Raw genomic sequence first — 143,002 nt, forward strand, 5'->3', positions numbered from 1 at the left:
TTTGTTTGTCCTATGATCTGACCTCTCTCTCTCACTCACACACACACACACACACACACACACACACACACACACACACATTCCCCTTATACTCTATACTATCATTCCCTACTGTCATATATTTGCAGTTCCTACCAGATTTTCCTTGCCTTTGCTCAGGCCATGCCTCTTGATAGGAATATCCTTCAAACATCAGAACAATTTATTTTTCATGATTCTGCTGACATGTAACCTCCAATGAGGCTTAACTTGACGTCAGGATGTTGAATTTGACTGCTGTCTTCTTTGTGTCTGTTCTGTACTTAAATGTACTTCCGTCATAGCCTTCAGTGTATTGTTACCACACAGCAGTCTCTTACATTCATCTCGCTCCACCAGACTACAAATGCCCTAGAACAGAAGCAATGTGGCATTGAGCTTTCAACCTCAAGCACCATGCAGAACACCAGTGACGTACCTGGTCTTCCGTAGATGCTTGCTCACTGAATGGATGGATGGATGAATGGATGAGTAGAGATCCAGAAGTGAGATATTTTCTAATGATCTTTCTTTTTCTCTCCCACGAAATGTCGTACAAAGTTAGGGGCATGCTAAGCTTCCTATATAACTTAACATGGGGAAACCTGACCTCCGAAGGTGGTAAGATCCATCTCCTCTACACCTTTGCCATAATACTCCGTGCTGGGCACTCCAGTTTAATCAGGAGTGTGCTGTTCCAGGGGTCGTTATCATTCAGAGACGTGGCTGTGGGCTTCACCCGTAAGGAGTGGCAGCAGCTGGACCCTACGCAGAGGACCCTGTACCGGGATGTGATGCTGGAGAACTACAGCCACCTGGTCTCCGTGGGTGAGGAAGGCTTCCTGTGTCCCCCCTGCCCGCCGCTTATGTCTGAGCTCCTTTCTTTTCTCTGTTACGTAAGACCCCGTTAAGTACTAAAAATGTTTGGCCTTGGGTTTCAACCATCAGTAAGTCTTGTTCTCATCTCACCTGGATTATTTGTGAATGTTCCTCCCAAGTGAAATAGCTACTCTTTGGCTGAGATGTAGATGTCCATTAGGCAGTCTGAGCCTTCTGCTTCCTTGGATGGCCCAGGTGGCTGAGCAGAAATCTTGTAACTGTTTCTTACGAACAGGGTGTCAAGTCACCAAACCAGCTGTGATCTCCAGGTTGGAGCAGGGGCAAGAACCGTGGATGAAGGAGGAAGAGATCCTCACATGGAGCTTTCCAGGTGAGAGAGAACCAGCCTGGAGGGGGACAATGGACGTGAGATTCCAGGAGGTCACAAAGCAGAACCTCATTATTTTTGTTTCACACATCTGTGTTAAAAGCCTTGGATCTTTGCAAGCAGCTATGGACATCTGACTCAAGACCTTGAAACGCCCAAATGATTCCTGCTACCTGCATACATCACACGTCACTGCGTGATTACTCTCCTTTCCCTGGATTTTAGAGAAAGACATATTCTTTTAAAGTTTATCCATTCATTCTATTCCACTGCCCCCTTCTAAGACCTTGCTTTCTCAGGCTTTCTCTAGAATCTTCAGGCTTACGCTTGTCCCCATGGTTATAAAACAGGCTTTCTCACGCTTTCAGGGGTTCATAGATTTGTCCTATTTTAAAATAACTGTGTTATTTTGTGTCACTCATTTTTATTTTAGTTGTCTTTTCTTTCAATGCCTTAAACAGTTATTTTCTACCTTTTATATGACTTTAAATTCATCTTCTTTCAAGACTATGTAACATGTCCCCATTTTGTCTGATACGTTATAACTGAAGCTTTTCCCCCATCTCAGTGTGATCCCACAGGGAGCCGAGCCTTTGTTTTATTCATCTTTATTTCTGCACGACACACATAGTATATATTGACTAACCCCCTCTACTGTCTAGGACAAGGATCCTTTATCAAGCATTTGTTCAGGGCAGTTGTTATTAATCAGGGGGGTACCCCCGACTCACTGGGGGAGCTTTAAAAATGCCCCCTGGCTGTGTCCCAACCCAGAAAATCCTGCTGGGGAAGATCACTAGGCATTGATTTTGTCTCTTAGGAATTCAGCAGTAGGGCTCAGGGAACATAAGTATTTCTAAACACAGGAATTTTCATGGTTCCACTGGGTATTAGTGCCCAAGGTGAAATAGCGGGGTATTTGTGGTTTAAAATGTAAGTAAAGGAAAAGCAAATAAATATCTAAGCATAGGCTGAAGAATTCGACAGTTAAGATTCTCCAAGTAGATTCCACAGTGCTGTGGAAACCAGCTTGCCCAAGGAATGTCAGTATGGGTTTAGTGGAGGGGCTGATCTGCAGGCATATGGGAAGGGGACACGTAGGGTTGGGTTGTCGGCCAGATTTGGTTTTAAGGGAACCAAATGAAGAAAACGGTCATCTGAGCAATCAGAACACAACAGGGAATCTTCCCAGGGCAAGGACGGCTTGCATTCGGTTCTACGGTTCTTGTGTCGATGTACTGGACATCGTAAAGACCACGTAGATCCATGTGAGAATAAATCGCTGCAGAATGAACCTCTGACTCTAGGAGAATTCCTGTAACAGTTAAAGAACTTGATGCTTTGAGAAAATTAATTTGATATACAGAATGGAGGGCAAGTTAAGGTGGGAAGGGCACAGGAAGTGCAGGTGAGAGAAAAGCCTATTTGCAACCTAGGAATAAAGTGAGGGGAACTCACACTTCATTCAGCCCAAGTCCTTTGCTCCTATTTCCTAAACACCCTTCTCCCTAGAGTCCCCTGAAAACTCTGGTCTGTCTTTAGTCTTCGTTCATAATTCCTAAATACCCTTATCTCCTGATGTGGCCTCCTTATTAGGTCTTCCCCTTACCTAGGGATGCTAGAGCTAGTACCGGCCTGTGATGGCCAATGGTGGCAGAATCCTCTGGCTCTGCATTCTGTGATGTCATCCTCAAATTGGTCACATTGGGGAATGCTTTCACCATGCAGATTGGTAATCGACACAGATCGGGTTTTGTTTTTCTCTTGGTGACCTGGTTCATCAGCACATCAATGCCTTGAGTCCACTATCCTCTAGTTTTTCTCTTGCGTGTGTTTTCACCTTCTTCCCAATTTAATGTGCGGACTTGATAATAGCAGAGCTTACATATATTTACCGTCAGGGTTTTATCTGTTATCAGTTCTCTCTCTTTTTTTTCTTTTCAGAAGCCAAGGGAGTAGGAAGTGTTTGTAGTAGGATTAGGATTATGATTATTTAATCTGGGCAATCAGGTTTGAAACCACGAAGTTAATCCTCCTTCCAAACATTTCTGAAATAGTTTAGTTCTGTGACGTGCTCCTGGAAAGATAACACGTTTGTGTCCTTATTTATTTTTTTCCCCTAGAAGTTTTGCAAGTTGATACCCAAGTAGAGAGACAACGGGAACACCAAAACAAACTTTTGAAGCAAGTTGCACTCCTAGACAAGAAAAAATTGACCACAGAAGGGCACAACGCATGTAACACAGTCGAAAAAAACACCTGTCAGAACACAAACGTCGTTTCTTCAGGACAACAGGTGCCTAAGTGCGAGTCGTGTGGAGCAGCCTTGCCGGGTAACGCAGGCGTTACTCCTAACGCGTACCTTGCAAGAAGGAGATTTGAATATGATGCACAGGGGAACTTATTTCTCTATTCTAAGCTGGAAACTCCACGTTCTGGGGCACACCCACGTGAATGTAACCAATGTAGAAATGCTTTAAGCCATGACCAAGCCCTTAATGCTGATCAGAGAACCGACAGTAACGAGAAACCCCACAAATGTACCAAATGTGGGAAAGGCTTCTCCCATAAATCAGAAATCATCACCCATCAGAGAGTCCACAGGGATGAGAAGTCCTCTGGATGCAATGACCAGGGGGATGGCCTGAGGGAGGAGAAGGTTTGCCTCAGCAAAAAACGTCCGGGAAACCACACAGACGAGAAACCCGGCGGAAACGGCAAATGCGGTAAAAAGCTCTCCCCAGAAACAAGCCTCTCCATACCCGAGGCCATTCTGGCTGGAGAGAAGCCTTATAAGTGTTCAGACTGTGAGAAAATCTTCTCCCACAAGTCACGTCTTATCGAACACCACAGATCCCACACGGGAGAGAAACCCTATGGCTGCGAAGAATGTGGGAAATCTTTCTCCCGGAAGTCATGCCTCATTATCCACTACAGAATCCACACAGGAGAGAAGCCCTATGGCTGCAGCCAGTGTGGGAAAGCCTTCTTCCAGAAGTCACACCTCATCCTTCACCAGAGGACTCACACTGGAGAGAAACCCTACGAGTGCAGCGAATGCGGGAAGGCTTTCTCCCAAAACTCCTGCCTCATCATACACAAGAGAACCCATATAGGCAAGAAGCCCTATGAATGCTCTGACTGTGGGAAAACGTTCTCCCAGAAGGCGAACCTCATCAGACACCACAGAATTCACACCAGGGAGGAACTGTACGGATAAAGTGAGAGAGAAGTTTTCATCAGGAATTCCCAACACATCTAGGAATGAAAACCCTGTGGATTTTGTGAACATGGAAAATCCTTCAGCAAGAAGTCCAATGCCACTGTGGGCAGACCTTCCTACCTACTTGGAGAACTAGGAAATGCTTATTCTCTTAAAACTAAGGATAGAAGGGTAATGATGCTCTAGAGGGATCTATTTTTATAGGATAAACTTAAACTTAACTATGAAGTGTATCTGTGTCTACATTAACTGTGGCTATTGAGCTCTAAGTGAATAATTTAAACCATTAATATAACAGATTGAATAAGCTGCAGAACAATCCCAGGGGTGTGTGGGGACTATGTTCCTGGAAATGCTACATAAACAGAATTTTATTTTACTTATTTTTGAACTGCATTTGTAGTTGAACATAATTGTGAACTTGTAGACACAGATACCATAATATGTAGGATGACATCTATCAAGAGTTTCCACGCTGAATGACACCCTTTTGTCTTTAATATACGTTATAACTGGGATTTACTATTCAACCGGAAGTCCATACACCGTACCACATACCATTTGGTTTTTTGTTTGCTGGCAAGTATTACAGAGCCCCCCTGGATCTGGAAACCAGCAATTTCATGACATCCCCTGATCTCTCTCCATCAACTAGTTTATAAGTCATGTTAAATGAGTAAGGTTGGGACTCCCTTTTCTGGCAGTATAGTGGACCACCTAAAGTGAAAAATGTTCCACTGTAAACCACTTGAAATTATGGACAATAACAGGTAACATTCTTTTAAATGCATAATTCAGCTTGCAAGAAAATCAGTGAGGTTTCCAGGTGCCAGTTCCAGAGGGAACTGAAAACTGTGTGAGTTGATGCTGTAAGCTGCCCTGTAGGTTTGTTTACCCAGAAGCTTGGGTGTTAAAAGCTATAGGCAGAAGGCTTGGCACTGAAATACCTCATAAATTGAGAAATTTCAAAAGCCTGTACATATAGGGAAAGGATGGACCAGAGAAAAACCTGCTCATTTGCTCAGGAAGCTTGCCTGTCTTTCCCTGGACTCTGGTAGGGAAAGAATTTACCCTGATGATTCACAAGCTGTGACCTGCACCTCTTACGAGTTAGAATTGTGAATTTGCCCTACTCACGCCCCAGTTGAAAAACTGAACAATTAACGTAGAAATTTGTCCTGGTCTTTGAAGCAACTTTACAGAAGCAAACACAAACTATTCTTGGAGAAAGACACCCTCAACCTGTGTTTCCCAGGTTTCTGACATACAAACCCAAGATGAGGTCATAATCCAGAATAATAAAATGTGAAGAAAGTCAACAGACATTTTAACAGAATGAAAACCTCAAGTCTTTTAAGGTGATAGAAAAATCTGAAATTCTATAAAAACGACTGTCTTGAAAAATGATAAAAAACAAAAAATCAAAACTGCATGAAAGCAAAGACACAAAGAAAGATAACTGGCTTATTTGGAAAAAGAACCACATAGGGTGTCTAGAAATGAAAAATATAGTCACTGAAATTTAAAACTCAACGTTAAAATATTCTACATGTCAAACAGATTATACTCAGCTGAAGAAAATGGGAACAGGAAGGCAGAGCCATAAGCCAATTCACAGAATTCAGTATATAGAGAGGTGGAAAATGTGAAAGAATGGGGGAAGAGACATACAAATGAGAAGAGCAGGCACTTCCCTGGCGTCCAGTGGTTAAGACTCCAAGCTTCCACTGCAGGGGGCACGGGTTCGATCCCTGGTCAGGGAACTAAGGTCCTGCACGCTGCAAAGCACGGCCAAAAATACTAAAAAAAAAACAAAAAGAGAGAGAAGAGCAAACAGGAGCTCCTTAAAGACAAAATGAAAAAAACGGAAGAAAAGTAAATATTCAAAGATGTATTGGCTCAGATTTAACAAAAGATGTGCATTAACATGCATATGTGTGTGGAATACATATGTATATATATATATATATGCATATATAGACATGCAATATATGCCTAGCTGAATAACTAAAAATAAGTTCACATCTAGATGTACTCGATGTATATCCGTCCAGAGTTTAGCTAAGCTGCTCTCTAGTATTGCTGCCTCATCACCCATCGTGTTTGGTCAGATGGCTGCAGGGACCTTAAGCTGACACAAGCCCCTTGTGCAAGGACATGCCCTATAGCAGCCGCTCGGCCACAAGCAGATGTAAGTCCCTGGAGTGACTGCCCCGCAGCCCTTGTGATCAATAGTGGCTCACCTGCCTCCCAGTGCCTGTAAGCTTTACGCACCCTTTAGCCAGGACCCCCGTGAGCTTACCAAAACCCTGCTCTTTGGGTTTGGATTGCCCAATCTGGTCCTAACCTAGAAACCCCAGAGCACTCCCCCGTGGACCCTAATACAGGGATGTGTGCCAAGTCCAGTCCCTGTCTGCACTCCGCCTTGACCCCCCCCCCCGGGGCCCCTCCCGGTGTGCTGTGTGCTTGGTCCAGGCCCTGTGAGTAATAAACTTGCCGATTTCGATTTCTCCGTGGTCTGTTGCTGAACCCGCTCATCGTCCTACACCCTGTGCTCCACTTAAGTGTTAATTTCACGAAGTCTTCACAGTTGGGAACAGGATGGTAGAGTCTTGCAATCAGCTGGTGGAGAAATGCCTTTGTCTGGCAAACGGGCTGTGGCTGTGTCTCCCACAGGTTGCTGCCCCGCGGAGGGTGAACTCCCCCAGTGGGTGTTAGACTTTGGGTGTACTTCCCCACTCTAGGCACAGACCCAGCTGCTGACTGTTAGGAGACTTGGCCCCGGTTTCCAAAAGGTCCTGTCGGGGCAGGTGAGGGCTGAGATGCACCCTGCCATGAGCACTCGGCCACCACCGACTCACCAAAGCACTGGTTCTAGGCTCCGAGGTCCCAGCTCCGGTGATCCTGCTGCCTCTGCGCTGGTGGGGGTGAGCCCGATCCTAGTGAGGGAAGCAGCTGTCTATGAGTCCGGCTGCCCGGGATTCCACTGCAGACCTTTATGGTAACATCCCCAAGGCCAAGTCAGTTGTCCGCGTGGCGGGTAATAGAGAATTAGAAGCTGAAACTTGAAACCGTATGGCATCTTCGAAAGTTGCTGAGTGAGTGAATCTTGAAAGTTCTTATCACAAGAAAATAAAATGTGGCAATTACATGAAGTGATGTTCACTACAGTCACCACGGTGATCATTTCGCAATGTACACAAGTCGCGAATCATTGTGTTGTACTACCTGAAACCAATAGGATGTTATGTGTCAATTATCTCTCAATACATAAATAAACTGAAACTTGAAACTTGCTGCGTCTCAGGACTCAAAATATTTTGAAAGACTTTGTACAGCAGGAGGGAGAGAAAAGGGTCCAGTCAGCCTTTGAAAGTATCTCAACCTGGCCCGGAGCTGCTACTTCCCACCACAGAATTCGGCCGAAGACCCAAAATGCCACGCCGTGCAGGATCCTAGTTCCCCGACCAGGGATCAAACCCGTGCCCCCTGCAGTGGAAGCGTGGAGTCCTAACCACTGCCAGGGAATTCCCTGCATAACCTTTTAAAGGAACCTGGGGATGGAGGGCCACCATCAGCAGACGCAGGCTGGGCCTCTACCCTGACGTACCTCAACGCCAAAGCAGGTGCAGCCACCTGTGCTCAGCAACCTGACAGCTCCCACCAAGGCTCCCCACCAGGCGGTCAAATGCAAAGGTTTCTTTGGTTGTGGTCATCACTCTCAATCATGTACAGTACGGATAACGGGACTGCTGGTGGCCCTCAGGCCTCACCTGGTCTTGGGAGATGCGCTGAAACAAATCAACCACAGCTACCAGGCCTGTTAGACTGCCAGCCCTAAGTGTCTCTTGAGTGAGGACTTCCTCATAGCCGTAGGATTTGGGAAGGAATTGACGGGGGGCTTCCTGTGTGCCTCAGGGTCCCGAGCACTGGCCTCAGGGAGAAGCAGAAGGTAAGAACTAAGACGGCACGGACAGATGGACAGAGACCCCCTTTCATGAGATTGTTTTTTGTCTCCTCCTCCTTTTTTAAATTGAAGTATAGTTGGTTTACAATGTTGTGTTAGCTTCAGGTGGACAGCAAAGTGATTCAGTTATACTTATGAATCTATCCTTTTTCAGATTCTTTTCCCTTATAGGTTATTATAAAATATTGAGTATAGGGACTTCCCTGGTGGTGCAGTGGTTAACAGTCCGCCTGTCAATGCAGGGGACACGGGTTCAAGCCCTGGACAGGGAAGATCCCACGTGCCGCGGAGCAACTAAGCCCGCATACCTAGAGAAAGCCCGTGCGCAGCAACGAAGACCCAACGCAGCCAAAAATAAATTTTAAAAAAATTGAGAATAGTTCCTTGTGCTATACGGTAGGTCCTTGTTCGTTGCCTATTTTATATATAGTAGTGTGTATCTGTTAATCCCAAACTCCTGATTTATCCCTCCCTCACTTTCCCCATTGGTAAGCCTAAGTTTGTTTTCTATAATCTAGAGATTATCATACTAAGTGAAGTAAGCCAGACAGAGAAAGACAAATACCATATGATATCGCTTATATGTGGAATCTAAAAAAATAATGCAAATGAACTTATCTGCAAAACAGAAACAGACTCACGAGATTTCTGAGGCAGCTGCTAGTCATTCTGGTGTCCCACGTTGCCTGCACAGATCAGTCCTCCCCAGCCTTCGAATCAGTTTTCATAGACGTGCGGTTTCTCCAGCCAGGAGGTTAGGTAGGCGGTATTTACCGGCACTGATCCTGGCTCTAAGGCTTTCCTGACCGACCCTTCAGGAGGCATTTTTAGGAAAAGTTCCCCCTCACGGAATCTGGGACCCTGGCCTTGGGGGTACAAGCAGAGCTATCAAGTTTTCCGAATGCAGTTTATTATGTCAAGACACAAACGCGTTGCTTCTAAGCCTCCCTGCATTGGAAAGTGGGGTCCAAGCTGTCCAGCTGGGGTTTTCACAGCCAGCTCTGATGCTCTAAGACCCCAGAGAGGAGTCAGTCTTAGAGATTCTTGTCCTTGGCAGGACTCGAGAGCCGTGTCCCCTCCATACAGCCAGTGTGTGAGACCCCAAAAGAACTCAGAGCTTGTCTATGGCTTATTCCTCCAACAAACATTTATTAAGAACTGCCAGGGTCATGGATCTTAAAATGTAAGAACAGGATCTGCAATCTGGCTTTATGGGGCTCACAGCCTAATTGTGAGTGGGGAAGTGGGGGAGTGGGCAGGTGATTGGGAAGTGAAGCAGATGCTGAAATTACATTTTAGAGTGACAACTGTTGTAACTGAGAGGAGGAAGGAAAGGGTGGCGTTTTAGTCCGTTCGGGCGACTACAACAGAATACCATAGAGCTGGAGGCTTATAAACAACAGAAATGTATCTCTCACAGTTCTGGAGGCTGGAAGTCCAAGATCAAGATGCCGGCAGCTTCAGTGTGGTGACAACTTTCTTCCGGGCTCGTAGACAGCTGCTTTCTTGTTGGGTCCTCACAGGGCAGAAGGGGTGAGGGAGCTCTTCCAGGCCTCTTTCATAAGGGCACTAATTCCATTCAGGAGGGCTCCACCTTCATGACCTAATCACTTCTAGAGACCCCACCCCCTAATAACAAACTAATAATGGTGATTAGATTTCAACATGTGAATTTGGGTGGAGACACCTTCAGTCTACAACAGGTACAGTATCTGGACTGATCACTGAATAATACAAGGGATTTTCATAAGTGGAAACAGAGTGTACCAGGGGCAAAAAGCAGCATGAGTGAAGGCATGATGATTTGAAGGCTTGTCTTTGTGAATAGCTTGAACCAGCCACAGTTCATTTCATGTACAACAAACTACATGGATCTTAAGGATGCATCTCTGTGAAGTTCTGCACAAACACCCACATAACCACCACCCAAGTCAAGATACAGAACGTTTCCAGTACCCAGGCAACCTCCCTGTGCCCTCTGCCAATTCAAACCCTTCCCCCAGTTAACTACTATGATGACATCAACCGCCACAGATGAGTTTGTCATTGGCCTTTATTTCAATGGAAGCATCCAGAAGTGTCCTTTGTGTCCTGCTTCTTACACTCAGTATTACATCTGGGTGGTCCTTATTTTTTTGCCAGTAGCCGTAGTTCATTCTTTTTCGTTGCTGTGTAGTATTCCGTTGCATGCATATGCCACAAGCTGTTTGTATCTATTCTATGTTCATGAATGTTTGGATAATTTCCAGTTTTTGTCTATTATAAACAGTGCTGCCATAGACTCCTTACTCCTCTTCAAAAGATTCTGTGTGGCTACGATTCAGAGCAGTGGTTCTCAACCAGGGGTGATCCTGTCCCCAGGGGATGTCTGGCAATGTCTGGTGACATTTTTGGTCATCACAACTTGGATGGGGGAGTGGTGTGTGCTACTGGCATCTCCTGGGTGGAGACAAGGGGTGCAGATAAGCGCCCCACAACGCACAGGGACAATCCCCCCGCCACCAGAGAGAACTCTCCAGCTCAAAATGTCAATAGAGGAACTTCCTTGTGGTCCAGTGGTTAAGACTTCACCTTCCAGTGCAGGGGGTGTGGGTTCGATCCCTGGTCGGGGATCTAAGATCCCACATAGCTCACGGCCAAAAAAACCAAAAACATAAAACAGAAGCAATGCTGTAACAAACTCAATACAGACTTTAAAAACGGTCCACATCAAAAAAAAAAAAAAAAAGTCACTAGATGCAGCAGCAGCAGGCTGGAGTCTGATTTTGGAGTCCTTGTCTGCTACACCTAGGTTGTATCCAGTAGGCTTCGGGGAGTCACAGATGGTTCTGGAATGTGAGGTTTCCATCCGGGGGTGGTGGAGAGATTTCAGAACAGACGCCACCTGGCATCCAGCATTTGGTGACATCAGCCCGGTGGATGGCGCCTGGTGTCCTGGGGCCGACCACCCGCTGCAGTGCCCCCTGCATGTCCTGGTTCCGCAGCATGTAGATGGCCGGGTAGAGTGGGGAAGTGAGGTTGATGTAGATGAATGAGGCCAGCCTGTCCTCCTCCAGGGAGTGGCTGCTCGGTGGCCTGGCGTACACGGCCGTGGCGCAGCCGTCGTGGAGCATGGCCAGGCCACCGTGAGATGGGACGCCACCGTGTTGAAGGCCTTGCGGCGGCCCGCAGCCCCAGCAACGCCCCAGGATGACCAGCACCGTCCTGGCGTAGGAGAAAGGATCAGGGCCAGAGGCAGCACCGCCAGCAGCACGCAGGCCACCAGCAGGACGTGCTCCTGCAGGTCCCGGTTCCCGCAGGCCAACACCAACACGGCTGGGAGGTCACGGAAGACGTGGTTGACTAAGCCCCCACGGCGGAAGGGCAGTTGGAAGATGGCCGTGGTGAGGCCCAAGGCCAGGAGAGAGCCCCCAATGCAGCAGGCGGCGAGAAGGCACCAGCAGAGCCCCGCAGTTGTGAGCTGAGGGCGGCAGACAGCCGGGTAGTGGCCCAGCAGCAGGCAGCCGGAGCCACAAAGAGGCCCATCTGGGCGGCCCCCAGGCGGCAGGAGGCCGGCCAGCACGCGCGGAGTCAGCACTGGCGCGTAGGCCGCCTCCTCGGCAGACAGGTCCCCCAGGAAGAAGTACGTGGTGGGTGCAGGGCGGCGTCCACCACGGCCAGCCCCTGGATCAGCAGGCTTCCTGCCAGCGTGGCAAACAGAGGGGCAGGTGGAGGGCAAAGGGCAGCACCCGGGGCCCCAGGGGCTGCCCGGAGAAACCCAGGATTACAAACTCCTGTGGGGCGGTCCAGTTTGACGTGGGCCAGTGGCTCGTATCGGGGCCTGGGGGAGGATGGACGCACAGCCTGGAGAGGAGCGTCAGGGCCTCTGCCTCTCCTTGGCCCGGAGCCCTGCGCCCAGCCTTCCCTGGCCCACCCGTAGCTTCCCCTCCCGCCACCCTTCCCAGGGCTTCAGCGCTTTCTCCCCAGTCCAGTATTTTCTACTCCTCATCTCCTGCAGCCCAACATCTTTCAGGGAACTGAGATGTTCGGAGCCACTGTCCACTCTCCCTTCCAGCCTCCTGTGCCCCGTGCATCCCAGGGACCCAGGTGTCTCCGTCACGCCTGTCCACCGCCCTGAAGTTCTGGCCAGCCTTCACACCGGCCGCACCAAGGAGCCCGGCCTCCCGGGTTCCAGCCTATAGTGATGACAACGGTGGGGCGGGGGGCTGAACTCCGGAAGAGGGCTGAAGGGGTCCCCATTTCTGCCGGCCAACCCAGAATAGCATTAGCATCTCTGGCTCACAGAGGCCCCGCCTCCTTCCCCTGCACTTGGCACCCCTCGGGGAGATCACAGCTCCCAGCTCTTTGCAGATAGACTCGTGTGCTCCTCTCTTACCTACCCCGGCCTTTGCTTCCTGTCGTATTTACTTGCCATTTCTTCCTCTTGGCTGGATTCAGGACAAACCCACGGTACTCCGGGGCCTGTGCCTCTTGGGCTCAGTTACAGGGAAAAAAAATGACCAGGGAAGATGGCCCACCCCCTCCACGTTATGACGAGCAGCCACCTTCCTGAATGATAGCACCCTCTTCCGTGACTTATGCCCTACATCTCTCTCACGACCCACTCCCTTCTCTTAGCTGCATTTCCGCCAACACTTCCAATCCAACCAGTCTTGAACTAAATCCGTTCTTTCCACCCCAACCTTCCCCTCCTTCTGAGGGAGGAGCTTGCCTAGTGCCAAAATTGGAAACCAGGAAGGCCTGGCAGGTGAGTTCCCTCTCCTGCTCCTTCAAGTACAACAGGGCACCACGTCCTGCTGGGCACACCTACAGCCTCCAGAGGCTCGTTTCTCCCACGACTCCTGCCTTCTCTTTCCTGAATGAGCACAGCGGATCCTACCCGGCCTCCTGCTCCCAGCTGCTTCCGTCCAAACACTTTTTCATACCACCAACGGGAACAGCCCTTCCAAAGGATGGATACCAATTCATTGCTTAACTCTCCCTTCCTTACCTTCAGGCTTAAGTCCAAAGTCGTCAGCACAGCACGACGCCCAGCTTCACATCCTGCTGGTCCGATCCCCAGGAGTCCCAGGCGTTATCTACCTAAAAAAATGGGAAATTCTGTTCTTCCTCCAAGGCGGAACTTACAAGCCACCCACATCCCGGGGAAAGACTCCTGTCCCCCAGGCAGGCTTCGTGTCATCCTCTCATTCCATGGTTATTACGGCAACACCACTAACTTCAGCCTCCTGGAACCAAAGATTTGAGTTGCGCTTGTCGTTCGCAGAATGACTGTAAGTGAAGGAGTTACTCAATCCTCATTTCTCCCACATATATGCCTCCTCTCAGTGTCCCTATTACGTCCCTAACCTGGGTTTCTGGCCCTGGAACCTCAGAGGCCCGGCCCCTTCACAACAGCCAACTGCCCCAACTTCTGTGGGCTCCTTTCCTAAGATGCTCCTGGCCATTTAAACTCCACATTGCCGTCAGTCTCAGATGGGGTACACGCAGTCAACCATCCTCAGGGTCAATGTCCCCCCAAAAAACACCCTACTGGAATCACGTTCATCTCGCCATCCAGCCATCAAAGGTCAACTGTCCTGCCATCCCCTTAATTCACTCAACAAGAGACACATTCTTCTCTCTCTCTGTACACTCTGATCCTTAAAATGTCACTCCTTCGAAAGCTAATGCAAGCTGACCTTTCCTAAGGAGCCCTATCCGGCTGGGGCCAATCACCGTTTCAAGGCACTTACACGCGTAACAACAGAGCGGACATCCGTCGACACACGTCAAACTGCCGGATCAGGCCGATGCTGATGCGGACATTCCAGCATCCCTCGACCGTCCCTTCATAGTTAACCGATGGTTCCTCTCCTCCTGCGCTGAGGTCATCTCATAGAATACGCACCAACAGCCGCTGCGCCGTGAACCACGAAACCCTTGACCATCCCCTAGCCGGTCACGAGGCACCCCTGCCTGTTTCCTTAGCTGTAACGTAAGAGAGTTGGGCCAGGTGACCTTGAAAGTTTCTTCCAGTTCTGACGTTTTGTGATTCTATCAAAAGCTATGCTTGTGCTTATGCTTTTACTCCCAAGCTAAGCCATTCCAAAGGATATTCTGATGTTTTAGGAGTCCATAAGGAAGCTGCAAGGGGTCAGTTTAATTTACAATCAGTAAAGGAAACAGATGGCGATTTACGGATCCTAGAAGGGCCTCAGGCCAGCGCACATCAGCACAGCCCTTTCTAGCTACACCCGTGGGTTTGTGCGTCTATTTTCACACGCGCGCACAGTGCATTTTTGGATGAGTGCTGCCTCATCATTCAATTTTGGGGGGCAGTGCTCAGATACAGGGACGTTGGGGGGCTGGGTAAGGAGGTTTGGTTTCTGGTCCTGTCTGTGATCCTGCCCGAGTCACCTCTTTTCTCTGTGGCTCCCAAGAGCACCCCAAGATACAACGGTCTAGTTCCTCCGTCCTCTTGCAGCCAGGCTGGCTCAGGGGCACACACCTGGCTTCTCGTCTCAGCTCTTTCACTGGCCAGCGGAGAGAGCTCGGAGAGAGTTTTTAACCTTTGAGAGCATCGGCAGCCTCCCCGACCCCAGAGGATGGTTTTAATGATGGAGAGAAATAATGTGGGGCAGGTGTCTGGCCCAGCACCCCCTGCTATAGGAGGTGTTACTGAATGAAAAAATACCAAAATATCAAGACATGCTTAGTCCTTTCGCTTGTTTCCTGCTGCCTGTGTATTTGGTACCTTCTGCCCTGGATGGACAGTCACCTGGAGAGATCGAGTAAGCAGTGGAGCGAGGAGAGGCCATGTGTGGACCAGCGCAGCGGCACTTGCCACAGGTCAGCAGCACCTCTCCCGTCTGCTCTGATTCCAAGACCCAGAACGCCGGCAAGCTGGCGCCTGTGCCTCTCTTCCCCAGCCCCTCGCCCCGGCTCTCCCACCACCGGCTCCTGGAAAGTGGTCCAGAGACGCTGCCTCTGCCTCTCGCTCTTCACCGGCACTGCCCCACAGGCCTCCACACCATTCCCTCTACGCACCGATGGGAGCCAAGGAACCGCATCGAAACCAACACTGCGGGGCCGCTATCACTGCTATCTGTCAAGTCCTCACGAGTGGCAGGCATGTCCCCAGTCCTCTGCCTGCACAGTGTTATTTAATCTTTGAGATCCCACTATGGAGTTGTATGCGTCATCATCACGGTTCATTTACAGGTGAGGAAGCCAAGACTTGGAGAGACTGACCCGCGGAAGGCGTCACCCAGCATCCCCCTGAATCAGGGTTTGTCCCCAGATCTGGCTGGTTCCGAAGTCTGTGCTCTTAAGTGAGGGAGCCTGCTCTTCTCTGGGTCTCTCTCACCTGTCGGTCCCCCCCCCACCCCAAAATGAGGGGAAACAGAAAGGGACTGAAGAGAGAGGAAGCAGCAGACTCAGAGGCAAAGAGGCAGGAACAGAATGAGACACACGACCAGAAACGGAAAGGGCCGCACCTGCTGAGGCGGCAGATGGGTTGGCGGTGAAGACACCTGTTGCTCGGCAGCGTCCCCAGCCCAGGTGGTTCACCAGGCTCTGGGCTGACGGAGAGACAGAAAGAGAGAGAGGGAAAGATGGAGAGAGTCAGAGATAGACACAGACACACACACAGAGAGAAACAGAGAGAAACAGAGGGAGGGACGGAGAGAGACAGAGACAAAGAGAGACAGAGAATCTCCTACGTCCCCCGAACCTTCTGGACCTCAGACTCCCTCCTCCCAGGTTTCCTCTCTACTGCAAACGTGGATTTGAGTTGGTGAATTCTAGCACGAGCTCTGCACTCAGCCCCAGCTACCCACACCCACAAGGCGCCATCTTCTATGGCGTCCCAGGAGAAAGGAGACCAGAATGTGGAGATTCATTTAGAGGAGACATCCAGACCCCCAATTCCAGCTGAATTCAATCCTTAGCTCCTTGGTTGGCTGGGTGCATTTACCCACCCTCTGATCCTGGAGGGAACAGAGTCTTAGCAATGACTCCTGAGAAGGGAGAGATCCAGTCTGGGTGGAGGAGAAGGTGCCTTGAATTCTGGTTGGAAGAAGTGCAAGTTCCAACCATCACAACATGGACCCAGCTTACCCTCTGGCCTCACCCTCACCTTACTGGCAAGTCGCAGAGCAACCTGCATGTGCCCCGGTCACTCCTTTCTCCCTGACCTCACGCATCCTTCTCCACGTCAGAATGTCCTTTCCCCACCTGGAAGTCTACTAATTCTTCAAGGCAGAGATCAAACACCAGCTTCTCTGTGAATAAAAATAATAAAGTAGCAGTGTAGACCGTAGAAGCGTAGTCTGTGGAAGCCCACGGACTCCACCACCTCATTCCCCCTCTTCTCCCATCACCTTCCAGCTTCTGTTCCCAGGGACTCTCAGTAAGAAAAGGGTCACTTAATAGGTTTCCGAGGGCCCACTTAAGGGTCAGGCGGGATCCAAGGCCCCACGGCCTCATTAGTAATCTTCTCCCCACACTGTGGTACCTAAGGAACTTGATGGTTTCAGAAGGCTGGGGGCTAGAGGGGAACTTGGGACCCTGAACTGGGATATCCTGGGAGATTCTGAAACTTCTGGGCAACAGGGATAGGAAGCCACTGCTCTCAGGTGATAAGGAGACAGTCTGCAGCAAGAGCTGGGGGTAAACTTCAACCTGGGGGAATGAACAGCACAATGCAGGTTGGGAGACAGCTCCCTGGAGAGAAGAGAGGAAAGTTCCTGCTCTCTCCACGTTTCCCCAAAGTTTGAGCCAAGGGGTGGCCAGGAGACTGAAGATCTCAGCAAGGACTGACCGGTGTAGTTGGTGGGGGTAAACATCCTCATCCTCACATCACCATCACCACCATCATCATCACATATTCAGCATCAAAAGTGCTGGACAGGGCTTCCCTGGTGGCACAGTGGTTGAGAGTCCGCCTACCGATGCAGGGGACACGGGTTCGTGCCCTGGTCCGGGAAGATCCCACATGCCGTGGAGCGGCTGGGCCCGTGAGCCACGGCCGCTGAGCCTGCGCGTCCGGAGGCTGTGCTCCGCAACGGGAGAGGCCACAACAGTGAAAGGCCCGCGTACTGCAAAAAAATAATAAAAAAATAATGGTAGAGTTGAGTGAATTTTTACAAAGTGATCAAATAGAACATTACCAGAATTCCAAGAACCCTCCTCATTCCCCTTTCTACCACTGCCCTCCCTCTTCCCTAAAGGAAAACAGTATTCTGTTTTTTAGCACGTTATATTAGTTTTGCTTGTCTTTGAACTCTAAAGTACATATTCTTTTGTGTCTGACATCAAAGAAAAACTTAAAGACAAACAGTTAACTATCTGCACGCTGTTTACTTGTGTACGACGGAGACCAAAACCATGGGTTGACTTCTAAGTAACTAACAAAAACCTACCAAAATTTTAATAAAAGAGAGAGAACGGGGAATTCCCTAGTGGTCCAGTGGTTAGGACTCTGAGCTTCCACCACTGGGGGTCTGGGTTTGATCCTTGGTCAGGAAACTAAGATCCTGCAAGCCAGATGGCATGGCCTGAAAAAAAAAGAGAGAGAGAAAGGAAATAATAAATGCTACAGACAGTCTTGGAACGGTGATTCTTGTTTGCACTTTTGTTTTTCAGGTACACTGATTAGCTGTAAATTAGCGAGGAAGTCAGAACAATCTGTCTTTAGATGGATTGATGAGTGGTATCAGAGAAAACAATTTCAGTGGTTTGTAGGTTCACCAGAAAACTTGAGAGTTTAGCTGTGGAGAATAAGGACAAGCTATCTTTCTGTAACACCTTACCTGCAATAAAAAATTACCCGGTATGCAAAGAAGCAGGAAAATATGATCCATAATGAGGTGAAAAATCAATCAGAACCAATCCAGAAACAACACAGATGATAGATTTAGTAGACAAGGACATTACAACAGTTATTGTAACTGTATTCCATATGTTCATGAAGCTAGAGGAAAGATAGGACATGTTTAGGAGGAACATGGCATATATAAAAAAAGATGAAAAATGAAACTTGTATAGGAGAAAACAACCATGTCCTAGTAACAAATACACTGGATGGGATTAACAGTAGATTAAACAATGCAGAAGAGACTCGTGAACTTGAAGATATTGCCATAGAAACTATCCAAAATGAAAAGAAAAAGAAAAGAATTAAATAAATTTTGAAATGTAATAAAAATTAAATCCACAGATCCAAGAAGCTCAACAAACCCCAAGCACAAGAAATATGAAGAAAACAATGAAACAGCTTTAAATCAGTGACAAAAAGAAAATATAAAAATATCTAAATAAAATGATACACAGAGTAATAAATACAGGAGTGACAGCCAACTTCTTGTCATAAACAATGCAAGGCTGAAGACAGTGGAGCAACATCTTTAAAGCACACACCCAAAAATCTGTACCCAGTGAAAATACCTTGCAAAAAAGATGACAAATTTTAAAAAATTTATGGATGTAAAAAAGCTGAAAGAATTCATTACCTGCAGTAAATCTTCTAAGATGTGTTGCAATTGATGTTGGCAAAAATATTTGTAGAGCAGAAAAAGGCTTAGCCTGACAAATGTACAAAGCTTGTGAAAATATAAGTCAAACCCGTAGCCAATAAATACTCAACAGTGAAAAGCTGAAAGCCTTCCCACTAAATTCTGGAACAATACAAGGATATCCTCTCTTACCACTTCTATTCAACATTGTATTGGAAGTCTTAGCCACAACAATCAGAAAAGAAAAAGAAATAAAAGGTATCCGAGCTCGAAGGGAAGAGGTAAAATTGCCATTTTATGAAGATGACATGATACTCTATATAGAAAACCCTAAAGACTCCACACAAAAACTATTAGAACCAATAAATGAATTCACAAGGTAGCAGGATACAAGATTATTACACAGAAATCTGTTGCATTTCTTGATACTAACAATGAGATCTCAGAAAGAGAAAGTAAAAAACAATCCCATTTAAAATTGCATCAAAGAACACCTAGGAATAAATCTGACCAAGGAGGTAAAAGATTTATATGCTGAGAACTATAAAAAAATAATAAAGGAAATTAAAGATGATTCAAACAAATGGAAAGATATCTCTTGGATTGAAAGAATTAATATTAATTAATTCTTGTTAAATGGCCATACTACTGAAAGCAATCTACAGATTTAATGCAATCGCTATCAAAATGCCCATTACATTTTTCACAGAACTAGAACAAATATTCCTAAAATTTATATGGAACCACAAAAGACTCAGAATTTCCAAAGCAACCTTGAGGAAAAAGAACAAAGCTGGAGGCATAACCCTCCCAGACTTCAGACAGTACTACAAGACTACAGTAATGAAAACAGCATGGTATTGACATAAAACAGACATATAGATCAATGGAACAGACTAGAGAGCCCAGAAATGAACCCACACATCTATGGTCAATTAATCTTCAACAAAAGAGGCAAGAATATACAATAGAGGAAAGACACTCTCCTCAGCAAGTGGTATTGGGAAAGCTGGACAGCCTCACGTAAATCAATGAAGTCGGAATACTCCCTCACACCATATACAAAAATAAACTCAAAATGGTTTAAAGACCTAAAAATAAGACATGACACGATAAAACTTCTAGAGGAGAACATAGGCAAAACAGTCTCTGACATAAATTGTAGCAAGTCTCCCAAGACAAAAGAAATAAAAACAAAAATCAACAAATGGGACACAATCAAACTTAAAAGCTTTTGCACAGTAAAGGACATCATAAACAAAATGAAAAGACAACCCATGGACTGGGAGAAAATATCTACAAAAGATACAACCATCAAGAAGTTACTTTCCGGGCTTCCCTGGTGGTGCAGTGGTTGAGAGTCCACCTGCCGATGCAGGGGACACGGGTTCGTGCCCCGGTCTGGGAAGATCCCACATGCGTCGGAGCGGCTACGCCCGTGAGCCATGGCCGCTGAGCCTGCACGTCTGGAGCCTGTGCTCCGCAACGGGAAAGGCCACAACGGTGAGAGGCCCGCGTACCAGAAAAAAAAAAAAAGTTACTTTCCAAAATATACTGACAGCTCATACAACTCGATATCAAAAACAAGCAAACAAATAATCCAATTAAAGTCTACGGTTATTAATTGCATTATTTATCAGCAGGTACTTTTTGAAAAATATTTCAACCTATCATATGTTATAAAACAGTAGTGTCAACTGTGAACTTCATTGGCTCTTCTGAACTTCATGTTCTTTGAAAATATTCTAACCTGCAGTTGCTCCTTGCTATTCATAGAGGCTAATTCTTCAATCATTTCAAACGTGGCACTGACTTTTCAAACAAATCAATAACTGAGCAATATTAGCAACAACTGTCACTCATCAAAAGACAAGGAAAATCACTCAAAATCACTTGTTTTAAAATTGACTATTGATGTTGCTATCAATGTCCTCAATTTTTCAAAGACCAAAAAAACGAAAAGTTTTAGAACGTGTTTGTTTTCTCTGTACATATTTTTTCAGCTGCCTCTGTTAGGATTTAATTCACTCACCATTAGTAAGTGGTTTTCCTTGCTTGGAGAAGGAAGCCACTCAGAAACTTAGTTTAGCTGCAGCCTCATTTTCACTTTTTATTTTTGTGAAGAAATTCTGGTGCTAAGTTATTCTCTTTAAAATTTTCTAATTTTTCTTACTTATGCTTCCTGTGAATTGGGAACACTGCAATGAGTGTTTAGTCCAGTAATGTCGATGATATTGTATTTAGCACAGCCATGGTGTCATTACATAATAAACACAATACTTTGACACCTAAATCAATAACAAAATAATCTTTGCTCCACTAAGTCTTAAAAGTATTTAAAATACACTTTTCTTGTTTTACAGACTGGATCTATATCACAGGAGCCACTGGGATATAGTAAGCATGACCACATCCCCGGAGCCACCAGCGGTATAGGAAACAGGACTAGGTCCCTGGAGCCGCTTGGGAAATAGGAAACACGACTATATCCTGAGCTGTTTTTTTAAAAAATGTTGCAGTACAGTGATACATATGGCACTCAAAATGCTATTGAGTTATACAGATGTTTTTTGACGGGGTTACTCCTGATAAACCCATCCTAAATTGAAATTATTGCAAGTCGAAAATGTGTTTAATACACCCAACCTACTGAACATCATAGCTTAGTCTAGCCTACCTTAAACGGGCTCAGAACACTTACATTAGCCTACAGTTGGGCAAAATCATCTAACACAAAGCCTCTTTTATAATAAAGTGCTGAATATCTCATGTAATTGATTGAATACTATTCTGAAAGTGAAAAACAGAAGGGTTGTATGTGTCCAGAATGGTTGTAAGTGTATACTGGTTGCTTACCATCATGACTGCAATTGTGTGGCTGACCGGAGCTGTGGCTCGCCACCACTGCCCAGTCTCATGCTACATGTTGCTACCCTGGGAAAAGATCAAAATTCAAAATTCTGCTGAACGTGTATTGATTTCACACCATCGTAAAATCAGAAAATTGTAAGTCAAACCATAGTACATCAGGGACCATTTGTAACTTACAAATAACATCTTAATTTAGGGACTTCCCTGGTGGTGCAGCAGTTAAGAATCTGCCTGCCAACGCAGGGGACACAGGTTTGATCCCTAGTCCGAGAAGATCCCACATGCCACGGAGCAACTAAGCCCGTGCACCACAACTACTGAGCCTGCGCTCTAGAGCCCGCGAGCCACAACTACTGAGCCCGAGTGCCACAACTATTGAAGCCTGTGCACCTAGAGCCTGCACTCCGCAACAAAGAGAAGCCACCACAGTGAGAAGCCTGAGCACCACAACAAAGAGTAGTCCCCGCTCGCTCCAACTAGAGAAAGGCCGTGCACAACAAGAGACCCAACACTGCCAAAAATAAATAATTTTTTAAAAAAATCTTAATTTAAAACAGTCTAGCTTGAATTACTACCAACCTAATTCGACAGTACACAAAAACACTCCTACAATACACCTGCCCCTCCTTTGTGCTATTTTTGTCATACAAATTACATCTTATGAGCCCATCAACACAGGTTTTGTAATTTCCTTATTTGAACATATTTTTAATGGCTTATTTAAACTCTTTGTCTAGAAAATCCAACATCTGGGCTTTCTTGGGACCAGTTTCCATGAACTGCTTTTTTATTTTCTGTGTATGAGCCACACTTTTCTGTTTCTTTGCATGTCTCCCCCCCGCTCTTTTTTCATAAAACTGAACGTTTTAAATAATATACACCTCTAGTAATCAGATTCCCTTTTCCCTCCTCAGTTTGTTTTTGTCCTTTGTTGTTGTGCTGTTTGTTATTTGCTGATTTTCTTTGACTAATTCTATAAAATCTGTATTCCCATTTTCTTTAAGAAAACCAAAAAACAGAAAACTCCAAACTGTTGGGCTACCCTGGTGGTGCAGTGGTTGAGAGTCCATCTGCCGATGCAGGGGACACGGGTTCGTGCCCTGGTCCAGGAAGCTCCCACATGCCGTGGAGCGGCTGGGCCCGTGAGCCACGGCCGCTGAGCCTGCGCGTCCAGAGCCTGTGCTCCGCAACAGGAGAGGCCACAACGGTGAGAGGCCCGCGTACCGCCAAAAAAAAAAAAAAAGACTCCAAACTGTTGTGCCACATGGCATGTAGGATCTTAGTTCCCTGACCAGGGATTGAACCCACACCCCCTGCCTTGGAAGCTCAGAGTTCTAACCACTGGACTGCCCGGGAAGTCTCTAAAGTCTGTATTCTTTTTGTGTGAAGTCTCTGCTCAGTTATTTTAGCTTTCAGTTAATGATGGGACAGAGGTTTCCTTACATGCCTTAAACCAATAAGTCTCCCAGGCTTTACCAAGGGGCCCCTGTGTGTTAGGACCACTTCAGTGCCCCAGCAGTCCACAGCTCTGCCTTAGCCGGCACTCCCTATTTGCTGAGCAGCTCAAGGCCGGCCAGATGTGAGCGATTAAAGCTGTCTAGGGATTTTCCTGGGCATATGCACAGTCCTATGCATGGGCATGATCTTCTAGATCCCTGGGAAAATACATCAGATCCTTTCAAAGCCCCACACAGGCTTCTCATTCCTGAAATTTTCCTTGTAAGTTTTGTGGCCAGCCTCTTGTTTACCCTAACTGATATCACCTCAGATAGCTATAATGTTAATCAATGGCCACTGATTGTTTTTGACAAATGCCCAGGGGATAGACCTTTACTCTCAGAGTGAGCTCTTAATCAGGGCAAATAAAGACAATTCCTGTGAATGGAGCTTTCTAGGGCTTCGCCATACAGGTCAAATACTGACAATGTTCTAGGGATGAGGCTTTTCGGGAGCTTCAAACCCATTTGGTTCCCTCCGGTGGCAACCAGGCTGCTGGTTTTCACAGCTACTGTGTTTCTGTGGCCATCAGTTTTCAAGGCCGCCACGAAGCTGGGGAGAGGGGGATGGAAATAGTGCAAGTTAAAGTGCCCCAAAGTTCACTGTTCTCAAAGATATTCAGCCATTTTCTTGAAAAAAAAAACCTCCAAATTGTTGCAAGCCTTTGGCTAAATTCCAAAGTTCTGGAAGACTATTGATAGATTTTGACAATTTTTGCCAGTGTTTCTGTTGCTTTTATAAAAGATTTTCAGAGGTCCTTATTTTTCCATTCTGTAAGTGCTCATTCCCTCAAATTCACCCTTGATTCAATAAGTCAAAAAAATTAAAATATTTTGCTTTTGCAAAAATGTTGGCAAAAATTTTTTTAAGTTTCTAAATCTGGAGTGGGCCAGTGGGGTTTCTCACACACAGCTGGTGGGGCTGTAACTTTCTGGAATGAAACGTGGTACTTGTCCCTACAAACTGGCCTCTCAAATTTCACATTTGCCTGGTGGAGCCCTTTCGGTCAGAGACTTCATTAGATTAGAGAGGGAGCACAGTCCTCCCAGCCCGGAGGACAGAGCAAGGGCTTTTGCCAAATGGGTCAAGGTGGAGAGATGCTGGGAAAATGCAACTCCACACTTGGCCGCCAGAGGGTGGGGCTCTGCGCTATTCGTGGGGTGGGGCGTGGCAGATTGGAGGCACCTCCTCCAGGGGTCCTCAGGAAGCCCCCAAGGAAGGCTCTGGAAATTTATTAATAGGGTTCATTACTCAACGTCCCCCGCTCCCCCAAACCAGAGACACATCGTGCCCTGTATGCCCACAAGAGCCAAATCACAAAACACCTTTGGCCAGTAGTTTGGCCCCGTGATCAGAAGATGCCAAATCATCTATGATAACATCTATAAAAGTTGGTTAGCACACCCCTTCTTCACATGCCCAGGCTCCACGCTCCTATCAAACATAGCAGCCCGGGACTTCCCTGGTGCCGCAGGGGTTAAGAATCTGCCTGCCAATGCAGGGGGCACGGGTTCGAGCCCTGGTCCGGGAAGATCCCACATGCGGCGGAGCAACTAAGCCCGCGCGCCACAACTACTGAGCCTGCGCTCTAGAGCCCGTGAGCCACAACTACTGTAGCCCGTGCGCCTAGAGCCCGTGCTCCGCAACAAGAGAAGCCACCGCAACGAGAGGCCCGTGCACTGCAATGAAGAGTAGCCCCCACTCAACACAACTAGAGAAAGCCTGCGTGCAGCAACGAAGACCCAACACAGCCATAAATAAATAAATAATTAAAAAAAAAAAAACTTTATGAAACAAACATAGCAGCCCAAGGGAATGGGGAGCCCCCTCTGTGGGAGGTGCTACTCCTGTTCCTATTTTTCAGATGGGAAAATGGAGACCCCGCATTTGAGAAGGGAGCAGTCACATCTCAGCAGAGACTATGTTGGGGGAGGACGCGAGCCAGGTGTCTGTGCCTGCACTGTCCTCCATTTCACACCCATCCTCCAACACCGGACCTTACCCTGCTTCTCCAGAGTCAGGGCTGGATGGGGTGAGCCTGCTTTACTCCCGAACTGTGAATGTTCTCCAGCTGGAGGGGCCTCCTTGGGCTCCCAATTCTCCCCCACGCTTCCCAGAGGGCCACCGCCACTATCCTGAGCTCCAAGCCCAGTCCATCCTTTCCAGGGGCTCTAGAATTCTCTCCAGGGCAGACTGACCTGGGGGTGACACAGGGGTCTCCTGGACACAGGTCCTGAGTCTGGAACTCTCACCTCCATCTCCGTCTGTCTTAGGGCTGGTCCATGGCATCAGTGAGAAGAGGGTCCACTCCTTTTGAAACTGAGGGCAGTCATCAGATCCATTAAGCTATAACTTGCTTAATAAATAATGAACTGTACTGACGTCAGCATCAAGCTTGCTTTAACTGTTGCTACAAAAAAACTTGCATGTCCTCCAAGTGGCCTAAACAATAAGATGTTTGCCCAAGTTGTTTCTCAGGCACTTGAAGTCGGCAGTGTCTAGCTCGAGCTTGAGCCGTTTAAGACTGGTTGAGACTACTGACCCCCCCCCCACGTGGGCATGCGCGAGCAGCTGATGTGTGGCCTCCTGACGTCAGAGGGTGGAGAACTCCACCCTCAGAACGTGCTGGAGCCGCCCTTCTCTTTCCATGAAGAAGCCTGTAGCTTAGCTTAACCTGCGCAGAATTACAGTTACCTCACAGTTTTCTTATCTCCAATCACCTTTCCCCAGGTGACTCCCCACGTGGCACCTTTATTCCCTAAATATCCTGAGCCCCTCCCCTTCAGGGAGGCGGGTTGAGATTTGTTCTCCTGTTCTCACCTGGTGGCCTCCTGAATAAACAAACGTTTTCTTTGCTGTGCACCTCACTCCTCACTGTTTGACTTGCTGTGCGTTGGGTAAAGAAAACACTCTCCCCAAGACCCTTAACTCAGCTCCTGCTTTCCCCAGACTCAAGGGAGCTAGGCTGGGACCCTCTGCTGCAGGGCTGGCACCTGGACAAAGGGTCTCCTCAAGCAACAGAATACAAAGAAACTAAAAGGGTCTAAAAATAACTGCAGGCATGCGCAGATGGGGCAAATTAGGAACAATGAGATACAAAAAGGCCACAAACCAACTGCCACTTCTGAGGTGCCTGGAGCAAAAGTGGGGCATGTTCCCTGCACCACCAAGGGGGTGGGCAGCCCACCTCAGCCGCCGCCTCCCCGGCAGACCCACCGATCCTCCCCCACCCTCGTCCCATTTCAGGAGCCCGCCCACCCTCCTTGGAGAGCACGTGAGGGCACCGGTTACTTGTTTTCACTCCCTCGTGCTGCAGCGCGAATCCCAAGAAAGATTTGCCGGAATTCCTCTTCCGGCCTCTTAAAAATTTCTGTTGATTAAAGGGTCCAAGGACCCGGGTCGGCATCACAAGTGTCACCAACAAAAGCCCATTAACAATTCCTGGGAAATGAAAATAGAATCTGGGTAATAAAATAAAGGTTTTTTTTTCCCTCTCTGTGCTTAGTCTAGTTTCACTTGCTCACAGGGTGCCGCGGGCAGAGGCCTGGCACCTGGCACTTCAGACCAGAGTTCCCAGTGTAAAAGAGTGCAATCTGGAGCCGTGAGCAGCACAGCTGCGACCCCCCCTCCCCGCATCCCGCCACTGCAAGAATCCTACAAAGCAGCCCCTACCCTGGCCTTTCGGCTTCTGGGCGAGGGCAGGTACCCTAGACCCCGAGCTCACACCTCTCCATTCTTTGATCAAAGAATAAAGCTTTTCTGTGCTTCTGAACGGAACTTTAGTCTCCTTTTCTTGGCTCCATAGGACACCGGGCAGAAGGACTCTCGTTGGGGACCAACTCGGGTGGGTGAGTAAAACCAGGGATCCCGGGGGCAGGTCCTGAGGAGGAAGAACCCTTGTGGGTGGCCCTCGTGTGGCTTCAAGGGGCCCTGCCCCTCCCCCCAGAATTTGCAGGCACAGGCCAGGCTCTACACGGGAGGGCGAGGTCGTCGTGCGAATGAACTGGCTGCCCCACCCACGGCTCCTGCCACGCAGACCGCGCCTGCTGGTCCCAGCATCCCCCGAGCCGCCACCTTCCATCCATACCTGCCCCCGGGGCTCAGCCCGAGGGAACCTGAGCTCAGAACCCCTGGTCGAGACCCAAGCGCTCAGAGCCGGGCATCCAGACCTCAACCCCTCAAACCTTTCTGAGGAAGACGAACCCAGGCCCCGGGCAGCGGCAGCCCAGAGGCCCCAACACCAGGGGGCCCACAGCCCAGCACTCACAGCCTGGGACGAGGAGGAGGAGGAGACCAGAATGGGGAGCCCGGCGAAAACCTCTGCTCCCCAGCCTGGGTAGCCCTGGGGACAAAGGTCAGCCTCCGGAACCCAGAGGCCATCCTTCAAACCACATCAAACGTCCCTGGTCTTCAGCCGGTCCCTCCCTTATCACCTCCCTGAGACCCTTGCTCCCTTCACAGCAGTAATTGTTTTCCATCAAAGTGTTGTCTGTCTCCTCATTAGCCTGGTAGCCCACAGGGCGCTCACGACTGGGGGTGTCCCCAGGTCCCCATACACAGCGGCCCCCGCGGGGGCGCAACAGTTCCGGGAGGAAAGAACGCGAGTTGGCGGTGCAGTTCCGAGCGCTGCCGCCAGAGGGAAGGGCTGCCCGCACGTTCCCCAGGGACGCGGCGCTCCCACTGCAGCCGGCTTCCCCGCGTGGGCCGGTTTGTCCACGGAGAATCCTGCGCTCTCCTGCCGGGCGCGACGCGCGAGGGTGCTCTCCGCTCAGGAGCCGAGCCGTGGAAGGGGGCGGTCGTGGTCTCACTGTTGGGCGTGCGGCTTTCCCGTGAAGGCCCTGTCTTCACTCGAGTCCTTCACCTGTGCCACCACCTCCAAGCGCAGAGCCCCTTTCTCTTCCATCTCAGGCTGGGGCGAGTGTCCGGGCAGGGTTTGAGGGGGTCCTGACGTCTCACTGCTCTCCACTCACTTTATCCAGCCCTCCTGTTATCAGCCTCACTCCTCATCCCCCCCCCACTAGGTCCCTGGGTCCCCCAACCCCTGAGCCCTCTCCTCTGCTGCAGGAACTTGCGCTCCCGTCCTGTTCGCTCGGCTCAGGCAACGCCCATCAGCACATCCTTGCTCTTCTAACATGGTGTGGACCCCTCTCTTCTGCTTTCACCTCTCTCCCCACCCCCCCGACCCCGCCCCCGGCCGAAGGGAGAGGCACGTGGGATCCTTGTTCCCCAACCAGGGACCAAACCTGCGCCCCCTGCAGTGGAAGCATGGAGTCAACCACTGGACCACCAGAGAAGTTTCTGCTTTCAACTCTTTTTATGTTCCCTTTATCCTTGGGGTTTAAGCCTTTTTAAAAAATAATAAATTCCGTGTTGCAGGTTTTCAGGCCGAGTGGAGATACGCCTGTCCCAGGCTGGTTGGTAGGTCTGGGGGAAGGTTAGATGCTGCATCCTGCAGATTCTGCGTGCAAATGATTGTAGTTTGGGCACCATTCTCTGGAGGTGGTGGGATGAAGTAAAAAGAGCAAAGATAGCCAAGCTGACACATACACTTACTTACGCAGGAAATGAATAGAACTACAGATTTGGGGGCTTCTGAAAGGGCAGTTCACACTGCTCTCCTCCCATCCGAAGTTTGTAATTCACTGAGAGACACACACAGGAGTCAGACACACAGACGTGAAAATATCAGCCTTATTAAGAATAACTCTGAATTGGAGGAATGATCTAGATCAGGGGCCATGTGGGTTGCCCAATACTTTGCACCTGCCAGCCACAGGTGAACTGGAAAGCCACAGGTGTCTTCTGTGAAGGAAAGAAGGACCCTAAGGACAGGTTGCCCCGGAGAGACCGGTTGGGGTCTGCTCAGCGTACTCAGCGCCTCCTCCAAACTCACAGATACTGTGAGTCCAGGTGAGCAGGGGGCGAAGGGGGTGGAGAGACCTTCTGTACTTCCTCAGAGGCGTGAAAATCCCTTTCTGGAAACACGAGGAGAGACAAATGTTGCCAATAGCATAAGATTTTTCCAGATCCCAATTTATATCCCAGCGGTGAAACCCATTTTCGGAAATAAAACAATAGAACAGGGGCTTCCCTGGTGGCGCAGTGGTTGAGAGTCCGCCTGCCGATGCAGGGGACATGGGTTCTTGCCCCGGTCCAGGAAGATCCTACATGCCGCGGAGCAGCTGGGCCCGTGAGCCATGGCCGCTGAGCCTGCGCATCCGGAGCCTGTGCTCCGCAACGGGAGAGGCCACAACAGTGAGAGGCCCGCGTACTGCAAAAAAAAAAAAAAACAACCCCAAAACAATAGAACACTTGGCATGTCCTCTTCAGATAACTGGGCATCATGCATCCCAAATATGGTGAATGGAAATTATGGATAGCATATAGTACCACCTTAGTGAAAAAAGGCGTAGATAGCCGAAGCCACAACTACACTGAAGAGCTGCAGGCCACTGACCTGAAAGTCATTGATTGTGTGCAACAGTGAGCTCAGGGGGAAGAGGGAGTTGTCTTTTCTGAGAAGCAGAAGGTACACATCACAGTGGTATCTTTAGATCAGCCAGAGTAGGATTATTTACACTGTGAAAATTGGCAAACACTACCAGTCGGGGTTCCGTTCACTCAGACAGCCAGTTGTTGACACTCAACATCACACCACTGCCTCGCTGCCCCTCAGCTTTACCAGCCTCGGGTACCACCTCCACCCACAGAAAGCAGTTTCCCCACTCCTGACCAAACCCCAAACCTGCTTCCCCTTACTCTTTTTTTTTTAAAAAATTAATTAATTAACTTTTGGCTGCGTTGGGTCTTCGTTGCTGCGTGCAGGCTGTCTCCAGTTGCGGCGAGCAGGGGCTACTCTTCGTTGCAGTGCATGGGCTTCTCATTGCGGTGGCTTCTCTTGTTGCGGAGCACGGGCTCTAGGCGCGCGGGCTTCAGTAGTTGTGGCACGCGGGCTCAGTAGTTATGGCACACAGGCTCAGTAGTTGTGGTGCACAGGCTTAGTTGCTCCGCGGCATGTGGGATCTTCCCGGACCAGGGCTCGAACCCGTGTCCTCTGCATTGGCAGGCGGATTCTTAACCACTGTGCCACCAGGGAAATCCCTCCCCTTCCTCGAGAGCGCGCACACATGCACGCACGCACACACACACACACACACACACACACACACCAAGCAGGTTCTAGAACTCATCATCCAGGAAGAAGGGATTGCAAATCAGTCATCCATCAGCAGTCGACAGTAGTACCTGCTTCTCCCTCTGGAGGGACACCCGTGGCCTGGCCTCTGTGGGGAGTGGCTTGTGGATTCCTTCCCCGCAGGCTCCACGCTGGATGAGGTCCTCAGGGCTGGTGCCTCCAACCACAAATGAAGCTTTTGAGGTGCACTTGTCAGCAAATCTGAGTCTTGCAGCAGATTAAAGCCAGACTAGAAGAAAATATCTGTCGTGGATCTGCCTCTTCCTTACCCGTGCAAAATTAATATTTCATCTGAATCTCGTTTTTCCCTGAATTAAACATGATGCCTAACTGAACTGACTCAGCCCTGAATTCTACACCATGTGACATTCTGCCTTCAGTTGCTGGATCCTACTCTGTTGTATACTCACCAGAACAGCTCTGTGCCCGGCAACCTGGGGCTGAGGTTTTCTATGTGATTAAGCCATCGTTCTCACAATTATCTGCCTTAGACAGTGATTCATTTGGCTAATATCTCGTTTAAGATCTTTTCATCTATGTTCATGAAAGATATTGGACTGAAAATTGTTCCTTTCTCAAAATTTAGTTCTTGGGGTTTGCAACAAGGCTATTCTGGCTTCCAAACACAGGTTTCCTATTCTCTGGAATTTGTATAAAATTGCCATTAATATTTTACTAAAGTGTTCAGAAGGATTTACTAATGAGGTCATCTGAGCCTTTCGATTTCTTGGTGGGAAAATTTTAAAATACAGATGAAATTTGTAAATTTTTACAAATTTAAAACTTTTTTAAACTTACAGTTTCAGTAAGTTGTGTTTTCCAGAAAGCTGTGCATTTTATCAAATGTATTGGCACAGAATTTTCATATCTTCTTCTTGACTCTGGAATGATGTCTCACTTTATTCCTTTCCTGATGGGCTGAGGCGAGGACAGAGGCAGGCGCTGCGGGCAGTGGAGTAGCACAAAGTCCAGGCACAGAGGATGGACCAGCCGCTGGACCCCCTCGTCTGTCCGGAGATTTGGGGCACATGCCCCAAAGATATAAGGGGTCCCAATACCAGGACCTGCGGTTACTGGCTGGGCATTCTGCCGGCAGAAGGAGCTGCCATTTGATTGGATGGTTCTGTCAGCCTGGGGTCCCAGAGACAACCTGAGTCACGCTGTGTTTTGAAGACAGGGGCAGGGCAACCATCACACCTTCTGGAGGCTTCCCTGCACCATTTGGGCCCAATATCTTTGTTAGGCATGCTCACTCCAGGCCCCTGGTGCACCCACACCCCCACCAGCCGCACCCCTACCCTCGTGAGCCAGTTTATAATTACCAGTCACGCCCACCCATCTTGCCTTTTTATGCCAGCCCGGCTGTCTGCACGTCCTCCCTCTCTGGCCTCCAGCTCTGCCCCCTGCCCCTTTTCTTGATGCCCATGCACCCATCCTGCCCCACCACCTGAAGACAGATGTCACGGTGGGCCATCTCCTCTGGCTTGGATGGAGTAGGGACCTCTCCAGACAATGGTTGGGACCCTCAGAGCCGCCGCACAGCTGGACGTGCCTGTGCTGTCCAGACGGCCCCACGGCCTGCGCCCGACGTCGGACCCCAGAACACAGGACAGAGCTGACGAGGAATCTGTCATTTCTTTAACCTCAAAACTTAATCTTAGCAAGTGTCCTCCTTCGTGATGACCCACTGTGCATCAGAATCACGCTGACCCCACGTTGTCAGCTCCATCTCGGGCCCGCAGTCCCCCCGCAACCCCGTCCCTGGCCTGAGCTTTAGCCCACTCACAAGGAATGCACCCCCGCCAGGTAAGCTCCATATTTACCCTTGCCTTCATCTGATATGAAAACTGGAAGAATGCCTTTTGCTGGCACAGATGGTTAATGGTCATGAGATCCCAAGGGGGGAAAAAACCCCATTTCCCGTCAGTGCCACCGTGTATCTCCCTTGGTTGTCAGATTCTCATTTTAGCTTTGGCCCCTGTGAATCCCCCTGTACCCCTTTCAGCAGCACAGAGTTTAGCTGCAAATGCCTCCGGATACTCGTCTGCCTGATCCTGCCTGTAGGTAAGTTACCCACAACGAACTTCATAATTGTACTCTATGGGGTTGCCTGCTTTGTCTTCGGTCTTAAAGTTTCTTCTCAATTTGGGGGATATTATTCAATATCTGTGTCGCCCAACACCCATCTATGTGTGTCATCTTCAATCTTCAGCACTAGGACACTTATAAGGACTCAGCATTTTTAAACAGTCCCATATGATCATCATTTTAGGCGACTTTCAAGGTGAGCCTGGGGCTGCAGCATCAGGGAGCGTGTCCCTCCAGACAGCACCCAGGGGACGCAGCTATGTGACCTCCATTCTCCACAACAAAATGTATTTGAGAATCAAATGTGAGCCACTCTTCTCTGGTAAGCCTCAGGCAACAGAGCCCAGTTCCTGCCTCAGGAAATTCCAAAAGGGATTAGGTAAAAGTAAAGAAGTTGTTTTAGATGGCTACACATTGGAGACTGGCCCGAAAAGGAAACTCCATGGCTGGCTGTAAGAAAGAAACTTATTACTAAATGGAGCTGGGGGTGGGGTCTGGTGAGGGTACACGTCTGTCCCCTGCCCACCCCCAGCCCCTGCTCCTGAGCCTGGGAAGGGACAAGAAGTGGGTCTTGGGTGGGTGTTATTTGGGGTTGGGGAGGCTCCAGGTTGCCCCGCCTGTAGCCCGGGATGCTCCTCACAGAGCCACAGGCCTGCCTCCCAGGCTCCGGGTCTGCACTGCTGTGGCAGCCACCTCATACCGCGGGAGGACAGCGGAAGTGAGTGATGTGCCTTGCAGCTGCCCACAGCGCTGTTTCCTCCAGCTTGGGTACCTGGGGAAGAACAAGTTGGCTCCAGGTGTTGCTGGAAGGGTGCGCCCTGGTCCTCTGTGCTGTGCAGTTCCTGGAGAGGCACTGAGCCCCAGGGCAGGTCCCCCCAGGGCTTGGAGCAGGTGGTGTGTGGGTCTCGGATGCCCCTCCAGACCTGTCCCCATATCCCCTCGACCCCCTCCCCCTCCATCTTCTGACCCACAGGGCTGAACCAGTCCACCCCAACCCAATCCTGTCCCGTTCTTATCTGTCCCTGCCCCTCTGTCCCATCTCTTTCTGTCCCATTATCTCCTTATTCCTGACCCTCGTCTGTTCTGCTGTATCTCCCTGTCTCTGTCCCTCGGGCCCCCTCCCTATATCTCTGTCTCTCCCTTCCTGGTGTCCCTCTGGCTTCCTCTCTTGCTGTGTGCCTCTGCCCCTCTTCTCCGTCCTCCTCTCCCCAGCCCCCAACAAGAGGCTGCTTCAACCTTGCTGGAGGCTCTGCAGGCTGTCCTGGGCTTTGGCGTCTGGGATGGGAGCGGCAGTGGCGGTGGGGACAGGGGCGCCCGGGAGCAGCAGCAGCGGGCACCACGTGGCCAGGCAGGCAGGGCAGCTGGGAGGGTGCGAGCTGTGGGTGGTCAGGGGCCCCGCCCTTTGTCCCCTCCAGCCCCACCCTCGCCCCTGTACTCCCCTCTCTATCCCCTCCCCCTTCCACGTGCCCGGTGCCTCACACACAGGTCTGTCACTTTTCACCTGCCCGCAGGCCTGCCCACAGGCCTGCCGTGTCTTCCGGTCACTGGCCTCTGGCCCCCCAAGGACTCTTAGATCCAAACAGTTCTCGCCTGAGGAGTGGCAGCTGCACCTTTTTGAGCCCAAGCCAAGCTCCACTGCTGACCGCACCCCTGGCCCGAGCCACGTCCTGTCCACTGTTACGCCCACCCCACCACTCTACAAAGGCCCTGCCCCCCAGGACAAAGCCACGCCCTATCACAGCAGGCCACGCACCTAAACCAGAGCCACGCCTCTATTTGTTGAGCAGTCCTGCCCCAGAATGGAGCCCCCAACGCCCTTGTGTTTGGAGTTTTGGGGTTCTCCAGTGTTAGGATCCCAGAGCCCTGCGCAGCTCTCTCCTGTTCACACTGCCCTGACTTCTAGCTCCTCAGCCTTCCTGAATTCTCAACTCGGGGAGGCCACCCAGCTCTGCTTCGGGTTCTCTTCCCTGCACTGTGGCCTCGGGGCCACTTTGTTTCTCTTCTCTCAGGGATCACTGTCCTGCCTGATGTCCAGTGTCAGAAAGCCATGGTTTCATCTATTTTGTCCAATTTTTCAGTTATGGAGCCAGGAGAGTAAATCTGTTTCCTGTTCCTCCATCATGGCTAAACATGGAAGACGAGGCATCTGCTTGTTATCTTTAGGGTGACTGCCTCTTTAGAGAAGCCTTCAAAAATTTATCTTTGATATTCTTAAATTTCACTTTAATGACATGGATATCTCAGTATCTCTCCTGTTTGGAGCTCCAACTGTTCTTTTAATTTGACATCATATTGGGTTTTTCACTTATATAAAATGGTCACTCCCCTCCCTCCATGTAGCTCCTCCCCTTCATTTGTGGGTGTCTTGCTGAAATCTCTACTTCTCACCTTTTCACATCACATTTTCTTTACTCTCTCTAAAGCCTTCTGCAAAAGCTCTTTGCTACACAGTGTCTCCCACTCATTAACCACGGGCTCATCTAATATATTGAATTTTTATTGTTGATACTAAGTATTTCCCTTCTTTTGAACTGTTTACCTCCACATCGCTTTACAAGTACACTTTTTTCTTTGAGGGTATTTATTTAGCACAGGTGGTTCTGTTTGTCTTTCTTCTGTGGCTGAAGTCCTCAGGGTTTTTTTTTTTTTTGCCAGAACTCACTTTCTCCTGGGAGTTCCTGCACTTTTGACTGGAGGATAGGCCAGTCCTAGTCCCGCTTCTCAGTGTGAGTTTATGGAGGACACAGCTGCCTCAGCAGGAACACAGCCAAGCAGGGATGGACCACCTGAGCCTGTCAACCCCTCCCCGACATCGTTGCTACAAAAGGACTCCGCTTCTTTAAAATCATCACTAAAATATCAAACTTCTTCTGACACAGGTCTCAACACCCTATATTTGTTTCATCTACTCCCCCCACAGGATTGGGGGTTCAGGGCTGGCTTTCCCCTCCCACTGATCAATCAGTCAGGCAGATTCCCCTGGGCTAACGTGTGGAGAGAACATTTGTGAAGGTGCGCTCGGCAGATGCCATGCTATTTGCACCAGTTTCTTCACTGTCCCGACTCCACATCTTCCTCCACTGAGCACAGCCGTCCCTTCTTCCCTCGGAGGATTCCTGACACTGTTTCCACTCCATACCCTTTGCTCACAAGTCTGCATTCAATGGCAGTTCACCAATCCGGCAGGAACTACAAGGGGGTTGATTTCTTTAATGTGAAAGAATATTTATTTTTTTTGTTATAATTACCACTGTGGCGACTGGGGAGGGTTACTTTTTTCTTTGTGGCCTTCATATAACTTAATTGGGGGAACACTGTGACGCTGTCATTGCCACGTTTCCCCTCTTTACAGGGATTAGGTGGGGGACTTCCCTGGTGGCGCAGTGGTTGAGAATCCACCTGCCAACGCAGGAGACACAGACTCGAGCCCTGGTCAGGGAAGACCCCACATGCCGCGGAGTAACTAAGCCCGTACGCCACAACTATTGAGTCTGCGCTCTAGAGCCCACAAGCCCCAACTACTGAGCCCACGTGCCACAACTACTGAAGCCCGTGCGCCTAGAGCCTGTGCTCCGCAACAAGAGAAGCCACAGCAATGAGAAGCCTGTGCACCGCAACGAAGAGTAGCCCCCGCTCGCTGCAACTAGAGAAAGCCTGCACGCAGCAACGAAGACCCAACACAGCCAAAAATAAAAATAAATGAAGTTTAAAATATATAGTAAAAAAACAACTAAGTACATAGTCCACACCATCAAATGTCATAATTCCTCACTGTTGTGCCATAAACCCAGCCAGCACCCCCCATTCCCCGTGCTGAGTGCTCTTACATTTTATACTGCAAGGTCTTAACTATATCCTTCACTCACTAACATTTGTGCTGTTAACTGCCTATTTTAAATTTGCTGAAAGGATAACTTGAAAACTTAAAAAATTTTTTTATCAAATCCAACTCACCGTTATGCTTAACCTCAAAGAAAGCTCACCTCTGTGACAGTGTGATGGCTATAAGATGCATCCCAAATTCAGGAATGTAAAAAAACAATTCGCCTGAGAAAATATGAAAGGTTTACACACATCAGTTCTTTATTGAAGAGGCAGTCCAGACCTATTTATATGTGCCAGATGCGTTTATATATGCAGAACGGTAGGATGACAACGTATGTAATGGCCCTGTCACCTTTTCAAATATTTACTGAAAATATACTTTATACTAAGCTTTACGGTCAGTGTAGGAAATCTTAGTAGTTGCCATTAAAACTAAGAGTATTTCCTGCACAAAAATTATGCAAAAGCTACCAGTTAATTCCTGTTACGCAGCATACTCATATACGTCTAGAAAAATATGGCAAGAGTGCTAGCGACAAAAATGGTAGACACTTGTGATTGTTAACAACATTTTATGTAAGTGTAATATACATGCAGAAAAACACACAAAGCTTGAGTGCACAGAACACTCAGATATTCAGCACCTAGATTTAGAAACCAATTATTACCAGCACCAGATGAATGCTCCTTGTCAGCCCTGGCCAAGGCTAACCACTATCCTGATTTCTAACTGCATAGCCAAGTTTTACCTGTTCTTATACTTCACCTGTTTGCTTTTGTGTCTAGATTCCTTCATTTAACATTCTTTGTGAAATTGAGCTGCTGTTGCCTGTGCTTACCACCCATTCATTCTCCTTGCCTTAGTGTGTTCTGTGGCGGAAACACACCACTGACGTTCAAAGTTCTACTGCATAGGTGCCTTCAGAGTTGTTTTTGAAGTTTTAGGTCATGAAAATTCTAGGACATGTCCCTTGGTGGACATATACATGCACAGTGGACACATTCATGCATGTCTGCTAGGTTTGGGTTTGTTAAAAGGGTACAAACACAGGTTTGCTCTAAGTGCCAGCTTTCCAAAATGGTTCTATCAATGGGCAATACCACCAGGAGTGTAAGCAAGTTCCTGTTACATTCTTGCCAAATCTTGCTTTTTCATGCTTTTCATTTTAACCATTTCAGAGGGTGGCAGTAGTGCCACACAGGGTTTTAAATCCACCTTTTCCAAGATTATTAATAAAATTAACATACCTTTTCATATGTTTACTGGCCATGTGGATAGCCTCTTTTATGAAGTGGACGTCCAAGTCTTTTGCCCATTTTTTTTTCCTTGTAGATTTGTAGGTGTTTTTATTGTAGATCAGGGGTCAGCAACTATGGCCTGCTGGCCAAATCCTGTCCTCCACCAGTATCTGTGAATAAAGTCTTATTGGGACATAGCCACGTTCATTCGTTTGTGTCTTATTTATGGCTTTCACACTACGACAGCAAAGTTGAGTAGTCGTGAGTGAAACTGTGTAGCCCACAAAGCCATATATATATTTTATTTATTTATTTATTTACTTATTTATTTTTGGTGGTACGTGGGCCTCTCACTGTTGTGGCCTCTCCCATTGCGGACCACAGGCTCCGGATGCGCAGGCTCAGCGGCCATGGCTCACGGGCCCAGCCGCTCTGCGGCATGTGGGATCTTCCCGGACCGGGGCATGAACCCGTGTCCCCTGCATCGGCAGGCGGACTCTCAACAACTGCACCACCAGGGAAGCCCAAAGCCCCAAATATTAATACTATCTGGCCCCTCACCAAAAACGTTTACCAAGCCCTCTTCTACACTCGATTCTGCTGCCATGTATTTGAGTTGCAAATATCTTCTCCCCTCTGTGGTCTGCCTGTTCACTTTCTCAATGGTGGCTTTCTGAGAAAGAGAAGTTTTTTAATGTAATATAATATACTCAAATTAACAAGTTTTATTTTCTGATTAACTGCTTTTTGGGTCTTAAGAAAACTACTTGCTGTAAGGTTATAGTCTTCTTATAGCTTTATTATTTTACATTTCATACTTAAAACTGCACTCCACCTCAATTGATTTTTCTTTTTTCTATTAAATTATGAAATTTAAATGATGACAGAGCATTTAGTGGAAAGAACATCCTTTCCCACATTACGATGCATTATTACCTTCACCAAAAGTCAGGTGACTGAATTACGTTTGGGTGTTTCTGGAATCTTTATTCTGTTCCACTGGTCAATTTGTTTATCTTTGTGCCATTACCACACTATCATAATTCCTATGGCTTTGTAACAGTTCTTGATATCTGGCACTATAAGTTCTCTAGTTCTGTCTATTCTAGAAGATAGCTTTGACTATTATTGGTCTTTTGAATTTTCACATGAATCTGAGAATTTTCACTTATAAAAACTTGCTAGGATTTTGATTAAGATTGCATTGAATATATGAATTAATTTGGGGAAAACTGACATCTTTTTAAGATTGTCTTGCAATCCATGAACAGGATATATCCCTCTGTTTTGTAATTTTTTTTCCCCCTGGATACAATTCTTGAAAATACAGTGTTAGGTAATTTCCCCCCCAGGCACTTAAGGATTTCTGATATCACTCTAAGTGACATTGTTTTAAAACTTTTCATTTTCTGTTCGTTGCTGGTATATTAAAAACCAATTTTTGCATAATGACCTTGTATGTGGGGATTCTGCTCAATTTACTCAATTCTAATTATCTGAATATTCCCTAGAATTTCTTATGTATAAAAGCATGTCATCTGCAAATAAAAGTTTTACTTCTTCTAATCCTTAAGCCTTTTCATTCTTTTGCTTCCCTTACTTTCCTGGCTAGGTCCTTCTACACAATACTGAATAAAATTAGTCATAGCAGATAACCTTGTCTCTTTTTTTGATCTTGGAAGAAAACTTTCAATATTTCACCATTTGATATGCTGTTTGTTGTAGTATAAGATACTCTTTAGCCAATAAAGGAAGTTCCTTTCTATCCATAGTTTGCTAAGAACACAAATGGATGTTGATTTCACCACGTTTCCTGCATACTAGACTACTTTTCTTCAATGTGATTGGGGTTTTTTTATTATTAAAATACCCTCACATTCCTGGAGTAAGATCCATTTGATCACTGTTTTACCTTTTTTCCAGAAATAGTCTGTTTTGCTAACCGAGGATTTGGTCATGTGACCACTATAAACGAGTTACTGGTGATCATAATGAAATTAGCATGACTGGTTTAGTTCACTCAGGATTTACCCTCCGTGTCTTGTGAATAGTAGATACCTAAACTCTTCCAGCAAGTAAAGAGAGGGAGGACACTGAGGTTAATCAACAAAAAATGTCTGCTAGAAGCTTGCATTCATTTGTTCCAAAATACTGGGACTAAGAGACAATGCACAAAATAATGACACCGTATTCATATCAACTAAAAGCACAGGTAAAATTTCTGAATTACGAAATAGTGGCATACTGCACACTCAAACCTATGGGTTAAAAAACAAGAGTGGTAGGAGAGCTGGGCCTATGTTATAGAGCATGAGCAGTGCAGCCATCCTTCACTGAACAGACTAGATTCCAAATCATCTATGCATAGTTTATGAAAATAGTATTTTTAAGTCTTTTTTGCTCAAATGCAGTTGGAAACTTTACAAAAGTCACTGGTTCCTCTCTTGATGAAGCACTCATTAAAAACCATTTGTAAATGCCTCTAAAGAACAGAAAACTACATATTTAACTATTCTATACCTATCAAACACCTCACCAACAATATGTCCTACATTAGTACATTTTGCCATCTTAATACTCAAATAAGAATACTGCCTTTTCACAAATTATTCAAATCCCAACTTGCAGAGTTGCATAGAATTAATCACATTTTGGAAACGTGATAGAAACCGCCATACACATATTTAATGCTACGATCCTCATAATCAACTCCAGAAGATTTTAAAACTTCATTTTCTGCAATGAAGGTTTATTCAGAGCTGATAGCTTCTGATATCATTCCTTAAAACATCTGATTTTATATCAGAAATATGGCTTTTAGTATAACAATTTCTATGACAATGTATTTTCCACATTCATCACTTTGACAGGTTTCGCCTTGGTATGATTCCCTGATATGTGAATACAATTGGAATCCAAAATAAATATTAAATATTTATAGAGTTTCACTCTTGTATAAACTGTCTAGTGTCCAATGAGTTGTAGGGTCTTGCTGAAGGCTTTGCTTCTTGTTGCAGTTTTAGGGATTCTTCTCTATGAAAATTCATATTAGAATAAATCTAACATCTAAATGCTTTTCCTCATTCAGAAACATGAACTCTCAGACAGTGATATCTGACTCCCAACTGACTTCCCATACTCATTATGTGCAGAGGGTTTTCTAAAATGAGATCTGACTTCAGAGGAGCATTCCCATGTCAAGTACGTTCATATTCCCTCTCCTGTGAATTCTCTGATGGCTATTGAAGGCTGACCTGTGGTGGAACTTTTTCCCACATTCATTACATTCATAGGGCTTCTCTCCTGAATGAGTTCTATAATGCACAGTGAGGTATGACTTCTGAGAAAAGACTTTCCCACATTCGTTACATTCATAGGGCTTCTCTCCTGAATGGCTTCTATAATGTACGGTGAGGTTTGACATCCGAGAGAAAACTTTCCCGCACTTACTACATTCATAGGGCTTCTCTCCTGAATGAATTCTATGATGTATAGTGAGGTAAGACTTCTGAGAGAAGAACTTCCCACATTCATAACACTCGTAGGGTTTCTCTCCTGTGTGGACTCTTTGATGTCTAAAGAGGGATGAGTTATGGGAGAAGGTTTTCCCACATTCGTTACATCCGTAGGGCTTCTCTTCTGAATGACTTCTATAATGTATAGTATAGTATGACAGCTCAGAGAACAATTTCCCGCATATGTTACATTCATAGGACTTTTCCCCTTTGGGAAGTGACTGGTGCCCATCGAAGGCTGAATTTTCAAGTAAGGTTTTCCCACATTCACTACATTCATAGGGCTTCTCTCCTAAGTGAGTTGTGTGATGGTTGGTGAGATATGAGAACTTTCCACACTCACTACATTCGTGGGGTTTCTCATCTGTGTGTACTTTCCGATGTCTAATGAAGGCTGAGTTTAGATTGAAGGTTTTGCCACATTCATTGCATTCATAGGGCTTCTCTTCTAAATGACTTCTGTAATGGATAGTGAGGTATGACACCCGAGAAAAGAATTTCCCACATTCACTACACTGATAGGGTTTCTCTCCTGTGTGTGTTCTCTGATGTGTAATAAGGGTGGATTTTCGGTAATAGGATTTCCCACATTCATTACACTTATAAAGTTTCTCTCCCGTGTGCGTTCTCTGATGGTCACTGAGGGCTGACTTGCGGGAGAAGGATTTGCCACATTCATTACATGGATACGGTCTCTCTCCTGAATGGTTTCTCTGGTGTAAGGTGAGATGTGTCTTTTGGCAGAAGGTTTTCCCACATTCATTACATTCATAGGGTTTCTCCCCTGAGTGAGTCCTCAGGTGTTGAGTGAGGTGTAACTTCTGACAGAAGGTTTTTCCACACTCATTGCATTTATAGGGCTTCTCCTCTAAGTGTGATCTCCGATGTACGGTGAGGGTTCCTTTTTGGCTGAAGGATTTCCCACATACGTTACATTCGTAAGGTTTCTCTCCTGTGTGAGCCCTCTGGTGTATAATGAATTTTGACTTTTTACAGAAGGATTTCCCACACTCACTGCATTCAAAGGGCTTCAATTCCATCTGTGATCTCTGGTATACATTAAAACTTGACATCTGGATGAAGTCTGATCCAGAATCATTCCAATCATAGGGCTTCTCCCCCATATAAGCTCTCTTATGAGTAATGAAAACAGCTTCATTGTCTAAGGCTTCTGTGCATTCATTATATTCAAAGGGTTTCTCCAAAATACTAATTTTCTGAATACTTTCTTCATTTTGAGAAAAGGCTTCCCCATTTTGATGAAATTCATAGAGTTTCTCTCCATGAAATGTTTTCCCACATTCACTACACTCATCAGGTTTCTCTCTTGCATAGCTTCCATCACTAATAATTAATTCTGAAGTAGATCCCAAAGTCTTTCCACATGAGACACAATTACGAGACATTAGGTTTGAAGGAACAAGGCTTATTTCCATGTTATAAGTTTTGTCAAATGCAACCTCTCTCTCCTCAGTCAGGGTTCTGCTGTTGATAGAAACAGCTTGCCTTGAACATTCGTCTTTATTTTCTTGGGCTCTCTCCATCAGGTCATCAACTTTCCAGACTTCTTCTAAAAAGGAATAAAATTAAACAAACCTTGTGAATCTGAACATACCAGTTATAGAATGGAAGCAGTACTCAAGGGCCTGCTGTGGGCCTGACTCTGGCTTTAGGGTCAATCTCCACAAATAAAATTATCAGTATATAATCCTCTTTCCTCCTTGATTTGTCATATAAGACAAACAGACAGACATGGGGGGTGAGGGAGGGATGGGGAAGGGATGAGAGCAAGATAGGACTCAGCAGTAGAAGAAAGAGTAAATTCCCACTGAACACAAGTACCTTTGTTACTTTACAAATATGTTCAAAACTTTGGTAGGAAACGTGAAATAAACCCAAGAAATGATGAGCAGAGGACAAAGTCACTGAAGGGGTCCCAGATCGAGGCTGAAATGGGAGGACTGAGAGCAAGTGGGATTCGTGGGAAAGCAAGAACAATTACTGGATGTATAATCCTAGGAAATATTCAAGTATGGATTATGTTTGGGAGAAACAGATCACAATGTATATTAAACTATATAATATCACTTCATACCAAGATTAGCATGGTAACATGCTCACTAACCTAGACCCTTCCAAAATCTTTGCCTTTCTCTTCTGCACATAAATCCAAATAAACATTCTAAATGCTCTAATTTCCTCATGCTTAGAGACAGTCCCACAACCAGGGCTCCAACTCCCTTGCCCTGACTTACACTGACCTATAAGGAGAGACCCAGGCACATAAATGTCTGAAAGAAACCTAAGTAGACCAATCTCTCCAGTAAGATCAGCTCTCTGGAGAGTCCTGTGGTCTCCTTTAACACTAAGTGACTTGTCTACAACACAGTGCACAGTGGCTACAAGCACTGGGAGCCCACCTCCAATGCGTCATAGGCTGGGGGACCTGGGCAAGTTACTTAACTGTGATGCAGTTTTGCTCACCTGAAATGTGGACAAGAGCTCCTAACACATAGGGCTGGGTAAAGACTATTGATACATTAGTTAGCACATGTTAATGCTTAGAACAGTGACACAAAACAAATGCTCAGTAAGTTTTTCCGTGAATTTTCTTTCAATCTGCTGACTTAAATTTACCAAAACCAGTCATGTTCCTGACATAATACTATAGCTTAAGTCTGAATACAAACAAGAGTTCCCATACTCTCAGGTTTCATTTGGTGTAAAATCTTCAATATCAGATTTCTAAAGTAGCCCCTACAATATTAACTTTTATTTCCATGTACTTTACATGTTTTTGGATCTTCTGAACTATGTTTAGTTGCTCTCATCCACATTCAACACGACACTAACAGTTCTGGGCTCAGAAATCTACAACATCCCTGTGCCCAAATACCAGCAGGAAAAAAAAAAGTTATCCTTTACCAGTAAAATTTTCATTACCTAGATTCACAATATATATTCAAACTAGCATTGCACTCATCTTCCAAAAACACCTTCTGCTCCAGGAAGCCTGGGCACTGCCCTGCTCACGCCCAACCACAAGTCTGCACATGCTCTTGTTCACTCAACCTGACTTCCAGCCTGGTATGTACTCAAAACCTAGCTATGTTTCAGGAGAAGCCTTCAAATATTTATAAAGTCTCTTTCCAACTTTTTGAAGCTCTCCTTCCCTTAAATTTTAAAATAGCCTTAACACAAAGTTATATATCATGTATTTGATTATGAACATTCCATTTGAAAGCTAATTTTAAACTAGTTCATGCAGCTGTGCTCTCCTTTCCTAACTCAAACCTCTGCTTGTCAAAAGTAGTGACCACACTTGCTATTTTTTTTAATCTGTCCAATAGAAATTAAAGTAGTAGTTTCTAATCTGAATCAAATGGGGTGCTTTCAGGTTAGACTCTAACCCCCAGCTGTTTTTTCAGAATCCACAGTTCAGAATAAATTCTCTCTCAAAAGAAGCTCCTCAGTGAGCGAATGAAAAATCTACTGAGTATCTTCTACATGTTACACAGAAAAGCAGAGTACTAAGACCCTTCCTTTTTGTAGGGTTATAATTCAGGTCGAGAAAGGAGCTTAAGCGACAAACACTTGCCATTACACATCAGAGTGCACAATCCTGTGCTAACAACCACTACGTGGAGGGGCCGTGAAGAGAAGGGAAAGACTGGATGAAGAGCGAGAAATGAGGGAAACTTCAAGCAGGAGCTGAACTTTCAAGGTCAAATTTAAAGGATAAAGTTCTACAGATTCTGTTGGACAACAATGTGAATACAGTTAACACCAGTGAACTGTTCACTTAAAAATGGTTAAAATGGTAGATTTTATGGATTTTTTTTTTTTTTCCAAACTACAACTAAGGAAGGAAAAAAGGGAGAACAGAGGGAAAGAAGATGTATCATCTGGGAGAGCAGAGGGACAACTAAGCAGGGACAACTCTGCTTAGTTTAAATGGAAGACATTTAGATATCTAGACTAAATGGCATTTGACAAGAGTTGGGGGAAACAGGACATTCATTTTGATACGTAACACTGCACCACACTGTGGGGGATTGAGGAGAACTTAAATTCTACTTAAGAAGAAACAGAATAGTTATAGGCTTATCTTCTGAGCCTAGTGATAAGATCAACTGTATGTTTCAAATGAACAGATTTTGCAATTTCCAAATAGGATTCACTGTAATCCAGGTACGTATAAAAAAATACTGTTTACACCAATGTCAAAAGAAACTGAGAATATGCAGAAAAATTTTAAGGCATTTCACAAAAGACAAAAAACAGGAACAAGGCAGAAAAGACAAGTACAACGTAATAAATTAAGGGACTTGGGGAAGATGCACAGAATTTGTGGTTTGGAAAGGTCAGTTTATCATCAGATGTGCTAAGGAAGAAGGAAGTGGACGATCCTTCCTGTGCTATTGTTCTGTCAGGTAAGAGTTAAAGAGGCTACATACAGGTTACAGATGTTGGGTATCAATTTGGATGAGCAACATAAATAAAAAAGTCTTCAAAGTTGAGGCTAGATGAACGCTTTTATGGGATACAAAGAAGACTAAAGAAGTGGAAGACAGGTCCTAGGGGCTCCTGAGGAGGCCAGAGAAGAATGGGAATTCACTGATGAAATAAACTGTTCCTGAACATCTGCTGCCGACACAGGGATGGGCACACAGACGGGACAGGAAGGAGCACTTGGGAAAGAGGATGGCCCAACTCGTGCTGTGTCACTGAGGATGGGCTTCAGGGACAGTGACCAGTGCACCCACGGCGAGGAGGGGCCGACCCACAAGCGTAGGGAGGGGACCACGCTGGGTGTCTGAGGGCCTAGAGGGGGGCGTGAAACTGGGGTGGAACACAAGCCGGAGGCGTTTCACAGCAAGGAAGGAAAGAAAATGGAAGATAAAAAGAATGACCAGGAAAGTCTCCAGTTAACTTTTCTGTCAGACTTTTAAGTGCCTGAAAACAAAGGAATTCTGTGATAATAGGGAGGTTAGTCACGGACAGTATGAGAGGAAGAGGGAGTGAATGCACCCTCAGTCCTAGGAGACACAGAAATCCTGTAAAATGTAAGGCCGGTGCAAAATCAAAAAGGAAGCGTGCACATACATGCTGGAGGGCAAGTGCTATTGGTGCCAGGAGGTGAGATTTAGGGCATCTGTGGTCACTCCAGAGGACTGGAGTGACCATTTACAAATTCACACTCCACCACCTCACCTGGGTGAAACTGCCGTGGGAACTCGCCATCTGCTACCCAAGGCTCCTCTCCCTGCTCCAACTTGAGGATCACGTTCGGTTTGGTGCTGTCGTACCCTGTGGATGAGAAAGAGCCAACTTGGACCTGCTGCTTGGCTCTGGGTCTCCGAGTAGAAGGTGCTGCCTCAGAGGCCACAAAATAAAGCGTCTATTTTGCACCTAATCAAAATCAGAACCTTTTGATCGATAAGCAAATAAACAAATACTTTATCTGGTGCCCAGAAAAAATTAAACAGCCTCATCACTGATTTCTTCGAAGTCAAGCATAAAATCCTTAAACTGGAAGCCCCCACAGAGAAGCAACTCAGAAAGCAGGCTCTCCTCACCCACAGAGACCAGATGGCTGTAGTTCTCCAGCATCACGTCCCTGTAGGTTGTCTTCTCATCAGGGTCCAGCTGCTGCCACTCCTCCTGAGTGAAGTCCACGGCCACGTCCGTGAATGACACTGGCCCCTGCAATGGCACCGTGACGGGAACTGGGTGACGTGAAGAAGACTTATGGGGACAAGAGCTCACCCAGCTCACTGGGAAAGTCAACTGCGGACCCTGAAAACCTCATTGTTGTTACAGATCGTGGGAGGAAAACAAGCCATATTAGAAACACACTGCCTTTGGGTTCCTTAATGTGTCAAACAAACGAACCAGCCAAAAAACCTCTCAAACCAAAAAAAAAAACAGCTCCAATTTTGCAACTGAAGTATCTGAGTTCTGGGGACATAAGTTAATGAACCACCACTCCGGCTCTCACTCAAAGAGCTTACAGCCCGGCGAGGAGACACTGGCTAAGTGAACACGGACATTTCTCTCCTTGTTGCTCTCTTCAGCAGCCTCTGCTGGCTGGGCCCCCTCCCCCTCCCTTCTCATGCTGGCGTGGCCCAGGACTCGGGCCATTCCGGTTCAACTCTTTCATCCCCTGGCCCCTCCATTCTTACAGCCAGCTACCCGAAGCCATCTGCTTGGCTAAGTTTTCTAGTACTTCCTTCAAGCGGTATCTCAAACATCTTATTGTGGCAGCAATGAAAATCTGTTGCTTGAAAGACTGCCCGAGGTATTATCAGAGTGACACATACAAGGTGGAGCATGGTCTAACACGAGAGAAGTAAACTATTTTAATTTTATGTTGGCAGACTAGGCTCCGCAGGCTCAGCTGGGTGTTCTGCAGGATTCAGGGGAAAGAAGAGGACGCAGTGTAAAAAGTACCCATGGCAAAACCTGCAGCAGCGCCAATATTTAAGAGGTTGGCACAGGGCAGAGACCAAGAAGGCACTTTCTCGAGGGCAGCTTTTGGACAGGAAGAGTTGCCTCTAATTCAAGAGAGTAAACGAACATATGCAAGTATTGGGTTGGCCAAAATGTTCGTTCAGGAAACCCAAACAAACATTTTGGCCAACCCAATACTTTCCTGCCTCAAAAACAAGACAAAAAGCCAAATTCAAAGAAATATAAAAGTAGTGTTCTCATAAAAGCACTGGAACACAGAAGTTACCAACAGCAGGAATGTTTTTGAGGAAATTCTTGATTTATCAATAGAGCAGATGAGAAACCAGGACCACGGAACACACTCACATAGGGGCAGAGGCGGGACTGCAGCAAAAGTGACAGCAGGCTCGCCACCAGAGCCCTGGAAAATCTCCAGGCCCATCAAGAGGGCCTAGGGTTCCTGCAGCAGTAGAGTGACTGGTTGACAGAGGAATGACTCACACAATCAACCAAGCAGCTTGAGAGGCTTCCTGTTCTCACTGCACAGAGCAGCCAGATCCACTCAGACTGTGTCAACAGCCCCTGGCCGTGGGCTCGGGGGCCAGAGATGGAGCCGGGACCCCTGCAATGAGGGTGATCACACATTCACTGTCCAAACGGAAAACTGCTGTCTGGGACAAAGGATAAACCTGACAGGACACCAGGAAAGGAGGTGCAACCCAAGACTATGTCAGGCACGTCTGGACAAAAAGCCAACTGTTTCCATGTTGGACATGGACGTTTCTCCTAAAGCAACTCTTAGAAGACTACTCTCACCATAAAGCACCTGAGCAACTTAACCTTGTCTGCCGACTTGCCACCAGTTCAAAATGCAGTGGTGCCCACAGGTTCTGTGCATCAGAAGACACAGTTGACAAGGAACAAGGGAGATCACGGAATGGGAGAAAATATTCGCAAATCACGTATCTGCTAATCACGTATCGGTATCTAGAATATATATAAGGAAACCATAAACAAGATGAAAAGACAACCCTCAGAATGGGAGAAAATATTTGCAAATGAAGCAGCTGACAAGGGATTAAAAGCAGCTCATGCAGCTCAATATCAAAAAAACAAACAACCCAATCAAAAAATGGGTGAAAGAACACATGAAAACATGCTCAACATCACTAGTTACTAGAGAAATGCAAGTCAAAACTACAATGAGGTATCACCTCACACCGGTCAGGGTGACCATCATCAAAAAATCTACAAACAGTAAATGCTGGAGAGCTTCCCTGGTGGCGCAGTGGTTAAGAATCTGACTGTCAATGTAGGGGACACGGGTTCGAGCCCTGGTCCGGGAAGATCCCACATGCTGCAGAGCAACTAAGCCCGTGCGCCACAACTACTGAGCCTGCGCTCTAGAGCTCACAAGCCACAACTACAGAATCCCGTGCACCTAGAGCCCGTGCTCCCCAAGAGAAGCTACCGCAACCAAGAATAGCCCCCATTCACTGCAACTATAGAAAGCCTGCGCACAGCAATGAAGACCCAATGCAGCCAAAAATAAATAAAATAAATTAAAAAAAAACAAAAAACAATAAATGCTGGAGAGGATGTGGAGAAAAAAGGAACCCTCTTACACTGTTGGTGGGAATGTAAACTGATACAGCCACTACGGAGAACAGTATGGAGGTTCCTTAAAAACTAAAAATAGAACTACCATCTGACCCAGCAATCCCACTCCTGGGCATATACCTGGAGAAAACCATAATTCAAAAAGATACATGCACCCCAGTGTTCATTGCAGCACTATTTACAACAGCCAGAACATGGAAGTAACCTAAATGTCCATCAACAGAGGAATGGATAAAGAAGATGTGGTACATATATACAATGGAATATTACTCAGCCATAAAAAGGAACAAAATTGTGCCATTTGCAGAGACGTGGATGGACCTAGAGACTGCCAGAGTGAAGTCAGAAAGAGAAAACTATCATATGATATCACTTATATGTGGAATCTAGAAAAATGATACAGATGAACTTATTTGCAAAGCAAAAATAGAGACACAGATGTAAAGAATGTATGGATACCAAGGGGGTAGGGGGCGACAGGATGAATTGGGAGGTTAGGATTGACATATATACACTACTATGTATAAAATATATAACTAATGAGAACCTACTGTATATCACAGGGAACTCTACTCAATGCTCTGTGGAAGGAAATCCAAAAAACAGGGGATATATGTATAGCTGATTCACTTTGCTGTACAGCAGAAATTAACACAACACTGTAAATTTATACTCCAATAAAAATTAAAAAAATATTTAGAATATACAGAGAACTCCTAAAACTCAAAACAACAGTTTTAAAACAGATTAAGTGAAATAAATAAAATAAAATTTTGAAAATAGGCAAAGCACCTGAATAGACATTTCTCCAAATAAGTTTTACAAATGACCAATAAGCATATGAAAAAGATGTTGAACATCACTAATAATTAGGGAAATGAAAATCAAAACTATGAGCTACCACCTCATACCCATTAGGATCGCTACTATAAAAAAACCGAGAAAATTACAAGTGTTGGAGAAACTGGAACCCTTGTGCACTGTTAGTGAAAATGTAAAATGGTGCAGCTGCTGTGGAAAACAGCATGGTGGTTCTTCAAAAAATGAAAAACAGAATTGACATATGATCCAGCAATTCCACTTCTGGGTCTATACCCCCCAAGAATGAAAGCAAAGACTTAAAGAGGTACCTGTACACCTAGGTTCACAGGAGCATTATTCACAACAGCTAAAATGTGGGAATAACCCAAGTGTCCATCGATGGACAAATGGTTAACAAAATGTAATATACATATACAGTGGAGTATGATTCAGCCTTAAAAAGGCAGGAAATTCTGACATCTGCTACCACATGAATGAATTTTAAGGACATTAAGCGGAGTGAAATGAGCTTAATGGAAGGACAAATACTGTAGGATTCCGCTTAGATGAGGTATTTAGTCAAAATACTAGAGACAGAGTAAAATGGTGGTTGCCATGGGCTGCGGAGGGAGAAATGGGAAGTTACTGTTTACTGGGGGCAGAGTGTCAGTTCTGGAAGATGAGAAACACTCTCGAGGTGGATAGTGGTGATGACTGCACATTATGAATGGCCTTAATACCACTCTACTGTACACTTAAAAATGGTTAGGATGGGTGGGAGGGAGACGCAAGAGGGAGGAGATATGGGGATATATGTATCCGTATAGCTGATTCATTTTGTTATAAAGCAGAAACTAACACACCCTTGTAAAGCAATTATACTCCAATAAAGATGTTAAGAAAAAAAGGTTAGGATACTAAATTTATGTTATGTGTATTTTACCACAATAAAAAAAAGTGGAAGGAAAAAAAATGCAGTGATGCCTCTCTAATTACACACCCCTACCCACTCCCTTACAGAGCTTCTGCAGCCATCCCCTCCACAAAAGAAAGATGAATGAAATGGGATCATGGGTTGAGTGTGTTCACATTAGTTATTAGTAATTCTCTCAAAAAGTGAAATTAAGAATCATCAGCTAATTGAGAAAACAACATAAATAAAGGATAAGCATCAGGATGAACAACTCGACAATGACTGAACCAAATTCACAAAGGAAACAACTTGCATTTGTGTCTACTGATTTATATTTTTTAATAAATTAAGCAGGATATTACTTCCAGAAAATGAGAACATTCTGCTAAGAAAAAGCCACTGGGGAATACTTAGAAATTAAAGACTGGATTGTTAAATTTTTAAGAAATCCTCAAGTAAGAAGCTTGAATAATAAATGGGACATAGAATAGATAACTTAGGAAATCTCTCTGAAAACAAGAAATTGAAATGATGAAATTTTGAGATATTGAAGCCAGATCCAACTTCAACATTTTCAGAAAGAGATTATAGATGATGAACAAGAAATCATCAAAGGCAGAATGGAAAAGGATTCCTGAGGTGAAGATCATAAAAATAAACAAACAAAACAAAACAAAACCTCATCAAAAGGGGCCATATAATCTGCAAAGAAAAATACTGGGGAAACAGATCAAGAAATTTCCTGATAAAACATCCAAAATTTAAAAATTAGAGGGAACTCCCTGGTGGTCCAATGGTTGGGACTTGGCGCTTTTGCTACAGGGGTCTGGGTTCAATCCCTGGTTGGGGAGCTGGTATCTCGCAAGCTGCACAGCCAAAAAAAAGAAAAAGAAAAGGGGGGGGAATCCTAAAAAGTTACAGAGTGAGTGAAAAAAATACACTAGTTACCGTGGAAACTCACATTCTAATTCTCAACCAAGAGAAAACAATGGAGAACGCCCACAACTTTTAAGGAAAAAGGATTTTGAACCTAGAACTGTACACCAAGCCAAACTATCATTTAAGTCTAAAGACACTATAAAGGTATTTTAAGAAAAGCAAGACAATTTTTGTTGAAGAAAACAGTTTCCTTAAAACAGTCAGTGACAAACTCCTCTGAAACCCGAGAGCTCCAACAAAGACGAACATGGGGATGTAGGAACCTCACTGAATGACCAGCAAAATGGGTTCTCAGTTGTCGGAAGGAGCACTTGTTGGGACTGTAAACATTTAACTTGTATTTTGGAAGGGAAGTGCTCAGTAAACATGTTCTATTATCCTACTGTTTATACAGGGATTTCACCCACTGGTACAGCCACATCTGTGCAGGTCTCACAGCTGAGATTCCCCAAGAGAGCCTAAGATTATCCCAAGGTAAGCCAAATGAGCTTTAAAGTATAATAACCTTCTGGGTTAAGGCAGTCCAGAAGGCAAGAAGTGGCAGGGGTTAGAAGACTGACCAATCAAGCAAATAAATTAAATTACGTATCAATATTGCTTCTATCGACACAAGTATCCAAAATGAAATATTAGCGAACAAAATCCAATACCACATTGAAAAGAAAATACGTAATTACCTAAACAGGACTTACTCCAAGCATACAGACTGGCTTAATATTTGGAAATCCATTAATACAATATGCCATTATAATATAGCTAAGAAGAAAAATCTTACATTTCCGAAGATGCTGAAAAGAACTCTGACAATATTCAAACGCATACCTAATTAAAAATTTAAAAAAACCCTCAAGATAATAGGAATTGATGGATACTTCACCAACATGAATATACCTATGTATACACATATTCATACCCTAATGTGCACAGTACGTGTGATACATATACACGCGGGTATATACATACACACACTTTGTTGAGTCCAGACACAAACACATATCTATGCTTCAGTCCTCTTAGTTCTAAAGTCAGGACTTACTTAATGGGTAAACAATAGACACATTCTCACAAAGATTAGAAACAAGGCAAAATGCTCATTATCTCCAATCAGAGAAAACAATTAAAGGCCTAATAAGCAATAAGAAAAAGTGAAACTATTTCTATTCACGGATGATATACTATACCTAGAAAACTCAGAGAATCAACAATGGAACCAAATCAGTAAAAAGAATGCTGTTAGGTCACAATATATAGTTAACACACATAAAGACAACAGCCCTCATTATGTAAAAAAGAGTAAAAAGATGTAATTCAAGTGTACACACAGTTTACAATAGCAATAGAAAAAAACTCTTAATAAGAAATAAACAAAATCTATACTAGAAAATTTTTAAAACACTCCTGAAAGACAGAGAAGTAGACCTGAACAAATGGAATGATTCTCCTTGTTCTTGAACAGACTGTGAAGCACAATAAAAGGAGGCATGCCCTCACCAAGATGTATCAAAATCAAATGACTAAAAACTAGTGATAAAAAATAAAGAAATAAAGACACAGAGGAACAAAGATGAGGATGACATCAGATTTCTCTTGGAATCAATGTAAGCAAGAAGCCAGTGGAGGAACACATTTAAAGTACTGGAGGATAAAAAAAAAACAGCAATAATCTCTTTAAAAGTGAAGGCAAAATAAAGATATTTTCAGACATACAAGAGCCATAAGAATTCATTATCAACTAGAAGAAATGTTAAAGAAAGTCCTTCAGGCAGAAGGAAAATGACAGCAGATAAAAATGTGGATCTACACAACAGAATGAAGCACCAGAAATGGTAACTATGTATTTTCTCTCATTATTTAAATCTCTTTAAAAGATTAATTAAAAATGACAATGTATCAGGAAATCCCTGGTGGTCCAGTGGTTAGAACTCAGAACTTTAACTGCAGGGGCCCATGTTCAATCCCTGGTCGGGGAACTGAGATCCCACTAGTCACTCGGTTTGATAAAAAAACAAACAAACAACAACAAAAAACCCAATGTATTGTGGGACTGGTATTACCTGTAAAAATAAAATGCAACAACAGTATAAAGACCAAGATGGGAAAAATGGAACTGTAGCTAAGTGATCAGGCATATTACTTGAAGATAAACTATAATAATTAAAGCTACATACTATAAACACTAAAGCACACACTAAAATAACAAGTGTTATGGCTAATAACCCAACAAAGGATATAAAATGGAATCACAAAAAATAGTCAATCAAACAGAAGGAAGACAAAGAAGATGGGACAAATAGAAAATAAAGACAACAGACTATAACCTAACTGGTTGTATCAATATTCACTTTACAAGTAAATAATCTAAACACCCCAATTAATAGACAGAAATTATCAAATTGGATAAAAAAAAGAAGACCTAACTATATGCTGTCTACAGCACTGTACTTCACATATAAAGATGCAAATAGGTTAAAAGTAACAGGACAGAATAAGACATAGCACACCAACACTACTCAAAAGAAAGCTGGAATGGCTTTATAAGTATCAGAGATTCCATTTCACAGCACAGACCATTACCAGGATAAAGGAGGCCAATTCACAACAACAAAGTGGTTAATTAATCAAGAGGACCTAATAATCTTAAATGGTTAGGTATCTTCTCACAAAATTCATGAAGCAAAAACTGACAGAATTGCAAGGAGAAACAGACAAAACATAATCGCAGGAGATTTCAATTCCCCCTCTCTCACGACTCATGGGACAAGTCGGCAGAAGGTTAGCAAGGATATGGTGTACCTGCCAAACATTCCCAACTTGATGTTACTGACATTTAGAGAACACTCCACCCACGGAGAGCAGAACAGGCACCCTTCTCAAGTGCACGTGGAGCTTCTCCGAGAGAGACCTATTCTGGGTCATAAATCTTAAAAGAGTCATTATTTATGTAGTGTTCCTGCCGAAAAATCACCATCTAAATCTATGAAAAAACATCGGGGAAACATAAATTCAAAGAATTCTACAAAATAATTGGCCTGTATTCTTCAATTACTATAATGGCATTGAGAAACTATTCCGTATTAAACAGACTTAAAAAGCATGAAAACTAAGTGCAATTCATAATTCCGGACTGCGTCCTCCATCAAAAATTAAAAATTGCTATAAAGGAAATTACTGGGAAAACTGACAAAACTGGAAGTTGGATGACTGGATGAACTGTAAAGTATTATATCAAGGGGACTTCCCTGGTGGTCCAGTGGTAAAGAATCCACCTTACAATGCAGGGGATGTGGGTTCGATCCCTGGTCAGGGAACTAGGACCCCACATGCAGCAGGGCACCTAAACCCACGCACCACAAGTACTCAGCTCAGGCGCCTCAACTAGAGCCCTCGTGCCGCAAACTGCAGAGCCCACAAGCTCTGGAAAAGGAGCGTTACAGCTAGAGAGCCGACACGCCCTGAAGCCGGTGTGACAAAACTAGAGAAGAGAAAACCCCCATGCCACAACTAGAGAGAAGCCCACGCGCCACAACAAAGAGCTCGCTCACCACAACTAAGACCTGATGCAGCCAAAAATAAGTAATAAATAAATAAATAAAAATAAAGTATTGTATCAGGAACTTGCCTGGTGGTCCAGTGTGTAAGACTCCCAATGCAGGGGGCCTGGGGTCGATCCCTGGTTGGGGAACTAGATCCTGCATGCATGCCGCAACTAAGAAGCCTGCATGCTGCAACTCAGGGTCTGCATGCTGCAACTAAGACATGGCACAGCCAAAATGAATAAATTTTAAAAATTTTTTGAAAAAATAAATAAAGTATTATATCAATGTAAAATTTCCTGAATTCAGTTACCTCTGGCAAGCATACATAAGAAAATATTCTTGATCTTAGGAGATACAACTGAGACATTACAGGGTAAAGGGGCATGACACACTCTCAAACGGTTCAGAAAAAAATATGTTAAAACAATTGCAATGCAGTCAACACAATTCAAGGCTAATCAACTGCAACATATGGGCTCTATTTGTATCCTCATTGAAAAGAAAACTGAAAAACATGTAGAAAATTGTGAAACTTTGAACACTGATATTAAGAAAAAATGGTATTGTGGGTTATCCCCACCCACTTTTTAAAAGACTCATTATTGTTTAAAGATACATACAGAAAAGCAAGTGAATTTTTTCTAAAGAATTTTTAAATGAATATTTATTTTTAATTAATTTTATTTATTTATTTTTGGCTGTGTTGGGTCTTTGTTGCTGCGTACAGGCTTTCTCTAGTTGCGGTGCGTGGGCTTCTCATTGCGGTGGCTTCTCCTGTTGCGGAGCATGGGCTCTAGGCACGCAGGCTTCAGCAGTTGTGGCACAAAGGCTCAGTAGTTGTGGCTCGGGGGCTCTAGAGCGCAGGCTCAGTAGCTGTGGTGCACGGGCTTAGTTGCTCTGCGGCATGTGGAATCTTCCCGGACTAGGGCTCAAACCCATGTCCCCTGCACTGGCAGGCGGATTCTTAACCATTGTGCCACCAGGGAAGTCCCAAATGAATTTTTTTTAAAGTCAAGAAAAGGGAGACTCCATGAGTTTGGCAGTAACAGATGTCAAAGGCAGATGGATGGTCAGGAGAGGTAAGGACCTGAAAATATCCACTGGATTTGACTATAATTAGGTCACTGCTAATCTTTACCAACAGATTCAGGAGAGTGGTAAGGACAAAACCAAGACACCAAGAATTGAAATGGGAATGGGAAGTGAAAACACCCTACTGGAGAATATCTGTCTGTACTGTGTGCTGTACAACCCCCCAAAAACACACTAGGATGAGAAGGCCATTCCATGACTTAGGTTTTAGCCTTGGACTAAATAGTAAAAATGTAAACAGGTCTACTTGGATCACAATATTTTGGAGCCTCGAAAAATCACATGCACCAAGTTCCCGTTGGGCAGCAGGCCCACTGCTAAGATAAACAATAAGTCTAAGTCATATACTGAAATGATTTGATGCCTGTTATTAGGAGAGCTATCCACAATTATTTCAACTTCAACAAACAAATTTTTCCAGGTCTTAGGAAATCTTTGAAACCCACAAGTAACAAAAATGCTTTCTTCTTATAGTCAACACAAATCACACGATGGATGGTATTTCCCTTTTTCTATAACTGTCAAGAACATGAGTCATATTTGCAGCTCAATTCCAGTAGCCTTAAAGCATCATACTACCTATATGTGTGAACCTGACAACAACTAGGTGCCGCCCTGACTCTGTAACAACTGTATTTTATGTGATAATGTCTTTTACCTATTTCTACCTTCACGTTTTAAAATGTGGATCCTTATACACCTCCTAAAATGCATTACAAAACAAAGTGGGGGAATACATACACCGACAGGAAAACTCACCTGGGATTCATTCATTTTCTGCTGCTCTTGGAAAAATCGTAGACTGTAAACGGTGGACCTAGAGGAAGGGAAGCAAGTAACTGAAGTGCTGAGTAACCTGACCTGCCCAGGCAGGAACCTCCTGCATCAGGACCATCAAAGAAAGTCCAATAAAATGACACCCTATGAACATTCAAGAGGCTAAAAGGGTCCTACAAGAGAAACACACACCTGTACCTTTCCAACACCAACACGATCAAGTTACTCTCATTGGTGAATATGAATGACTGTTTCAAAGAGTTAAATTAAAAATGCAAATAAAAAAATTTCCCTGTGACACTACTTAAGTATTTTCTTATTGTCTCTTTAAATTGATTAAAATCAAAGATTCCACAGTAAGGGAGAATGTAAGGTCTCAAAAGTGGGATAAACGTGCTTCAAGGCACTGCACTGTTTGTAAATCATCTGACTCAATTTGGTTACCGCTGCACTTCTGAGTGTTTTATTATGAAACTGACTCTAAGTGGACAGAACACCTGCCCCAGGAGTTTGGAGTCCTGTTAGCGACCCCACATGCACACCCGGTGAGGATCTGGGACAAGTCACCTCCCTTCTCAGGCCCAATCTCTTCCTTCCTCAAGCGAGGCAGCAGAAGAGAAGCCTTGCAGATTCACGCTGCACTAACTACACTGTGCGACTCCACAGGGCACAACCCAGGGGGGCAGCGGACGCTTAGCTTAGACAACCAAGGTGCTGATGGGCCTTGAGAGACACGTGCGAGATGCCGAGACGGCGACAGGAGGACAAGGAGGATCGGGGTTGGACGGAGGGGTGGACGCGCCACGTCCCGGCCGAGCCTGCGGCCCCTGCTCCCCCAGGACACCGGGTGCTCACAAGTCCTAGGGGAGCCCCATCCGGAGCTCCCGGCCCTGCCCTCCAGCCCGGCCCATCCACCTCGGGGAAGCGGTCAAACCCTCCCGGTCGCTCTCCCGCGGGGCCCGGGGCGAGCTACCCCAAGTCCCGCTCTCCAACGGCCGCAGGGTCCACAACCGCCTGCAGGCCCGCAGACGCAACACCTACCCCGTCGGGACTAGCTGACCGGCCCCGGGCTCCCGAGGCTCCGGTCCGGGGGCTGCTCTTCCGGCGCGCTCCTCTCTCGGATACCTCCGCTCCGCCTCCCGAGACCACTGGGCCAGAGGAGCCGGCTCTGGGCCTACGGCACAAGCTCCCTTCAGGCCCACGTCCCTCCCGGGACCTCGCTGTGCCGCGCGCTGCAGACTGCCTGGCACTGCGCCGCCGCCGCCGCCGCCCGGCCGGCCCCTCCGGCCCAGCCCGCGGGCTCCGGAGCTCGCGCTCGGGGGTCCTCGTTCCAGCCTCTGCCCAGCCCACGCGAACCCTCGCCCACACAGCCCGCGCCCTCTGGGTGCCGGCTGGGCCAGACGGCGTCCACCCCTTCAGGCCCCGGAATCCTCGCCCGCCGGAGGCCACAGCTTGGGAACGAAAGCAAGCGGTGACCTGGGCACGGATAGGAAACAAGAGCGGCGCGGCGCAGCGGCGGTGCGCGTGCGCGAACACGCACACAGGATGAGGCGCACTAGCGCAGGAGGACGCCGGAAGTCCGCCTGCCAAGGCCCGCCCCGGAGAGCGAGACAAATACCAGGACTCTATTTCCCAGAAGTCTCCGCGCCGTCAAGTTAGGGAACGTCTTAAATATCTCCATCTCATCTGGCGGTGAAGAGGTGCTGTGGTGAGAAGTTGGGCCGCCTGGACCAGGGACTCAAATTTCCCCTTACTTTAAGGCAACGTCTGTTATGTCACCGCTTCTCGAGGACTCTTACCTGTGTCCTGGTGCGCTAATCTTTTCCTTACCTTGAATGCTTAAGTCTTAGAATAAGTGTCCACAGACAACTGATAAATAAGGGAAAGGAGTTTATCATGTTAGCTTACTATCATAGTGAGCTATTTAATCAAAATATTAGTGAATAGAACTTAGCGTTAACATAATAGAGTATTAGCCTAGGATACCTTCCTCCCCCTCATAGGGAAAAAGAAACATAGGCTTTCCAAACCATTTTTAATTCGTGAAAACTGTAGAAAAAATCATAAAATACAGAATTGAAAGAAGAAAATTACCCATACCTTTACTTCCTGAAGAGGATTATGTGTGTGGGAAAAAAATTGTGTGTTTCAATGGACAACTAAGCATCATTTGGAGGACATCGCTCTGCGTTGACTTCAGCCCTCTCTTTGTCTTCGAGCTGTTTTACACGTCTTCGAAGGTTGTAGGTAACATGAAATTCTGTCCACTTGGTAGGAAGTTCAGTTGACTCGCCAAACCCCTACCCAGGAAGAATCCAATTTTGCCTTCATTTCTTTATTTACATATTCATTTCAGTAGTCCTGATCTGTAATGTGTCTGTTTCTCAGATTCTCTTTTGAACCGGTTATAACAGCTGCAGGTTCCCTCTTGAATGAAATAAAATACTTAGCCTGTGCTCATTTTTATATCTGTATGAGAGTCACGATCTCACCCTTATTTTCTTTTTAAGATTTATTATTTATTTATTTATTTATTTTATTTACCTTTGGCTGCATCAGGTCTTAGTTGCAGCAGGTGGGCTCTTTGTTGTGGAGCTTGGGCTTCTCTCTACTTGTGGTGCGAGGGCTTCTCTCTAGTTGTGGCGGGCAGGTTTTCTCTCTTTAGTTGTGGCACACGGGCTCCAGGGCACGTGAGCTCTGTAGCTTGCGGCACTCGGGCTCTAGTTGAAGTGCGAAAGCTCAGTAGTTGTGGCACGCGGGCTTAGTTACCCTGCGGCACGTGGGATCTTAGTTCCCTGACCAGGGATTGAACCCAGGTCCCCTGCATTGTGAGGGGATTCTTTACCACTGGACCACCAGGGAAGTCCCTATCCTTATGTTTTAACAGTTTGGGGGGTCTTCACAGAGATCCTGGATGGATTCACCTAACAGCACCAGGTAAACTTTGTGTCAAGAGTAGTGCACATCATTCCTCAAGAATTTTAAAGTAAAACTATAAAAAGATCCAGAAATTCCACTTCTGTGTATTTTTTGGAAGAAAAAAACACACTAGTTCAAAAAGATACATGCACCCTTATGTTCATTGAGCATTATTTATAAAAGCCAGTGTATAGAAGCAACCTATGTGTCCATCCATAGATGAATGGATACAGAAGATGCGTTTTATATATATATATATACATATATATATATGCACATACACACCACAATGGACTATTAGCCATGAAAAAAAAAAAAAGAGTGAGGGGCTTCGCTGGGGTTTCACTGGTTAAGAATCCACTTGCCAGTACAGGGGACATGGGTTCAAGCCCTGGTTCAGGAAGATCCCACATGCCACGGAGCAACTAAGCCCGTGTGCCGCAACTATTGACCCTGCACTCTAGAGCCTGTGAGCCACAACTACTGAGCCTGCGTACCACAACTACTGAAGCTCGCTCACCTAGAGCCCATGCTCTGCAACAAGAGAAGCCACCGCAATGAGAAGCCCACTCAGTGTAGTGAAGTGAAGCCCCCGCTCGCCGCACCTAGAGAAAAGGCCACATACAGCAACAAAGACCCAACGCAACCAAAAATAAAATAAATAAATTTTTAAAAATTTAAAAAAATAATGAAATCTTGCCATTTGTGGCAACATGGATGGAGCTAGAGGGTATTATGCTAAGTGCAATAAGTCAGACAGAGAAAGACAAACACCGTATGATCTCATTTGTGTATGGAATCTAAAAAAACAAAGCAAAAGAACTAATGTAACTAAACAGAAACAGACTCATAGATACAGAGAATAAACAGGTGGTTGCCAGAGAGGCGTAGGTGGATGAGTGAAATAGGTGAGGGAGATTAAGAGGAACGGATAAGCAGTTACAAAATAAATGAGTCTTTGGAGTGAAATATACAGCATGGGCAATACGGTCAATAACATTATAACTTTGTACGGTGGATGGTAACTCGACCACAACTAGACTTAATCTTGGTGATCATTTTCTAATGTGTAGAAATATTGAGATTATGCACCTGGAACTAACATAGTGTTGTAGGTCAGTTACACTTGCATGAAAAATTTTTAATTCAAACGAAAAGAATAGTGTGCCTCGTTACCTATAGACGCTTAGTCATACAGCAGTTCTCTAGAACATATTCATCCTGTGTGACTGTAACTTTATACCCATTGAACAACTCCCCATTCTCTCCTCCCCCACCTCTGACGATTTACGTGTGAATCTTTTAGATACGTCACATAAGTGGAAACACACAGCTTTGTCCTTCTGTGACTGACTTATTTCACTTATCGTAATGTCTTCTAGTTATATCCCCGTTGTCACAACTGGTAGGATTTCCTTCTAATAAGTCTGGATAATATCCTACGTATATACCCCATTTTCTTTACCCGTTTCTGTGTTGGTGAAAATTTGCGTTGTTTTCCTGTCTTGGCTCTGGTGGATAATGCTGTAATGAACATACAGGTGCATGTGTGTCTTCTAGATACTGATTTCCTTTTCTTTGACTATACAGGCTATGTTATCATTTATTATATTATATTACATTATATTCTATTATAGTTAATGTGCTTCCCGGATCTTGTGCTTTTCACAAATTGAAGGTTTGCGGCAACTCTTTGTCGAGCAAGTGTGTTGGCACCGTACTTCCAACAGCCGTTGCTCACTTCTTGTCTGTGTGTCCTATGTTAGTAATTCTCACACTATTTCAAACCCTCCATCAGCAAAAAGGTTACTACTCGCCGAAGGCTCAGATGATGGTTAGCATTTTTTAGCAGTAAAGTATTTTTAATTTTTTTTTGTTTCGGCTGTGCTTCACAGCACGTGGGATCTCAGTTCCCCGACCAGGGATCAAACCTGCGCCCCCTGTATTGGAGGGCGGATTCTTGTTATTATTATTATTTCTTTTGTGGCACGCGGGCCGCTCACTGTTGTGGCCTCTCCCGCCGCCGAGCACAGGCTCGGGACGCGCACGCTCGGCGGCCATGGCTCACGGGGCCCAACCGCTCCCCAGCATGTGGGATCCTCCCGGACCGTGGCAGGAACCCGAGTCCCCTGCATCGGCAGGCGGACTCTCAACTATTGTGCCACCAGGAAAGCCCTGGAAGGCTAATACTTAACCACTGGCCCACCAGGGGGGGGTCCCTAAAGTATTTTTTTTTTAACATCTTTATTGGAGTATACTTACTTTACAATGTTGTGTTAGTTTCTGCTGTATAACAAAGTGAATCAGCTATATGTATACATATATCCACATATCCCCTCCATCTTGAGTCTTCCTCCCACCCTCCCTATCCCACCCCTCTAGGTGGACACAAAGCACCGAGCTGATCTCCCTGTGCTATGCGGCTGCTTCCCACTAGCTATCTGTTTTACATTTGGTAGTGTATATATGTCCATGCCACTCTCTCACTTTGTCCCAGCTTACCCTTCCCCGCGCCGCCCCGCCCCCCCGCCCCGTGTCCTCAAGTGCATTCTCTGCGTCTTTATTCCTGTCATGCCACTAGGTTCATCAGAACCACTTTTTTATTTTTTCTTTAGGTACCATAAATGTGTGTTAGCATACGGTATTTGTTTTTCTCTTTCTGAGTTACTTCACTCTGTTTCACAGACTCTAGGTCCATCCACCTCACTACAAATAGTTCAATTTCGTTCTTTTTATGGCTGAGTTATATTCCGTTGTATATATGTGCCACATCTTCTTTATCCATTCATCGGTCAGTGGAAACTTAAGTTGCTTCCTTGTCCTGCCTATTATAAATAGTGCTGTAGTGAATATTGTGGTACGTGTCTCTTTTTGAATTATGGTTTTCTCAGCGTCTATGCCCAGGAGTGGGATTGCTGGATCATATGGTAGTTCTATTTTTAGTTGTTTTTAAAAAATAAATTTATTTATAATTATTTATTTATTATTTTTGGCTGTGGTGAGTCTTCGTTGCTGCAGGCGGGCTTTCTCTAGTTGCAGAGAGCTGGCGCTACTCTGTTGCAGTGCGCGGGTTTCTCATTGCAGTGGCTTCTCTTGTTGCAGAGCGTGGGTTCTAGACATGCGGGCTTCAGTAGTTGTGGCACGTGGGCTCAGTAGTTGTGGTGTACGGGCTCAGTGGTTGTGGCGCATGGGCTTAGTTGCTCCCTGGCGTGTGGGATCTTCCTGGACCAGGCTTGAACCCGTGTCCCCTGCATTAGCAGGCGTATTCTTAACCACTGTGCCACCAGGGAAGGCTTTTTTAGTTTCTTAAGGAACCTCCACACTGTTCTCCATAGAGGCTGTATCAATGTACATTCCCAGCAACAGTGAAAGAGGGTTCCCTTTTCTCCACACCCTCTCCAGCAGTTATTGTTTGTAGATTTTTTGATGGTGGCCATTCTGAGTGGTGTGAGGTGATACCTCATTGTAGTTCTGATTTTCATTTCTCTAATGATTTGTGTCGTTGAGCATCCTTTCATGTGTTTGTTGGCAATCTTATATCTTCTTTGGAGAAATGTCCATTTAGGTCTTGTGTCCATCTTTCGGTTGAGTTGTTTGTTTTTTTGATATTGAGCTGCATGAGCCGCCTGTATATTTTGGAGATTAATCCTTTGTCAGTTGCTTCATTTACAAGTATTTTCTCCCACTCTGAGGGTTGGTTTTTTTTGGTCTTGTTTACGGTTTCCTTTGCTGTGCAAAAGATTTTAAGTTTCATTAGGTCCCATTTGTTTATTTTTGTTTTTATTTCTATTTCTCTAAGAGGTGGGTCAAAAAGGATCTTGCTGTGATTTATGTCATAGAGTGTTCTGCCTATGTTTTCCTCTAAGAGTTTGATAGTGTCTGGCCTTACACTTAGGTCTTTAAACCATTTTGAGTTTATTTTTGTGTTACGGTATTAGGTAGTGTTCTCATTTCATTCTTCTACAGGTAGCTGTCCAGTTTTCCCAGCCCCACTTATTGAAGAGGCTGTCTTTTCTCCATTGTATATTCTTGCCTCCTTTATCAAATATAAGGTGACCATATGTGCGTGGGTTTATCTCTGGGCTTTCTATCTTGTTCTATTGATCTGTATTTCTCTTCCCTAAAGTATATTTCAATAAAGGTATGTACATTGTTTTTTTAGACACAAGGCTATCGCACACTTAACAGACTACAGTATAGTGTAAACATAAGTTTTTCATGCAAGGGTACACCAAAGAATTCATGTGACTCGCTTTATGGCGGTATTCGCTTCATTGCAGTGTTCTGGAACCGAAGCTGCAGTGTCTCTGAGCTGGGCCTGTATACCCAGAAGTGGGATTGCTGGATCATATGGAAATTTTATTTAAAGGATTTTGAGAAAACTCCATACTGTTTTCCACAGTGCCTGCACGATGTTACATTCCTGCCTACAATATGCAAGAGTTACGATTTCTCTACAACCTTGACAACTCTTATCTTTAAAAAAAATTAAAAATGGTGGGCATTCTAACAGATGTGAGGTAATATCTCATTATGATTTTGATCTGCATTTCCCGGATGATTAGTGACGTTGAGCACCTTTTCATGTACCTGGTGCTGTGTTAAGTCTTTCTAACACACACACACACACACACACACACACACACAAAGGGATAGAAGGAATCTTTTGGAAGTGATGAGTATATTACCGTGATGGTGGTGGTGGTATCACAGGTGTGTACATATGTCCTGACTCATCGAGTTATACAAATTAAACACGGGCTGGATTTTGTATATCAATTACACGTAAACAAATCTGTAAAAGCCCAGCAACAAGTGGTGTATTTCATGAGCCGGTGAATCCCAGGTACATGTTGTCTCCTCTCCCAGGGGTGAACCCAAGCTGCCATTGAACTTGGCGCACTTTCTGTTTCTTTAGTTTCGCCTTGTATTACTTTTGTGTTTCTGCATTGTTTTCGGATTACAGCTGAGTGGTTCCCCATTTGGAGCAGCAGGGATTCTGAGTTTGGCTCTGTCGTTTGAAGACTTTTGATGGTCTCTCCAAAGGGATTAAGTTTCTACAGAACTAATCTCAGTTAGGTGAGAGGTAACAGAGGATCTGGTTTGTTAGTCTTTTCTTAGTCTTTTCTGTTTGTCTACTTGGACAAGCTCAAATCAATTGAGAATCTCTTGCCCACTGGGAGGAGAACGGCTCTTTAATATCTAGACTGGTGAGCTTTTATTCCTGACTCATGTCTAAGACTTGAGAACTGAAGGTAAAAGTTCCATTCTCTATATGTCTGTGTGTCTGTAATTCAGAAAGGTCTTTACCGCTGACAGCGTGAGTATGTAATGTTTTCCTACTTCTGGATCTATTAAAGTAGATTGTAGAGTCTCTTAAATTAAAGGGTTTCTGTCCTGATTGGCCTACAAAGATACAAATGGGCTTCTAAAAATTATATATCCCTAAAATTCTCAGAGAGAAAGGAATTAGAACTTGTCACACGTTAAATGTGCTAGTAAAGTATTCTTATAGAAATCAAGTCAGGGAATTCCCTGGCCGCCCAGTGGTAGGACTCGGTGCTTTCACTGCCAGGAACGGGGTTCCGTCCCTGGTCAGGGAACTAAGATCCAGCAAGCCTCTGTGTGCAGGCAAAAAAAAAAAAAAAAAAAAAAAAATCAACTCAGAAATTGAAAGACTTCTCGTTTACATAATTTAGGTAAATCTTTGACAAATGAAACTAGTTTAATATTTTTGGTTTAATAAATATTTACTCCTATCTTAATTATCGGTATTAGGCATACATTTAAAAAAATTCTACTTGGGAGTGTTCTTCCTAAATTTATATAGGTGTGCCCATCATATTAGCTAACATTACTTCTACGTAACATTTAAGGCTATGAAAAATGTATATTTGTGTTTAACTGCATTTAATTAGTATTCCGACAAACTTTCTTTCAGCAGTAACTGTGTTTTGTACTGTGTTAGCTTGTCGATAAATTCTTTAGTTTACGTAAAGCCTTGAACTGATATTAGATTGTGTTACTTACTGGATAATCATTGGATACCGAGGTCATTTCTGAGCAAGACAGAAACCCGAAACATTGATTACTAAGCGTAATCTCCAGTTCTATGCTCTTGCTGCATGTTTTTATTTGTTCCCTAGAGGCTATGTCTGTGGGTGTGTTAATGAATGTGTTTGTCTCTACCCCTTGGAGAAGTCGTGTAAGGGATGTTTGTGGCTATGTAAAGTTGTGCTCTGTGTGTTCATGAGCTCTCCTAGCCTAAAATGCTGATGTGTGATGGGCAGTTGTCTACTATTCACTGCTAGTTTTCTTTGTGAAATGGAAGTAACTTTGGTTCAAAGTTATCATTAGTATAATGTGAATGAGACTTGACCAATAGTAATGTTATCGGCTGGAACAGAACTCAGGTTCAGCTGCTCATCGCTCAGAAGTCAGTGTTCCAGAGACAAGGGTTGGTGGAAGAAGAAAGATGCTTTATTCAGGAAGCTGGCAACCTGGGAAGATGGTGGACTAGTGTCCCCAAAACCATCTCCCAGTTGCCAATTAGAGGGAAAAGGGGTTTATAGGGAAAAGACGGGAAGTCTCTAGGCTGTGCGGGTTAGGGCTACATGCAGAGTAGCACAGTCAGCTCTGACCATGATCTTGAAATTGGTCATGCAGTGTTGTGGTCGGTGTCATGTTGATTGTTTCAGGCACAGTTAATGTTCAACTCCAGTGTTGGTTTGTTCGCATTTCCTTGAGGCCAGTTCCTGGAATTGTGCAAGCCATTGGTTCAGGTCTGCTCAAGATGGAGCAGCTTACGTCATAGCTGCAGTCTGGTGATCATACAGTTAGCTCTCTCCTCTTGTAGTGGTTTTAGTATCTGCAAAACGAGTTAGGAGTGTGTCTCTGACACTGTCACTTATGTCCTTCGGGAGGAACTAAACATCTGTGAGTGTTGTTGTCCTAATGATTAACTGCTTGAACCTGTTCTTTTGTGACTCAGGGGAGGCCTGGGAGACTGCAGCTGTTTTACAAACAAGAGGCAGGGGACATGGAAGGGCCCTGCAGGGTCCTGCTTGGTTCCAGCAGCCGAGAGGTACGACTTTGTATGCAAGATAATGAGATGTAGTTTTGTTTATTAACAGGAACAAAAATAGTTTGGTTGTAAAGTGAAATGACTGATTGTTCCAGAACCAGAAAGAGGATAGTAAAGGACACAACCTCAGTGAATATAGAAAGTTGGAGGAGATGGGTGGAAAGGGAATTTCATTTGTGTGGGCCGAAGGCGGCTCTCTTTTGATGTTTATTCCAGAGGTTTTCAAAAAAGAGCTTCTTGCTCTCTGAGTTTCAAATGTTATATCGATGCAAAGCTGGAGTTTGGTTTTCTCTCTGTAAAATGATAACTGTTTCTAGTGGAGTGTTGGTCTCCTTAATAAGTGGTTGGAAAGCTGTTCTCTAAATCTGCCTAAACAGCAGAGCTTCCGTGTCTCACTGGAAGAGCTTTCTGCCCCTAGTTCTGAATTCATCCGGCCTTATTATGTTTTGAAAATAAATGCACAGGGACTTCCCTGGCGGTGCAGTGGTTAAGAATCCGCCTGCCAGCACAGGGCACACGGGTTCGAGCCCTGTTCCGGGAAGATCCCACATGCTTTTAGAAACTAGAGCACGGAGAGAGTAAGGTCATATGAAATTTGAGATGCTAAATATTGTCATAGTTTAAGCAGTGTGAAGATTGTTGGAAGAAATTATTTGTCATTCATTCAAGCCATAAACATTTGATGAATACTTGCAAAAAATAGAAAATAAAGAAACCTCTAGAGGCCGCGAGCCACAGCTACTGGAACCCACGTGCCTAGAGCCCATGCTCCGCAACAAGAGAAGCCACCGTATTGAGAAGCTGATGTACCGCAAGGAAGAGTCGTGCCCGATCCCGCCAACTAGAGAAAGCCCACGTGCAACAACGAAGACCCAACGCAGACAAAAATAAATAAATAAATTGATACATGTATTTAAAAAAAAATGCACAACAAAATTTCTGCATTTCTGAGAAAGTTAACCTTTTTTGAAACTGTGTTCCTTTTGGTCTGTTTTTTTTTTTTTTTTTTAAGTGTACTGCCAGAAATTCCCTGGCATTTCAGGTGTTAGGACTCTGCGTTTCCACTAAGGCCTGTTTTTGATCCCTGGTCAGAGAACTAAGATCCTGCAAGCTGCGTGTCATGGCCAGAAAAACAGCAAAGACAAAATAATCATACTTTAGCCATTAAACACAGTCAAGGACCTTTAGTTCCTCCTCAAGGGCTATCGGGTAATATTCTGAGCCATGCCCTTCGACCAGCTTGGCAGAGACTGAAACCCCCAGAAGGTGGAAGAAGTTAACTGCATGCTGCCCACAAGCACGTAGACCCCAGACCAGTTGGAACCAGAAGGCTGATGATGTTGGGTCCCCGTGACCTCACCACCAACCAATCAGGAGAATGTGCGTGAGCTGATCACACACCCTGTAACCCTCTCTTCAACATGTAGCCACTTTGTCTTTTCCCTGTATGGTCCTCAAGCAAAACCTCAGGAGGGGACAGTTGGTTCTTCGGGACATGAGTCCACCTTCTCCCCTGGACTGCCGGCTTCCTCAATAAAGCTATCTTTCCATTTACCCAACACTTGTCTCTCAGTATAGGAGTCCTGAATGATGCAAGATGTGCCTCATCTTCTGTAGTTTTCTCTACATGAAAAATAATTCAGGATTCTTTTTCAGAGTTAAGAAATGTGGTTGGATAATCACAACACCATTAAGCGACACCTCGCTGGACAGCAAAGAGGCGAAGCTGACTGGTAATGACCACGCACATCATGACTGTGGGAAGACTTTCATCTTTATTGTATTTTCCAAAAAGCTGCATTGCACGGTGGTCTTTAATGATCTAAAATAACATACAAACACGTTGAGACAAGTTAAAAAATTATGACTGAATTCCCACAATTCAATAATGAGAACTAAAAAAATAAAATTTATGCTTACAAGATTTGGGAGGAAATACCCACCTAGCTATAAGTAGAATGGGAATATTATGTAATATATGAAAGGTATATTATGTAATATATAAAAATAAAAATCCCTCTTGAAAATGTGAATAAAATTGTATATATGTGTAAATATACAACAGCTGTAATACTCATCACAAAAGGTTTGTTGGAACAAAGTGTTTCAAAATGAAGACTATTTCAAAACTATTTAAAATAAATATAAAAATATAAAAATAAAATAATTTTATAGGTGACATTTTCAAAATAAGCCTGTGAAAGTTAAGTCATCAGTCACGACCCTATGGCTCTCATTATATATTTTAAACTTTTTCTATCCTATTCTGAGCCCCTACACTCCATCTTCAAATGCTTCTAGACCGGGGCAATCAAGTGTATAAAAAATGGGACCTCAGGGGTGATTTGAATGAAATGATCTGAAAATTGGGGTGGTGACTTCCAAAAGGATGGAATCTGAGAAAAGCCTGTTTTCTTATTGTCCTGCCACAGACTCCTAGAAGCATGCCCCGCTCCTAGGAGTATGATATGAAAACTCTTCTCAGCTCATTCTAGAAGATGCTGGGTTCTTCGCGATTATCTGCACAAGAGGCTTTCTCCCTTCCTTCCTCACAGCTGCCATCACTGTCTGGAGTACCCTCGTGTTGAACATCCTCATCTCTCCTGGGCTCTGTGATCTGGACGTAAGAGAAAGAGCAAGGATGTCAGATTTCAAAGTGGCAACTGTGCAGATATAAAGGTTTTCCCATGCTTAGTCAACTCTAGCCAGAAGTGAGGCTCCTTTATGATTGCAGTTTTATCTCAAATTCTCCATTCTGAACCCCAGTCCTGAGCCATTCATTGTTTTCAAGTGTGATTCTTGGACTCTGGTGACCCTGACTCCAAAAACTACTGAATACACCTAAGGTCAGGCCCAGCAATCTGCTTCATAGCGAAGACCCCAGGTGATTCTGCTCAGGGAGCTGGCATTTGGAGAATGCAGCTTTAGTCTTAACTCACCTTGGTCCTTTGGCACCACTTCAATTCTGGACTTGGCACCACACTATAGACATCTCTGACAAGTCAACATCGTGGACCAGGAGACCTGATGCCGGATCCCTAACCCTGACGCTAACCCTGCATCCTAATGTCTATTTTATTATTAATTTTTCATTTATTTACTTATTTCCTTTATTTTATTTTTGGCTGCATTGGGTCTTCGTTGCTGCACGTGGGCCTTCTCTAGTTGTGGTGAGCGAGGAGTACTCTCCGTTTCTTCTCATGACGTTGGCTTCTCTTCTTGTGGAGCATGGGTTCTAGGCACACAGGCTGAGTAGTTGTGGCTTGCGGGCTCTAGAATGCAGGCTCAGTAGTTGTGGCTCATGGGCTCTAGAGCTCAGGTGCAGTAGTTGTGGCGCACGGGCTAAGTTTCTCCACGGCATGTGGGGTCTTCCCGGACCAGGTCTCGAACCCGTGTGCCCTGCGTTGGCAGGCGGATTCTTAACCACTCTGCCACCAGGGAAGTCCCTGGATCCTAATGTTTAAATAATACTCAGTCCTAAACTTGGTTAGTGTTACGGGCTGAATGTTTGTGTCCCCCAAAATTCTTATGTTGAAATCTTAAAATCTTAACCACTAAGGTGCTGGTATTAGGAGGTGGGGTGTTTGGGAGGTAGAGCCCTCATGAATGAGATTATTGGCCTTGTAAAAGAGACTGTGGGGTGTTGTTTATGAACCACGCAGTCTGTAGTAGGTAGGGCAGGTCGAATGGACTAAGACAGCTAGTTTGCAAGATTTAAGCCAAATGTTTGCTCAGTCCTCGGCCCACATCTAGAATTCTAATGTGTCAATTGTAATGAGCCATGCTGAAGATGGCATTCCTTAACCTTAGCGCATTGTGGGAAACCCCCTTGACCGTAAACTTGAGGGGGAAAAGGTGAATTGTACAAGAGGAATCATTGGTCCAGAAGTGGTGATTCAGGGGAAATAAAGAGTCACAGGTCATCTGGCCATAAGCAATTTGAAAGTAAATTTGGATGAAAATAAAGACATTTACTTTGTTGTAGGTGAATGCTAGAACCCATATCCCTGAGGGATGTAAGGCCAAAAATGAATGAAAAAGAGAAACTGGAATCACAGTACATGGAAGAAAATCACCATCTCGTCAGAGCTGTTATTTGGACCCAGTTGCTTTGGGTGAAATAACTTCAGTGAGACCCATGCGTCTGGGATAAACTGGTTTCCCCGAGGTCTGGCGCCCACGGGCCCAGCGGTGCTGGTGTCTGTGTGTGGCTGTCAGTCCGTGGCTGGGCGCTGAGTCGGCATGTGGCTGCGTGCCCACCTGGCCCCCTTCACAGCGTGAGAGGTGATGTGGGTCCAGCAGTGGGATTTCTCTGATTTCCTCAGGAGACAACACGTCATTCTGCCCGCACCGTTGCGCACGCACGCAGACCTACCTTTGCGCAGGCCGATGACTTGAGGCCTGCGTGCTCCTGGGGTCCTTGGGGCAAGAGGGTGCGATCTCTTCCCCACACCCAGAGCTCTGGATCAAAAGCCTGGATCTGGAAAGAAAAAAAGCCCCTGGCAATGAGGATGCCGCTGCCTCCCGTTGCCCGGCCTCCGGCTCTTTCTCGTCCATCCCCAAGTCCCAAACCGAGTTCCCCGTGATCCCCCCCTCCTCTCCGGCCCTCGCCCTCCCCCTCCCCGAGACTGCCACAGCCCACCCACCTGCTCGCACTCTTCCTGAGTGACCCTCGTCTTCCAGCCCATGGAACGGATGAACTGGGAACGCAGTTTGTGGAACAAGGGACGCTGGGAGCGGTTCTTCCCATAGAGGAACGAAAAGATGGCTTGTTTGGGGGCCTGGTTGTCCTCTTCCATGTCACTGGCCACATAGCTGGGGAAAGACATCAGGCCGCTGTCATCAGGACAGGAAGGGCCTCCACTTGAGATCAGCTTCCCAGGAAAGAGGCAGGCTGAACATCCTCACACGACCCACCCAGCCCTGCCCAGCGTCACCATCACCGTCACCGAGAGCCGCCCAGTCATCAAGGAGGCACCGCCAGGCAGGACCTTCGGAAGGGTGCCTCTCACACCTTGAGGATGAGGACAAAATCCAAACCCCCTGTTCCCTTCAACTTGTTTTATGTGCACACACCTCTCTCCCTATGTTGTAGGTACATGTACAGTTCCGAAGGGCAGGAGCTGATCTGATCTGTTTCTGCATTCATCCCTCTCCAACCAAATGACACATTTAGGGCTTGGTTCATATTGATGCATGAATGCAACAGCCTTTTGTGAATCTCTGTTCCCATCAGCTCATATTCCCCGGCATGTAGGGTGTACTTTATAAGGTTTCATTAGATGAATGAATGAATGAATGAATGAACCTTTAATCTCATAGCCAAATGCAATACTGATGACCTCGAAGACTCACAGTAACGAACATTTGCAAAATGAAAAGAATTGTGCTGAGTGTTTTGGGAATGCAGTGACATTTTGACAAGACCTGCCTTCCACATTGTGTCCAGTCCAGTGGGACTGGGGAGGGGGAAGGGGGGAGATAAGAAATGACTATAATGCAAAGCATCACGTTATAATACGATTTTAACTCAAGTGCCTCCGGGATGCAGAAGTTAGGGAGATCAGGCATCGTGAAGGTTTTGGTGTTTGAACCCACTTTAAGCATAGGGTCATTTTCTTCAGATAAATGTGTGGGAAAGACACCTGGACAGAAAGCCCAATAGAAACTTGGAGGGCAGGGTATTTGGAAGGAACAGTGGAACACAGGAATAAAGTATCAGGACAGTGTGATGGAGATTGCAGAGAGAGTTGAATTCCAACCCAGAACTCTGGCCTTGATTTGGCACGTCATCAGCCAATGAAATTGTGTGAAGCGGTCAGACCTGTGTTTTGGGAGGATATTCAGGCAGATAGAGCCGACTGGCTTGGGAGACTTGGAAGAAACGTCAGTGGGGAGCATTTTACACCAGATCCGCGCTATGTGATAAGGGCCCGCCGATTGTGGCATTTGTCGTGCGAACGCAGAAACGGAAGATAATCACACTTGGTGCTGATGTGGGAAGACCCGAGACTGGAAAACCAGAACCGGAAACGTCTCAAGTCTGTTTACTCGGGGGCAGGATGGTGTCAGTTCTTTCTTCCTCTCCTCTTAGGAAGGTTTTGTGTTTTGCTTTGTTTCGTTCAGTGTTTTAATTGACATTAGGGTAGTTTGTTTTGACAATGAATGGTATAAAAAACATAACTCTGTTTGAAAAAGAAACCACTGTACCGTAATCCTGTCATTTTCACACCAGAGTAAACAGTACAAAGGGGTTTAAAAAAAATAGATGAAAGGTCAGAACCCCACGTCTCTCTCTCCACCCTCCCAGGGTGTTGAATACTGATGGCGGGGATGGAGCAAGGTACTCACAGAGCTATGAAGAAATGGATTCTCTGGAATTGCCAGGGGAAGAACCCGGCCCGGCTAAAATAAGCTATCACCATCGACAGGAGATACTGATGGAAAGAGGGAAAAAAACGTAGGAGAGAGGTCACCTCCTGGAAGAGGAGAAAGAGTGGGAGGGAGAAGGGAGCAGGGGACGAGGAATGGGTGGTGCCACTTGGAGAGGAGATCCCCCCATGTTGGGTGAGCCTGATTATTTGGGGAAGGGGAGAGGACAGAGGTCAGAGTTTGGAACGCTCCAAGGATGGGAGGCTGTGGGTTTGAGGGTGTGGACTTAGGGCCACTGGCACTGGATTGTATTTGATGAACCGGACCCAAGGCGAGTCCCCAGGAGCTGAGAGGAGAGGGGACTTAGGCAGCAACCACCAAAGGGGCACACCTGGGGCTCAGATCCCAAAGGGGACCTCGAGGCCCCTGGAGGGAAGTGTTGACAAGGCATCAGGTTGGGAGGGGAGTGGAAACGTGGGTATAGAAAGCACCCCGTGCGCCCACCCAGGACAGGCGCTGGAGCTGGAATCCATCTCAGCGGGTGATTTACCTTGTCAGATACTTCCAGCCTTTTGTCCCAGGCAAGGAATTTCTTAACGACGGGATCCTCTGTGAAAAGAGGGCAGATGTTGCCAGTGGGAACAGGGCTGTCATGGGAGCATTGCAGGGCCAAGAGGGAGAACTGCGCTCCCCCCCCCGGGGAAATGCCAAGTTGTGGCCCAGGGTGAAGCTGACGGGAAGAGGGGATTGAAGACCATTCACTGTGGGAGGAAAGGGGGTGACTCCCCTTCTAAAGGGGCCGAGTGAAAGGGAGTGAGGCCCCTTCATCATGCATTCACGTATCAGTGCAGAGGGCATCGAGTTACTCTCAGCCAGTTTCTCAATTGACAGTCTCGTTGGGGCGAAGATGGACTGTCAGCCCCTGCCCCTCCGCCCCGAACCAGTAAGATTCAAAAGGCTAGTAAGAGCTAGAGTCTCAGGGGTACAGTTGAAGCCAAACAAACCTAACCCTGTATCATTTCTAAATCAAACCTCATCCTGCATCATTTACGTGTCCCCTGTATCCTTTATTGAATCATTTACGTGTCCCCTGTATCCTTTATCCGTAGACAGTCCGCCAGGGACGGAGAGCGCACCAACTAGCAGGGAATTGTTTTCCACTGGAAAAGTGTAGTCATGGGAAGATTTGTTTCTTTGTTATTCAAGTATAGGATTGGAGGGTGCTGGGCGAGGGGGCGGGTCCTTACCGAGCATCCTGTTGAAGACCTCGTGGTGCTCAGGCAGCACTGAAGACACCCGCTGTCGCTTCAGCTTCATCTTGAGCCCAATCAGCCACTCCACGACCCAGGTGTCCTGGGCCTCAGCGGCCGGGTCGCCCTCCACTTCCGCTCGGAACGCCACTGACCTCTTCCTCTTCCCGCCGGGGCGCTGAGGCGGGGAGGTGCAACCGGCCCAGGGGGCTGACGAAGGAGAAGAGACTACAGTATGACGCTCTCGTCTTGGGAATTCAGCCACTGGTGACCACCCAACCCCACCCCGACTCTGCCTCCCCCCTGAAGCACCCCCGTGCTTTCCAGTCTCACAAACCGCTGACCTTGCCCCAAGTCATCTTTCCATCTTTCTCTGTCCATATCTACCGATCCCTCCCCTGACTCCTGTTGTCATTTTTCCAGCTTGCTGTCCTCGAAACTCTTTCTCATGGTAGATAATTTCTCCCACCAGGAGAAAAAAAAAAAAAAAGAACGCTCCCCTTGTTTCCTCTCTTCCCTTCTCTCATCCTTGGATCTCGTCTCCTAACCGTCTTTCTTGCTCCCCAGGTGTTCCATGTCCCCAGCTCCTGTGCTCTCCTCCCTCAATCCCTGGCTTTCCGAATGTCTCCTTTCTTTCATAGGCACCTTTTGTGGGGTTCTTTCCCGACCTCTGTACCCATTCCTCCTTACCGGTCAAGCCTCTGAAATTCCTTCTCGTGCCAGCTCCCTCACCTGACGGTCCTGGGATTTCTTCATAGACAGTCACCTCCAGGGGGTACCCTGAGGAGCTGGGCTGGCAGGTCTCGTCCTCAGCCTGGGAACTCGGTGGATGATTGTCCATGATGTCTCCCAAACTCTTCCCTTCCTCGAAGCCTAGACTCTGCTTTGTCCCAACACTTGTTCTGGAGTTGGGCTAAACACGAGTGGTCGTCCCCTCTCCAAGCTGCGGGGAAACTGGCAGTGGAGAGAAGCTCTGGCGAGATGCTATTGTCTACTACTGTTGCCGAGCACCACGGAGTCTGGTCCTTCCAATCAGGAAGGTCGGAAGCCTTTGATGTCATCATCCGTCATTCCAACCTGGCAAGCAGTTTGAAGGAAATCACAAGTAACTGTCAGACCTATGTGTGCATTTGTCCCAGAGATCAGGGGTAAACGGTATCTCCTGCCAGTGACCCAACCTCTGCCCGTCCTCCAAAACCCCCCTCAAGGTGTCCAGACCCCGCTTTACCGCTTCCCAGCAGGTGAGCTGTCCTGTCCTCTCCCTGCTGGACTCTCCTCCTCCCTCCCATTCCTTTTCCACGGGCTGGTGGGAGAGTGGGGAGAGGGACGAGGAGACTTAGGGGAAGCAGCAACTGTTCAGCCTTATAAGAGTGAGATAAGGATGTCAAAAAATATCCCAGGTACATTGACTCACTGGATTAAAAAGTTACGTTAAAACATGGAATTTTGCAAAGCTCTTCTGCTCAGTGTGTACTGGCACTGTGTTCAGAATTCTGTAGTGGAGGAGCACAGGTCCGCTACCCTCAGGCACCTTTGAGTCCAAGAGGCATTTGGAGCAGCTAAAATCATACGGAACTACACGTGCTCACACACCCTTCAACGGGTGTCTACAGACAGACACACAGACACACACAAAGGGCACCTTTGGATTTCACAAAGTCCATGGATTGTCCAAAACCTGCCCCTCGATTCCAATTAAGAAGTTCTCGTCTACTTATCAAAATTTTGAGAATGTAGTATGACTGTTGTCCCAGAGATTTCACTACCTGAATAAAAATGTCACATGTACACAAAGCCTTAATGGGAAAATCTCCAGTTCAAGACAGGTGATTTTTCTGTGAGGGTAGGAAGTACACGGTAGCCGAGATGCAGAGAAGAAAATAGCCAACTCAGGATCAAGCAGTGTCACTGGAAGCTTCTTCTGAACTTCCCAACTCATGCTTCCACTCATCGCCTGGAGGTCTGAGTCTTGCTTTTCCTCCCTCCCTCCCTCCCTCCGCCCTTCTCTCTTTTTTTATTGTGATAAAATTTGCATTACATGAAATTTGCCCATTTTAAGGGTACAGTTGAGTGACATGAAGAATTCACATTGTTGGGTTTCCCTGGTGGCACAGTGGTCAAGAATCCACCTGCCGATGCAGAGGACATGGGTTCGAGCCCTGGTCCGGGAAGATCCCACATGCCGCGGAGCACCTTAGCCCGTGTGCCACCAGTACTGAGCCCGCAAGCCATAACTCCTCAGCCCGCGAGCCACAACTACTGAGCCCGTGCGCCTAGAGCCCATGTTCCGCTGTAGAGAGAAGCCACCGCAATGAGAAGCCCATGCACCGCAGCGAAGAGTAGCCTCCGCTCGCTGCAACTAGAGAAAGCCTGCGCACAGCAAAGAAGACCCAACGCAGCCAAAAATAAGTAAAACAAAAATCTTAAGAACAAAAATAAAGAATTCTCATTGTTGTGCAACAATCCCCACTAGCCGTCTCCAGAATGTTTTCATGCTGTCAAACTGAAACTCTGTCCCCATTGAACACTGACTCCCCATCCCCCCCAACTCCTGACACCCACCCTTCCACTTTCTGTCTCCATGAATTTGAGCCCTCTGGGGATCTCTCCGAAGTGGAATCATGTAACATTTGTCCATTTGTATCTGGCCTATCCACTTAGCATAATGTCTTCAAGTGTCCTCCGTGTGGTAGCCTGTGTCAAAATTTCCTTCCTAGACCCCAAAGCCAGTATGGACAGTACACAGTGAGTGAGAAGGAAATAAAACCCTGGGTCTGAAGAAGTTCAGATGTATGCCAAGTGCAGTGGGAAACCAGTGAATGAGAGGTGTCGTGATCCAGTTGGCACTGAAAGGGAAACAATTGATGTTGGCTGCTGTAGAAATGGATGGGGTGGGGATTCAGCAAGAGTGGAAGTCGGGAGCCCCAGATATGGTTAGGAATTTGGCGTGGTAGTGCAGGAAGACGATGTCTGAGGAGATGGAGTGAAGTCAACAGGTTCCATATATTTGGAGGGGGAATCAGCAGGGCTCATCGGAGGATCAGATTGGGGGCAGGTAGCGGGGCGGTATTTCTGTTTACTCTGTGTGCACGTGTGTGCTGAGACTTACCTGTGTCTACAAAGAAACACTAACCTTTCCTCTTACAAGTGGAATTGTTAAATTTTCACTGCTTATACAAAGAAATGTCAAACAATCATTGAGAAATACATAAATGCTCTTTCTATCAATTAGAAACTTTCCTTCCTGTTTATGGATGAATAATATCTGTTGTATGAATATACACACTACATTTTCTTTATCCATTCATCTGTCAATGAACGCTTGTGTTGTTTCCACATTTTGGCACTGAATCTTGCTTTTGAATTATTGTTTGGACTTTGATGAGAAGTATCTCTGTTGTTCAGGATGTGCCCAGAGTTTTAATTTGTCTTTTGATCACTTACATATTTCTAATTAGCCCAAGCAATGCATACGTAGAGTCAAATCAGTTCATCCAAGGTGCAGGGACTGAGTGTCTCTTTGGTTTGCACTCGTGGACTTCCTGAGATGTGCTAGGTCTCAGAGGCCATGCAAAGAGCGTCTGAGGTCCTCCAGAGCTGCCACAGCCCGGCTTTCCTCAGGGTCCACGCTGCTGGGAAAAGCACTGCTGCCTGAGGACCTGTGTCCCTGTGCTGTAGACGTTCCATCGTTAGGAGGCAAATGAGTTCAGATATGCATTCATCGTGCTTTCAACCATCACCGCTGACTGGGTCCTTGTATAACAGAACAGAAGCTCATTCTCCCTCTTCCCTAACAGGCTTTCAAATCTTAGAAGGTTGGTATTCTGTCCCTGTGAAAATTTCTCTTGTATACTGTGAAATACCCTGATTGCTTTATCTAGTCTTCAGATCTGGATTTGCATAATCCCACCCCACCTCACCTTGTCCAAATGTGCTACAGTCGGGTGGGAACCATCTTAAGATGTGTTGGTATGTTGTCCCAAAACTGCGTAAACAGCCCAGATCGAATCTGATGTTGTAAGTGAGCAGGACCTTGTGGGGCCTTCCTGGGACGGATTCTCTCCATGTCTTCTGCCTGCTTCTTGTCTTTAGAGAATTTTAGCCTCCTAGCCTTCCCTGAGTTCGAAACGGACAATTTAATCAGAGAAGGCAGAGAGTGCAAAAAGAAAGGAAAAGAGTCCAAAACGACGAAATAATACTAGTGTAGCCGTTAAACAAAGCCAAGGACCTTTCCTTCTTCCTCAAGGGCTGTAGATACTGTTCTGAGCCTCATCCTTGGAGCTGTTTTGCAGAGACTGAAGCCCCCATCAGGTGGAAGAAGTTAACTGCATGCTGCCCACAAGCACGTAGACCCCAGACCAGCTGGAACCAGAAGGTTGATGATGTTGACCTCAAATTACCTCACCACCAACCAATCGGAAGAATGTCCACAAGCTGACCACACACCCCTCAACCTCCCCTCCCTCACCCCACTCTTTTGTAATTCACTTTAAACATTTTAAAATTTTATTTGGGGACTCTAGTTGATTTACGATGTTGTGTTAGTTTCCGGTGTACAGCAAAGTGATTCAGTTCTATGTACACAGATATCTTTTCTTTTTCATATTGTTTTCCCATTTAGGTTATTATAAAATTTTGTGGTTTTTTTCGTCGCGCTCTGTGGCTTGCAGGATCTCAGTTCCCTGACCAGGTATTGAACCCAGGCCACGACCGTGAAAGATCAGAATCGTAACCTCTGTGCCAGCAGGGGACTCCCTAGGTTAATAGAGAATATTGAGTAGAGGTCCCTGTGCTATACAGGAGGTCCTCGTAGATTGCCTGTTTTATATATAGTTGTGTGTATACGTTAGTCCCAACCTCCTGATCTATTCCTCTCCCTCCCTTCCCCTTTGGTAACCATAAGTTTGTTTTCTATGTCTGTGAGTCCGTTTCTGTTTTGTAAAGAAGTTCATTGGTATCATTGTTTTATATTCCACATAGAAGTGATATCATATGGTATTTGTCCTTCTCCGTCTGACTTCCTTCCCTTAGTATGATAATCTCTAGGTCCATCCATGTTGCTGCGAATGGCATTATCTCGTTCTTTTTTATGGCTGAGTAGTATTCCATCGCATGTATGTACCACGTCTTCCTTATCCATTCCTCTGACGATGGACGTTTAAGTTGCTCCCATGTCTTGGCTATTGTAAATAGTACTGCTATACATATTGGGGTGCATGTGTCTTCTTGAATTATGGTTTTCTCTGGGCATATGTCCAGGAGTGTGATTGCTGGGTCGTACGGTAGCTCTAGGTTTTAGTGTTTGGAGGAACCTCCACACTGTTCTCCATAGTGGCGGCACCAGTGTACATTCCCACCAACAGCCTCACCCCATCTGTAAACACCTTTCCCTGAAAGCCATTGGGGAGTGGGGGCCTTCTGAGCCCTAGATACCTGGACCCCTTGCTTGTTGCCCTGCCATAAACGCGGCACTTTCCTTCACCGTGACCCGGTGTCAGTAGATTGGCTTTAGTGCGTGCGGGCGAGTGGACCCAAGTTTGGTTCAGTACCAGCGTGTTTGGAGACAAGCAAAACTATCACCTCTCCTCCTCTCTTTTCGTCCTGTGGATGCAGTTTAATATAACAACGGCTGTAGCTCTAGTGCAGAAATATCAGGAGAGTGAAACACAAGTGCTTCGTCAATACAATGCTTTCGGCATGAGAGTCACGTGGAGAAAATATTACAACACAGATGCCTGGACCCGGCCTCACAGATTCTAATTCCACAGCACTGAGCTAGGGCCTAATTTTAACTTTCTCAATTGACATGCTTCTGATTTCGAAATCTCTGGGTGGGATGTGCCACCCAGGCTGGTTGCGGTAGGGGGGCATCAAGGTGTCGTTGAATGAAATAAGGAGGGAGGTGAACCGTGACCTGGATTTCACCCAGGCATCCTCTGGCAGGGCTGTGGCCAGGCCATGGGTCCACAGCTGAGCAGACGTCTGTGTCAGCCTCGAATCCTCCTGCCAACGCGTCCGTGACAACCCCTCCAGCAGCCCGGTGCTGCCGTGTATAAGCAGCCCTGGGATCGGAGTTCAGCCCAGGCACCTACGTGCTGGTGAGGAAACCACCCTCTCCACCGGGAAGCCTGGAGCACATCCTCCCGTACAGCCCTCAGAGGGGACCAGCCCTGCTGACACCTTGATCTCAGACTTCCAACCTGCGTAAACGTCGGACAGTGCATTTGTGTTGCTTAAGCCCGCCAGTTTGTCGTACTTGGTGACGCAGCCCTAGCAAACTGCTACGACCTGTATTTTCAATAAGAAGGAATTCACATGGGACGGTCGCTTTCCTGCTTCCCTGCCTTTATTTTTTTACTTTTATTTTTAAAAAAATATTTATTTCTCTTAGGCTGCGTCGTGTCTTAGTTGCGGCACACGGGCTTAATTGCCCCGTGGCGTGTGGGATCTTAGCTCCTGGACCAGGGTTCCCGGGCTTCGAACCCGCGTGCCCTGCATTAGAAGGCAGATTCGGTAAAACTGGAACACCAGGGAAGTCCCTCTCCTGCCTTCAAATTAAGACGTGTCGATGAACTTCGAAGAAGAACCTGTCCTTTTCTGTTAGATTAGAAACCTGAGTTTTCTTCTTAAACGTTGCGTTTCCCGGTTGTGGTAGATGTGTTAGTGTTGACAAAAATGGCTGAGAGACTTGAAGAGGAAAATGATTTTACAAATCCTGAAGATGGGTGCCAGTTATCGTGATAAAATTGCTATGTTAAGAGACCAAAAATAAACAGGAGAAAACACAGGTAAGTACTTAGGAAATGCAGGATGGGAAAGGCTTCTTCAAGTACAATGTCAAAGCAGATGAAAAGTATGAAGTGAAAGTGACAGATGTGAACACAACATATTTTTTTAAGTGTCTGTATAAGAGAATGTGAGAGTAAAAAGTTAAAAAGATAAAGAACAGGGATTGACAGATACACACTTGTATATGTAAAATAGATAAACAGTGATGACCTAGTGTATAGCTCAGGGAACTATGTTCAATACCTTGTAATAACCCATAATGGAAAAGAGGCTGAAAAAGAATACATATATTCTCACATAAATACATGTAACCGAATCACTTTGCTGTACACCTGAAACATTGCAAACCAAATATACTTCAGTAAAAATAGAGAACTGACAAAATAGGGGAAATATCTGTAGTTTATAATAGAGATGCAGATCCACAAGGAGAAAGCTTTGTACTGTAAGGATCCGTATATATGAGGAGATCCTAAGGAAACCAAAGTAAAAGGTGGCCGTTGTTGCTTCTGGTCAAGGTGAAGTCGCAGGGTCCAGGTTTACTCTCCGAACTTAAAACAGCTTTAAAAAGGGGGAAATGTATGAAATGACGGTTTTTCGCCTTTTGGAGAGAGGGGTGAGTCGTGAGGGACATCAACTCACTGCTGGACATCCTATTCATTGGGATGACTCCGTACTTTTATTCCCTTTTTTAGAGCATTTCCTCAAGACAACTGGTAATAGAAATACTTCCAGAGAGTGTCCAGGGCAGAGTACAGGGCAGGGGGCTGGGGAGCCCAGCATGTCCCTGGGCTGAAGGGATAGAGTGAGGTGTTGAGGTGGGCACAGCAGCTGGGGTTCACAGGCCACCCCAGTGTTCTGCTGAGACCCGGTCGGTGCCCGTGGGCGAGGTGAGAACTGGAGGCCTGGTGGCGGGCTGATGGGCGCACTGCCCACCCACGGTGCTTCCAAGCAAGGTACTCCGTGTTGCTGACGTCTTTACGTGGTGAAAATGGAAAATGCAAGAAATGTGCCCTGGAGGTTTGCCAGGCTCAGGCTCAGAGCAGGCGTGGTCGCTGTCATTCCCACACTGGCAGCATTTCATCGGTGAGAATTCAGGCAGAGGCCACAGTCAACAGCAGCAAGAACCGGAAGAGACCATTCCTGGCTCTAAGCAGCCACTTCCAAGCGCAATTTTGGAGAAGCACGCATTTTGTGCAGGATTAATTTAATGTGGCAGTTCAGCTGGGGAAATCAGGAATGCGTTATGTGCTTATTCATTTGGCCAAATCATCACTTCTTATTTCCGTTTTTAGAGGATTTCCTCAAGACGCTTGTAATATAAATAGTTCCTCTGTCCCTTTCATAAGTATCTAAATCTTTTTAAAAGCTAAATCAGTCTCTTGCCAGCATTACAACCCAGGAATGTCTTTGTTAAGGACCTGAGAGCTATCTTCTTTATCTCTCTGTCACCGGGGGAGTTTAGGCTAGGTGTTAAGCGCTTTGCTCTGAGCTGTAAGTACCTGCTTGTCCTAGAGGTAGGAGCAGTTGTCTTTCTCCTTTGGGTAAAGGGTATTAACTAGCACGGACAGCCACCGAGATTACCAGGTGAATTTAGGATATACTCTGAAAGAAGCTATGCCATTTTTATGGTGTTGTCAAGTCTTTTCACGGGAGACAAGTTCCCGTTTATCTTGAGAACATGTATGCAACAGATTTTATCTGCTGAGGTTTAAAAAAAAAAGTGAGGTTGATTTCATTTGCACAAACATTAGTGCTTCGCCTGTGGTGCACAACACAGTCTGGTTTAATGGTTATTCAACAGTAAAACCGTTTTCTTTACGTCTACATTTGTGGAGAGGATTTTCTCGGTTGGGGGGAGATTTTTTTTTAATTTTGTTTGTTAATTACTTACGTAATTAATTAATAGGACTGCACTGCGCAGCATGCGGGATCTTAGTTCCCCAACCAGGAATCAAACGCGTACCCCCTGCAGTGGAACCTAGGAGTCTGAACCACCATACCGCCAGGGAAGTCCCTGGAGATTTTATTTTTAACTTTTTCCCCTAGCAGCTTTTAAGGAACAGTTGGCCAAGAACACAGTTATATTATTTCACCCCCAAAATAGTGAAAAATCATTACCCTTATGATCCCATTTTTGAAAAATGATATTTTTACCTTACATAAACAGTATCCTCTTTAAGAGGTAAGATCCCTAGTATCTGATTTTCGTACAGTTTTTATCGCGTTGGTTGCGTAAACAGTTACAATTTCTATTTTCTTTTCTTTCCGTGGGTAATATTAGTTTGTATCATGGCTGGACATTTATTGTATCCTAGGATTTGAAGGAAAGTTGTAGCGTTTCAGTTAAGCGAACGTGATACACTCCTTCCCCTCTCCTAGCGGTGGGGGAATCTCAGATGTAACCCGAAATGTCTCAGGGCAGGGAAAGGACCAGGGACCCTGGAGGCCATCACACAGCCCCCGCTTGAGGCCACAGCTTTCCTTGATCCCTAAGAGGAGTGAAGACAAATGGGCAATTGAGTCCCTGGTCCAGACGGCCCACCGTCGCAGCCCAGCAGCTCTTCACGGCCAGATGACACGAAGACATTTAAGTCGCTCACTAAGTGGACGGCGCGGAGACTTCTGGGAAATAGAGTCCTGGTACTTGTCCCGCTCTCCGGTCGGGCTTTGGCAGGCGGACTTCCGGCGTCCTCCTGCGCAGGTGCGCCTCACGGTTTGTGCGTGCTGGCGCAACGCATCGTCGCCGCGCCGCGCTCGCTTCCTGTGTGTGCCCTGGTCTCCGCTGGTCGTGGTTCCCTCGACTTGGCCTCTCGTGGGCGAGCGTTTCGGGGCCTGCGGGGCTGGGCGCCGTCCGACCCGGCCGGCAGCCAGCGCGAGCGGGTTGTTCGGGCGAGGGTTCGCGTAGGCCGGGCGGAGGCTGGAAGTGGGACCCCCGAGCTCGAGCTGCGGAGCCCGCGGCCTGGGCCGGAGTGGCCGAGCGGCCGGCGGCCGACGGCGGTGCAGTGCCCGACCGTCTGCAGCGCGCGGCATAGCGAGTTCCCGGGAGAGACGTGGGCCTGAAGGGAGTTTGTGCCGTAGGCCCAGAGCCGACTCCTCGGTCCCAGTGGCTTCGGGAGGCGCAGCGGAGGAGCAGCCCCCGGACCGGAGCCTCGGGAGCCCGGGGCCGGTCCTCTAGTCTCGACGGGGTAGGTGTTTGCGTGTGCGGGCCTGCAGGCGGTTGTGGACCCTGCGGCCCTTGGAGAGCAGGGCTTCGGGTAGCCCGCCCCTGTCCCCGCGGTAGAGCGACCGGGAGGGTTTGACCGCTTCCCCGAGGTGGATGGACCGGGCTGCAGGGCAGGTCCGGCTGCTCCGGATGGGGCTCCCCTGGGACTTGTGAGCTCCGGGGGTCCTGGGGGAGCAGGGGCGGGACGTGCCGCGTCCGTCCCTCCGTCCAACCGCGATCCTCCTCGTCTTCCTCCTCCTGTCGCCGTCTGGGCATCTCGCACGTGTCTCTCAAAGCGCGTTAGCACATTGGTTGTCTAAGCTAAGCGTCCGCTGCCCCCCTGGGTTGTGCCCTGTGGAATCGCACAGTGTAGTTAGTGCAGGATGAGTCTGCAAGGCTTCTGTCCTGCTGCCTCGGTTGAGGAAGGAAGAGATTGGACCTGAGAAGGGAGATGACTTGTCCTAGATCCTCACCGGGTGTGCACGTGGGGTCGCTAACAGGACTCCAAACTCCTAGGGCAGGTGTTCTGTCCCCTTAAAGTCAGTTTTAATGAAAGAGTTTTTTGAGCGTCGCACTGAAGTTTGTAAAGTTTGTACAAATAATTGAAAGACTGAAACGCACCTGTGTCCCTTTATTCCGGGTATGCTGTGGATTTCCTGATCTAAGTTGTTAACAGACTTAGAAGAGATAAACTATAGCGTTTTTTAATTTCATATTTAATGACGGAGGTTTATTTTAGTAGGACTCAATGTACACTCGCTGCTGAAAAAAAAGTATCCCCTCAGGTACCGCAGCCACGTGGGAGTTACAGACCTGAGGGTGGTTGCTCCCTCCTCATTCTAACAGGCCCTTGTGAAGATGAAATGGCGGGTCTCCCACAGGTGTGTCTTGTGGAGCGCAGGCGGGTGCTTGTGCAACCCCGAGCCGCTTCAGTCGTAGCTTCACTCCTGCGTTTTCCTTCTGCAGGTCCGCCTCCACTGTCACAGTCCTGCACGGTGTTCCAAGAGCAGCGGAAAATGAATCAGCCCCTGGTGAGTTTTGCTGTTTACTTATTTACCTGCTGCTGTTCTTTTGTGATAACACTGTGGGAGGCGAATAGTTCAAAATGTGAAATGGGAAAGTAGGAGTAGGGAAAAGATGTGGTTCGACAAAGCGTAGAGGAGCAGGTCAGTACCACGTGTTTCTGGCAAGTTCTACGTGTAGATCCCACGATCTTCTTAGAGCCCCAGTACAAGCCTCGTGTTCTTGACATTTGTGGCAAAACGCCATCCCTCGCTTGACTTACATTGTCCTGCCGAGGTACTTTTGTTCTCGGGCGTTAAAGGTTTCCTTGAGGATCCCGCTGTAGGCCGCTAGCCTTCCTGAGCGACAGCCCCTAACGTGTTGACTTCGGTGCCTTCCTTGTGCTTCCCGTAAGCCGAGAGCGTGTCTTCCAGGGAGCACTCAGGGCATATAACTTTTCCGTTCAGTAGAACACCGTTGTCACCTAGGTACATTATTTTCAGTGCTCAATCCATGGATGCAATGAGGAGCATCTAGAAGCACAGCCTTGTCACCCTTCCAGTAAATTTCCCTCTTTGTCACTTACAATCTAACAGGGTCGCGTTACACACCATGTAGTGATGTCTGTGGCAAAGATTCCGTGTTTCCCACCTGAATTGTATCGTGAAGCCTTCGGTCTTGGTTCTGCCCCTCCCCGGTACCTGATCCGGTTGAGGTGACCTGGCATCCAGCATACAAACCAGTGGAGATTTGCCAGTCGTCACCTCAGACCACTGTCGCCTTCCCATCTGCAGAGTCTGCTATGTTGGTTCCTGTGACAGATCTCTCCTTGCTCTCTTCCTGACTGATTCTTTCTTCCCCCCTCTTAATGTGTTGTCTTTTCACTCTTGGTTCATGACTCTTCAACCTGTCTGATCTCACCTTGTGGTGCTTTTCACTTCCAGCTCTGTCAGTTCTCCCAGCTGGACCAGATAGATGCCTCTGTGCAGCCACTTGCCAGCATCTCTATGGAGTTTATCCAAAGAGCACCTCAAATTGCTAGATCCAGTAGATCCAAGAATGATTATTTACAGCTCCCCCGCCCCTTGCCTTCTCCTTTTGTCCCTGACGGCTCATCGTTGCATCGTCTAGCCTGTCACCCTACCCAGAAAAACGGGTTCATTCTGAAGTCCTTCTCCATCCTCTGTTACCACGTTGTAGTATTAGGCTTGTTAATGTCGTAGTCTAAATGGTTTTTATTCGTTCCCCTTCGTCCCGTACTTGCTACCATTAAAATAGCTTATCTTTTCATTTCTGTAGTTACGGAAACTTTTTTTCTGTGCTGCTGCCTCTTTCCTCCAGAAGCTCAAGTGTATTGTGCACGCTGAGTGTTTCTCCTAAAATATTAATCACAGCATTTTGTGTGCATATGGGAAGCACTTTACAGGTTCCCTGGGTGACTGGAGAAACGAGGTAGCCGTTCTGTGGAGCCATTAACCATGGAGCCCAGCACTGGGGGGAGGTCGCACCTCGCTGATGATGCGTGTGGATGGATCTGTGGGGTAAAATCCTGATCGGAGACGCTTAGGAGAGAGGAGTGGGAGAACTGGGTTTGTTGTGTTTCTAACTGTTTCAGGACGTTTTGCTGTGACGGGGAAAAGAGAAATTGGACAGTAGCTGGAGTAGGAGCTGAGGTCCGGGGAGGATGTTGTGTTGTGTTGTGTTTTGATGGGAGAAATAAGAGTGGGAATGATCCAGTAGATATGTGTGGGGGAGGGGAGAGCTGCTGCCCGGGGTGCTGGAGTGGGGAGGGGATTGCAGAGCCGGGTTGCAGGTGGGGAAGCCCTCCGATGGCTTCTCTGTTCTCAGGGAAGCAGCTCCTCAGCTGAGGGTGAGGGTGAAGTTGGGGGTTTGAGGAGAGAGCAAGCTCTGGGGCCCAGCTCCATTGTTACCATCAGCACACACAGTTCAGCCAGCTGGGAAGACTGTACTTGCCTTGTCTGCCTGAAAAGCCATCTCCTCTCTTAACTGTGGGAGTAATTAGTGTTTGGGGAGCCTATGTAATTACACGGGTGCCTCTCAGCTCAAAGCGAATTGAGCGCCAGTTCTGGCCACGGACACTTTCTGCTCTGCTGGTGGAAGGGTCCCCAGACGACGTGCCCTGCTTCCCTGGCTCTTGGCTTCGGGGACCCTTCACGCCATCTAGTGTCGTGTCTTTTATCTTAGACATAAACTTCAGATGTCTTCAGGTTCTGCATGGGATCTTAAGCAATTCTCTGCTTCCAGGAGCTTCTGTTCTCCTCGGGAAAGGCACTTCACAGACGTAATTACAGGAGAGGACGGGAATCCTGCCCGTCGATACGTCGGGAACTCCAGAGTGCTGACACAGCAGAGCCTGCTTTTATTTATGTATCTGTGTGCTTTAATTTTGGTTTCTTTACTTATTAATTTAATCATTTTTAGCTGCGCTGGGTGTTACTTTTTGCCTGCTGGCTCTTTCCTCTAGTTGCGGTGAGCGGGGGCTACTCTTCGTGGCGGTGCGCAGGCTTCTCATTGCGGTGGCTTCTCTTATTGCAGACCATGGCTTCTAGGCATGCGGGCTTCAGTAGTTGCGGGGCGTGGGCTCAGTACTTGTAGCGTGCGGGCTGTAGAGCGCAGACTGAGTAGTTGTGGCTCACGGGCTTAGTTGCTCCGCAGCATGTGGGATCTTCCCGGACCAGGGTTCGAACCCGTGTGCCCACCATTGGCAGGCGGATTCTCAACCACTGCGCCACCGGGGAAGCCCGAGAGCCTGGTTATAAATGCATCGTCAGAACACGTGGCTCAGTGACTCGGGGAAGGGTGACGGCCCTCAAGTGACCGGGACTTGGGTAGCTGCAGAGATTGTCGAGGCTCTCCGAGCAGCGTGACGTGGACTGGATGAGGCTCCTGAGGTGCTGGTAAGGAGCTCCTTCCTTAGGACGTGGGCCTCCCGTCAGGAACAGCGGGACGTGGATGCAGGCAGACCCTGAGGTTGACTGAAGAGCCTCCCCTCTGTGCTGGTTTTGGTTTCATCCTGTGGAGAAACTGAAACCTTGTAATCGGGACAGTGAGTCATCTGATCTAAAGATGTCATGTGTAGAGACCGTGGACGGCATGAAACATGGGGTGGGGTGCGGTGGGTCAAGTCAGGGGGACTCTGGGCTCCAGCGCGATGCCCGACAGGAAGGGGCTGGGCCGCGGCGTGTTCCCGCTGGCCCTAGGCCCCGGTAAGCAGTATGGACGTTCCCTTGGGGTTTTTCTGATCGTGAATGAGGTTGAGAGTATTTTCACATGCTTAGAAGCTGTTTCTTCTTTCTAATGGATAGACAGTTTTTAGAGCAGTTTTAGGGTTACAGGAGAATCGAGCAGACAGCAGTTTCCTCTACCCGTCCCTCTGGGTTCCCTCCCTTGATAACATCTCAGGCTTGTGTGGCGCGTCATCTCAGTGATGGATCAGCATCGACACCTGATCTCCCGTGGAGTCTGTAGTTTATATTAAGGCTCACTCTCTGTGTCCTGCTGCTCAGGTTTGGACAAGTGTGATGACCTGCAGCCACCACTGCAGTGCCACCCAGAAGCATTTCACTGCCCGAAACATCCGTGCCGGTCACCTGTTCATGCCCCCCAGTGTCCCCAAGCCCCGGACAGCTGCTGATCTTGTTACTGCCTGTGTATTTTTGCCCTTTCCAGAATGTCACGTAGTTGGAATCCTCCTGTGTATTTTTGCCCTTTCCAGAATGTCACGTAGTTGGAATCCTTCTGTCTGTGGTCTTTTCAGACTGGTGTATTTCTGTTTTTATGTGAAGGGCCTGTTCATGTCCATTGCCCGTCTTCCTACCCCAATACTGTCTTGTTTTGTTCTGTTTTGTTTTCCTTGTCTTACTGGCTTTCAGAGTGGTGTTAAATGTTTCTAAATTTTTCCAGTTGGGGTCATGTTAGTAAACACTGTTTTCCAAGGTTTATTGTCTTTTTCCTGTATTTTCCAGCATTGCTATGTAATTCATTACTTTTTTTTTACTTTGAGAGGTTGAATACTATGCGTTTCAAAAGTTTCTCTAAATCAGCACGTTTGCGTGGGTAAGATTCCTAGTTGAAGAGCACCCTCCTTGGTCGGTACCGAGGTTCAGCTTCTTTGCGGGCGCAGGCGCGTGCGGGGGGAGGAATGCTTCGGTCTCGTGGTTCCCTTTCTGTTGGGTCTCAGTTCCCCTTTCTGGTTCTGGGCAGTGCATCAGCCACTCTCCTGGGACAGGCCAGGCAGGTGGGGTCCTCACTTCCTGGTTCTGGAGTCTGTGTGTGTCTGGGAACACCTTTCTTTTTCCCCGACGAGCGAGAGGACCCTTTTGGTTGTGGAGCGGCGTCCTAGGACTGCGGCCCCTGGGCCCCCGCTGTTGTGTGTCATTTGGGCCCCAGCCATGCATGGGAGATCTCTGACACAGGGACGCAGCTGATAAAGCCCTCTTGGGGTTTTGTCATTTACAGTCCTCTGAGGAATACTCCTTTTCTCTAATGGAATTCCAGTGCTTAAGCTTTCTAGCCACTCATGAAAAGAATCGCAGAAAGGAAAGGAGACCCGTCCTCTCTGCCACCAAGCAGGGGAGTGAGCCGACGCTGTTAACGTAACGCTGAGAAAGTGGCTTGTGGGCAGTGTGTGACCAGTTCTGAGTTGTGTGATTACAAGGCTGTCTGTGGAATCTTACTGTACCAAGTGGTCCTTTAAGACACATACATTGTGGGTTGTTCCCTTGTGTTTTGAAAGTAACCTAAAACCCCTCAATATTTGCAGTTCTTAATTTGTTATCCAGGTTTCCTGACATCCATTTTTTAAGTTTAAAGTGCAATTTTCTCATCTTCCCTTTACATAAAAGTGAACGTGGGCAAGCCACTTAACCCATCAGCAAATAGAAAATCATCTGGAACATTCACATGAATGCTGTTTTCAAGCAGCAACAGTGCATATATTTTTATGCCCGTTACCAGTGAAAACTATAATGTTTTCTTATCGTGCAGTGTTTTTCTCGTCCGGCGAAATTACAAGCACTTAGAAAAGCCCCACAAATCACACATTTAGTGAAATTACAAATGCAGAACCGGAAAGGAGAAGAAGGTGTGCGTGATTCTACTTATGCTTTAAAATTAGAGTAGTTCATGGTCTGATCCCTCAGTCTCTTTCATTTGGTAATAACTTTCAGTGTGTGAACGTGTGGGCCCCCAGTCTTCATCCGGGCAGCCACAGGTGTAACCAGTGACGCCTGAATGGAATATGGGCAGAGCTTCTGGAAGACTTGCTGTCGATTTCTGAGACAGGCTTCTCGAGGCTGAGCCGAGGCAGTTCTGCACAGACGCTCGTCTGCCTTGGGCGGCAACCAGCTCTTCCTCCCGCCCCGCTCACCCCCCCCTGCCCCCCGGTGCCCTGTCAGCAGGTGGGCACCGTCAGCCTTCCCAGGCCAGCAAAGCCTGGGTCCCGGACGTCTCTGCATCTGGAGCTGGGGGTCAGGTGACCTGGCATCTCAGGGGACCTTGGTAACAGGACCCATCCTGCCTCTTCGATTGTTACACATAAAGAACTTTGATTTTCCGTCAATGTCAGTTTGTTGCCATCTTAAATGGCCTCTGAGCTTGGCGTGGTCTTTTCCTTAACCTCCTCCACACCATTCCTTAGTCACCCTGCGGCTCGTGGGATCTTAGCGTCCTGACCAGGGATTGATCCCATGTCCCCTGCATTGTAAGGGGGATTCTTTACCACTGGAGCACCATGGAGGTCCCTACCCTTATGTTTTAGCAGTTTTGGAGGTCTTCACAGACATCCTGGATGGATTCACCTAATAGCAGCAGGTAAACTTTGTGTCAAGAGTAGTGCACCTCATTCCTCAAAAATTTTAAAGGAGAACTATTATAAGATGCAGAAATTCCACTTCTGTGTATTTTTTCGGAAGAAAACAAAAACACTAGTTCAAAAAGACACATGCACTCGTATGTTCATTGAGCATTATTTATGATAGCCAGTGTATAGAAGCAACTTCTGTGTCCATCCATAGATGAATGGATACACATTCTTATATATATGAATGTGTCTCATATATATATATACACACACACACAATGGACTGTTAGCCAGAAGAAAAAAAAACAAAAGAAGAACGAGGGGCTTCCCTGGGGGTGCAGTGGTTAAGAATCCACCTGCCAGTGCAGGGCAAATGGGTTCGAGCCGTGGTCCGGGACGATTGCACATGCCACGGAGGAAGTAAGCCCGTGTGCCACAACTGTTGAGCCGTGCTCTAGAGCCTGCGAGCCACAACTACTGAGCCCGCGTACCACAGCAACTGAAGCCCGCTCACCTAGAGCCCATGCTCTGCAACAAGAGAAGCCCCCGCAATGAGAAGCCCACGCACCGCAAGGAAGAGAAGCCCCCGCTCGCTGCAGCTGGGAAAGATGCCGCCTGCAGCAACAAAGACCCAATGCAGCCAAAAGTAAAATAAATAAATTTTTAAAAATTAAAAAAAAAAGAATGAAATCTTGCCATTTGTGGCAACATGGATGGAGGCAGAGGGTAGTATGCTAAGTGCAATAAGTCAGTGAGGAAGGCAAATACTGTATGATCTCATTTGTATGTGGAATGTAAAAAACAAAATAAATGAACTAACGTCACTAAACAGAAACAGACTCATAGATACAGAGGAGAAACAGGTGGTTGCCAGAAGAGGGTAGGTGGATGAGTGAAATAGGTGAGGGAGATTAAGAGGAACGGATAAGCAGTTACAAAATAAATGAGTCTTTGGAGTGAAATATACAGCATGGGCAATACGGTCAATAACATTATAACTTTGTACGGTGACGGATGGTAACTCGACCACAACTAGACTTAATCTTGGTGATCATTTTCTAATGTATAGAAATATTGAGATTATGCACCTGGAACTAACATAGTGTTGTAGATCAGTTACACTTGAATGAAAATTTTTTAATTCAAACGAAAAGAATAGTGTGCCTCGTTACCTATAGACGCTTAGTCATACAGCAGTTCTCTAGAACATATTCATCCTGTGTGACTGTAACTTTATACCCATTGAACAACTCCCCATTCTCTCCTCCCCCACCCCTGACGATTTATGTGTGACTCTTTTAGATACGTCACATAAGTGGAAACACACAGCTTTGTCCTTCTGTGACTGACTTATTTCACTTATCGTAATGTCTTCTAGTTATATCCCCGTTGTCACAACTGGTAGGATTTCCTTCTAATAAGTCTGGATAATATCCTACGTATATACCCCATTTTCTTTACCCGTTTCTGTGTTGGTGAAAATTTGCGTTGTTTTCCTGTCTTGGCTCTGGTGACTAATGCTGTAATGAACGTAGAGGTGCATGTGTGTCTTCTAGATACTGATTTCCTTTTCTTTGACTATACAGGCTATATTATCATTTATTATATTATATTACATTATCTTCTATTATAGTTAATGTGCTTCCCGGATCTTGTGCTTTTCACAAATTGAAGGTTTGCGGCAACTCTTTCTCGAGCAAGTGTGTTGGCACCGTACTTCCAACAGCAGTTGCTCACTTCTTGTCTGTGTGTCCTATGTTAGTAATTCTCACACTATTTCAAACCCTCCATCAGCAAAAAGGTTACTACTCGCCGAAGGCTCAGATGATGGTTAGCATTTTTTAGCAGTAAAGTATTTTTAATTTTTTTTTTGTTTCGGCTGTGCTTCACAGCACGTGGGATCTCAGTTCCCCGACCAGGGATCAAACCTGCGCCCCCTGTATTGGAGGGCGGATTTTAAACCACTGCACCACTAGGGAAGTCCCTAAAGTATTTTTTTTTTTAACATCTTTATTGGAGTATATTTGCTTTGCAGTGTTGTGTTAGTTTCTGCTGTATAACAAAGTGAATCAGCTGTATGTATACATATATCCCCATATCCCCTCCATCTTGCGTCCCCATCCCACCCTCCGCATCCCACCCCTCTAGGTGGTCACAAAGCACTGAGCTGATCTCCCTGTGCTATGCGGCTGCTTCCCACCAGCTATCTGTTTTACATTTGGTAGTGTATATATATGTCCATGCCACTGTCTCACCTCGTCCCAGCTTACCCTTCCCTCCCGCCCCGTGTCCTCAAGTGCCTTCTCTGCGTCTGCGTCTTTATTCCTGTCCTGCCACTAGGTTCATCAGAACCCCTTTTTTTTTCTTTCGGTTCCATAAATATGTGTTAGCAGACGGTATTTGTTTTTCTCTTTCTGACTGACTTCACTCTGTTTCACAGACTCTAGGTCCATCCACCTCACTACAAATAGTTCGATTTCGTTTCCTTTTATGGCTGAGTCATATTCCATGGTATATATGTGCCACATCTTCTTTATCCATTCATCTGTCAGTGGACACTTAAGTTGCTTCCATGTCCTGGCTATTGTAAATAGTGCTGCAGTGCACATTGTGGTACGTGTCTCTTTTTGAATTATGGTTTTCTCAGCATACGTGCCCAGTAGTGAGATTAGAGGATCATATGTTAGTTCTGTGTGTAGTTGGTGTTTTGTTTTGTATAAATTTACGTGTTTTTATTTATTCATGCTTTTTGGCTGCGTTGGGTCTTCGCTGCTGTGCGTGGGCTTTCTCTAGTTGCAGCGAGCAGGCGCTTCAGTGTGCGGTGCACGGGCTCCTCTTGCGGTGGCTTCTCTAGTTGCGGAGCGCTGGCTCTAGGCGTGCGGGCTTCAGTAGTTGTGGCACGCGGGCTCAGAGGGTGTGGCTCGTGGGTTCTAGAGCGCAGGCTCAGTAGTTGTGGCACACGGGCTTAGTTGCCCTGCGCATGTGGGATGTTCCCGGACCAGGGCTCGAACCCGTGTCCCATGCATTGGGCGGAGGATTCTTAACCACTGCGCCACCAGGGAAGCCCTATTTTTAGTTTTTGAAGGAACCTCCGTACTGTCCTCCGTAGTGGCTGTTTAAATGTACATTCCCAGCAGCGTGCAGGAGGATGGTTCCCTTTTCTCCACACCCCCTCCAGCAGTTATTGTTTGTAGATTTTTTGATGATGGCCATCCTGAGTGGTGTGAGGTGATACCTCACTGTAGTTTGGTTTGCCTTTCTCTAACGATTACTGTCGTTGAGCATCCTTTCGTGTGTTTGTTGGCAATCTTATATCTTCTTTGGAGAAATGTCCATTTAGGTCTTGTCTCCATTTTTGGGTTGTTTGTTTTTTTGATATTGAGCTGCGTGAGCCGCCTGTATATTTTGGAGATTAATCCTTTGTCAGTTGCTTCGTTTACAAATATTTTCTCGCACTCTGAGGGTTGTTTTTTTGTTGTTGTTTATGGTTTCCTGTGGAAAAGCTTTTAAGTTTCATTCGGTCCCATTTGTTTATTTCCATTTTTCTAAGAGGTGGGTCAAAAAGGATCTTGCTGTGGTTTATGTCATAGAGTGTTCTGCCTATGTTTTCCTCTAAGAGTTTGATAGTGTCTGGCCTTACATTTAGGTCTTTAATCTATTTTGAGTTTATTTTTATGTTATGGTGTTAGGTAGTGTTCTCATTTCATTCTTTTTTTTTTTTTTTTTTTTTTTTTGCGTTACGCGGGCCTCTCAATGCCGTGGCCTCTCCCGCCGCGGAGCACAGGCTCCGGACGCGCAGGCCCAGCGGCCATGGCTCACGGGCCCAGCCACTCCGCGGCACGTGGGATCCTCCCGGACCGGGGCACGAACCCGCGTCCCCTGCATTGGCAGGCGGACTCTCAACCACTGCGCCACCAGGGAAGCCCTCATTTCATTCTTTTACAGGTAGCTGTGCAGTTATCCCAGCCCCACTTATGAAGAGGCTGTCTTTTTTCCGTTGTATATTCTTGCCTCCTTCATCGAAGATAAGGTGACCATATGTGCGTGGGTTTATCTCTGGGCTATCTATCCTGTTCCATTGATCTATATTTCTCTTCCCTAAAGTATATTTCAATAAAGGTATGTACATTGTTTTTTTAGACACAAGGCTATCGCACACTTAACAGACTACAGTATAGTGTAAACATAAGTTTTTCATGCAGGGGTACACCAAAGAATTCATGTGACTCGCTTTATGGCGGTATTCGCTTCATTGCTGTGTTCTGGAACCGAAGCTGCAGTGTCTCTGAGCTGGGCCTGTATACCCAGAAGTGGGATTGCTGGATCATATGGAAATTTTATTTAAAGGATTTTGAGAAAACTCCGTACTGTTTTCCACAGTGCCTGCATGATGTTACATTCCTGCCTACAATATGCAAGGGTTACGATTTCTCTACAACCTTGACAGCTCTTATCTTTAAAAAAAAATAGGGCTTCCCTGGTGGCGCAGTGGTTGAGAGTCCGCCTGCCGATGCAGGGGACACGGGTTCGTGCCCCGGTACGGGAAGATCCCACGTGCCGCGGAGTGGCTGGGCCCGTGAGCCATGGCCGCTGAGCCTGCGCGTCCGGAGCCTGTGCTCCGCAACGGGCGAAGCCACAGCGGTGAGAGGCCTGTGTACCGCAAAAAAAAAAAAATAAAATAAAATAAAAAATGGTGGGCATTCTAACAGATGTGAGGTAATATCTCATTATGATTTTGATCTGCATTTCCCGGATGATTAGTGACGTTGAGCACCTTTTCATGTACCTGGTGCTGTGTTAAGTCTTTCTAACACACACACACACACACACACACACACACACACACAAAGGGATAGAAGGAATCTTTTGGAAGTGATGAGTATATTACCGTGATGGTGGTGGTGGTATCACAGGTGTGTACATATGTCCAGACTCATCGAGTTATACGAATTAAACACGGGCTGGGTTTTGTGTATCAATTACACGTAAACAAATCTGTAAAAGCCCAGCAACAAGTGGTGTATTTCATGAGCCAGTGAAGCCTAGGTACATGTTGTCTCCTCTCCCAGGGGTGAACCCAAGCTGCCATTGAACTTGGCGCACTTTCTGTTTCTTTAGTTTCGCCTTGTATTACTTTTGTGTTTCTGCATTGTTTTTGGATTACAGCTGAGTGGTTCCCCATTTGGAAGCAGGGATTCTGAGTTTGGCTCTGTCGTTTGAAGACTTTTGATGGTCTCTCCAAAGGGATTAAGTTTCTACAGAACTAATCTCAGTTAGGTGAGAGGTAACAGAGGATCTGGTTTGTTAGTCTTTTCTTAGTCTTTTCTGTTTGTCTACTTGGACAAGCTCAAATCAATTGAGAATCTCTTACCCAATGGGAGGAGAACGGCTCTTTAATAGCTAAACTGGTGAGTGTTTATTCCTGACCCATGTCTAAGACTTGAGAACTGAAGGTAAAATTCCCATTCTCTGTATGTCTGTGTGTCTGTAATTCAGAAAGGTCTTTACCTCTGACAGTGTGAGTATGTAATGTTTTCCTACTTCTGGATCTATTAAAGTAGATTGTAGAGTCTCTTAAATTAAAGGGTTTCTGTCCTGATTGGCCTACAAAGATACAAATGTGCTTCTAAAAATTATATATCCCTAAAATTCTCAGAGAGAATGGAATTAGAACTTGTCACACGTTAAATGTGCTAGGAAAGTATTCTTATAGAAATCAAGTCAGGGAATTCCCTGGCCGCCCAGTGGTAGGACTCGGTGCTTTCACTGCCAGGAACCGGGTTCTGTCCCTGGTCAGGGAACTAAGATCCAGCAAGCCTCTGTGTGCAGGCAAAAAAAATCAACTCAGAAATTGAAAGACTTCACGTTTACATAATTTAGGTAAATCTTTGACAAATGAAGCTAATATTTAATATTTTTGGTTTAATAAATATTTACTCCTATCTTAATTATCGGTATTAGGCATACATTTAAAAAAATTCTACTTGGGAGTGTTCTTCCTAAATTTATATAGGTGTGCCCATCAAATAAGCTAACATTACTTCTAGTTAACATTTAAGGCTATGAAAAATGTACATTTGTGTTATACCGCATTTAATTAGTATTCCGACAAACTTTCTTTCAGCAGTAACTGTGTTTTGTACTGTGTTAGCTTGTCGATAAATTCTTTAGTTTACGTAAAGCCTTGAACTGATATTAAATTGTGTTACTTACTGGATAATCATTGGATACCGAGGTCATTTCTGAGCAAGACAGAAACCCGAAACATTGATTACTAAGCGTAATCTCCAGTTCTATGCTCTTGCTGCATATTTTTGTTTGTTCCCTAGAGGCTGTGTCTGTGGGTGTGTTAATGAATGTGTTTGTCTCTGCCCCTTGGAGAAGTCGTGTAAGGGATGTTTGTGGCTATGTAAAGTTGTGCTCTGTGTGTTCATGAGCTCTCCTAGCCTAAAATGCTGATGTGTGATGGGCAGTTGTCTACTATTCACTGCTAGTTTTCTTTGTGAAATGGAAGTAACTTTGGTTCAAAGTTATCATTAGTATAATGTGAATGAGACTTGACCAATAGTAATGTTATCGGCTGGAACAGAACTCAGGTTCAGCTGCTCATCGCTCAGAGGTCAGTGTTCCAGAGACAAGGGTTGGTGGAAGAAGAAAGATGCTTTATTCAGGAAGCTGGCAACCTGGGAAGATGGTGGACTAGTGTCCCCAAAACCATCTCCCAGTTGCCAATTAGAGGGAAAAGGGGTTTATAGGGAAAAGACGGGAAGTCTCTGGGCTGTGCGGGTTAGGGCTACATGCAGAGTAGCACAGTCAGCTCTGACCATGATCTTGAAATTGGTCTTACAGTGCTGTGGTCGTTGTCATGTTGATTGTTTCAGGCACAGTTAATGTTCAACTCCAGTGTTGGTTTGTTCGCATTTCCTTGAGGCCAGTTCCTGGAATTGTGCAGGCCATTGGTTCAGGTCTGCTCAAGATGGAGCAGCTTACGTCATAGCTGCAGTCTGGTGATCATACAGTTAGCTCTCTCCTCTTGTAGTGGTTTTAGTATCTGCAAAACGAGTTAGGAGTGTGTCTCTGACACTGTCACTTATGTCCTTCGGGAGGAACTAAACATCTGTGAGTGTTGTTGTCCTAATGATGAACTGCTTGAACCTGTTCTTTTGTGACTCCGGGGAGGCCTGGGAGACTGCAGCTGTTTTACAAACAAGAGGCAGGGGACATGGAAGGGCCCTGCAGGGTCCTGCTTGGTTCCAGCAGCCGAGAGGTACGACTTTGTATGCAAGATAATGAGATGTAGTTTTGTTTATTAACAGGAACAAAAATAGTTTTGTCGTAAAGTGAAATGACTGATTGTTCCAGTACCAGAAAGAGGATAGTAAAGGACACAACCTCAGTGAATATAGAAAGTTGCAGGAGATGGGTGGAAAGGGAATTTCATTTGTGTGGGCCGAAGGCGGCTCTGTTTTGATGTTTATTCCAGAGGTTTTCAAAAAAGAGCTTCTTGCTCTCTGAGTTTCAAATGTTATATCGATGCAAAGCTGGAGTTTGGTTTTCTCTCTGTAAAATGATAACTGTTTCTAGTGGAGTGTTGGTCTCCTTAATAAGTGGTTGGAAAGTCGTTCTCTAAATCTGCCTAAACAGCAGAGCTTCCGTGTCTCACTGGAAGAGCTTTCTGCCCCTAGTTCTGAATTCATCCGGCCTTATTATGTTTTGAAAATAAATGCACAGGGACTTCCCTGGCGGTGCAGTGGTTAAGTATCCGCCTGCCAGCGCAGGGCACACGGGTTCGAGCCCTGTTCCGGGAAGATCCCACATGCTTTTAGAAACTAGAGCACGGAGAGAGTAAGGTCATATGAAATTTGAGATGCTAAATATTGTCATAGTTTAAGCAGTGTGAAGATTGTTGGAAGAAATTATTTGTCATTCATTCAAGCCATAAACATTTGATGAATACTTGCAAAAAATAGAAAATAAAGAAACCTCTAGAGGCCGCGAGCCACAGCTACTGGAACCCACGTGCCTAGAGCCCATGCTCCGCAACAAGAGAAGCCACCGTATTGAGAAGCTGATGTACCGCAAGGAAGAGTCGTGCCCGATCCCGCCAACTAGAGAAAGCCCACGTGCAACAACGAAGACCCAACGCAGACAAAAATAAATAAATAAATTGATACATGTATTTTAAAAAAATGCACAATAAAATTTCTGCATTTCTGAGAAAGTTAACCTTTTTTGAAACTGTGTTCCTTTTGGTCTGTTTTTTTTTTTTTTTTTTTTTAAGTGTACTGACAGAAATTCCCTGGCATTTCAGGTGTTAGGACTCTGCGTTTCCACTAAGGCCTGTTTTTGATCCCTGGTCAGAGAACTAAGATCCTGCAAGCTGCGTGTCATGGCCAGAAAAACAGCAAAGACAAAATAATCATACTTTAGCCATTAAACACAGTCAAGGACCTTTAGTTCCTCCTCAAGGGCTATCGGGTAATATTCTGAGCCATGCCCTTCGACCAGCTTGGCAGAGACTGAAACCCCCAGAAGGTGGAAGAAGTTAACTGCATGCTGCCCACAAGCACGTAGACCCCAGACCAGTTGGAACCAGAAGGCTGATGATGTTGGGTCCCCGTGACCTAACCACCAACCAGTCAGGAGAATGTGCGTGAGCTGATCACGCACCCAGTAATCCTCTCTTCAACATGTAGCCACTTTGTCTTTTCCCTGTATAGTCCTCAAGCAAAACCTCAGGAGGGGACAGTTGGTTCTTCGGGACATGAGTCCACCTTCTCCCCTGGACTGCCGGCTTCCTCAATAAAGCTATCTTTCCCTTTACCCAACACTTGTCTCTCAGTATAGGAGTCCTGAATGATGCAAGATGTGCCTCATCTTCTGTAGTTTTCTCTACATGAAAAATAATTCAGGAATCTTTTTCAGAGTTAAGAAATGTGGTTGGATAATCACAACACCATTAAGCGACACCTCGCTGGACAGCAAAGAGGCGAAGCCGACTGGTAATGACCACGCACATCATGACTGTGGGAAGACTTTCATCTTTATTGTATTTTCCAAAAAGCTGCATTGCACGGTGGTCTTTAATAATCTAAAATAACATACAAACACGTTGAGACAAGTTAAAAAATTATGACTGAATTCCCACAATTCAATAATGAGAACTAATAAAATAAAATTTATGCTTACTAGATTTGGGAGGAAATACCCACCTAGCTATAAGTAGAATGGGAATATTATGTAATCTATAAAAGGTATATTATGTAATAGATAAAAATAAAAATCTCTCTTGAAAATGTGAATAAAATTGTATATATGTGTAAATATACAACAGCTGTAATACTCATCACAAAATGTTTGTTGGAACAAGGTGTTTCAAAATGAAGACTATTTCAAAACTATTTAAAATAAATATAAAAATATAAAAATAAAATAATTTTATAGGTGACATTTTCAAAATAAGCCTGTGAAAGTTAAGTCATCAGTCACGACCCTATGGCTCTCATTATATATTTTAAACTTTTTCTATCCTATTCTGAGCCCCTACACTCCATCTTCAAATGCTTCTAGACCGGGGCAATCAAGTGTATAAAAAATGGGACCTCCAGTGGGACCTCAGGGGAGATTTGAATGAAATGATCTGAAAATTGGGGTGGTGACTTCCAAAAGGATGGAATCTGAGAAAAGCCTGTTTTCTTATTGTCCTGCCACAGACTCCTAGAAGCATGCCCCGCTCCTAGGAGTATGATATGAAAACTCTTCTCAGCTCATTCTAGAAGATGCTGGGTTCTTCGCGATTATTTGCACAAGAGGCTTTCTCCCTTCCTTCCTCACAGCTGCCATCACTGTCTGGAGTGCCCTCGTGTTGAACATCCACATCTCTCCTGGGCTCTGTGATCTGGAAGTAAGAGAAAGAGCAAGGATGTCAGATTTCAAAGTGGCAACTGTGCAGATATAAAGGTTTTCCCATGCTTAGTCAACTCTAGCCAGAAGTGAGGCTCCTTTATGATTGCAGTTTTATCTCAAATTCTCCATTCTGAACCCCAGTCCTGAGCCATTCATTGTTTTCAAGTGTGATTCTTGGACTCTGGTGACCCTGACTCCAAAAACTACTGAATACACCTAAGGTCAGGCCCGGCAGTCTGCTTCATAGCGAAGACCCCAGGTGATTCTGCTCAGGGAGCTGGCATTTGGAGGATGCAGCTTTAGTCTTAACTCACCTTGGTCCTTTGGCACCACTTCAATTCTGGACTTGGCACCACACTATAGACATCTCTGACAAGTCAACATCGTGGACCAGGAGACCTGATGCCGGATCCCTAACCCTGACGCTAACCCTGCATCCTAATGTCTATTTTATTATTAATTTTTCATTTATTTACTTATTTCCTTTATTTTATTTTTGGCTGCATTGGGACTTTGTTGCTGCGCGTGGGCTTTCTCTAGTTGTGGTAAGCGAGGAGTACTCTCCGTTTCTTCTCATGACGTTGGCTTCTCTTCTTGTGGAGCATGGGTTCTAGGCGCACAGGCTGAGTAGTTGTGGCTTGCGGGCTCTAGAATGCAGGCTCAGTAGTTGTGGCTCATGGGCTCTAGAGCTCAGGTGCAGTAGTTGTGGCGCACGGGCTAAGTTTCTCCACGGCATGTGGGGTCTTCCTTGACCAGGTCTGAAACCCGTGTGCCCTTCGTTGGCAGGCGGATTCTTAACCACTCTGCCACCAGGGAAGTCCCTGGATCCTAATGTTTAAATAATACTCAGTCCTAAACTTGGTTAGTGTTACGGGCTGAATGTTTGTGTCCCCCAAAATTCTTATGTTGAAATCTTAAAATCTTAACCACTAAGGTGCTGGTATTAGGAGGTGGGGTGTTTGGGAGGTAGAGCCCTCATGAATGAGATTATTGGCCTTGTAAAAGAGACTGTGGGGTGTTGTTTATGAACCACGCAGTCTGTAGTAGGTAGGGCAGGTCGAATGGACTAAGACAGCTAGTTTGCAAGATTTAAGCCAAATGTTTGCTCAGTCCTCTGCCCACCTCTAGAATTCTAATGTGTCAATTGTAATGAGCCATGCTGAAGATGGCATTCCTTAACCTTCGCTCGTTGTGAGAAACCCCCATGACCGTAAACTTGAGGGGGAAAAGGTGAATTGTACAAGAGGAATCATTGATCCAGAAGTGATGATTCAGGGGAAATAAAGAGTCACAGGTCATCTGGCCATAAGCAATTTGAAAGTAAATTTGGATGAAAATAAAGACATTTACTTTGTTGTAGATGAATGCTAGAACCCATATCCCTGAGGGATGTAAGGCCAAAAATGAATGAAAAAGCGAAACTGTAATGACAGTATACGGAAGAAAATCACCATCTCGTCAGAGCTGTTATTTGGACCCAGTTGCTTTGGGTGAAATGACTTCAGTGACACCCATGCGTCTGGGATAAACTGGTTTCCCCGAGGTCTGGCGCCCACGGGCCCCGCGGTGCTGGTGTCTGTGTGTGGCTGTCAGTCCGTGGCTGGGCGCTGAGTCGGCGTGTGGCTGTGTGCCCGTCTGGCCCCCTTCACAGCGTGAGAGGTGATGTGGGTGCAGCAGTGGGATTCCTCCAATTTCCTCAGTAGACAACACGTCATTCCGCCCACACCTTTGCTGACGCACGCAGACCTACCATTGCGCAGGCCGATGACTTGAGGCCTGCGTGCTCCTGAGACCCCTGGGGCAAGAGGGTGCGATCTCTTCCCCACACCCAGAGCTCTGGATCAAAAGCCTGGATCTGGAAAGAAAAACAGCCCCTGGCAATGAGGATGCCGCTGCCTCCCGTTGCCCGGCCTCCGGCTCTTTCTCGTCCATTCCCAAGTCCCAAACCGAGTTCCCCGTGATCCCCCCCTCCTCTCCGGCCCTCCCCCTCCCCGACACTGCCACAGCCCACCCACCTGCTCGCACTCTTCCCGAGTGACCCTCGTCTTCCAGCCCATGGAACGGATGAACTGGGAACGCAGTTTGTGGAACAAGGGACGCTGGGAGCGGTTCTTCCCATAGAGGAACGAAAAGATGGCTTGTTTGGGGGCCTGGTTGTCCTCTTCCATGTCGCTGGCCACATAGCTGGGGAAAGACATCAGGCCGCTGTCATCAGGACAGGAAGGGCCTCCACTTGAGATCAGCTTCCCAGGAAAGAGGCAGGCTGAACATCCTCACACGACCCACCCAGCCCTGCCCAGCGTCACCGTCACCGTCACCGAGAGCCGCCCAGTCATCAAGGAGGCACTGCCAGGCAGGACCTTCGGAAGGGTGCCTCTCACACCTTGAGGATGAGGACAAAATCCAAACCCCCTGTTCCCTTCAACTTGTTTTATGTGCACACACCTCTCTCCCTATGTTGTAGGTACATGTACAGTTCCGGAGGGCAGGAGCTGATCTGATCTGTTTCTGCATTCATCCCTCTCCAACCAAATGACACATTTAGGGCTTGGTTCATATTGATGCATGAATGCAACAGCCTTTTGTGAATCTCTGTTCCCATCAGCTCATATTCCCCGGCATGTAGGCTGTACTTTATAAGGTTTCATTAGATGAATGAATGAATGAATGAATGAACCTTTAATCTCATAGCCAAATGCAATACTGATGACCTCGAAGACTCACAGTAACGAACATTTGCAAAATGAAAAGAATTGTGCTGAGTGTTTTGGGAATGCAGTGACATTTTGACAAGACCTGCCTTCCACATTGTGTCCAGTCCAGTGGGACTGGGGAGGGGGAAGGGGGGAGATAAGAAATGACTATAATGCAAAGCATCACGTTATAATACGATTTTAACTCAAGTGCCTCCGGGATGCAGAAGTTAGGGAGATCAGGCATCGTGAAGGTTTTGGTGTTTGAACCCACTTTAAGCATAGGGTCATTTTCTTCAGATAAATGTGTGGGAAAGACACCTGGACAGAAAGCCCAATAGAAACTTGGAGGGCAGGGTATTTGGAAGGAACAGTGGAACACAGGAATAAAGTATCAGGACAGTGTGATGGAGATTGCAGAGGGAGTTGAATTCCAACCCAGAACTCTGGCCTTGATTTGGCACGTCATCAGCCAATGAAATTGTGTGAAGCGGTCAGACCTGTGTTTTGGGAGGATATTCAGGCAGATAGAGCCGACTGGCTTGGGAGACTTGGAAGAAACGTCAGTGGGGAGCATTTTACACCAGATCCGCGCTATGTGATAAGGGCCCGCCGATTGTGGCATTTGTCGTGGGAACTCAGAAACGGAAGATAATCACACTTGGTGCTGATGTGGGAAGACCCGAGATTGGAAAACCAGAACCGGAAACGACTCAAGTCTGTTTACTCGGGAGCAGGATGGTGTCAGTTCTTTCTTCCTCTCCTCTTAGGAAGGTTTTGTGTTTTGCTTTGTTTCGTTCAGTGTTTTAATTGACATTAGGGTAGTTTGTTTTGACAGTGAATGGTATAAAAAACATAACTTTGTTTGAAAAAGAAACCACTGTACCGTAATCCTGTCATTTTGATACCAGAGTAAACAGTACAAAGGGGTTTAAAAAAAATAGATGAAAGGTCAGAGCCCCACGTCTCTCTCTCCGCCCTCCCAGGGTGTTGAATACTGATGGCGGGGATGGAGCAAGGTACTCACAGAGCTATGAAGAAATGGATTGTCTGGAATTGCCAGGGGAAGAGCCCGGCCCGGCTAAAATAAGCTATCACCATCGACAGGAGATACTGATGGAAAGAGGGAGAAAAACGTAGGAGAGAGGTCACCTCCTGGAAGAGGAGAAAGAGTGGGAGGGAGAAGGGAGCAGGGGACGAGGAATGGGTGGTGCCACTTGGAGAGGAGACCCCCCATGTTGGGTGAGCCTGATTATTTGGGGAAGGGGAGAGGACAGAAGGTCAGAGTTTGGAACGCTCCAAGGATGGGAGGCTGTAGGTTTGAGGGTGTGGACTTAGGGCCACTGGCACTGGATTTTGTTTGATGAACCAGAGCCAAGGCGAGTCCCCAGGAGCTGAGAGGAGAGGGGACTTAGGCAGCAACCACCAAAGGGTCACACCTGGGGCTCAGATCCCAGAGGGGACCTCGAGGCCGCTGGAGGGAAGTGTTAACAAGGCATCAGGTTGGGTGGGGACTGGAAACGTGGGTGTAGAAAGCACCCCGTGCCCCCACCCAGGACAGGCGCTGGAGCTGGAATCCATCTCAGCGGGTGATTTACCTTGTCAGATACTTCCAGCCTTTTGTCCCAGGCAAGGAATTTCTTAACGACGGGATCCTCTGTGAAAAGAGGGCAGATGTTGCCAGTGGGAACAGGGCTGTCATGGGAGCATTGCAGGGCCAAGAGAGAGAACCGCGCCCCCCCCCCCCCCGGGGAAATGCCAAGTTGTGGCCCAGGGTGAAGGTGATGGGAAGAGGGGATTGAAGACCATTCACTGTGGGAGGAAAGGGGGTGACTCCCCTTCTAAGGGGGCCGAGTGACAGGGAGTGATGCCCCTTCATCGTGCATTCACGTATCAGTGCAGAGGGCATCGAGTTACTCTCAGCCAGTTTCTCAATTGACAGTCTCGTTGGGGCAAAGATGGACTGTCAGCCCCCACCCCTCTGCCCCGCACCAGTAAGATTCAAAAGGCCAGTAAGAGCTAGAGTCTCAGGGGTACAGTTGAAGCCAAACAAACCTAACCCTGTATCATTTCTAAATCTAACCTCATCCTGCATCATTTACGTGTCCCCTATATCCTTTATTGCATCATTTACGTGTCCCCTGTATCCTTTATCCGTAGACAGTCCACCAGGGACGGAGAGCGCACCAACTAGCAGGGAATTGTTTTCCACTGGAAAAGTGTAGTCATGGGAAGATTTGTTTCTTTGTTATTCAAGTATAGGATTGGAGGGTGCTGGGCGAGGGGGCGGGTCCTTACCGAGCATCCTGTTGAAGACCTCGTGGTGCTCAGGCAGCACTGAAGACACCCGCTGTCGCTTCAGCTTCATCTTGAGCCCAATCAGCCACTCCACGACCCAGGTGTCCTGGGCCTCAGCGGCCGGGTCGCCCACCACCTCCGCTCTGAACGCCACTGACCTCTTCCTCTTCCCGCCGGGGCGCTGAGGCGGGGAGGTGCAACCGGCCCAGGGGGCTGACGAAGGAGAAGAGACTACAGTATGACGCTCTCGTCTTGGGAATTCAGCCACTGGTGACCACCCAACCCCACCCCGACTCTGCCTCCCCCCTGAAGCACCCCCGTGCTTTCCAGTCTCACCGCTGACCTTGCCCCAAGTCATCTTTCCATCTTTCTCTGTCCATATCTACCGATCCCTCCCCTGACTCCTGTTGTCATTTTTCCAGCTTGCTGTCCTCGAAACTCTTTCTCATGGTAGATAATTTCTCCCACCAGGAGAAAAAAAAAAAAAAAAGAACCCTCCCCTTGTTTCCTCTCTTCCCTTCTCTCATCCTTGGATCTCGTCTCCTAACCGTCTTTCTTGCTCCCCAGGTGTTCCGTGTCCGCAGCTCCTGTGCTCTCCTCCCTCAATCCCTGGCTTTCCGAATGTCTCCTTTCTTTCATAGGCACCTTTTGTGGGGGCTCTTTCCCGACCTCTGTACCCATTCCTCCTTACCGGTCAAGCCTCTGAAATTCCTTCTCGTGCCAGCTCCCTCACCTGACGGTCCTGGGATTTCTTCATAGACAGTCACCTCCAGGGGGTACCCTGAGGAGCTGGACTGGCAGGTCTCGTCCTCAGCCTGGGAACTCGGTGGACGATTGTCCATGATGTCTCCCAAACTCTTCCCTTCCTCGAAGCCTAGACTCTGCTTTATCCCAACTCTTGTTCTGGACTTGGGCTAAACACGAGTGGTCGTCCCTTCTCCAAGCTGCGGGGCAACTGGCAGTGGAGAGAAGCTCTGGCGAGATGCTATTGTCTACTACTGTTGCCGAGCGCCACGGAGTCTGGTCCTTCCAATCAGGAAGGTCGGAAGCCTCTGATGTCATCATCCGTCATTCCAACCTGGCAAGCAGTTTGAAGGAAATCACAAGTAACTGTCAGACCTATGTGTGCACTTGTCCCAGAGATCAGGGGTAAACGGTATCTCCTGCCAGTGACCCAACCTCTGCCCGTCCTCCAAAACCCCCCTCAAGGTGTCCAGACCCCGCTTTACTGCTTCCCAGCAGGTGAGCTGTCCTGTCCTCTCCGTGCTGGACTCTCCCCCTCCCTCCCATTCCTTTTCCACGGGCTGGTGGGAGAGTGGGGAGAGGGACGAGGAGACTTAGGGGAAGCAGCAACGGTTCAGCCTTCTAAGAGTGAGATAAGGATGTCAAAAAATATCCCGGGTACATTGACTCACTGGATTAAAAAGTTACGTTAAAACATGGAATTTTGCAAAGCTCTTCTGCTCAGTGTGTACTGGCACTGTGTTCAGAATTCTGTAGTGGAGGAGCACACGTCCACTACCCTCAGGCACCTTTGAGTCCAAGAGGCATTTGGAGCAGCTAAAATCATACGGAACTACGCATGCTCACGCACCCTTCAACAGGTGTCTACAGACACACACACACACACACAGACACACACAAAGGGCACCTTTGGATTTCACAAAGTCCATGGATTGTCCAAAGCCTGCCCCTCGATTCCAATTAAGAAGTTCTCGTCTACTTATCAAAATTTTGAGAATGTAGTATGACTGTTGTCCCAGAGATTTCACTACCTGAATAAAAATGTCACATGTACAAAAAGCCTTAATGGGAAAATCTCCAGTTCAAGACAGGTGATTTTTCTATGAGGGTAGGAAGTACACGGTAGCCGAGATGCAGAGAAGAAAATAGCCCACTCAAGATCAAGCAGTGTCACTGGAAGCTTCTTCTGAACTTCCCAACTCATGCTTCCACTCATCGCCTGGAGGTCTGAGTCTTGCATTTCCTCCCTCCCTCCCTCCCTCCGCCCTTCTCTCTTTTTTTATTGTGATAAAATTTGCATTACATGAAATTTGCCCATTTTAAGGGTACAGTTGAGTGACATGAAGAATTCACATTGTTGGGTTTCCCTGGTGGCACAGTGGTCAAGTATCCACCTGCCGATGCAGAGGACACGGGTTCGAGCCCTGGTCCGGGAAGATCCCACATGCCACGGAGCACCTTAGCCCGTGCGCCACCAGTACTGAGCCCGCAAGCCATAACTCCTCAGCCCGCGAGCCACAACTACTGAGCCCGTGCGCCTAGAGCCCGTGTTCCGCTGTAGAGAGAAGCCACCGCAATGAGAAGCCCGTGCACCGCAGCAAATAGTAGCCTCCGCTCGCTGCAACTAGAGAAAGCCTGCGCACAGCAAAGAAGACCCAACGCAGCCAAAAATAAGTAAAACAAAAATCTTAAGAACAAAAATAAAGAATTCTCATTGTTGTGCAACAATCCCCACTAGCCGTCTCCCGAATGTTTTCATGCTGTCAAACTGAAACTCTGTCCCCATTGAACACTGACTCCCCATGCCCCCCCAGCCCCTGACACCCACCCTTCCACTTTCTGTCTCCATGAATTTGACCCCTCTGGGGATCTCTCCGAAGTGGAATCATGTAACATTTGTCCATTTGTATCTGGCCTATCCACTTAGCATAATGTCTTCAAGTGTCCTCCGTGTGGTAGCCTGTGTCAAAATTTCCTTCCTAGACCCCAGAGCCAGTGTGGACAGTACACAGTGAGTGAGAAGGAAATAAAACCCTGGGTCTGAAGAAGTTCAGATGTATGCCAAGTGCAGTGGGAAACCAGTGAATGAGAGGTGTCGTGATCCAGTTGCACTGAAATGGAAACAATTGATGTTGGCTGCTGTAGAAATGGATGGGGTGGGAATTCAGCAAGAGTGGAAGTCGGGAGCCCCAGATATGGTTAGGAATTTGGCGTGGTAGTGCAGGAAGGCGATGTCTGAGGAGATGGAGTGAACTCAACAGGTTCCATATATTTGGAGGGAGAATCAGCAGGGCTCATCGGGGGATCAGATTGGGGGGAGGTAGCGGGGCGGTATTTCTGTTTACTCTGTGTGCACGTGTGTGCTGAGACTTAACTGTGTCTACAAAGAAACACTAACCTATCCTCTTACAAGTGGAATTGTTAAATTTTCACTGCTTATACAAAGAAATGTCAAACAATCATTGAGAAATACATAAATGCTCTTTCTATCAATTAGAAACTTTCCTTCCTGTTTGTGGATGAATAATATCTGTTGTATGAATATACACACTACATTTTCTTTATCCATTCATCTGTCAATGTACGCTTGTGTTGTTTCCACATTTTGGCTCTGAATCTTGCTTTTGAATTATTGTTTGGACTTTGATGAGAAGTATCTCTGTTGTTCAGGATGTGCCCAGAGTTTTAGTTTGTCTTTTGATCACTTACATATTTCTAACTAGCCCAAGCAATGCATACGTAGAGTCAAATCAGTTCATCCAAGGTGCCGGGACTGAGTGTCTCTTTGGTTTGCACTCGTGGACTTTCTGAGATGTTCTAGGTCTCAGAGGCCATGCAAAGAGCATCTGAGGTCCTCCAGAGCTGCCACAGCCCGGCTCTCCTCAGGGTCCACACTGCTGGGAAAAGCACTGCTGCCTGAGGACCTGTGTCCCTCTGCTGTAGACGTTCCATCGTTAGGAGGCAAATGAGTTCAGATATGCATTCATCGTGCGCTTTCAACCATCACCGCTGACTGGGTCCTTGTATAACAGAATAGAAGTTCACTCTCCCTCTTCCTTAACAGGCTTTAAAATCTTAGAAGGTTGGTATTCTGTCCCCGTGAAAATTTCTCTTGTATACTGTGAAATACCCTGATTGCTTTATCTAGTCTTCAGATCTGGATTTGCATAATCCCACCCCACCTCACCTTGTCCAAATGTGGTACAGTCGGGTGGGACCCATCTTAAGATGTGTTGGTATGTTGTCCCAAAACTGCGTAAACAGCCCAGATCGAATCTGATGTTGTAAGTGAGCAGGACCTTGTGGGGCCTTCCTGGGACGGATTCTCCCCATGTCTTCTGCCTGCTTCTTGTCTTTAGAAAATTTTAGCCTCCTAGCCTTCCCTGAGTTTGAAACGGACAGTTTAATCAGAGAAGGCAGAGAGTGCAAAAAGAAAGGAAAAGAGTCCAAAACGACGAAATAATACTAGTGTAGCCGTTAAACAAAGCCAAGGACCTTTCCTTCTTCCTCAAGGGCTGTAGATACTGTTCTGAGCCTCGTCCTTGGAGCTGTTTTGCAGAGACTGAAGCCCCCATCAGGTGGAAGAAGTTAACTGCATGCTGCCCACAAGCACGTAGACCCCAGACCAGCTGGAACCAGAAGGTTGATGATGTTGACCTCAAATTACCTCACCACCAACCAATCGGAAGAATGTCCACAAGCTGACCACACACCCCTCAACCTCCCCTCCCTCACCCCACTCTTCTGTAATTCACTTTAAACATTTTAAAATTTTATTTGGGGACTCTAATTGATTTACGATGTTGTGTTAGTTTCCGGTGTACAGCAAAGTGATTCAGTTCTATGTACACAGATATCTTTTCTTTTTCAGATTGTTTTCCCATTTAGGTTATTATAAAATTTTGTGGTTTTTTTCGTCGCGCTCTGTGGCTTGCAGGATCTCAGTTCCCTGACCAGGTATTGAACCCGGGCCACGACCGTGAAAGATCAGAATCGTAACCTCTGTGCCAGCAGGGGACTCCCTAGGTTAATAGAGAATATTGAGTAGAGGTCCCTGTGCTATACAGGAGGTCCTCGTAGATTGCCTGTTTTATATATAGTTGTGTGTATACGTTAGTCCCAACCTCCTGATCTATTCCTCTCCCCCCCATTTCCCCTTTGGTAACCATAAGTGTGTTTTCTATGTCTGTGAGTCTGTTTCTGTTTTGTAAAGAAGTTCATTGGTATCATTGTTTTAGATTCCACATAGAAGTGATATCATATGGTATTTGTCCTTCTCTGTCTGACTTCCTTCCCTTAGTATGATAATCTCTAGGTCCATCCATGTTGCTGCGAATGGCATTATCTCGTTCTTTTTTTATGGCTGAGTAGTATTCCATCGCATGTATGTACCACGTCTTCCTTATCCATTCCTCTGTCGATGGACGTTTAAGTTGCTCCCATGTCTTGGCTATTGTAAATAGTACTGCTATACATATTGGGGTGCATGTGTCTTCCTGAATTATGGTTTTCTCTGGGCATATGTCCAGGAGTGTGATTGCTGGGTCGTACGGTAGCTCTAGGTTTTAGTGTTAGGAGGAACCTCCACACTGTTCTCCATAGTGGCGGCACCAGTGTACATTCCCACCAACAGCCTCACCCCATCTGTAAACACCTTTCCCTGAAAGCCATTGGGGAGTGGGGGCCTTCTGAGCCCTAGATACCTGGACCCCTTGCTTGTTGCCCTGCCATAAACGCGGCACTTTCCTTCACCGTGACCCGGTGTCAGTAGATTGGCTTTAGTGCGTGCGGGCGAGTGGACCCAAGTTTGGTTCAGTACCAGCGTGTTTGGAGACAAGCAAAACTATCACCTCTCCTCCTCTCTTTTCCTCCTGTGGATGCAGTTTAATATAACAACGGCTGTAGCTCTAGTGCAGAAATATCAGTAGAGTGAAACACAAGTGCTTCGTCAATACAATGCTTTCGGCATGAGAGTCACGTGGAGAAAATATTACAACACAGATGCCTGGACCCGGCCTCACAGATTCTAATTCCACAGCACTGAGCTAGGGCCTAATTTTAAGTTTCTCAATTGACATGCTTCTGATTTGGAAATCTCTGGGTGGGATGTGCCACCCAGGCTGGTTGCGGTAGGGGGGCTTCAAGGTGTCGTTGAGTGAAATAAGGAGGGAGGTGAACCGTGACCTGGATTTCACCCAGGCATCCTCTGGCAGGGCTGTGGCCAGGCCATGGGTCCACAGCTGAGCGGACGTCTGTGTCAGCCTCCAATCCTCCTGCCAACGTGTCCGTGACAACCCCTCCAGCAGCCCGGTGCTGCCGTGGATAAGGAGCCCTGGGATCGGAGTTCAGCCCAGGCACCTACCTGGTACATGCATAGTGCATGTGCTGGTGAGGAAACCGCCCTCTCCACCGGGAAGCCTGGAGCACATCCTCCCGTACAGCCCTCAGAGGGGACCAGCCCTGCTGACACCTTGATCTCAGACTTCCAACCTGCGTAAACGTCGGACAGTGCATTTGTGATGCTTAAGCCCGCCACTTTGTCGTACTTGGTGACGCAGCCCTAGCAAACTGCTACGACCTGTATTTTCAATAAGAAGGAATTCACATGGGACGGTCGCTTTCCTGCTTCCCTGCCTTTATTTTTTTATTTAAAAAAATATTTATTTCTCTTAGGCTGCGTCGTGTCTTAGTTGTGGCACACGGGCTTAATTGCCCCGTGGTGTGTGGGATCTTAGCTCCCGGACCAGGGTTCCCGGGCTTCGAACCCGCGTGCCCTGCATTAGAAGGCAGATTCGGTAAAACTGGAACACCAGGGAAGTCCCTCTCCTGCCTTTAAATTAAGACGTGTCGATGAACTTCGAAGAAGAACCTGTCCTTTTCTGTTAGATTAGAAACCTGAGTTTTCTTCTTAAACGTTGCGTTTCCCGGTTGTGGTAGATGTGTTAGTGTTGACAAAAATGGCTGAGAGACTTGAAGAGGAAAATGATTTTACAAATCCTGAAGATGGGTGCCAGTTATCGTGATAAAATTGCTATGTTAAGAGACCAAAAATAAACAGGAGAAAACACAGGTAAGTACCTAGGAAATGCCGGATGGGAAAGGCTTCTTCAAGTACAGTGTCAAAGCAGATGAAAAGTATGAAGTGAAAGTGACAGATGTGAACACAACATATTTTTTTAAGTGTCTGTATAAGAGAATGTGAGAGTAAAAAGTTAAAAAGATAAAGAACAGGGATTGACAGATACACACTTGTATATGTAAAATAGATAAACAGTGATGACCTAGTGTATAGCACAGGGAACTATGTTCAATACCTTGTAATAACCCATAATGGAAAAGAGGCTGAAAAAGAACACATATATTCTCACATAAATACATGTAACCGAATCACTTTGCTGTACACCTGAAACATTGCAAACCAAATATACTTCAGTAAAAATAGAGAACTGACAAAATAGGGGAAATATCTGTAGTTAATAGAGATGCAGATCCACAAGGAGAAAGCTCTGTACCGTAAGGATCCGTATATATGAGGACATCCTAAGGAAACCAAAGTAAAAGGTGGCCGTTGTTGCTTCTGGTCAAGGTGAAGTCGCAGGGTCCAGGTTTACTCTCCGAACTTAAAACAGCTTTAAAAAGGGGGAAATGTATGAAATGACGGTTTTTCTCCTTTTGGAGAGGGGTGAGTCGTGAGGGACATCAGCTCACTGCTGGACATCCTATTCATTGGGATGACTCCGTACTTTTATTCCCTTTTTTAGAGCATTTCCTCAAGACAACTGGTGATAGAAGTACTTCCAGAGAGTGTCCAGGGCAGAGTACAGGGCAGGGGGCTGGGGAGCCCAGCATGTCCCTGGGCTGAAGGGATAGAGTGAGGTGTTGAGGTGGGCACAGCAGCTGGGGTTCACAGGCCACCCCAGTGTTCTGCTGAGACCCGGTCGGTGCACGTGGGTGATGTGAGAACTGGAGGCCTGGTGGCGGGCTGATGGGCGCACTGCCCACCCACAGTGCTTGCAAGCAAGGTATTCTGTGTAGCTGACGTCTTTACGTGGTGAAAATGGAAAAGGCGAGAAATGCGCCCTGGAGGTTTGCCAGGCTCAGGCTCAGAGCAGGCGTGGTCGCTGTCATTCCCACACTGGCAGCATTTCATCGGTGAGAATTCAGGCAGAGGCCACAGTCAACAGCAGCAAGAACCGGAAGAGACCATTCCTGGCTCTAAGCAGCCACTTCCAAGCGCAATTTTGGAGAAGCACGCATTTTGTGCAGGATTAATTTAATGTGGCAGTTCAGCTGGGGAAATCAGGAATGCGTTATGTGCTTATTCATTTGGCCAAATCATCACTTCTTATTTCCGTTTTTAGAGGATTTCCTCAAGACGCTTGTAATATAAATAGTTCCTCTGTCCCTTTCATAAGTATCTAAATCTTTTTAAAAGCTAAATCAGTCTCTTGCCAGCATTACAACCCAGGAATGTCTTTGTTAAGGACCTGAGAGCTATCTTCTTTATCTCTCTGTCACCGGGGGAGTTTAGGCTAGGTGTTAAGCGCTTTGCTCTGAGCTGTAAGTACCTGCTTGTCCTAGAGGTAGGAGCAGTTGTCTTTCTCCTTTGGGTAAAGGGTATTAACTAGCATGGACAGCCACCGAGATTACCAGGTGAATTTAGGATATACTCTGAAAGAAGGTATGCCATTTTTATGGTGTTGTCAAGTCTTTTCACGGGAGACAAGTTCCCGTTTATCTTGAGAACATGTATGCAACAGATATTATCTGCTGAGCTATAAAAAAAAAAAGTGAGGTTGATTTCATTTGCACAAACATTAATGCTTCGCCTGTGGTGCACAACACAGTCTGGTTTAATGGTTATTCAACAGTAAAACCGTTTTCTTTACGTCTACATTTGTGGAGAGGATTTTCTCGGTTGGGGGGAGATTTTTTTTTTAATTTTGTTTGTTAATTACTTACGTAATTAATTAATGGGACTGCACTGCGCAGCATGCGGGATCTTAGTTCCCCAACCAGGAATCAAACGCGTACCCCCTGCAGTGGAACCTAGGAGTCTGAACCACCATACCGCCAGGGAAGTCCCTGGAGATTTTATTTTTAACTTTTCCCCTAGCAGCTTTTAAGGAACAGTTGGCCAAGAACACAGTTATATTATTTCACCCCCAAAATAGTGAAAAATCATTACCCTTATGATCCCATTTTTGAAAAATGATATTTTTACCTTACATAAACAGTATCCTCTTTAAGAGGTAAGATCCCTAGTATCTGATTTTCGTACAGTTTTTATCGCGTTGGTTGCGTAAACAGTTACAATTTCTATTTTCTTTTCTTTCCGTGGGTAATATTAGTTTGTATCATGGCTGGACATTTATTGTATCCTAGGATTTGAAGGAAAGTTGTAGCGTTTCAGTTAAGCGAACGTGATACACTCCTTCCACTCTCCTAGCGGTGGGGGAATCTCAGATGTAACCCGAAATGTCTCAGGGCAGGGAAAGGACCAGGGACCCTGGAGGCCATCACACAGCCCCCGCTTGAGGCCACAGCTTTCCTTGATCCCTAACAGGAGTGAAGACAAATGGGCAATTGAGTCCCTGGTCCAGACGGCGCACCGTCGCAGCCCAGCAGCTCTTCACGGCCAGATGACACGAAGACATTTAAGTCGCTCACTAAGTGGACGGCGCGGAGACTTCTGGGAAATAGAGTCCTGGTACTTGTCCCGCTCTCCGGTCGGGCTTTGGCAGGCGGACTTCCGGCGTCCTCCTGCGCAGGTGCGCCTCACGGTTTGTGCGTGCTGGCGCAACGCATCGTCGCCGCGCCGCGCTCGCTTCCTGTGTGTGCCCTGGTCTCCGCTGGTCGTGGTTCCCTCGACTTGGCCTCTTGTGGGCGAGCGTTTCGGGGCCTGCGGGGCTGGGCGCCGTCCGGCCCGGCCGGCAGCCAGCGCGAGCGGGTTGTTCGGGCGAGGGTTCGCGTAGGCCGGGCGGAGGCTGGAAGTGGGACCCCCGAGCTCGAGCTGCGGAGCCCGCGGCCTGGGCCGGAGTGGCCGAGCGGCCGGCGGCCGGCGGCCGGCGGCGGTGCAGTGCCCGACCGTCTGCAGCGCGCGGCATAGCGAGTTCCCGGGAGAGACGTGGGCCTGAAGGGAGTTTGTGCCGTAGGCCCAGAGCCGACTCCTCGGTCCCAGTGGCTTCGGGAGGCGCAGCGGAGGAGCAGCCCCCGGACCGGAGCCTCGGGAGCCCGGGGCCGGTCCTCTAGTCTCGACGGGGTAGGTGTTTGCGTGTGCGGGCCTGCAGGCGGTTGTGGACCCTGCGGCCCTTGGAGAGCAGGGCTTCGGGTAGCCCGCCCCTGTCCCCGCGGTAGAGCGACCGGGAGGGTTTGACCGCTTCCCCGAGGTGGATGGACCGGGCTGCAGGGCAGGTCCGGCTGCTCCGGATGGGGCTCCCCTGGGACTTGTGAGCTCCGGGGGTCCTGGGGGAGCAGGGGCGGGACGTGCCGCGTCCATCCCTCCGTCCAACCGCGATCCTCCTCGTCTTCCTCCTCCTGTCGCCGTCTGGGCATCTCGCACGTGTCTCTCAAAGCGCGTTAGCACATTGGTTGTCTAAGCTAAGCGTCCGCTGCCCCCCTGGGTTGTGCCCTGTGGAATCGCACAGTGTAGTTAGTGCAGGATGAGTCTGCAAGGCTTCTGTCCTGCTGCCTCGGTTGAGGAAGGAAGAGATTGGACCTGAGAAGGGAGATGACTTGTCCTAGATCCTCACCGGGTGTGCACGTGGGGTCGCTAACAGGACTCCAAACTCCTAGGGCAGGTGTTCTGTCCCCTTAAAGTCAGTTTTAATGAAAGAGTTTTTTGAGCGTCGCACTGAAGTTTGTAAAGTTTGTACAAATAATTGAAAGACTGAAACGCACCTGTGTCCCTTTATTCCGGGTATGCTGTGGATTTCCTGATCTAAGTTGTTAACAGACTTAGAAGAGATAAACTATAGCGTTTTTTAATTTCATATTTAATGACGGAGGTTTATTTTAGTAGGACTCAATGTACACTCGCTGCTGAAAAAAAAGTATCCCCTCAGGTACCGCAGCCACGTGGGAGTTACAGACCTGAGGGTGGTTGCTCCCTCCTCATTCTAACAGGCCCTTGTGAAGATGAAATGGCGGGTCTCCCACAGGTGTGTCTTGTGGAGTGCGGGGCGGGTGCTCTTGCAACCCCGAGCCGCTTCAGTCGTAGCTTCACTCCTGCGTTTTCCTTCTGCAGGTCCGCCTCCACTGTCACAGTCCTGCACGGTGTTCCAAGAGCAGCGGAAAATGAATCAGCCCCTGGTGAGTTTTGCTGTTTACTTATTTACCTGCTGCTGTTCTTTTGTGATAACACCGTGGGAGGCGAATAGTTCAAAATGTGAAATGGGAAAGTAGGAGTAGGGAAAAGATGTGGTTCGACAAAGCGTAGAGGAGCAGGTCAGTACCAAGTGTTTCTGGCAAGTTCTACATGTAGATCCCACGATCCTCTTAGAGCCCCAGTACAAGCCTCGTGTTCTTGACATTTGTGGCAAAACGCCATCCCTCGCTTGACTTACATTGTCCTGCCGAGGCACTTTTGTTCTCGGGCGTTAAAGGTTTCCTTGAGGGTCCCGCTGTAGGCCGCTAGCCTTCCTGAGCGACAGCCCCTAACGTGTTGACATCGGTGCCTTCCTTGTGCTTCCCGTAAGCCGAGAGCGTGTCTTCCAGGGAGCACTCAGGGCATATAACTTTTCCGTTCAGTAGAACACCGTTGTCACCTAGGTACATTGTTTTCAGTGCTCAATCCAGGGATGCAATGAGGAGCATCTGGAAGCACAGCCTTGTCACCCTTCCAGTAAATTTCCCTCTTTGTCACTTGCAATCTAACAGGGTTGCGTTACACACCATGTAGTGATGTCTGTGGCAAAGATTCCGTGTTTCCCACCTGAATTGTATCGTGCAGCTTGCGGTCTTGGTTCTGCCCCTCCTCGGAACCTGATCCGGTTGAGGTGACCTGGCATCCAGCATACAAACCAGTGGAGATTTGCCAGTCGTCACCTCAGACCACTGTCGCCTTCCCATCTGCAGAGTCTGCCATGTTGGTTCCTGTGACAGATCTCTCCTTGCTCTCTTCCTGACTGATTCTTTCTTCCCCCCTCTTAATGTGTTGTCTTTTCACTCTTGGTTCATGCCTCTTCAACCTGTCTCATCTCACCTTGTGGTGCTTTTCACTTCCAGCTCTGTCAGTTCTCCCAGCTGGCCCAGATAGATGCCTCTGTGCAGCCACTTGCCAGCATCTCTATGGAGTTTATCCAAAGGGCACCTCAAATTGCTAGATCCAGTAGATCCAAGAATGATTATTTACAGCTCCCCCGCCCCTTGCCTTCTCCTTTTGTCCCTGGCGGCTCATCGTTGCATCGTCTAGCCTGTCACCCTACCCAGAAAAATGGGTTCATTCTGAAGTCCTTCTCCATCCTCTGTTACCACGTTGTAGTATTAGGCTTGTTAATGTCGTAGTCTAAATGGTTTTTATTCGTTCCCCTTCGTCCCGTACTTGCTACCATTAAAATAGCTTATCTTTTCATTTCTGTAGTTACGGAAACTTTTTTTCTGTGCTGCTGCCTCTTTCCTCCAGAAGCTCAAGTGTATTGTGCACGCTGAGCATTTCTCCTAAAATATTAATCACAGCATTTTGTCTGCATATGGGAAGCACTTTACAGGTTCCCTGGGTGACTGGAGAAATGAGGTAGCCGTTCTATGGAGCCATTAACCATGGAGCCCAGCACTGGGGGGAGGTCGCACCTCGCTGATGATGCGTGTGGATGGATCTGTGGGGTAAAATCCTGATCGGAGACGCTTAGGAGAGAGGAGTGGGAGAACTGGGTTTGTTGTGTTTCTAACTGTTTCAGGACGTTTTGCTGTGATGGGGAAAAGAGAAATTGGACAGTAGCTGGAGTAGGAGCTGAGGTCCGGTGAGGATGTTGTGTTGTGTTGTGTTGTGTTGTGTTTTGATGGGAGAAATAAGAGTGGGGATGAGCCAGTAGATATGTGTGGGGGAGGGGAGAGCTGCTGCCCGGGGTGCTGGAGTGGGGAGGGGATTGCAGAGCCGGGTTGCAGGTGGGGAAGCCCTCCGATGGCTTCTCTGTTCTCAGGGAAGCAGCTCCTCAGCTGAGGGTGAGGGTGAAGTTGGGGGTTTGAGGAGAGAGCAAGCTCTGGGGCCCAGCTCCATTGTTACCATCAGCACACACAGTTCAGCCAGCTGGGAAGACTGTACTTGCCTTGTCTGCCTGAAAAGCCATCTCCTCTCTTAACTGTGGGAGTAATTAGTGTTTGGGGAGCCTATGTAATTACACGGGTGCCTCTCAGCTCAAAGCGAATTGAGCGCCAGTTCTGGCCACGGACACTTTCTGCTCTGCTGGTGGAAGGGTCCCCAGACGACGTGCCCTGCTTCCCTGGCTCTTGGCTTCGGGGACCCTTCACGCCATCTAGTGTCGTGTCTTTTATCTTAGACATAAACTTCAGATGTCTTCAGGTTCTGCATGGGATCTTAAGCAATTCTCTGCTTCCAGGAGCTTCTGTTCTCCTCGGGAAAGGCACTTCACAGACGTAATTACAGGAGAGGACGGGAATCCTGCCCGTCGATACGTCGGGAACTCCAGAGTGCTGACACAGCAGAGCCTGCTTTTATTTATTTATCTGTGTGCTTTAATTTTGGTTTCTTTACTTATTAATTTAATCATTTTTAGCTGCGCTGGGTGTTACTTTTTGCCTGCTGGCTCTTTCCTCTAGTTGCGGTGAGCGGGGGCTACTCTTCGTGGCGGTGCGCAGGCTTCTCATTGCGGTGGCTTCTCTTATTGCAGACCATGGCTTCTAGGCATGCGGGCTTCAGTAGTTGCGGGGCGTGGGCTCAGTACTTGTAGCGTGCGGGCTGTAGAGCGCAGACTGAGTAGTTGTGGCTCACGGGCTTAGTTGCTCCGCAGCATGTGGGATCTTCCCGGACCAGGGTTCGAACCCGTGTGCCCACCATTGGCAGGCGGATTCTCAACCACTGCGCCACCGGGGAAGCCCGAGAGCCTGGTTATAAATGCATCGTCAGAACACGTGGCTCAGTGACTCGGGGAAGGGTGACGGCCCTCAAGTGACCGGGACTTGGGTAGCTGCAGAGGTTGTCGAGGCTCTCAGAGCAGCGTGAGGTGGACTGGATGAGGCTCCTGAGGTGCTGGTAAGGAGCTCCTTCCTTAGGACGTGGGCCTCCCGTCAGGAACAGCGGGACGTGGATGCAGGCAGACCCTGAGGTTGACTGAAGAGCCTCCCCTCTGTGCTGGTTTTGGTTTCATCCTGTGGAGAAACTGAAACCTTGTAATCGGGACAGTGAGTCATCTGATCTAAAGATGTCATGTGTAGAGACCGTGGACGGCATGAAACATGGGGTGGGGTGCGGTGGGTCAAGTCAGGGGGACTCTGGGCTCCAGCGCGATGCCCGACAGGAAGGGGCTGGGCCGCGGCGTGTTCCCGCTGGCCCTAGGCCCCGGTAAGCAGTATGGACGTTCCCTTGGGGTTTTTCTGAATCGTGAATGAGGTTGAGAGTATTTTCACATGCTTAGAAGCTGTTTCTTCTTTCTAATGGATAGACAGTTTTTAGAGCAGTTTTAGGGTTACAGGAGAATCGAGCAGACAGCAGTTTCCTCTACCCGTCCCTCTGGGTTCCCTCCCTTGATAACATCTCAGGCTTGTGTGGCGCGTCATCTCAGTGATGGATCAGCATCGACACCTGATCTCCCGTGGAGTCTGTAGTTTATATTAAGGCTCACTCTCTGTGTCCTGCTGCTCAGGTTTGGACAAGTGTGATGACCTGCAGCCACCACTGCAGTGCCACCCAGAAGCATTTCACTGCCCGAAACATCCGTGCCGGTCACCTGTTCATGCCCCCCAGTGTCCCCAAGCCCCGGACAGCTGCTGATCTTGTTACTGCCTGTGTATGTTTGCCCTTTCCAGAATGTCACGTAGTTGGAATCCTCCTGTGTATTTTTGCCCTTTCCAGAATGTCACGTAGTTGGAATCCTTCTGTCTGTGGTCTTTTCAGACTGGTGTATTTCTGTTTTTATGTGAAGGGCCTGTTCATGTCCATTGCCGGTCTTCCTATCCCAATACTGTCTTGTTTTGTTTTGTTCTGTTTTGTTTTCCTTGTCTTACTGGCTTTCAGAGTGGTGTTAAATGTTTCTAAATTTTTCCAGTTGGGGTCATGTTAGTAAACACTGTTTTCCAAGGTTTATTGTCTTTTTCCTGTATTTTCCAGCATTGCTATATAATTCATTACTTTTTTTTTACTTTGAGAGGTTGAATACTATGCGTTTCAAAAGTTTCTCTAAATCAGCACGTTTGCGTGGGTAAGATTCCTAGTTGAAGAGCACCCTCCTTGGTCGGTACCGAGGTTCAGCTTCTTTGCGGGCTCAGGCGCGTGCGGGGGTAGGAATGCTTCGGTCTCGTGGTTCCCTTTCTGCTGGGTCTCAGTTCCCCTTTCTGGTTCTGGGCAGTGCATCAGCCACTCTCCTGGGACAGGCCAGGCAGGTGGGGTCCTCACTTCCTGGTTCTGGAGTCTGTGTGTGTCTGGGAACACCTTTCTTTTTCCCCGACGAGCGAGAGGACCCTTTGGTTGTGGAGCAGCGTCCTAGGACTGCGGCCCCTGGGCCCCCGCTGTTGTGTGTCATTTGGGCCCCAGCCATGCATGGGAGATCTCTGACACAGGGACGCTGCTGTTGAATTCCTGTTGGGGTTTTGTCATTTACAGTCCTCTGAGGAATACTCCTTTTCTCTAATGGAATTCCAGTGCTTAAGCTTTCTAGCCACTCATGAAAAGAATCTCAGAAAGGAAAGGAGACCCGTCCTCTCTGCCACCAAGCAGGGGAGTGAGCCGACGCTGTTAACGTAACGCTGAGAAAGTGGCTTGTGGGCAGTGTGTGACCAGTTCTGAGTTGTGTGATTACAAGGCTGTCTGTGGAATCTTACTGTACCAAGTGGTCCTTTAAGACACATACATCGTGGGTTGTTCCCTTGTGTTTTGAAAGTAACCTAAAACCCCTCAATATTTGCAGTTCTTAATTTGTTATCCAGGTTTCCTGACATCCATTTTTTAAGTTTAAAGTGCAATTTTCTCATCTTCCCTTTACATAAAAGTGAACGTGGGCAAGCCACTTAACCCATCAGCAAATAGAAAATCATCTGGAACATTCACATGAATGCTGTTTTCAAGCAGCAACAGTGCATATATTTTTATGCCCGTTACCAGTGAAAACTATAATGTTTTCTTATCGTGCAGTGTTTTTCTCGTCCGGCGAAATTACAAGCACTTAGAAAAGCCCCACAAATCACACATTTAGTGAAATTACAAATGCAGAACCGGAAAGGAGAAGAAGGTGTGCGTGATTCTACTTATGCTTTAAAATTAGAGTAGTTCATGGTCTGATCCCTCAGTCTCTTTCATTTGGTAATAACTTTCAGTGTGTGAACGTGTGGGCCCCCAGTCTTCATCCGGGCAGCCACAGGTGTAACCAGTGACGCCTGAATGGAATATGGGCAGAGCTTCTGGAAGACTTGCTGTCGATTTCTGAGACAGGCTTCTCGAGGCTGAGCCGAGGCAGTTCTGCACAGACGCTCGTCTGCCTTGGGCGGCAACCAGCTCTTCCTCCCGCCCCGCTCACCCCCCCCGCCCCCCGGTGCCCTGTCAGCAGGTGGGCACCGTCAGCCTTCCCAGGCCAGCAAAGCCTGGGTCCCGGACGTCTCTGCATCTGGAGCTGGGGGTCAGGTGACCTGGCATCTCAGGGGACCTTGGTAACAGGACCCATCCTGCCTCTTCGATTGTTACACATAAAGAACTTTGATTTTCCGTCAATGTCAGTTTGTTGCCATCTTAAATGGCCTCTGAGCTTGGCGTGGTCTTTTCCTTAACCTCCTCCACACCATTCCTTAGTCACCCTGCGGCTCGTGGGATCTTAGCGTCCTGACCAGGGATTGATCCCATGTCCCCTGCATTGTAAGGGGGATTCTTTACCACTGGAGCACCATGGAGGTCCCTACCCTTATGTTTTAGCAGTTTTGGAGGTCTTCACAGACATCCTGGATGGATTCACCTAATAGCAGCAGGTAAACTTCGTGTCAAGAGTAGTGCACCTCATTCCTCAAAAATTTTAAAGGAGAACTATTATAAGATGCAGAAATTCCACTTCTGTGTATTTTTTCGGAAGAAAACAAAAACACTAGTTCAAAAAGACACATGCACTCGTATGTTCATTGAGCATTATTTATGATAGCCAGTGTATAGAAGCAACTTCTGTGTCCATCCATAGATGAATGGATACAGAAGATGTGTCTCATATATATATATACACACACACAATGGACTATTAGCCAGAAGAAAAAAAAACAAAAGAAGAACGAGGGGCTTCCCTGGGGGTGCAGTGGTTAAGAATCCACCTGCCAGTGCAGGGCAAATGGGTTCGAGCCGTGGTCCGGGACGATTGCACATGCCACGGAGGAAGTAAGCCCGTGTGCCACAACTGTTGAGCCGTGCTCTAGAGCCTGCGAGCCACAACTACTGAGCCCACGTACCACAGCAACTGAAGCCCACTCACCTAGAGCCCATGCTCTGCAACAAGAGAAGCCCCCGCAATGAGAAGCCCACGCACCGCAAGGAAGAGAAGCCCCCGCTCGCTGCAGCTGGGAAAGATGCCGCCTGCAGCAACAAAGACCCAATGCAGCCAAAAGTAAAATAAATAAATTTTTAAAAATTAAAAAAAAAAGAATGAAATCTTGCCATTTGTGGCAACATGGATGGAGGCAGAGGGTAGTATGCTAAGTGCAATAAGTCAGTGAGGAAGGCAAATACTGTATGATCTCATTTGTATGTGGAATGTAAAAAACAAAATAAATGAACTAACGTCACTAAACAGAAACAGACTCATAGATACAGAGGAGAAACAGGTGGTTGCCAGAAGAGGGTAGGTGGATGAGTGAAATAGGTGAGGGAGATTAAGAGGAACGGATAAGCAGTTACAAAATAAATGAGTCTTTGGAGTGAAATATACAGCATGGGCAATACGGTCAATAACATTATAACTTTGTACGGTGACGGATGGTAACTCGACCACAACTAGACTTAATCTTGGTGATCATTTTCTAATGTGTAGAAATATTGAGATTATGCACCTGGAACTAACATAGTGTTGTAGGTCAGTTACACTTGAATGAAAATTTTTTAATTCAAACGAAAAGAATAGTGTGCCTCGTTACCTATAGGCGCTTAGTCATACAGCAGTTCTCTAGAACATATTCATCCTGTGTGACTGTAACTTTATACCCATTGAACAACTCCCCATTCTCTCCTCCCCCACCCCTGACGATTTATGTGTGACTCTTTTAGATACGTCACATAAGTGGAAACACACAGCTTTGTCCTTCTGTGACTGACTTATTTCACTTATCGTAATGTCTTCTAGTTATATCCCCGTTGTCACAACTGGTAGGATTTCCTTCTAATAAGTCTGGATAATATCCTACGTATATACCCCATTTTCTTTACCCGTTTCTGTGTTGGTGAAAATTTGCGTTGTTTTCCTGTCTTGGCTCTGGTGACTAATGCTGTAATGAACATAGAGGTGCATGTGTGTCTTCTAGATACTGATTTCCTTTTCTTTGACTATACAGGCTATATTATCATTTATTATATTATATTACATTATCTTCTATTATAGTTAATGTGCTTCCCGGATCTTGTGCTTTTCACAAATTGAAGGTTTGCGGCAACTCTTTCTCGAGCAAGTGTGTTGGCACCGTACTTCCAACAGCAGTTGCTCACTTCTTGTCTGTGTGTCCTATGTTAGTAATTCTCACACTATTTCAAACCCTCCATCAGCAAAAAGGTTACTACTCGCCGAAGGCTCAGATGATGGTTAGCATTTTTTAGCAGTAAAGTATTTTTAATTTTTTTTTGTTTCGGCTGTGCTTCACAGCACGTGGGATCTCAGTTCCCCGACCAGGGATCAAACCTGCGCCCCCTGTATTGGAGGGCGGATTCTAAACCACTGCACCACTAGGGAAGTCCCTAAAGTATTTTTTTTTTTAACATCTTTATCGGAGTATATTTGCTTTGCAGTGTTGTGTTAGTTTCTGCTGTATAACAAAGTGAATCAGCTGTATGTATACATATATCCCCATATCCCCTCCATCTTGCGTCCCCATCCCACCCTCCGCATCCCACCCCTCTAGGTGGTCACAAAGCACTGAGCTGATCTCCCTGTGCTATGCGGCTGCTTCCCACCAGCTATCTGTTTTACATTTGGTAGTGTATATATATGTCCATGCCACTGTCTCACCTCGTCCCACCTTACCCTTCCCTCCCGCCCCGTGTCCTCAAGTGCATTCTCTGCGTCTGCGTCTTTATTCCTGTCCTGCCACTAGGTTCATCAGAACCCCTTTTTTTTTTCTTTCGTTTCCATAAATATGTGTTAGCAGACGGTATTTGTTTTTCTCTTTCTGACTGACTTCACTCTGTTTCACAGACTCTAGGTCCATCCACCTCACTACAAATAGTTCGATTTCGTTTCTTTTTATGGCTGAGTCATATTCCATGGTATATATGTGCCACATCTTCTTTATCCATTCATCTGTCAGTGGACACTTAAGTTGCTTCCATGTCCTGGCTATTGTAAATAGTGCTGCAGTGCACATTGTGGTATGTGTCTCTTTTTGAATTATGGTTTTCTCAGCATATGTGCCCAGTAGTGAGATTAGAGGATCATATGTTAGTTCTGTGTGTAGTTGGTGTTTTGTTTTGTATAAATTTACGTATTTTTATTTATTCATGCTGTTTGGCTGCGTTGGGTCTTCGCTGCTGTGCGTGGGCTTTCTCTAGTTGCAGCGAGCAGGCGCTTCAGTGTGCGGTGCACGGGCTCCTCTTGCGGTGGCTTCTCTAGTTGCGGAGCGCTGGCTCTAGGCGTGCGGGCTTCAGTAGTTGTGGCACGCGGCTCAGAGGGTGTGGCTCGCGGGTTCTAGAGCGCAGGCTCAGTAGTTGTGGCACACGGGCTTAGTTGCCCTGCGCATGTGGGATGTTCCCGGACCAGGGCTCGAACCCGTGTCCCATGCATTGGGCGGAGGATTCTTAACCACTGCGCCACCAGGGAAGCCCTATTTTTAGTTTTTGAAGGAACCTCCGTACTGTCCTCCGTAGTGGCTGTTTAAATGTACATTCCCAGCAGCGTGCAGGAGGATGGTTCCCTTTTCTCCACACCCCCTCCAGCAGTTATTGTTTGTAGATTTTTTGATGATGGCCATTCTGAGTGGTGTGAAGTGATACCTCACTGTAGTTTGGTTTGCCTTTCTCTAACGATTACTGTCGTAGCATCCTTTCGTGTGTTTGTTGGCAATCTTATATCTTCTTTGGAGAAATGTCCATTTAGGTCTTATCTCCATTTTTGGGTTGTTTGTTTTTTTGATATTGAGCTGCGTGAGCCGCCTGTATATTTTGGAGATTAATCCTTTGTCAGTTGCTTCGTTTACAAATATTTTCTCGCACTCTGAGGGTTGTTTTTTTGTTGTTGTTTATGGTTTCCTGTGGAAAAGCTTTTAAGTTTCATTCGGTCCCATTTGTTTATTTCCATTTTTCTAAGAGGTGAGTCAAAAAGAATCTTGCTGTGGTTTATGTCATAGAGTGTTCTGCCTATGTTTTCCTCTAAGAGTTTGATAGTGTCTGGCCTTACATTTAGGTCTTTAATCTATTTTGAGTTTATTTTTATGTTATGGTGTTAGGTAGTGTTCTCATTTCATTCTTTTACAGGTAGCTGTGCAGTTATCCCAGCCCCACTTATGAAGAGGCTGTCTTTTTTCCGTTGTATATTCTTGCCTCCTTCATCGAAGATAAGGTGACCATATGTGCGTGGGTTTATCTCTGGGCTATCTATCCTGTTCCATTGATCTATATTTCTCTTCCCTAAAGTATATTTCAATAAAGGTATGTACATTGTTTTTTTAGACACAAGGCTATCGTACACTTAACAGACTACAGTATAGTGTAAACATAAGTTTTTCATGCAGGGGTACACCAAAGAATTCATGTGACTCGCTTTATGGCGGTATTCGCTTCATTGCAGTGTTCTGGAACCGAAGCTGCAGTGTCTCTGAGCTGGGCCTGTATACCCAGAAGTGGGATTGCTGGATCATATGGAAATTTTATTTAAAGGATTTTGAGAAAACTCCATACTGTTTTCCTCAGTGCCTGCACGATGTTACATTCCTGCCTACAATATGCAAGGGTTACGATTTCTCTGCAACCTTGACAACTCTTATCTTTAAAAAAAATAAAAAATGGTGGGCATTCTAACAGATGTGAGGTAATATCTCATTATGATTTTGATCTGCATTTCCCGGATGATTAGTGACGTTGAGCACCTTTTCATGTACCTGGTGCTGTGTTAAGTCTTTCTAACACACACACACACACACACAAAGAGATAGAAGGAATCTTTTGGAAGTGATGAGTATATTACCGTGATGGTGGTGGTGGTATCACAGGTGTGTGCATATGTCCAGACTCATCGAGTTATACGAATTAATCATGGGCTGGATTTTGTGTATCAATTACACGTAAACAAATCTGTAAAAGCCCAGCAACAAGTGGTGTATTTCATGAGCCAGTGAAGCCCAGGTACATCTTTTCTCCTCTCCCAGGGGTGAACCCAAGCTGCCATTGAACTTGGCGCACTTTCTGTTTCTTTAGTTTCGCCTTGTATTACTTTTGTGTTTCTGCATTGTTTTCGGATTACAGCTGAGTGGTTCCCCATTTGGAGCAGCAGGGATTCTGAGTTTGGCTCTGTCGTTTGAAGACTTTTGATGGTCTCTCCAAAGGGATTAAGTTTCTACAGAACTAATCTCAGTTAGGTGAGAGGTAACAGAGGATCTGGTTTGTTAGTCTTTTCTTAGTCTTTTCTGTTTGTCTACTTGGACAAGCTCAAATCAATTGAGAATCTCTTGCCCACTGGGAGGAGAATGGCTCTTTAATATCTAGACTGGTGAGCTTTTATTCCTGACTCATGTTTAAGACTTGAGAACTGAAGGTAAAAGTTCCATTCTCTATATGTCTGTGTGTCTGTAATTCAGAAAGGTCTTTACCTCTGACAGTGTGAGTATGTAATGTTTTCCTACTTCTGGATCTATTAAAGTAGATTGTAGAGTCTCTTAAATTAAAGGGTTTCTGTCCTGATTGGCCTACAAAGATACAAATGTGCTTCTAAAAATTATATATCCCTAAAATTCTCAGAGAGAATGGAATTAGAACTTGTCACACGTTAAATGTGCTAGGAAAGTATTCTTATAGAAATCAAGTCAGGGAATTCCCTGGCCGCCCAGTGGTAGGACTCGGTGCTTTCACTGCCAGGAACCGGGTTCTGTCCCTGGTCAGGGAACTAAGATCCAGCAAGCCTCTGTGTGCAGGCAAAAAAAATCAACTCAGAAATTGAAAGACTTCACGTTTACATAATTTAGGTAAATCTTTGACAAATGAAGCTAATATTTAATATTTTTGGTTTAATAAATATTTACTCCTATCTTAATTATCGGTATTAGGCATACATTTAAAAAAATTCTACTTGGGAGTGTTCTTCCTAAATTTATATAGGTGTGCCCATCAAATAAGCTAACATTACTTCTAGTTAACATTTAAGGCTATGAAAAATGTACATTTGTGTTATACCGCATTTAATTAGTATTCCGACAAACATTCTTTCAGCAGTAACTGTGTTTTGTACTGTGTTAGCTTGTCGATAAATTCTTTAGTTTACGTAAAGCCTTGAACTGATATTAGATTGTGTTACTTACTGGATAATCATTGGATACCGAGGTCATTTCTGAGCAAGACAGAAACCCGAAACATTGATTACTAAGCGTAATCTCCAGTTCTATGCTCTTGCTGCATATTTTTGTTTGTTCCCTAGAGGCTGTGTCTGTGGGTGTGTTAATGAATGTGTTTGTCTCTGCCCCTTGGAGAAGTCGTGTAAGGGATGTTTGTGGCTATGTAAAGTTGTGCTCTGTGTGTTCATGAGCTCTCCTAGCCTAAAATGCTGATGTGTGATGGGCAGTTGTCTACTATTCACTGCTAGTTTTCTTTGTGAAATGGAAGTAACTTTGGTTCAAAGTTATCATTAGTATAATGTGAATGAGACTTGACCAATAGTAATGTTATCGGCTGGAACAGAACTCAGGTTCAGCTGCTCATCGCTCAGAAGTCAGTGTTCCAGAGACAAGGGTTGGTGGAAGAAGAAAGATGCTTTATTCAGGAAGCTGGCAACCTGGGAAGATGGTGGACTAGTGTCCCCAAAACCATCTCCCAGTTGCCAATTAGAGGGAAAAGGGGTTTATAGGGAAAAGACGGGAAGTCTCTGGGCTGTGCGGGTTAGGGCTACATGCAGAGTAGCACAGTCAGCTCTGACCATGATCTTGAAATTGGTCATGCAGTGGTGTGGTCAGTGTCATGTTGATTGTTTCAGGCACAGTTAATGTTCAACTCCAGTGTTGGTTGGTTTGCATTTCCTTGAGGCCAGTTCCTGGAATTGTGCAAGCCATTGGTTCAGGTCTGCTCAAGACGGAGCAGCTTACGTCATAGCTGCAGTCTGGTGATCATACAGTTAGCTCTCTCCTCTTGTAGTGGTTTTAGTATCTGCAAAACGAGTTAGGAGTGTGTCTCTGACACTGTCACTTATGTCCTTCGGGAGGAACTAAACATCTGTGAGTGTTGTTGTCCTAATGATTAACTGCTTGAACCTGTTCTTTTGTGACTCCGGGGAGGCCTGGGAGACTGCAGCTGTTTTACAAACAAGAGGCAGGGGACATGGAAGGGCCCTGCAGGGTCCTGCTTGGTTCCAGCAGCCGAGAGGTACGACTTTGTATGCAAGATAATGAGATGTAGTTTTTTATTAACAGGAACAAAAATAGTTTGTCCTAAAGTGAAATGACTGATTGTTCCAGTACCAGAAAGAGGATAGTAAAGGACACAACCTCAGTGGATATAGAAAGTTGCAGGAGATGGGTGGAAAGGGAATTTCATTGGTGTTGGCCGAAGGCGGCTCAGTTTTGATGTTTATTCCAGAGGTTTTCAAAAAAGAGCTTCTGGTTCTCTGAGTTTCAAATGTTATATCGATGCAAAGCTGGAGTTTGGTTTTCTCTCTGTAAAATGATAACTGTTTCTAGTGGAATGTTGGTCTCTTTAATAAGTGGTTGGAAAGTCGTTCTCTAAATCTGCCTAAACAGCAGAGCTTCCGTGTCTCACTGGAAGAGCTTTCTGCCCCTAGTTCTGAATTCATCCGGCCTTATTATGTTTTGAAACTAAATGCACAGGGACTTCCCTGGCGGTGCAGTGGTTAAGAATCCGCCTGCCAGCACAGGGCACACGGGTTCGAGCCCTGTTCCGGGAAGATCCCACATGCTTTTAGAAACTAGAGCACGGAGAGAGTAAGGTCATATGAAATTTGAGATGCTAAATATTGTCATAGTTTAAGCAGTGTGAAGATTGTTGGAAGAAATTATTTGTCATTCATTCAAGCCATAAACATTTGATGAATACTTGCAAAAAATAGAAAATAAAGAAACCTCTAGAGGCCGCGAGCCACAGCTACTGGAACCCACGTGCCTAGAGCCCATGCTCCGCAACAAGAGACGCCACCGTATTGCGAAGCTGATGTTGCACAAGGAAGAGTCGTCCCCGATCCCGCCAACTAGAGAAAGCGCACGTACAACAACGAAGACCCAGTGCAGACAAAAATAAATTAATAACTTGATACATGTATTTAAAAAAAATGCACAACAAAATTTCTGAGAAAGTTAACCTTTCTTAAAACTGTGTTCCTTTTGGTCTGTTTTTTTTTTTGTTTGTTTTTTAAGTGTAGTGTCAGGAATTCCCTGGCATTTCAGGTGTTAGGACTCTGCGTTTCCACTAAGGCCTGTTTTTGATCCCTGGTCAGAGAACTAAGATCCTGCAAGCTGCGTGTCGTGGCCAGAAAAACAGCAAAGACAAAATAATCATACTTTAGCCGTTAAACAAAGTCAAGGACCTTTAGTTCCTCCTCAAGGGCTATCGGGTAATATTCTGAGCCATGCCCTTCGACCAGCTTGGCAGAGACTGAAACCCCCAGAAGGTGGAAGAAGTTAACTGCATGCTGCCCACAAGCACGTAGACCCCAGACCAGTTGGAACCAGAAGGCTGATGATGTTGGGTCCCCGTGACCTCACCACCAACCAATCAGAAGAATGTGCGTGAGCTGATCACGCACCCTGTAACCCTCTCTTCAACATGTAGCCACTTTGTCTTTTCCCTGTATGGTCCTCAAGCAAAACCTCAGGAGGAGACAGTTGGTTCTTCGGGACATGAGTCCACCTTCTCCCCTGGACTGCCGGCTTCCTCAATAAAGCTATCTTTCCGTTTACCCAAGACTTGTCTCTCAGTATAGGAGTCCTGAATGATGCAAGATGTGCCTCATCTTCTGTAGTTTTCTCTACATGAAAAATAATTCAGGAATCTTTTTCAGAGTTAAGAAATGTGGTTGGATAATCACAACACCATTAAGCGACACCTCGCTGGACAGCAAAGAGGCGAAGCTGACTGGTAATGACCACGCACATCATGACTGTGGGAAGACTTTCATCTTTATTGTATTTTCCCAAAAGCTGCATTGCACGGTGCTCTTCAATAATCTAAAATAACATACAAACACGTTGAGACAAGTTAAAAAATTACGACTGAATTCCCACAATTCAATAATGAGAACTAAAAAAATAAAATTTATGCTTACTAGATTTGGGAGGAAATACCCACCTAGCTATAAGTAGAATGGGAATATTATGTAATATATAAAAGGTATATTATATAATAGATAAAAATAAAAATCTCTCTTGAAAATGTGAATAAAATTGTATATATGTGTAAATATACAACAGCTGTAATACTCATCACAAAAGGTTTGTTGGAACAAGGTGTTTCAAAATGAAGACTATTTCAAAACTATTTAAAATAAATATATAAATATAAAAATACAATAATTTTATAGGTGACATTTTCAAAATAAGCCTGTGAAAGTTAAGTCATCAGTCATGACCCTATGGCTCTCATTATATATTTTAAACTTTTTCTATCCTATTCTGAGCCCCTACACTCCACCTTCAAATGCTTCTAGACTGGGGCAAACAAGTGTATAAAAAATGGGACCTCCAGTGGGACCTCAGGGGAGATTTGAATGAAATGATCTGAAAATTGGGGTGGTAACTTCCAAAAGGATGGAATCTGAGAAAAGCCTGTTTTCTTATTGTCCTGCCACAGACTCCTAGAAGCATGCCCCGCTCCTAGGAGTATGATATGAAAACTCTTCTCAGCTCATTCTAGAAGATGCTGGGTTCTTCGCGATTATCTGCACAAGAGGCTTTCTCCCTTCCTTCCTCACAGCTGTCATCACTGTCTGGAGTGCCCTCGTGTTGAACATCCTCATCTCTCCTGGGCTCTGTGATCTGGAAGTAAGAGAAAGAGCAAGGATGTCAGATTTCAAAGTGGCAACTATGCAGATATAAAGGTTTTCACATGCTTAGTCAACTCTGACCAAATCTGAGACTCCTTTATGATTGCAGTTTTATCTCAAATTCTCCATTCTGAACCCCAGTCCTGAGCCATTCATTGTTTTCAAGTGTGATTCTTGGACTCTGGTGACCCTGACTCCAAAAACTACTGAATACACCTAAGGTCAGGCCCGGCAGTCTGCTTCATAGCGAAGACCCCAGGTGATTCTGCTCAGGGAGCTGGCATTTGGAGGATGCAGCTTTAGTCTTAACTCACCTTGGTCCTTTGGCACCACTTCAATTCTGGACTTGGCACCACACTATAGACATCTCTGACAAGTCAGCATCGTGGACCAGGAGACCTGATGCCGGATCCCTAACCCTGACGCTAACCCTGCATCCTAATGTCTATTTTATTATTAATTTTTCATTTATTTACTTATTTCCTTTATTTTATTTTTGGCTGCATTGGGTCTTCGTTGCTGCACGTGGGCCTTCTCTAGTTGTGGTGAGCGAGGAGTACTCTCCGTTTCTTCTCATGACGTTGGCTTCTCTTGTTGCGGAGCATGGGCTCTAGGCGCACAGGCTGAGTAGCTGTGGCTTGCGGGCTCTAGAATGCAGGCTCAGTAGTTGTGGCTCATGGGCTCTAGAGCTCAAGTGCAGTAGTTGTGGCGCACGGGCTAAGTTTCTCCGCGGCATGTGGGGTCTTCCCGGACCAGGTCTCGAATCCATGTGCCCTGCGTTGGCAGGCGGATTCTTAACCACTCTGCCACCAGGGAAGTCCCTGGATCCTAATTTTTAAATAATACTCAGTCCTAACCTTGGTTAGTGTTACGGGCTGAATGTTTGTGTCCCCCAAAATTGTTATGTTGAAATCTTCAAATCTTAACCGCTAAGGTGCTGGTATTAGGAGGTGGGGTCTTTGGGAGGTTATTAGGTCATGGGGTAGAGCCCTCATGAATGAGATTATTGGCCTTGTAAAAGAAACTGTGGTGTGTTGTTTATGAACCACGCAGTCTGTAGTAGGTAGGGCAGGTCGAATGGACTAAGACAGCTAGTTTGCAAGATTTAAACCAAATGTTTGCTGAGTCCTCTGCCCACCTCTAGAATTCTAATGTGTCAATTGTAATAAGCCATGGTGAAGATGGCATTCCTTAACCTTCACTTGTTGTGGTAAACCCCCTGCACCGTAAACTTGAAGGGGAAAAAGTGAATTGTACAAGAAGAATCATTGGTCCAGAAGTGGTGAGTCAGGGGAAATAAAGAGTCACAGGTCATCTGGCCATAAGCAATTTGAAAGTAAATTTGGATGAAAATAAAGCCAGTCATAATTCATCTTTTCTTATTGAACGTGTGGGCTGTTGTATGTAATATCCTGTTTGTAGACATTTACTTTGGTGTAGGTAAATGCTAGAACCCGTATCCCTGAGGGATGTAAGGCCAAAAATGAATGAAAAAGAGAAACTGGAAACACAGTATATGGAAGAAAATCACCATCTCGTCAAAGCTGTTATTTGGACCCAGTTGCTTTGGGTGAAATGATTTCAGTGAGACTCATGCGTCTGGAACAAAGTGGTTTCCGCGAGGTCTGGCGCCCACGGGCCCCGCGGTGCTGGTGTCTGTGTGTGGCTGTCAGTCCGTGGCTGGGCGCTGAGTCGGCGTGTGGCTGTGTGCCCGTCTGGCCCCCTTCACAGCGTGAGAGGTGATGTGGGTGCAGCAGTGGGATTCCTCCAATTTCCTCAGTAGACAATACGTCATTCCGCCCACACCTTTGCTGACGCACGCAGACCTACCTTAGCGCAGGCCGATGACCTGAGGCCTGCTTGCTCCTGAGGCTCCTGGGGCAAGAGGGTGCGATCTCTTCCCCACACCCAAAGCTCTGGATCAAAAGCCTGGATCTGGAAAGAAAAACAGCCCCTGGCAATGAGGATGCTGCTGCCTCCCGTTGCCCGGCCTCCGGCTCTTTCTCGTCCATTCCCAAGTCCCAAACCGAGTTCCCCGTGATCCCCCCCTCCTCTCCGGCCCTCCCCGTCCCCGAGACTGCCACAGCCCACCCACCTGCTCGCACTCTTCCCGAGTGACCCTCGTCTTCCAGCCCATGGAACGGATGAACTGGGAACGCAGTTTGTGGAACAAGGGACGCTGGGAGCGGTTCTTCCCATAGAGGAACGAAAAGATGGCTTGTTTGGGGGCCTGGTTGTCCTCTTCCATGTCGCTGGCCACATAGCTGGGGAAAGACATCAGGTCGCTGTCATCAGGACAGGAAGGGCCTCCACTTGAGATCAGCTTCCCAGGAAAGAGGCAGGCTGAACATCCTCACACAACCCACCCAGCCCTGCCCAGCGTCACCGTCACCGTCACCGAGAGCCGCCCAGTCATCAAGGAGGCACCGCCAGGCAGGACCTTCAGAAGGGTGCTTCTCACACCTTGAGGATGAGGACAAAATCCAAACCCCCTGTTCCCTTCAACTTGTTTTATGTGCACACACCTCTCTCCCTATGTTGTAGGTACATGTACAGTTCCTGAGGGCAGGAGCTGATCTGATCTGTTTCTGCATTCATCCCTCTCCAACCAAATGACACATTTAGGGCTTGGTTCATATTGATGCATGAATGCAACAGCCTTTTGTGAATCTCTGTTCCCATCAGCTCATATTCCCCGGCATGTAGGCTGTACTTTATAAGGTTTCATTAGATGAATGAATGAATGAATGAATGAACCTTTAATCTCATAGCCAAATGCAATACTGATGACCTCGAAGACTCACAGTAACGAACATTTGCAAAATGAAAAGAATTGTGCTGAGTGTTTTGGGAATGCAGTGACATTTTGACAAGACCTGCCTTCCACATTGTGTCCAGTCCAGTGGGACTGGGGAGGGGGAAGGGGGGAGATAAGAAATGACTATAATGCAAAGCATCACGTTATAATACGATTTTAACTCAAGTGCCTCTGGGATGCAGAAGTTAGGGAGATCAGGCATCGTGAAGGTTTTGGTGTTTGAACCCACTTTAAGCATAGGGTCATTTTCTTCAGATAAATGTGTGGGAAAGACACCTGGACAGAAAGCCCAATAGAAACTTGGAGGGCAGGGTATTTGGAAGGAACAGTGGAACACAGGAATAAAGTATCAGGACAGTGTGATGGAGATTGCAGAGGGAGTTGAATTCCAACCCAGAACTCTGGCCTTGATTTGTCACGTCATTAGCCAATGAAATTGTGTGAAGCGGTCAGACCTGTGTTTTGGGAGGATATTCAGGCAGATAGAGCCGACTGGCTTGGGAGACTTGGAAGAAACGTCAGTGGGGAGCATTTTACACCAGATCCGCGCTATGTGATAAGGGCCCGCCGATTGTGGCATTTGTCGTGGGAACTCAGAAACGGAAGATAATCACACTTGGTGCTGTTGTGGGAAGACCCGAGACTGGAAAATCAGAACCGGAAACGTCTCAAGTCTGTTTACTCGGGGGCAGGATGGTGTCAGTTCTTTCTTCCTCTCCTCTTAGGAAGGTTTTATGTTTTGCTTTGTTTCGTTCAGTGTTTTAATTGACATTAGGGTAGTTTGTTTTGACAATGAATGGTATAAAAAACATAACTTTGTTTGAAAAAGAAACCACTGTACCGTAATCCTGTCATTTTCACACCAGAGTAAACAGTACAAAGGGGTTTAAAAAAATAGATGAAAGGTCAGAGCCCCACGTCTCTCTCTCCGCCCTCCCAGGGTGTTGAATACTGATGGCGGGGATGGAGCAAGGTACTCACAGAGCTATGAAGAAATGGATTCTCTGGAATTGCCAGGGGAAGAGCCGGGCCCGGCTAAAATAAGCTATCACCATTGACAGGAGATTCTGATGGAAAGGGAAAGAAACGTAGGAGAGAGGTCACCTCCTGGAAGAGGAGAAAGAGTGGGAGGGAGAAGGGAGCAGGGGACGAGGAATGGGTGGTGCCACTTGGAGAGGAGACCCCCCATGTTGGGTGAGCCTGATTATTTGGGGAAGGGGAGAGGACAGAAGGTCAGAGTTTGGAACGCTCCAAGGATGGGAGGCTGTAGGTTTGAGGGTGTGGACTTAGGGCCACTGGCACTGGATTTTGTTTGATGAACCAGAGCCAAGGCGAGTCCCCAGGAGCTGAGAGGAGAGGGGACTTAGGCAGCAACCACCAAAGGGTCACACCTGGGGCTCAGATCCCAGAGGGGACCTCGAGGCCGCTGGAGGGAAGTGTTAACAAGGCATCAGGTTGGGTGGGGACTGGAAACGTGGGTGTAGAAAGCACCCCGTGCCCCCACCCAGGACAGGCGCTGGAGCTGGAATCCATCTCAGCGGGTGATTTACCTTGTCAGATACTTCCAGCCTTTTGTCCCAGGCAAGGAATTTCTTAACGACGGGATCCTCTGTGAAAAGAGGGCAGATGTTGCCAGTGGGAACAGGGCTGTCATGGGAGCATTGCAGGGCCAAGAGAGAGAACCGCGCCCCCCCCCCCCCCCCGGGGAAATGCCAAGTTGTGGCCCAGGGTGAAGGTGATGGGAAGAGGGGATTGAAGACCATTCACTGTGGGAGGAAAGGGGGTGACTCCCCTTCTAAGGGGGCCGAGTGACAGGGAGTGATGCCCCTTCATCGTGCATTCACGTATCAGTGCAGAGGGCATCGAGTTACTCTCAGCCAGTTTCTCAATTGACAGTCTCGTTGGGGCAAAGATGGACTGTCAGCCCCCACCCCTCTGCCCCGCACCAGTAAGATTCAAAAGGCCAGTAAGAGCTAGAGTCTCAGGGGTACAGTTGAAGCCAAACAAACCTAACCCTGTATCATTTCTAAATCTAACCTCATCCTGCATCATTTACGTGTCCCCTATATCCTTTATTGCATCATTTACGTGTCCCCTGTATCCTTTATCCGTAGACAGTCCACCAGGGACGGAGAGCGCACCAACTAGCAGGGAATTGTTTTCCACTGGAAAAGTGTAGTCATGGGAAGATTTGTTTCTTTGTTATTCAAGTATAGGATTGGAGGGTGCTGGGCGAGGGGGCGGGTCCTTACCGAGCATCCTGTTGAAGACCTCGTGGTGCTCAGGCAGCACTGAAGACACCCGCTGTCGCTTCAGCTTCATCTTGAGCCCAATCAGCCACTCCACGACCCAGGTGTCCTGGGCCTCAGCGGCCGGGTCGCCCACCACCTCCGCTCTGAACGCCACTGACCTCTTCCTCTTCCCGCCGGGGCGCTGAGGCGGGGAGGTGCAACCGGCCCAGGGGGCTGACGAAGGAGAAGAGACTACAGTATGACGCTCTCGTCTTGGGAATTCAGCCACTGGTGACCACCCAACCCCACCCCGACTCTGCCTCCCCCCTGAAGCACCCCCGTGCTTTCCAGTCTCACCGCTGACCTTGCCCCAAGTCATCTTTCCATCTTTCTCTGTCCATATCTACCGATCCCTCCCCTGACTCCTGTTGTCATTTTTCCAGCTTGCTGTCCTCGAAACTCTTTCTCATGGTAGATAATTTCTCCCACCAGGAGAAAAAAAAAAAAAAAAGAACCCTCCCCTTGTTTCCTCTCTTCCCTTCTCTCATCCTTGGATCTCGTCTCCTAACCGTCTTTCTTGCTCCCCAGGTGTTCCGTGTCCGCAGCTCCTGTGCTCTCCTCCCTCAATCCCTGGCTTTCCGAATGTCTCCTTTCTTTCATAGGCACCTTTTGTGGGGGCTCTTTCCCGACCTCTGTACCCATTCCTCCTTACCGGTCAAGCCTCTGAAATTCCTTCTCGTGCCAGCTCCCTCACCTGACGGTCCTGGGATTTCTTCATAGACAGTCACCTCCAGGGGGTACCCTGAGGAGCTGGACTGGCAGGTCTCGTCCTCAGCCTGGGAACTCGGTGGACGATTGTCCATGATGTCTCCCAAACTCTTCCCTTCCTCGAAGCCTAGACTCTGCTTTATCCCAACTCTTGTTCTGGACTTGGGCTAAACACGAGTGGTCGTCCCTTCTCCAAGCTGCGGGGCAACTGGCAGTGGAGAGAAGCTCTGGCGAGATGCTATTGTCTACTACTGTTGCCGAGCGCCACGGAGTCTGGTCCTTCCAATCAGGAAGGTCGGAAGCCTCTGATGTCATCATCCGTCATTCCAACCTGGCAAGCAGTTTGAAGGAAATCACAAGTAACTGTCAGACCTATGTGTGCACTTGTCCCAGAGATCAGGGGTAAACGGTATCTCCTGCCAGTGACCCAACCTCTGCCCGTCCTCCAAAACCCCCCTCAAGGTGTCCAGACCCCGCTTTACTGCTTCCCAGCAGGTGAGCTGTCCTGTCCTCTCCGTGCTGGACTCTCCCCCTCCCTCCCATTCCTTTTCCACGGGCTGGTGGGAGAGTGGGGAGAGGGACGAGGAGACTTAGGGGAAGCAGCAACGGTTCAGCCTTCTAAGAGTGAGATAAGGATGTCAAAAAATATCCCGGGTACATTGACTCACTGGATTAAAAAGTTACGTTAAAACATGGAATTTTGCAAAGCTCTTCTGCTCAGTGTGTACTGGCACTGTGTTCAGAATTCTGTAGTGGAGGAGCACACGTCCACTACCCTCAGGCACCTTTGAGTCCAAGAGGCATTTGGAGCAGCTAAAATCATACGGAACTACGCATGCTCACGCACCCTTCAACAGGTGTCTACAGACACACACACACACACACAGACACACACAAAGGGCACCTTTGGATTTCACAAAGTCCATGGATTGTCCAAAGCCTGCCCCTCGATTCCAATTAAGAAGTTCTCGTCTACTTATCAAAATTTTGAGAATGTAGTATGACTGTTGTCCCAGAGATTTCACTACCTGAATAAAAATGTCACATGTACAAAAAGCCTTAATGGGAAAATCTCCAGTTCAAGACAGGTGATTTTTCTATGAGGGTAGGAAGTACACGGTAGCCGAGATGCAGAGAAGAAAATAGCCCACTCAAGATCAAGCAGTGTCACTGGAAGCTTCTTCTGAACTTCCCAACTCATGCTTCCACTCATCGCCTGGAGGTCTGAGTCTTGCATTTCCTCCCTCCCTCCCTCCCTCCGCCCTTCTCTCTTTTTTTATTGTGATAAAATTTGCATTACATGAAATTTGCCCATTTTAAGGGTACAGTTGAGTGACATGAAGAATTCACATTGTTGGGTTTCCCTGGTGGCACAGTGGTCAAGTATCCACCTGCCGATGCAGAGGACACGGGTTCGAGCCCTGGTCCGGGAAGATCCCACATGCCACGGAGCACCTTAGCCCGTGCGCCACCAGTACTGAGCCCGCAAGCCATAACTCCTCAGCCCGCGAGCCACAACTACTGAGCCCGTGCGCCTAGAGCCCGTGTTCCGCTGTAGAGAGAAGCCACCGCAATGAGAAGCCCGTGCACCGCAGCAAATAGTAGCCTCCGCTCGCTGCAACTAGAGAAAGCCTGCGCACAGCAAAGAAGACCCAACGCAGCCAAAAATAAGTAAAACAAAAATCTTAAGAACAAAAATAAAGAATTCTCATTGTTGTGCAACAATCCCCACTAGCCGTCTCCCGAATGTTTTCATGCTGTCAAACTGAAACTCTGTCCCCATTGAACACTGACTCCCCATGCCCCCCCAGCCCCTGACACCCACCCTTCCACTTTCTGTCTCCATGAATTTGACCCCTCTGGGGATCTCTCCGAAGTGGAATCATGTAACATTTGTCCATTTGTATCTGGCCTATCCACTTAGCATAATGTCTTCAAGTGTCCTCCGTGTGGTAGCCTGTGTCAAAATTTCCTTCCTAGACCCCAGAGCCAGTGTGGACAGTACACAGTGAGTGAGAAGGAAATAAAACCCTGGGTCTGAAGAAGTTCAGATGTATGCCAAGTGCAGTGGGAAACCAGTGAATGAGAGGTGTCGTGATCCAGTTGCACTGAAATGGAAACAATTGATGTTGGCTGCTGTAGAAATGGATGGGGTGGGAATTCAGCAAGAGTGGAAGTCGGGAGCCCCAGATATGGTTAGGAATTTGGCGTGGTAGTGCAGGAAGGCGATGTCTGAGGAGATGGAGTGAACTCAACAGGTTCCATATATTTGGAGGGAGAATCAGCAGGGCTCATCGGGGGATCAGATTGGGGGGAGGTAGCGGGGCGGTATTTCTGTTTACTCTGTGTGCACGTGTGTGCTGAGACTTAACTGTGTCTACAAAGAAACACTAACCTATCCTCTTACAAGTGGAATTGTTAAATTTTCACTGCTTATACAAAGAAATGTCAAACAATCATTGAGAAATACATAAATGCTCTTTCTATCAATTAGAAACTTTCCTTCCTGTTTGTGGATGAATAATATCTGTTGTATGAATATACACACTACATTTTCTTTATCCATTCATCTGTCAATGTACGCTTGTGTTGTTTCCACATTTTGGCTCTGAATCTTGCTTTTGAATTATTGTTTGGACTTTGATGAGAAGTATCTCTGTTGTTCAGGATGTGCCCAGAGTTTTAGTTTGTCTTTTGATCACTTACATATTTCTAACTAGCCCAAGCAATGCATACGTAGAGTCAAATCAGTTCATCCAAGGTGCCGGGACTGAGTGTCTCTTTGGTTTGCACTCGTGGACTTTCTGAGATGTTCTAGGTCTCAGAGGCCATGCAAAGAGCATCTGAGGTCCTCCAGAGCTGCCACAGCCCGGCTCTCCTCAGGGTCCACACTGCTGGGAAAAGCACTGCTGCCTGAGGACCTGTGTCCCTCTGCTGTAGACGTTCCATCGTTAGGAGGCAAATGAGTTCAGATATGCATTCATCGTGCGCTTTCAACCATCACCGCTGACTGGGTCCTTGTATAACAGAATAGAAGTTCACTCTCCCTCTTCCTTAACAGGCTTTAAAATCTTAGAAGGTTGGTATTCTGTCCCCGTGAAAATTTCTCTTGTATACTGTGAAATACCCTGATTGCTTTATCTAGTCTTCAGATCTGGATTTGCATAATCCCACCCCACCTCACCTTGTCCAAATGTGGTACAGTCGGGTGGGACCCATCTTAAGATGTGTTGGTATGTTGTCCCAAAACTGCGTAAACAGCCCAGATCGAATCTGATGTTGTAAGTGAGCAGGACCTTGTGGGGCCTTCCTGGGACGGATTCTCCCCATGTCTTCTGCCTGCTTCTTGTCTTTAGAAAATTTTAGCCTCCTAGCCTTCCCTGAGTTTGAAACGGACAGTTTAATCAGAGAAGGCAGAGAGTGCAAAAAGAAAGGAAAAGAGTCCAAAACGACGAAATAATACTAGTGTAGCCGTTAAACAAAGCCAAGGACCTTTCCTTCTTCCTCAAGGGCTGTAGATACTGTTCTGAGCCTCGTCCTTGGAGCTGTTTTGCAGAGACTGAAGCCCCCATCAGGTGGAAGAAGTTAACTGCATGCTGCCCACAAGCACGTAGACCCCAGACCAGCTGGAACCAGAAGGTTGATGATGTTGACCTCAAATTACCTCACCACCAACCAATCGGAAGAATGTCCACAAGCTGACCACACACCCCTCAACCTCCCCTCCCTCACCCCACTCTTCTGTAATTCACTTTAAACATTTTAAAATTTTATTTGGGGACTCTAATTGATTTACGATGTTGTGTTAGTTTCCGGTGTACAGCAAAGTGATTCAGTTCTATGTACACAGATATCTTTTCTTTTTCAGATTGTTTTCCCATTTAGGTTATTATAAAATTTTGTGGTTTTTTTCGTCGCGCTCTGTGGCTTGCAGGATCTCAGTTCCCTGACCAGGTATTGAACCCGGGCCACGACCGTGAAAGATCAGAATCGTAACCTCTGTGCCAGCAGGGGACTCCCTAGGTTAATAGAGAATATTGAGTAGAGGTCCCTGTGCTATACAGGAGGTCCTCGTAGATTGCCTGTTTTATATATAGTTGTGTGTATACGTTAGTCCCAACCTCCTGATCTATTCCTCTCCCCCCCATTTCCCCTTTGGTAACCATAAGTGTGTTTTCTATGTCTGTGAGTCTGTTTCTGTTTTGTAAAGAAGTTCATTGGTATCATTGTTTTAGATTCCACATAGAAGTGATATCATATGGTATTTGTCCTTCTCTGTCTGACTTCCTTCCCTT

The 143,002-nt window shown here is 46.6% G+C and overlaps 5 protein-coding genes across 5 annotated transcripts; 1 reads left to right on the forward strand and 4 right to left on the reverse strand.

The window, feature by feature from the left end:
• Positions 1–566: 566 nt before the first annotated feature.
• On the forward strand, positions 567–3,705 carry LOC136134645 (putative protein ZNF815). Its single transcript, XM_065892310.1, is given in 4 exon segments — positions 567–846; positions 1,133–1,228; positions 3,349–3,626; positions 3,628–3,705. Coding segments are annotated over 4 exon segments (732 nt in total).
• A 36,879-nt stretch (positions 3,706–40,584) lies between these two features.
• Positions 40,585–58,801, reverse strand: RBAK (RB associated KRAB zinc finger). Its single transcript, XM_065893473.1, has 5 exons — positions 58,314–58,801; positions 57,255–57,312; positions 46,721–46,847; positions 46,356–46,451; positions 40,585–42,711 (listed from the first exon to the last, which is right to left on the reverse strand). The coding sequence occupies exons 2-5, from the start codon at positions 57,267–57,269 to the stop codon at positions 40,805–40,807; spliced, it is 2,145 nt and encodes a 714-aa protein (XP_065749545.1). The 5' UTR covers positions 57,270–57,312; positions 58,314–58,801; the 3' UTR covers positions 40,585–40,804.
• Positions 58,802–69,766: 10,965 nt separating this feature from the next.
• On the reverse strand, positions 69,767–75,738 carry LOC136134647 (speedy protein E4-like). The gene is made up of 7 exons (XM_065892311.1): positions 75,630–75,738; positions 74,895–75,107; positions 74,198–74,256; positions 73,627–73,712; positions 71,922–72,090; positions 71,651–71,755; positions 69,767–69,892 (listed from the first exon to the last, which is right to left on the reverse strand). The coding sequence occupies exons 1-7, from the start codon at positions 75,736–75,738 to the stop codon at positions 69,767–69,769; spliced, it is 867 nt and encodes a 288-aa protein (XP_065748383.1).
• A 9,122-nt stretch (positions 75,739–84,860) lies between these two features.
• LOC136134649 (speedy protein E4-like) lies at positions 84,861–106,714 on the reverse strand. Its single transcript, XM_065892314.1, has 7 exons — positions 106,612–106,714; positions 105,912–105,970; positions 105,341–105,426; positions 103,636–103,804; positions 103,371–103,475; positions 101,549–101,612; positions 84,861–85,159 (listed from the first exon to the last, which is right to left on the reverse strand). The coding sequence occupies exons 1-7, from the start codon at positions 106,679–106,681 to the stop codon at positions 84,861–84,863; spliced, it is 852 nt and encodes a 283-aa protein (XP_065748386.1). The 5' UTR covers positions 106,682–106,714.
• A 26,042-nt stretch (positions 106,715–132,756) lies between these two features.
• On the reverse strand, positions 132,757–138,063 carry LOC136134650 (speedy protein E4-like). The gene is made up of 6 exons (XM_065892317.1): positions 137,961–138,063; positions 137,259–137,317; positions 136,690–136,775; positions 134,986–135,154; positions 134,721–134,825; positions 132,757–132,882 (listed from the first exon to the last, which is right to left on the reverse strand). Exons 1-6 carry the CDS (start codon positions 138,028–138,030, stop codon positions 132,757–132,759), a joined length of 615 nt encoding a protein of 204 aa, XP_065748389.1. The 5' UTR covers positions 138,031–138,063.
• Positions 138,064–143,002: the final 4,939 nt, after the last annotated feature.

Source organism: Phocoena phocoena, chromosome 15 (assembly GCF_963924675.1).
Source record: "Phocoena phocoena chromosome 15, mPhoPho1.1, whole genome shotgun sequence".
Classification (NCBI taxonomy): domain Eukaryota; kingdom Metazoa; phylum Chordata; class Mammalia; order Artiodactyla; family Phocoenidae; genus Phocoena; species Phocoena phocoena.

Bases quoted from the DNA above. Each gene is read 5' to 3' on its own strand.
- LOC136134649 (XM_065892314.1), bottom strand. From the start codon at position 106,681: ATGAAGCTGAAGCGACAGCGGGTGTCTTCAGTGCTGCCTGAGCACCAC. The intron at 105,971-106,611 runs GTAAGGACCCGC...CTCTTTTCACAG, and splicing joins GGTCTTCAACAGGATGCTCG to AGGATCCCGTCGTTAAGAAA. The intron at 103,805-105,340 runs GTGAGTACCTTG...GTCTTTCCCCAG, and splicing joins ATCCATTTCTTCATAGCTCT to CTATGTGGCCAGCGACATGG.
- LOC136134650 (XM_065892317.1), bottom strand. From the start codon at position 138,030: ATGAAGCTGAAGCGACAGCGGGTGTCTTCAGTGCTGCCTGAGCACCAC. The intron at 135,155-136,689 runs GTGAGTACCTTG...GTCTTTCCCCAG, and splicing joins ATCCATTTCTTCATAGCTCT to CTATGTGGCCAGCGACATGG. The intron at 132,883-134,720 runs GTAGGTCTGCGT...TCTTACTTCCAG, and splicing joins GGTCATCGGCCTGCGCTAAG to ATCACAGAGCCCAGGAGAGA.
- RBAK (XM_065893473.1), bottom strand. The intron at 46,452-46,720 runs GTGAGGAGAGCC...TCTCATCCACAG, and splicing joins CAGCCATCTGGTCTCTGTGG to GGTACGACAGCACCAAACCG. The intron at 42,712-46,355 runs GTGAGGTGGTGG...ATTCCTTTTTAG, and splicing joins CCCACGGCAGTTTCACCCAG to AAGAAGTCTGGAAAGTTGAT.
- LOC136134647 (XM_065892311.1), bottom strand. From the start codon at position 75,738: ATGGACAATCATCCACCGAGTTCCCAGGCTGAGGACGAGACCTGCCAG. The intron at 72,091-73,626 runs GTGAGTACCTTG...GTCTTTCCCCAG, and splicing joins ATCCATTTCTTCATAGCTCT to CTATGTGGCCAGTGACATGG. The intron at 71,756-71,921 runs GTGGGTGGGCTG...TTTTCTTTCCAG, and splicing joins CTCAGGAAGAGTGCGAGCAG to ATCCAGGCTTTTGATCCAGA.